Genomic DNA, 111824 nt, shown 5'->3' on the forward strand with positions numbered 1-111824 from the left:
TCACTTTTAAATTTAAGATTCGAGAGTCGAACAACTTTATTAAACCCAATGGGAAACTGCTTAAATAAATGATCTGGATTTTAAACAAGATGCCTTTTTATGCACAAACAATGTGATTCCTGACCATTTTATTACAAACAAAAGAAGAAAAGGTTGCAGTTAGAGTGAGTTTTGTAAAAAGGAGGAATGTAAAAAGGTTAACATTTTATGGTCATACTCACACTATTACACTAGCTACTGTTCACTGTCAGACACACACTGCCTCCAATTGTCTTTACTGATTCCATTGTTTTGTCAATGCAGTGAATCAAGGAGAACCTTGCTAGTGTGGTCCAGCACCCATGGGTTCAGCCATGTCTAGTAAAGCAGAGGAGATTGCAGTCTCAAATGTCCCTTTGGAACCTAACCCTGGCCCTGAGTCCATCAAGTTTGCTTCCCAGAGACTGGATATTGGCTAACAGGATACTAGGCAGGGGTGCACAGTATGAATGACCTGTGTGTGTGTGTGTGTGTGTGTGAAGCACCCCTCTCTGCTTCACACACACACACACACACACACACACACTGGATATTTTATTTGGATGAGAAAATCAAATAGTAAATAATACATAATGAATTTCCAAACAATTCTGGATATGCTACTATTTTATTTTATATGTTTGTTTATTTATTATTTGGTAATTTTTTTATTGTAAATATTTATCATTTTGTGATGTGTACATTCATTATTTGTTGCAGTGATTTGTTATTTTAAGTGTTGGTGTTTAATTCATTAGATGTAATGATTTATTAATTTTATTTGGCACTAAAACATCACTGTTTCACAGTTTGTTCTGCGGGTGAGACAGTTAATTCTTGTTTTTGTTTTTTTGTTTTTTACCAAGAGAAGTCAATGAATGCTGTGAAGACAGTCTGGTTGGTTAATCTTTTGATGGTAGAACTGCAATACCGTGTTTCACCACACATTTACCACATAAAATCTATTTTGCATGGGTGGCGCTGTTTCACGCATTGTAAAATACTCAGTGAGAACCAGCTGACCCAAGGTAACTACCCTACTATTGCTTTACCATCCCCTGTATACAAAAAAAAAAAACTTTTTCTTCTGCTCCCATCAAGTAGTGAGGGTAAGGATGAAGCCTTATTCAGGTGTCAAGCCTCCATGCGAATAGTTTCACCAAAAGGTTAATTTCATGAAGCTCTAGTGGACAAATGTTGTGTAGCAAATAAATTGTAACATCGCAAGCAGCATAATTAATATGGAAATGCCATGATAGTCACGTGTCAGCTGCGTGTGTTTTATGTTGTTTGAAAATCTACTGGTAACATGACCCACATAATTACCATCTCTGATTCTTTAAAATTTAAAAGAAGAACCAGAAAAGAAAAGTGAAAAAGAAATACTTATTATATATATATATATATATATATATATATATATATATATACTGGATAGATAGATAGATAGATAGATAGATAGATAGATAGATAGAATAACATTGGAGTTTCTTAGATACATTGAGAGCATTAATATAAACAAAAATTGTTTTGTTAATTTTGAAATGCATAGAAATTTTCTTTGGAATCTTTAAAATAAATTTGAAAAATCTCTAATGTAATGATTTTGTGAGATTCCATGTGCTTTTATTTAAACCAGCTGAGGCGCGATTCGTGCGAAACGAGTGATTCTGGCAAGCATGAGACCTCGTTTGTCATTGGTCACATGACTCTCAGAAAAAACGACACCTACCATCAAGGTACCATTTGCCAGAGCAGAGCTTCCAATCTGCACACAAGTTTTGCTGGATGCCCTTCCTGAAACAACCCTCAATTTTTTTTCTAACCTGGCTTGGGACTAGCACTCCATGCAGTGGTTGGGTAGTACGGGGAGTGGCAACTCACTGGTGGTAGGGCTAAAATCCAGATCCCCAGATCCTCAAATTAATTACCTAGAGCCTTAGCCACCTGCGCCACCACTCCCTCTATCCCATGGATGCAAGACAATGGAAAAATTGGTAAACAGGCTTATACACAATATGGACATATAAAAGACATATAGCAAATTATTAAAGTGGTTTTAGTAGAGGTAGGAATAAAATGGTCCCAGCTTTAAGTCTGGAACAAGAAATAAGGTGCAAATAAGAAAGTGCAAATAAATAAGAAGAGCTGTTTCTAGTTGTCTAGAGAAGGCCTTTGATATGGAGGGAGGGTCTGCTAATTAATTCAATTCAATTTTACTTGTATAACACACTTAAAAAATGGCCAGTGTGGCAAAGCAGCTTTACAGAATCAAAAGAAAATTTTGTAAATGTGTATGAAATTTGAAAAAATTTATATAAATCAAAATGATTAGATTGTCCCTAATCCCTAAGCAAGCCAAGGGCAACAATGCGACATGGCAATAGGAAGAAACCTTAAGAGGAACCAGAATCAACAGGGAACACATCCTCATTTGGGTGATAATAGATAGCAGGGATTAATCTGCAGTTTTACTGTGTGATAAGAGGCTGGAAGTTCAGTATAGTAGGAGATGTGTTTAAGTTAATATGGAGTCCAGTTCGTTATAGGAAGTTCAGATAGAATGTAGAAAATTCCAGTCCTGACTATTGAGCGATTCATTAAAAAACAGGAAAGAAGGCATAAAAGGAAGGATGTATTGGATAGGATTCCAGCTGTAAATATACCTCTGGGAAGTCCTGTATAGTGAGTCCATACCTGTAGGCACACCTCTGGGAAGTATAGTGAGTCCTTTTTATTTTCAAAAATCACAATTTGGAAAAGAGGGAAGAACATGAAATATATTTTGTACAGGAAGCTGTTGAAAGAGTCGAAGAATGGACATTCAAGTGGGGTTTTATATTTTCAGTGGACAAAAAAACATTTTTACAAAGAAAAGATGTCAGAATAATAATATTAAGCTAAAACTATATCATGAAAAACGAGCAAGGGTGAAATTCTCAAATTCTTAGAATTATAGTTTAAAAAGAAACTCACATAAGGTGTCTAGCAGAGGTGGGTAGAGTAGCCAAAAACTCTAATCAAATGAGAGTAGTTTTACTTTAAAATAATATTACTTAAGTAGAAGTAAAAAGTAGTCATCCAAGATATTATTTAAGTAAGAGTAAAAAAAAATATTTTATGAATATTCGTTTCATTGTAATGTCCGATTAATTTATTTTAATTCAATTAAAGAATTATGTAAGTAGCCAGAGAAAATGGTAAAATAATGTACGTTTCTTAACATTTTCAAATAACAAAATACATGGAATAAAAATAAATAAATTACACAAATAAAAGTAAATATATTTACAGAATAGCAAATTAAGAAACAAGAAACAAAAATGCCCTAATCTCACTTTTTTCACTACATAAAGCTTTTATACCTACTTGTTGTTGGCCTTTCGGCTGCTCACGTCAAGGGGTTGCCACAGCGGACCTGGGGGGTATTCCAGAAAGCTTGGTTAAGGTTATAAAAACACCTGAGAAAAGTAAGTTTAATCACCTCCTACTAGTTACCCAGAGTTAATGCACATGCATGGTGCATTCATAAAGACATTTTCATTGGATCGCCGATTTCACGAGTCAAAATGAAAAGTCAAAGTAAAAAAAAATAGAGCGGCATACTTCACAGAGGTTTTAATGCACGCATATGAAGACCTCATGCCAATGATAATAAAAAAAAAGCAATACGCCTGCACCAGCTAAAGAAAGAGAGTTGGCTTGGCAAAAAATAACAGACAGAGTAAATGAGTGAGTGTATTAATTTGCAAATTTAACATCGCCTCCCTTTTTATTATAATGCAAAATAATTAAAACACCTCTTCAGCATTCTTTTGACTGTTAAATGAAAGCATTTACTTTTCCTGCCATTCATTTCTTTAGGTTAAACTACCAGTGTATACTGACTAGGAATTTATGTTTTTTTATTTAATAAAGTGTAATCCTTCTGGAGCCAGAAGCCAAGTGAAAATGAAACACAAAAACATTCTGCAAAAAGGAAATATTTGACTACATGATCACTGAACACGATTAGTATATTCTTTCTGTCATGTAGCTAATAGAAAGAGGGCTGAAACCTGCCTAACTGGCGGGGGCCCATCACCACCCTTCCTCACCCCATCTGAGGAGCGGCTCTGTCCCTTAATAAAGGGCGATCAGTGACACTAGCATGGTGAAATGTGAAAAGTTTAACACTATGATTTATTTTCATACTATCGGGTACCTTTAGTTGCTTTTAGTTTTTTTTTTTTTTTTTTGCAAGATAACGTATACTTGCATATTTCCACTGAAGGATGAAGATGAAGAGACCACATCTGCTGTGACAGAAATGGACAACGTTGGTAGATCCACTGAGGTAGAGTGCAGAATATTATAATGCAGCGCCCCCTTTGTACATTAGAGTAATAAACTGTCATTGTTCTTTCACAGTACATACCTGGGGATTTCTCCACGGATGAAGGTCCTTCAACCTCAATGCACAATCTAAGCAGTGTAAGAATTTGTGTGCAGTTGTCCATATTTAAATTTTATTGTCTGACAGAATCTCATTTATGTTATTATTTTTTAATAATAGTTCCTAGTTTCCTTCCTAGTTGCCAGCAAAGGAGCTGTATAAGGTCCATCTTAAAAAACAAAGAAAAAGTGACATGGAGATGGACCTTATACAGCTTCAAATTAAAGAGTAAAGGCTATCCATTAAAAAGGCAAGACTAGAAATTGAATTACTGGAGTAACTTATATAATATAACTAATATAACTTGTGTATAACAAGTAATATAACTTGTGCGTATATTAATCTGTTGCATGTTAAAAGTGTTGTGTATATAAAGCAATGTCATTTAAAAAAACACACATTTTATTTCATTTTACTTTCATTCTTTTTCAGGAAATAAAGAAATAAACTGCACAGCAGACCAGTGCAAACATGTTAATAAAAGTATTTTTAACAAATCCTGTCTCTCAAACGTCTTCCATCTCTGTTGTGTGCAAAAATCTCTAGAGGTTCCTCTGGGCCTCTTCTTTAATATAAGGAGGGGGCTCTCTCCTCTTATAGTGGCAATGTTGTGAAGCACAACACAAGCCACTATGATGTCGCATGAACTCTCTGGACTGGCCCGGAGCCCACGCAGACACTGAAACCTAGACTTGAGGATCCCTATGGTCATCTCAACCTTGGCCCGTGTTCGGCTGTGAGCCAGGTTAAAGCGTGTCTGTGGTCCAGGATCAGGTTCAGGGTAGGGGGTCATTAAATAGGGAAGACAAGAGTATCCTCTGTCCCCCAGCAAGTATCCATTGTACTGTCCTGTAATGATTCAAGTCTACAATACTAATATAGTAAAAAAATAAATAAAATAAAAAAACATTGTATAAAGCAAAACATACCCTGTTGAAATGTCTGACATTATGCACAGATGACTCATGGAAAATTCTGGCATCATACACAGATCCTGGCCATTTTGCCTCAACATTAGTAATGATGTGAGTTGCCTCACATATTACCTATAGTTAGTAGAAAAAAGGAAAAAGTTTAATGATTTTAACAAGGCAACAAATTAAGAAGAAAAATTCAAGTTGTTAACTGCACATTGCTACTATGAATAGATTTCCTATTAACATTGTCTCCCTCATTTATCAAAGGAGCTTTAATAGGAATGTGTGTGACATCAATGCACCCAATTACATTTGAAACCCTGGAATAGAAAGCCATATATGGAAGGATCAAGTGTGTGTGTGTGTGTGCAGGATGAATACATGTATAAATATAAATAGTATGACTACATATTAAATATGCGTCATCGATTTTACTACAAAGGACAAACTCTGTGGAATTCCTCTTTAATACCACGCAGAGGTTTATGGCCAGGAAACTGTACACATGTGTGTAAGAAGCGTTTAAGTACCAGACATACAGTTGTCTTTCCCACATGCTCTGCATCGCCAACGTTGTACAAAAAATGCCCTGACGCAAAAAAAAACCTCACAATTTTTTTTCTGTTCTAAGCTCAGACCCGCGGTTTGTGACATTTGCAATATGCGGTTTCAAGAGATGTGTTAAGTAAATTGCTGATTCCATTGAAAACTGATAGCGCTCTTTCCAATAATCATAAGGAAATAAAAAGATATCTATACATGGTCTTATAACTGTCTCCCATATAATCGTATAATTTGTGCCTCCATGTCCACAAGATCATCATTAAAAGGGCGCGCCATGCTCAATAACCTTCTGAAACAAACTGACCCTGGAACATAACCTGCTGCCGAGCAGGTTATCTTCAGACAGTTAGTTGCTATGGTTACATACAGACCCAGAAAGTTATCTCCGTTTTTGGAACCGAAAGTTGAGGTTATCCACTAACTTACTCTTAAACTTACCCGGGGTATGTCACATGACCTGCTTTCTGGAATACCCCCCGAGGTAATTTGTTTTTAGCAACACTTGCTTCCACCCACACAGCAGAGAAAAATCTCCCAGAAACCTCATCTACCCTCCAGTGCTGTCTCATTGGCCGACACTGGTGGTACTGTAGGTGGGCTCTGGAACTGCCAATCTGCTGTAAAGAAAACAGATTTTATCTCAGCCCTAGCTAACCATTACTCTTTTGATTTTCTGACACTAACTCAGACTTGCATATCTTCTCAGAAATCAGCAACACCAGCTGCCCTATTCTCTGCCTATGCATTCGCTTACTCTCTATGAGAAACTGGCAGAGGTGGTGGTATGGGTCCGCTGGTATCTACTGTAAGTGATGGTCCGTCCCACCTATCCCCTTGTGTTACGACCCCTTAGTCTAGGTTTCAGGGCCGCAACAAAAGAAGAAAATGAAAAAAGAGAAATCCTTCACAACAGGATAGAGAGTGCGTGGTCTTTTATTTTTCACACTCACAGACACACGCACACAGGAAGCTCTCGGCTTCAGGGTTGGGCCAAGGCCAAAACAATAAACAAAAACTTCCCCCTATCTCCTCCCGCAAGCTAACTAACCTATCAAAAGAAACTTTAACCAAAATACATAAACTAACCTAACTTCCTAACTATCACAAAAACAGGAGAAAAAATGGGTTTAAAGAAAATGGCACCCAACCCCTACTGCTTCCAAAGAGAAAAAAAAGTATATATAAACAAACAAAAAACTATTTACAATATTTACAACAAAAGCAAAACAATGATATAAACAAAAGAAAAAAAAGAAACCAATAATTTACAACCCACAAAATACCGGCGCGACTCAACAGTTTTATAATCACTAGCCAATACAATTTCCAACACAACACACATCTCCAACTCCCAACACGCGCGCTTCCGGCTTTCACCAGCCAGGTTAAAAGGACGCGCTTCTTCACGGCCGGCCAATCCCGTCGCACGTCACAGCACGCTCAATCAGGGCGGGACTTCCTGCAGCAGGGAGAGCGAGAGAGAGAGAAAGGCAGGGAGAGAGAGAGCAGCACCAGCAGCCACCCGCGCACGCGCACATACGTGCACTACAGCCGCACGTAACACCTTGTCTCATCTTAATGTTTGACTGATGGCACTTACTGTAGTTAATAGCCTAGTAACCCAGTGTACGCTTCTATCTAATGACAGAAACTTCAAAGCCCCTCTGGATAAGAGCGTCTGCCAAATGCTTAAATATAACTGTAACGGAGTAAATGTAACTCAATTCTGTAATCACAACAGCACAGAAAGCAGCCCTGCAGGTAGAAATGGGGGAAATGTCATTAGATCTCAGAAGGATGCAACTGTCTCTTAATTACTGGGTTAACTTGTAGGGGCACTAGCAGGACCATCCAGCCCTGGGGACATTAAAGCCATTTAAGGAAAAAATAAATATTGGATGGACAGTTGTACAAAAAGCAACAGAGAGAGGAATAACTAAGTTCAAGTTCCGAGACCACCAACGTGTATCCATAGATACTTTCAAAGGTAATGTTAGATTTAACATTATTAGAAAATAATAATAATAATTTTTAAAATAAAATATTTTATTTGTTTATTTATTTATTTTAATGACAAGTAGTACAGTCTGAAAAAACTTGGAAAGCTTAGCTTGCCTTGACTTCCAGTAAAACGCCACTGGTTTACTTGGTTTCGAATTACAGCACCACTAAAATAATTTATAATTATGTTTAATTATTATATTAAACCTTAGTGGTTAGGACCTGGGGACAAAAAAAAAAAAACAGTTTGAAGCCAATAACTGGTCATACAGTGCAACATCCAAACAGTAAAGATCAAAAGAAAAAATCTCATTAAAAAAAAAAACCTAAAATAATCCCAACAGCAGAGGGTGAAATTGCAGCATATATTTATAAGTACAGGTGCGCACTCCTGTACATGTACAAGTTTAACCACTCCTCCTGCTTCGTCTCCTACTTCCTCAGAAATACAGAAAGCACAGAGCAGGAAGGAGATTTAGACACGGCTGGTTTACAGCCAGCTTTTTAAAGAGAATGTCTTGTTGAACAAGTAATAGTTTTTCCTAGTTATAATATATTTTAGGATTGTGTATGGAAGTAAGAGGAAAAAGAGAAGATTTAGCCACAGAAGTTTTATTAGAGATGAAAAGATAAGGAAGAGAGGAAACAAAATTCACCTGATAATGTAAGGTAAGACTGTAAATTGTTTTGAATGTGTAAATAGAAAGTGATTCATTTTCAGTATTCAATTTCAACATCAGGTGATAAATATTATGTAATGAAAATAATCAATCAGAGCTTTATACTTACAATTTATTTAAAATCTACACCATTACTTCAGGCTCTGATATCTTATAAACTGAGATGTCAATTCTGGGTAAATATGATCTTTCACTTCTTTGACAGGTCTACCTAAATTATAAAAGTCCAACAAAATAGATATATGGACACTTTGGCAAACATTGTAATAAAAGTGTAGGGTTTTCTTATGTAGTTATAAAAATGTCAACTGTAGGAATAATCCGTATGATTACAGTCAGCACTGGGTATTCTGGGAAAGATCTGGATAAAGCTTGACAGTAGGGGTCAAAAAGAGCCCTCACTTCTGCAGGTAGTCAACAGATTAGTCAGCAAGTATTTACACTGAACTTAAAATTTAATTATCAGCTTTCTGTAAATTGCCGGCTTTAACTAGAAATGATTCGTCACTGAGAAGTGAAAACTGCAGTGCTGCTCTACGGCATGTGATCCCACCACAAACAGACAACATCAAATAGAAAAACAAACTTCACGTACTATATTTCATGCAATCAGGAAGTAAAAGTTTCTATTTACAAAAGCAAAGGTAAGGTTTTGAGTTGTGACAGATGGTGAACCTGTATCAGGGTGACCTGATCATAAGGACAAGAGGTCACATTGTGACTGGATTCTTAGTAAATGATCAATGCAAACTCATAGTGGTTTAGGAAACTTTTAAAACACAAAAATGCAGTCAAGATTGGTGAGGAGCATGATTGAAAATTTTGCCAGGGATTTGACCCATGAGCCAACATGTATGTAGACTTTTGGTGTAGAAAAGAGCATTCAAAGATCAGTTTTAGAAATGCATAGGGTAGTTCATATTTGTGATTTGCAAACTGGGAAAAATGTTAAATACCACTTCACTACTTTCAGTTCACACTTTCCTAAGAGACAAACAACTTCATTTGGCATCATGTGCTGTGATCAGAGGACTGCGGCTGGTGGTTCAGGGATTTGTGACATCAAGGAAAAACTGAGGTACAACATTCTAAGTTTAAGCTACAGTAGAACAACCTTCTTTAAAAATCTTTTTTTTAAAGCATATGGTATGCTCAATTCTTTTTGATGTATATAAAAGCTCTTTTACCGGCTTATATATGAATATGAACAATGACAAAAATATTTGACCTCAAAATGTATTGAAATAATTTAAAATAATTATTATAAATATATTTCATGTGTTTGTCTATTAGCAGTGATTTAAGGCAGATGGATTCCTGTAAAAGACTTTAGCAGATTATTTGGAACCTAGTAACAGAACTGTGTCAAAAACAAAAAAACGCCATGTTACAGAAAGCTCAAACTTTAGAAACCATTTCATGTTCGATTCTATACACACTTGAAATAATAATTCTGTTGTTAGGGTAGGAAGGTTAGGGATGTATCAGCTACAGGAAGGTGAAGAAGAAAAGACAGCTGTAATAAAACATAAGGAGGAACAGCAGAATAAAGTCAGAGCTATATCATACACAGAACAGCAAATGTAATACATCAGACAGAGAAACTAAACAATGAACGTTCAGAATTCAGAGACACACTAAGCGAATAATAAGGCCATATTCTTTCCCTTCCTTATGCATTTAAAGCACACAGGGCATGCTGGGATATGTTCTACATGGCCAGATAGCAATCACTGAGCAGGGTTTATAAAATACAATGGATGATGATGATGGTTAAATGTAAACATGTGCTTTTAGTTTTTCTAAACTCACACCTGGTTTATGCGTGACATGCTGGTCCCACTGACACTAAATAACTAAGAGAAATGTGAGCTTGTTACAGGATTATTATTGTGCAGTTTAGCTAGTTTATATTAAGCTATTAAAGATTATATAATAAACTAATAGAGTCTAAGGCTTCGTTCTCATTAGTGATGAGTTGTTCTTAAACAATTGGTCCATTTTGACTGAATTTCAAGTGAGACTCGGGAAGAACGAGTCGCCTCGGGAAATGATTATCCAGACTTATCCAATACGCACCTACAGTACACTGGTATTTAACATCCCTTTTGAGTTGAGTGTGTTAGAGCAGAAAAAATGGCTCCCCAAGACCAGGGTTAGGAAATTATGAGCTATTTAATAAATTATTTGCTTTTCTTTTTCTTTTTAAAACATACTGTATGTAGATAGGTAAATAAGTAAAGGATTAATATAGTCTTAATGATGAAATACAAACTAATCGACATATTGATATAAATTGGCATATTGTAAATAATGATGTTATGAGGAAAAACATTGTTATTCCAATAAAACATCCCATGATAATCAAATTATTACAAGATTTCTAAGACAGAATTTATTTTTGTCACAAATTTCACAAAACCGTAAAATTTCACTGGAGGAAATAAGTTTAACACTTATTTAGGTTTATTATTATTATTATTATTATTATTATTATTATTATTAATATTATAATAATAATATTATTATAATAATATTATTATTATTATTAATAATAATAATAATAATAATATTAAATTTATTCACAATGCACATATTATTAATATTATTCCTATTTAATAAAAAACAGTTGTAATGGATAAAGGTTATTCTGGATTCTGATTGGTCTGTTTATTTTAAAGAAGTTGAAAAGATGTAAAATGTTATTTAGCAAAGTATGACATGCATAATCATTGATATCATAATTTTCTGTGTATAGGTATATGTTTTCCTAAGAAAATCCCCACTGTGAGCTAATGTACTGTAAAACCACCTTACATACTTAAGTAAATTTGAACGTGACTACTTTTTTACTTTCCCTCAAGTGTATATGTAAATCAAGAACTTCTACTTTTACTTAAGTAATATTTTCCCCAGGGAATCTCTCCATTTACTCAAGTACAGAATTTGTGTACTTTCCCACCTCTTGTCTTCAATTTTAGGCCTTAAAAATGACAAAGTAAACATTACACGTAAAGTGACACACACTAGCTGTTAAGCTCTTCCCTGTGTTGCGTTCAAGTATGATTAATTGCTTTATTCTTTGCCATGTTTATTATCTATAATCTGTACAATGTCTACAAGTTCAGGCCTGTCTGTAGTCAATCATACCAGCTGAACCTGTAGATTTATTCAAGAACTACAACTTCAGCTGGTAAAACCGGCTACAGGCTTGGCACTGCCCATGGAGGTTGACATGCAAAGCCAGTGCAGCTCTCTATGCAAACAGGAGGGACGAGAGAAGGAAAACGGAAACCACTGCAGTAAAATATACCCTTACATTTAAAATGAAATAATTTTAAATACTATTTAAAATAACAAAATAATACATTTACATTTAGGCATTTGGCAGACGCTCTTATCCAGAGCGACTTACAAAAAGTGCTTTAATGTTTACAACATTGGATACATACTTACACTGGGTTAACTAGGTTAATAACTAAGTACCATTAGTCCAACACAACTGAGTTTTTTTTTTTTTTCTTTTTTTTTTTTTTTTCGGGGGGAGGGGGGTTAGTCCAAGTACTGGAGAAACAGATGCGTCTTGAGTCGTCGTTTAAAGATAGTCAAAGTCTCTGATGTACGGACATCTAGAGGAAGTTCATTCCACCATCTAGGTGCCAGAACAGAAAAGAGCCTGGATGAATGCCGCCCTCGATCCCTGAGAGATGGTGGGATGAGGCGAGCAGTGCTGGAGGATCGGAGGCAACGTGGTGCAGTGCGTGGTGTAATTAGCGCAGAGAGGTAAGTGGGTGCTGGGCCATTTTTGGCTTTGTAGGCAAGCATCAGTGTTTTGAATTTGATGCGGGCAGCTACAGGAAGCCAGTGCAGGGAGCGGAGGAGTGGGGTGGTGTGGGAGAACTTGGGAAGGTTAAAAACGAGTCGTGCTGCTGCATTCTGGATCAGTTGCAGAGGACGAATCGTGGACAGAGGCAGGCCTGCCAGGAGTGAGTTGCAGTAGTCCAGTCTAATAAATGCCACATAACTCATCATGAATTCCATTTTAATATATATTGTGTACTAGTTGTTCAAGTCAAACCGGGACTTGTGAAATTTTTGGTGAATGAAGGTGTCAGACGGGCTAGTGTCATTTACAGAAGACTTCAGCTGTAAATGTTTTAAGGAAGGCCATACATCCATGAATAATGATCCTGGCCGAGGTGGCTTGGAGCCCACTACAGTCATTAACATTAACATTCAGTAAGTGAAACCTGTGATACTTTAAAATTAAAGGACAATGTGGCATCAACTTGCAGAAGAGACACGTCTGTCTCTGCTAACTGTACACATAATCATTCACCAACACCACTTACAAATTACAGGAACCTGGCTGGGAGTTATTGCTACATGCCCCGTATGGTCCTGACATTGCTCCAAGCCATTTCAACATGCTACACTAGACTTGGAAAATTACTTCATTTTGGGTCATTAAAGAAGTTCCTGGAAGGCCAACGCTTCAAACGCAAATCAGACAGGCAGTCCGATTATGGTCCCAGCACACTAAGAAAACTTTCTACCTTAATGGAAGCCAAGCACTAGTGAAAGGCTGGGGTAACGCCATATATCCCAGCTTGCATTAGTGTAGCAGGGGATTATATAGATACATAAAGGTTGTTTTTCCTCCCAGATCTGTATTCTGCACCTGGTTTGACCTTAACACCCCTCATCAAATCAGTAGATAATTTATTAAAATCATTGTAATTAATGCAAATCCGGGATGCTTCAATAGTTGCTTCTACATCACAACTTTCAACATCTGTTACTCCTTCTGATTAAGATTTGTCTCCTCTAGTTTCCCACAGTACGGTGTAGTAGAGTTGAATTTAAACGATAAAAATGAGATGAGTTTGAGGTTATTGAAATATAAATCAGATGAATGGTGCGTGAACTACTACACTTTTTCCCACCTTTTTAATGGACCAAAATTAATTAGACAGCTGGCTGCTCAGCTGATCCTAACCAGATATGTTTTATTCATTAGGTATGGCCAAATCAACTATGTGGTAAATTCTTAAAAAGCAGAAGTGCAGTGATAATCTCAGGAACACTAATAGGCTGTAAAAAGTGGCATAGGTGGCTCAGTGGTAGGTTTTTTAACTGCCATGCCTTAGGTGGGGTTTGCTGTGTAAAACCTCTCCACTTAGACAACCCCTTGACAGGAGCAGCAGAAAGACTAACACCACCAACTGAAAGCTGTGAGCAACAACTGTGGAGTGGGACAGAGGAAATCTGGCCCTGGTAGAAGAGCTTATTTGTTTGCTTTCATGGTCCATAAGAGGGAGAAGCATACATTAGAGAGTTGCTACATGGCAACTTTATTTCCAAGCCTTTCCAAAAGCACATGCAGTCTATTCCCATATGGGATCTACCATTCTACTGGCTCATGGAAACAGTCAGAAGGACAAAAAGACAAGAAGTATTGTGCTCCTTTGCTCCAGCATAAAAACACAGTGAATAAAGTGTTTTTTTAAAGCTGTAGTACAAAACACAATGACGTTATGCACTGTGCACTACGCTGCAAAGTCTGCACACAAGTTAAATAGATAGAAACCAAACAAACAGAGATTCTTCAAAGGTTTCCTCAGAAGTTGATTCTGTAAAGCAGAGCAAATCTCAGGAGAAGCGTTAGCAGAGCATCTGCTCATCTCTGGGATTCACCATTTACTGAGACAGTACTCTCTGGAGTGATAGTGACTTGTTTGTCTTGTCATTGTGTTGCACACAAACCATTAACCTAGAAGAGTACACGTAGATAAATAATTTTCATTAAAATTACCTCATCTATTTAAAAGCTCTTCGTCATCCATTATTGTGGGGAAAACAAAGACTTTAAGCTACAAAAAACTATAAATTTTAGGGCGATAACAAAAATATATTGCTTAAGACAAAGTTTCATGCTTAATATTGGAAATACCAGATGTACACACCTGTAACGGTTAGCTCTATGTTCAGGGTAATTAGGTTTGGGGTGTGCCAGGTGAACATTCCTTTATCAGATTCTTTCACATTGTACACCATGATAAAATATTTCCACTTCTTAATTTCTGATGGAAAATCTTTAACTCTGTCTCTGTAGGCAGTATATGGAGATCTGCTTCCCTGCCGCTGATGTCACACACCATCATGCGGTCTCTTTATTGCCAAAACACAACCTGGATCCTGGATGATCATTCATGGTAAGACCATCATGTCTTCTATAACACCTCTAACGGGATTCCTCTGTACTAAAACTAAAAGGAAAAAAAAAATCACACACAGAGAGTCAAATGTGCTTGAGGATACGTAGCTCATAGGTTACATAGCTAGTCGCTACACTTGCCAGTTATCACTTGTGGGTGGGTAACAGTTGCTATACTTAGTGCTTAAGTGAGTGGCCTGTTATTCTCTTACTTCTGAAATCATTCAGTGAATACTAAGAAAGTGTTCCGGCTGTTATTTATGCCCTTAAAACACACAGGGCCTGCAAGGATTTGCTCTACATGACTCGATAACATTCACTGAGCAGGTTCTGGGAAAACACACAGGGTGATGGTGGTAGTTAAACATAAACATGTGCTTTTACTTATTTTCCAAACTCACCCCTCCCTTATGTGAGACCTATTAATCAATACCATAAAGTGTGACATGTGATAAAAAAACATTTATTTTGTGTCCAAGTCTAGTGAATTAAGTGTTCTTTAATACCTGTATTGCAAAAACAATGCAATGTTACATTTTTCTGCGGAATCCCCAAAGGTTTCAAAAACAAATGTCATTAGAGACGTTTCTGATTAAAGCAGTTTGCCAGCAGATCAGTGCTTCTGTAAATGCATTTGTAAATGCATTTGTGTGCGCATGCATGCATGTGTGTGAAACCCTTCCTCTTCTCCTCTTTCATCTTACTTCAATCACAATTCTTTACAAAAATAAATATACTATACTATATATACTATATATACTTTATATTGTATTTTATTTTTTTTTTTACAAATATATTTTTGGTTGTGGAACAAATCACCAGAGTTTCCATTATTTCGTATGGGGGAAATTCGCTTTGATATATAAAGCAGGGAAACGTTCTGATGCTTGTCTAATAAAAAAAAGAAGAAGAAAAGCTACTGAATTATTGCCAGAGTTTCGAAAAAGGAAATAAAATGAAAAATTGTACAAAAGATAAAGATAGGCAGCTGTTATATCTATGATATTATGTATGTAGTAAAAAAGGCAATTATAACACTTGCATTTGTTAGCCTGCCTTGCTGTGTGGCTAGCTTACATACCATTGGATATCATTTCATGGCATAGCAAAAGTTTTTTTTTTTTTTTACCTGTAAAATAATCGAATAGCTTAGCTGAACACTCCTTTTTGTTTGGAAAGATAATTGTATGGTTTTTCATGTGATACAAAAAGTAAACTAATTCCTCACAGCGTTGTGAAAATAAAGAAAATATGAAATATTAAGAGGACAGTGGTTTTCAGAAACAACAAAGTGTATGTATGCTAAGTCACATCACAATACGGCTGCTGGCATAAAGATTTTATTAGTCTATTTCATTAGTTCATTTGCTTTCTCTATTTTTGTTGTTAATTTACTGTATGTTTGACTTTTGAGTTTAAAAACTTGCTTGTGTAGTATGACTGAATGAGTCCAGCTGGTGAAGCTCGCAGCAGGCCTCGCCCTTTCCATACACACAACCCATGCAAAACAAACACACCTTTATGCACACACGGGTCAGGTGTTTCACTAAAAGTTCCTTTTTTCTGCACGCTGCATGATTAATCCTGATAAATCAGATTTATACAGTACCAAAGTGAAGGAAAAGCAAATGTGAAAGTCAAAACAAAGATATTAGACAGAATTTCTGGTAAATAAATAAGAAAAAATAAATCCATAACTTCTCTCACTCTTCAGAAGAGATTTTCTTAACCCAGACATATGTATATGACCCTGACTGTACAGTATATTTACAGTATATTAATCTAGTTGCATATCATTTTGTAAAGTAACACATTTCCTCTGGTGTGAACTGATGAATGAGATTGTTAGATTTACAGTGTGTGTGTGTGTGTGTGTGTGTGTATGTACTTTGTTTGTTACATCACATGACCATGACCGAATGAAAACCATCCAAACATTTACATTACCACAGGATTTAATTTTATTTACCTATTGAAAGGTAAAAACCTATATGTGGGGAACACAAATGAGACATTCACATAATTTATTTGGGGCTGTTCAGTATTGGTAATAATTTAGTACTGGTGCTGGTTTTATTTTAAATTTTTTATGTTATACATACGTTAAAATATGTTACATAAAACCAATCTTGCTTCCCTAAATATTTTAAGTTGCTAACTTTAGCTGTTTCGGAGAGATGATTTTATATTTGCCCGAATGGCCTTTTTTCTTAGCATTATACTGTCTTACTTCAAACAATAATCATGTAAAATGTAAAATAATTTTATATTTTTTTGAGTATTGATACTAAAATAGTTGTAAGCTTCTAAAAGCGTCTGACCTTCAAAAATGGATGATTAAGTTGTTTTTTTGTGTCCGTAACTACATAAATTCATGGTGCAATATCTTTACAATTTAGAAAATACTTAAAATACTGATAGAGGATGTGTGAAGCTTAATGATGTTTGGTGGTTGTGTGTGACGCTTAATGATGTCTGGTGGTTATATAGTTGGCAAAAAAGAGGAATCACAACTCTCTGACGTAGAGGAATTATGAGAAAAAAGAGCCACCTTCATTTATTTCTGTGTGTTTAATTCACCAGAGCCTAATAAACAGACATAACATTTATAACTTCCTCATTGTGTGGAGTTTTACCGGATAAACCCGTAATTTAAAAGAAAATGCTGATTCATGATTTATCATCAGTGTAACTTATCCATTATAAACACAAAGTAGTAGTATTGGTGTAATAAAGGAGCATTAACACGACATTCACAGGCACATTTTACTGTTCATCAGAAACTCATCTTAAACTGCACAAAAGGTCAACTTTGAATATACATTATAAACATGATAAAATTAAATCTTCTTTAAACTAACCAAAGAAACAACCATTTGAAACTCAATTTACCAGACCTTCAGCATAAACTCGCTCTATTTGACTGATCTGAAAGTGAAAAGACAAATGCAGAAGCACTGTGATGGCAGAAGTGGGTAAAATTTCCATTTCTATGCAAACCCTGACCTGTGTTCATAAGTAAACTCACGTATGCTGTGCATTTCCTGTTTTCTGACAGCCATTAAAATGTCCTTGTGAACACTGTGTAAATACAAAACATGACATACAATAAATAGTAATAACCACAATCAGTATAAAGTGCCTGTACGATACACACACTGGGTTCAGAAAGTATTTAAACAACTTCATTTTTTTGCTAAAACTATATAAAATAAATCTGATTATATATCGGTTCTTTGGTCATTAAGCTACACACAATAATTCATAATGACAGACACTTATCTAATAGCTGGAGCTGGTCCTTCTCTGGATGCCTCAGGACCCTCGCAAGGTTGGCCTTTGTCTACCGAAGCTGGCACAATCTCCTGATGCCTCGGGATGGGTAGAAAAATACAGAACAGATGGAGAGAATTAGCATGGTTGCCATTCAGGATAGATGTACTGAAGTATGAGGTTATGGGATGAGTTACGCGTATGCTAGATTAAAGATATGCGTCTTGAGTCTACTTTTAAACTGGGAAACTGTGTCTGAGCCCCAAACACTGTCTGGAAGGCTATTTCAAAGCTTTGGAGCTAAATATGAAAAAGCCCTACACCAAAATCAGAATGTCCATAAGCAGTTAAAATCCCCTTAAGCACCATTAGGGCCTGGAACAGTTGGAAGACCTGCCAGGGATTTGACCCATTAGTCCCTGAGTGAGGAGGTAAGGAGAAAGGGGGGAGTATAAATATCATTTTTATAAATACACCAGTTGGTTGATTTTTGTGGCTTTAAAAATAATTTGTTGAACACCAGTTTCGTTAACAATTATTCATCATGTGTTGGGATCAGGAGATTAAAATGAAACCTTCAGATTTTGGACCCGAGCAGCACGACTGGCGATGAAATGGAACTGCGCTTTATAGTAACTTATAGCTGTTTAACATGGCGGTACAATAGGGCTGTTACTGTATGTTGCTGGTGGTTCAGGTACATAATTGTGATACTTCAGCTACAATATCTCCTGATTGCTTCTGCCAGGAGGTTAGACTCCTACTGGATCTCAATGAGGTTATAAGGAAAGACCTAATTCCCCATGAATAAAGATGCACAATATTAATGCTTTGTTGTGACTTTTCCATTCTCTGGATTGAAACCCTATAAAAAGCCTGTTGTCATGATTTATGCCCTGTCTGCCTCGAATTCCTTTTTTTTCTCCACGCTGTCACTTTACCCACGTGCCCATGTTTTCCCCCAGCCTGTCATGCATCCTTTCCCACGCCCCCGTTTCCGCCCCGTCTACACACCTGTTTCTCATCTCCGCTTTTCTTTTGACGGCGGCTCGCTTTGTGTTTTGTTTTTGACGCTTCGCTGACGGACTCACGGCATTCGATCCTCGCTCACGCCTCCGACCACGCCCCCCCACATCTCGATACAGTCATTATCCGCACTTGCATTCATATCGTTCTGTCCTTTCTCCCGTGACACCTGTGGTCTCCACATGCACACAACAAGTAGTTTCCATGTGCAGGAACCAGAAATTATAAAGAAGCTTAAAAAAGAGGAATAGACAAAGATCTTTTACAATCATCTTTAACATTGTTAGACATTACAGGAAGTGGCTCAGTGCTGTTTCTTCTCATGTAGTCACTCTATATTAATTATGGAGATGCTGATCACCTTGAAACCTGGGATTTTTAGAAATGCATGGTTGTCTGTGGTGGCACGGTGGTGTAGTGGTTAGCCCTGTCACCTTGCACCTCCAGGGTCCGGGTTTGATTCCCGGCCAGACTTGATTCCCGTCTATGTGTGCATGGAGTTAGCATGTTCTTCCTGTACCTCCGGTTTCCTCCCACAGTCTAAATATATGCAGGTTAGGCTAATTGGCATTCCCAAATTGCCCGTAGTGTGAGTGTGTATGTGCCCTGCGATGGATTGGCACCCTGCCGAGGGTGTACCCTGCCTCGTGCCCTAAGTCTCCTGGGATAGGCTCCAGGTACCCATGACCCTGAATACAGGATAAAGTGGTATAAAGCGATACACACCTGTAACAGCCATACACACCTGTAACATTTAGTTGTACCTACAGCTTAAAGCGGTTAGCCGCCCAGCAAGTGCACGTTCCTTCATCAGCTTTAGTCACAATTTTTAGCCTGATGGAAAAATTTCCCTTCTGAATTTCTAATGGAAAAATCTCAACTCTGTCTTTATAGGCATCATCTTGCTCATTGTTTATTACTTCATTATTTATGTTACACACGAGCCCGTCATCCTTGTTTCATTAAAACACATTCTGTGAACTGTCTACTTCGACATGGCAAGATCACAGTGTCTCCTTTAACACCTTCAACTTCCTCAGTGATACTCTGTACTGACACTAAAAGTAAAGAACAAACCACAGAAACTGTCAGTAATAAGAGAAATGTTCAAATCAGCACAGCAATAAAATATACACAGTAAAACCTTGAATTGCGAGTAACTTGGTCTATGAGTGTTACAAGCAAATAAAAACAATTTTAATTGATAAACAAGCGTTGTCTTGCAAATGTGTGTGCATGCATAAAGCATTTTTTTTTTCATTTTGTGTCCAAGTGTAGTGACTTTTTCTCTAGTTATTTTTCTCCATGCCTATATCTATTAGAGATAGGGAAAATTCAGTTACATATCATAATTATAGTTGCGCTAATATCTTTTTTCTTCTTTAAGTTCCCCAATTTAGCTAATACACAGCTCTCTCTGAGTTCAAGTCCATGTGGAAAATTGGTTCTCCAGGGCCCCTTTTATTCCTATGTTTAAGGAGTTAAATCTCCATCACACACATAAGTAATATTAGCTATCTAGCTGTTTGCTAGCAAAAGACGTATTTTTTTCTATAGTCTATATTTACTAAAGGGAACCACAGTGGTTAGCACTGTCACCTTGCAACTCCAGGGTCTGAGTTTGCTTCCCTGCGTCGGGCAATTGGTGGGTTTCCCTTTGGGTACTCTGGTTTCCTCGCACAGTAAAAAAAAAAAAAAAAACATAAAAGAAACATAACACTACCCTCCACGGCCCCTAGTTGGACTTCCTAGATGGATGGATATCTGTTGGAGATGAGGGGGTCGTTTAAGTTACAATTTTACAGTTCTTTTGTGTGGCAATTCATAGATCACCACACAACTCCAAAGTCTTTTTTTTTTTTTTATAAAAGATGCTTTATGCACACACACACTGTCACAGTGTTAAAATAAACAAGACGCGTGCATAGATGTTAACTATACGAGTGCTGCATGCGCACTGAGATCGAACATGGGAGACAATTACCCACAATTCCGCAGTTTGAGAGAGAGAAGAACCATTGGCTCAGTTGTGATCATGTGACACTCATCGTCAAAACCAGAAGCGCTTGCGTGATACATGATACTCGATATTCAGATATCAAGACTTGCTCGTCTAACATGGCAACATTTATTTAAAATTTTGTTTGTCTTTCGAAGTGCTCGCAAATCATGTTACTTGCAAACCAAGGTTCGACTGTAAAGAGTTAACATTAACTTGTGTTTGTTGTAGTGTTAAACACTCATGCTCACCTTTGTGTACCAGCAGCAGGAAGATAAAGTAACTGTGATAAAACCAGAAAGAGGTAAAAGTGTACAATAGGATAAATTCAAGGTCATGATAACTGTATAATACACAGAGGAACACAAATTAAATTTGTCACCTGGGGAAACTAAAGTAGTATCGTTCAGTATTCAAAAACCTAGTAAAGTGTTCTTGCGCTTTTGTGAAATAAATTTATAAAATATTATAAAATATAATTATAAAATATCAAAAGCCATCCTAAATAAGTTTTAAGTTTTTCTTTAAACAGAGGCAAGTCAGTAATATAACATAGCTCAGGTGGAATGGTGTTCTAGAGTTTAGGACCAGCCACTGCAAAAGAGCATCACTCCACTGTTTGTACTTTGACCGAGGGACCGCCAGTAGGTTTTTCTTGAGCAGAACATAAAACTCTACTTTGTTGATGAAAGCTTACTGTCTCACACAAGTAAGAAGGTGCCAGACTATTAATTGCACTGAAAAACTAACATTAAAAGTTTTAACTGAATCCGGACCTATACCTGTAGAGAATACAGGATTGGTGTGATCATGTTTACGAGTGTTATTCAGCATAGCCACAGCATTCCGCACAAGTTGCAGGTGATACAAACGAGTTTGAGTGGCTCCAACATAAAGAGAGTTGCAACAGTCTGGCCACAAACTAATAAAAGAGTGAAAGTCTTTCACTTTTCAAAACAAAAGATGTTTAGCAGAAGGATAAGCAAATAGCCTGAATGTAAGGTGGAAAAAATACTGTTTGTTAATGGGAGATGTAATATGTTTTAGATAGTACAATATCAGGAAATTAGCTAGTGCTACCTGTTTTTCCAGAACTGGTCTTAAAATTACTTTGGTACTGCTTTTATTTGATACATACCTCACACACTTGTTGAGAACAAAAGCTCCGCAAGTATCCGCAAGTGCGAAAAAAGTGCTCTAGTAAAAAAAAGTGAAACTCTAAACTATTCATTACATGTGAAGTGAAATTCAAGTCTTTTTTGTTGTATTTTCAATGATGACGGTTTACAGCTATAAAAAATTCCAGTTTCTCAAAATATTAGAATATTTCCTAATATCAAAATATAATTTACAATACAGAAATTCTGAATAATTATCTTCATTCATGCACTTAGTACTTGGTCAGAGTCCTTTAGCACAGATTACTGCTTCAGAGTGGCATGGCGTAGAGACGATCAGCCTGTGTATGGAAGTATCACAGGGCCAAAATTCCTCATGCTATTTCCAACCAGTGGCACTGGTAATAAAATGTTAAATTACATGAACTAAATAAATCTTGTCCAAATAAAAAATATTAGAAATTTGCTGCAGTGCAATTTAATCTGATTGGGAAAACAAATCCCTCCAACATTTACAATACTTGAATTATTTAGCATTGCAATGTGTTGTGAGTGTACAGTATACTTCAAGTAAAAACATAATTTTGCAGCCTGAATTTGTGAGGTTTAAAAATAATGAAGGTATAATGTTTTTAACTATATATATATATATATATATATATATATATATATATATATATATATATATATTGTATACAATAGAAATAGAAATGAGAAGCTTCTCACTGGATCAGTTACTGTTAAATTACTTACTGCAGTAATTATCCAGTGAAGGCCTTTTAACTATTTGCTCAGTTAAATCCAGGTGGTGACTTTCTAAAGTAAAGTAAAGTAAAGGTGGCAGTGTATTATTCATGTTTTTTGGGAAACATCAATAAAATCCTATATTTGACCAATGTATGAAAACTATTTAAATGCTTAAATGTCATTTTGCAGTCTGTTTAACATTAATTGAGTATAAATAAATAAGTTACACAGAGCAAGAGATCTAAATACTGGGTTCACATGTGGCCATTTAAAAAAAGTACTGTTCGAAGAAAAATTAGGTTTTCCTACTTTTTTTGTTTACTGAAGTAAGCAGAAAAGCAGAACTTGTATTGTAAAGAACTGGAGTTTTCTTAAAGGTGAAACTAGTCCAAAGTCATTTTTTGTGATTCACCATTTTCTACATAAAATAATTCTTTAAAACATAATAATAATAATTTAGCAAGGTTTTCACAAGGTCACATTTATTTGTACAACTTATCAACCATTTTAATAGGAACACCTGTACAGCTTCTCATTCAGCCAGTTACATACAGAAACAGATTAGAAGCTTTAGTTCATGTTCATATCAAACATCTGAATGGAAAAAAAAATATTGCAATCCTTGGTGGTGTCGTTGCTGCTGCCAGAAAGTCTGGTTTGAGTATTTCAGAAACTGCTGATCTCCTGGGATTTGCTCTCTGATGAGGCAGCACGTGTTTATTTACCAGAAATTTTTGCTGTTCATAAAAAGACATTAGAATAATAAGGATGTATGAAGAGTGGGAATCAAGTGGTTCAGAAAAGAGGAAACACAACTGTCTTATGAACATACAGTCATGGGGAAATAACGTACAAGCTCTTTCAGGCTCTTTTTTTGAGTTTTGATTTTATTTAATTTTTTCATTTACCTTTCTTTTTTAACTTTTTAATTGTTTTTATATGCAAATGTGTGATTATAGTGTTGGAAATTAGTAATATTGGTAAATGTTTTCGAGTGGCTGGAACAGATGATCTGCATTTAAATTATTTCCTATGGGACAATGTGTTTCACAATACAAAATTTTACCTTAAGGACTCGCCTCTGGAACAGATGCAATTTGTATGCTGAGGTACCGCTGTAATTTATTATCAATATAACATAGTAAATTGTAAATGCAACTGAATACTGGTTTTGTAACCTTAAAAAAATTTTACGTTTCTGCGTGACTTTTGTGTGATCATTTACAGAACATTTTTGCAGATACTAGTCTTATGTTAATTTTAGGAATAATATACCAATAGAATGTATTTAATGTTATTTATTAAATTATGTAAAAGTACATGGCTTTTTGAGGAAGCTGGACGTAACTGTCTGTAATAAAATTCAATTTAATTAAATTTTATTTGTATAGCGCTTTTAACAATTGGCATTGTCCCAAAGCAGCTTTACACAATCAAAAAATTTATTTAAGTTTGTATGGAATTTGAATGTGTATGAATAAAAATGGTCAGATAGTCCCTGGTAAGCAAGCCGAGGGCAACAGTGGCAAGGAAAAACTCCCTGAGATGGTAGTAGGAAGAAACCTTGAGAGGAACCGCAAACTGCATCCTTTGATCGAAGTAGGCGTGGCGGATTGTAAGATACTAGCAGTTCACACAGATACTGCGGCGCGAGACCATTTAATGCTTTATACGTCAAGAGTAGTATTTTAAAATCGATGCGAAATTTCACAGGAAGCCAATGCAATGTGGATAAGATAGGGGTGTTAGGGGTGCTCATATCTTCTGGTTCGAGTGAGGACTCTCGCTGCTGCATTCTGGACTAGCTGAAGCTTGTCTATGCACCTAGTTGAACAACCATCATTTAGTGACAATATATTTCTTATCTTGGCAATATTTCTGAGGTGAAAGAATGCTATTCTGGTAATATTATCTTATATACTTCAAATATGCTTCAAATGAAAGGCTGGAATCTATAATCACACCAAGGTCTTTTACTGTTGCACTTGATGGAACAGTAAGGGCATCCAAAGTTACAGTGTGATCTAGAATCTTACTTCTAGCTGTATGCGGTCCTATGACTAGAACTTCTGTCTTATCTGAATTAAGCAGAAGGAAGTTAATTAGCATCCAATTTCTTATGTCCTGCACACATTGCTCAACTTTAGTAAGCTGGTTTATCTCATCAGGTTTTGCTGAGACATATAACTGTGTGTCATCAGCATAACAGCGAAAACTAATACCATGCTTACGGATTATGTTGCCCAGAGAAAGCATGTAAAGGGAAAAAAGCAGTGGGCCTAAAACTGAACCCTGTGGAACACAGTGGAACAGTGAAACTACACTAGAGAACATGCAGAATAATCACCATTTAAGTCTACATACTGATACCGATCGGTCAAATACGATCTGAGCCAGGAGAAGGCTGTACCCTTAATTCCTACTACATTTTCTAATCTGTAAAGGAGAATACTATGATCAATGGTGTCAAAAGCTGCACTGAGGTCGAGTAACAAAAGTATAGTGACGCAACCCTGATCAGAGGCCACTAGGTCGTCATTTTACTACTTTAACGAGTGCTGTCTCTGTGCTATGATGAGGCCTAATCCTGACTGATACAATTCATGTAAGCTATTTCTATGAAGATATGAGCATAGCTGCTCCGCTACTATCCTTTTCAGAATCTTAGAGATAAAGGGGAGGTTTGATATTGGCCTGTAATTGGACAGCTGACAGGGGTCAAGGTCAGGTTTCTTAATAATCGGTTGAATAACTGCTAATTTAAAAGATTTTGGAACATAACCAATGCTGAGTGAAGAATTAATTATTCTCAACAGGGGTTCTGTTATTGCTGGTACTATCTGTTTAAGAAAATGTGTCGGTATAGAATCTAATATACAGGTTGCTGAATTTGCAAAAGAGATGAGTGAAATTAGTTCATCAAGGGGAGTAAAGTATTCTAGGTTCTCATCTGACATGGCTAGTTTAACATCTGCATAAATTACATTCTTTGGTTTTAAAGCCTTAATTTTATGCCTAATATTTACAATTTTATTATTTAAAAAGTTTATGAAGTCCTCACTATTACACGATGTTGTTGTGGAGATTTCTGCAGTGGTCTTATTTCTGGTTAATTTGGCTATGGTATTAAATAAGAATCTAGGATTATTTTTGTTATTTTCTATAAGAGTGGAGAGATATGTTGATCTAGCTACACTAAGAGCTTTTCTATAGTTTAGGATGCTCTCCTTCCATGCTATTTGAAATACTAACAATTTAGTTTGACGCCATTTACGTTCTAATTTCTGAGCTGTCTGTTTTAAAGAGCGTGTATGATCGGTATACCAGGGAGCAAGTTTCTTATCTCTAACAATTTTTCTTTTAACTGGAGCTACATTATCTAATGTATAGCGAAATGTCGACTCTAAATATTCAGTCGCCTGATCGAGTTCTGTGGCGTCAGACGGTGATCTAATCAAAGTTGGTAGTTCTGGGAAATTACTGAAAAAACTCTGTGTGGTAGTTGATGTGAATGTACGTTTAAAACGGTAGCGCGGCGCTGTGCATACGTTATTACTATGACACACTTGAATTGAGACAAGATAGTTATCTGATATAACTTCAGACAATGGAATTGTAAATAAATTTCTTATACTTAATCCCAACAATATTATTAAATCTAAAGTGTGACCTGCTTTAAAGGTGGGTCCCACTACACACTGATTTACTCCTACTGAGTCCAGTATGGACATAAATGCTCTACGCACAGGGTCTTCCTGATTCTCAAAATGAATATTAAAATCTCCGGCAGTTAACGCTTTGTCTACATAAATGACAAGGTTTGAAAGGAGATCTGCAAATTCACTAAGAAATTCATAGTACGGCCTTAGAGGTCTGTAAATGACAATTACAAAAACGACTGAGCTGACTTAATATTTGTAGCTACACTTGTTATTTTACTATAGAGAACTTCAAATGAGTTAAATTTGTGTTCGTGTTTTTGTATAATGGTCAAATTATCATTGTGAATAACAATGCTCTCTGGCCTGGGCTCTGGATTGTCACCGATTAACTAGGCCTCTTCTGAGACTATGAGCTATACTACAAGAAATGAGAGGAGCACCTTCCTGAGTGGGATGGACACCGTCCCACCCTAACAGGCCAGCTTTGCCCTCAAAGGTCTTCCAATTATCTATAAAGCCCACATTATTTTATTTTCGGAGCATCACCTGGACATCCACCGGTTCAGCGACCATAACCTGCTGTAAGTTATGTCACCACGTCTCATTGGGATAAAACAAGTTTTCTTTACCTTAAAAACACAAAAACTTAAGTGCTTTCAAAGATGCTTAGCTAGTCATGTGTGTCTCACCTATTTAACTGTACAGGGGATCAATGGGTTTACACCACAGAGGGGCGCTGTCCATGCAAAACAATTTCAGGGTTCACAGCAATAACGTGCGCTTAATAACTGCATTAAAAGTAAGGTATTCTGAAAGGTTTGTTCACGTTGTGCTCTAATAAAGTAGTTGTACTCTATCATGACAATGGTAAATACCCTGTCAAAATGCATATAAACGATTGCTGCAAAGCAGCCGAAGTAACAGCAATTTGGAATTTATTTTAACAAACTCTTAGCAAAATCTAGCCTGATTTTACTTATTTCCATTTTTAATGCTTCCTGCTTAAAATTCACCTGCAAACAGTGAGTAAATAAAATACAGCTATATTTGATTTAAAAAATAGAAAATAGATATAGACTAAAATAAACAGTATTAAGCAATAAAAAAAATTGAGAGACTAAGATACACACTGTGGATTTGGAAAGTATTTAAACAACTTACATTTTTGCAAAATTCAACTAAATTAAATCCTCTTATATTCTTTGGTCATCCATTTGTACACATTAATCTATAATGACAGAAGTCTAAAAGCATCCAACCTACTGTAAGTTTAACTACATTCTGTTTACTTTGATTCTCCTCCTGAACGTTTTAAGAACATGATTAGAGTGCTTGAGAGAATCTGATCAGAAAAATTGGAGAACCTGACCAAATTTGATGCACACAGCTTTTAGAGAATTACACAAAATTTTTGAAAGAAAAGTTTCTGCCCAAGGTGAATACTTACCTTAAGAAGACATTCCAGTCTTTCAATTTTAATAAAAAACATATTTAATATGTATATTAAACAACATCTAAAACATAATAATAAAATTTTATGTCAGTTATATCAGTATATATGTCAGTATAAACAACATACAAAAAACATTCTAGTTAATGTAAACTGTACATGGGGGGGGGGGGGGGGGGCAGGGGTGGTTAAGGTGTTGGACTGTGGTCCAGGAAATCCCCAATTGAAGCCCTGATGCTGCTTGGATGCCACTGTTAGACCCTTCAGCAGGGTCCTTCACCCCCAAGCGCTCAGATACAATCGGGCGGCAAGCTGGCAATCTGACCCTGTAAATAACTGTCACAGAAGTGATGGATACACAGTATATCCGTCGTTAGATGTGCCGGACGGCATGTAGATGGACCATACTTGCATACAAACTGTTCATAAGGCTTCAATAGTCAGTTGTTCATATTTCTGGTTTACATTTTAGTCTGAAATTGCCCTGTCTTTTACCATATTATTTTCTTTCTGTTTTAAAAAGCTACATGCAGGTCCATAAATATTTGGAAACTGTGTAATCAGCATGTTATTACAGCAGCCTACCATAGTATACTGGCGATGAAATTAAAATCCAAATCAGGTGACCGTGTGTGTTTTATTCATTAGCTCTGTCCAACTACAAAAACTGTGTCCAAATAAAAAACATAGCGGTTATAGGTTGTTGTTTTTTTCTGGTAAAGATAAAACACTTAAACAATAGATTGCCAGATGAAGAATATCCTCCAGGAAAAATGTGTACTGTATGTGTCAAAGTCAACAATCAAGACAGGCTTAGCAGAAAAAAAATGAGTATGAGTATGGACAAGAGGAACAAGGAAGTGACTGATGTGTGGGCGTGTATGGATGCCAGTGGAAATGCTGTCTTTTGTACTTGTTGTAGTGACTATTTACAAAAACCAGGATGAGTTGTGATGGGTCTGTTTAGATTTGGCCTTCTGAACCTCAAGTCTTTAAAAATCATTGGATGGAGCTCCATGATGAAGACAGACAACGGTCCAAAGCAAGATTCTTCAAGGCAAACAAGTGAAAATGTTCTACAGTGACCAAGCCACCTAATGTGAAACTAACTCCCTTACCAACGGCAAAGCTGAATATGGAACATCCAAAGGAACAAACAGGAAGTGAAGAGAGCTAAAGGAAAAGCCTGGCAGATCATCATTAGGAAAAAAAAAGCAAGCATTACAAATGGCAAAGTATTACAAATGGCAATTAAAATTCTGACTGTTAGATTGCCTGATTACTTAAGGTCCCTTGAACGGAGAAAAAAAGAAAAACGCTAATTCATCATCAACTCTAATATACTGTGGTACAGAGTTTAAATATCAATTATTGAATGTCCAAATATTCAGTCCAAATATTTATGGCCTGGAACTCATTTATGATAGAGATTTTTATGGTTAATGTGAGCTGATATTCAGCGTATCTAACTAACTAGTCTCAGCAACACCTACAAATAGATAAATACGTAAAAATAACATTTAATCAAAAATCTTTGTTCATGACCCTAGATGTCAGCATATCCTTTGTTTAATAGAGAATGTAAGTGACGGGGATAACGTTCTTGTTGGCTCTGCCAGGAGGTTCACACTTGGCAATAGATAGAAAAAGAGCTGAACTATCAGTTGCTTTAACAGTGGTATGATTGCCAGTTCAAGACAGGCTGGGTTTAGGATGTTAGAAACAACTAATCTTGGATCGTGACCCATAGTAGTCTTTAGAGTGTACTGTACTTGGGTTTCTTCAGAAGACTAAGCTGTAGAGTAAAGCACATCCAAGCAAGAACACTTGCAGTCCGTCTGCGCTGTTATTCTTGCTTGCTCCTGTCTCTCTAATGTGGTCCGGGTCTCTTCCGTCTGCATTGCACACAAACACAATCTATTACAGTATTTGTACATTGAGAGAACATACTATCATAGTTCTCAAAAAGAGAATCAGGAAAAAAAAACTACTTCCTGAAACAGAAAATTAATATTTACTGTGCAGGCTTCCACATGCACAAAGCAGAAAATATAAAGCAGCTTACTGTATAACAGCGGACTTTTTATATAATAAATAGTCCTTGTTAAAAAAAAAATGACAGAACCTCCATGCTTTAGAAGAACTTTCGGAAACAGCAGATGTACACACCTGTAACAGTTAGTTCTACACTAACTGTAATGATGTTAGGGACGTGGCAAGTGTATGTTCCTGCATCAGACTCCTTCACATTGGACAGCTCGATAGAGAAATCCCCCTTTCCAATTTCTGATAAGAAAATTTTTACTCTGTCTCTGTAGGCTGGATCCTGTTCATCATAATATGCTTCACCATTAATGATATCACACACAGTCCTGCTGTATTTGTCTTGCCAAAGCACATACTGAGGAGTCTGTTTGACTGAACACGGTAAGACTGCTGTTTGTCCTATAACACCTTCAACACGAACACTCTGCATTGACACTAAAAAATAGAAAAAACACGCACACACACACAAACACAAAATCTCAGTGTATATACACACATACACATTGGTGACTTTTTTTCTCCCTTCTTTTCCCTTTAAAGTTCTCCACATTTTGTTATTTTACTTTCATCTTAAAATGGATTTACAGTGACAATGACAAATCTAAATAGAAATTTTTTAAGTCTATTGTTAATTTATTTATAAATAATAAAGTCTAAAATATAAAAATAAAGCCTAAGATATCTAATTTCCATAACTATTCAGACCTATCATTTGGTTAAGGCTTGTTTGGCAGCAATGACAGTCTCAAGTCTGCATTTCCAGGTTTCTCCACAGATGCTTAATTGGGAGCAGGTCTGGACTCCAGGCTAGGCCACTACAGGACTTTCATAGAGTTGTTCTGAAGCCCCTCTTATGTTTTCTTGCTGTTAGGCGTTGAGTCGTGGTTTTGTTGAACAGTAAACTTTTATCCTAGTCTGAGATCCTAAGCACTGTGGAGAAGGTTTTCCCCTCACCATGATGCTGCACCACCGTGTCTGACTGTAGTGATGGTTTTAATAGTGAAGGTGATGTGCAGTGCCCCGATTTCCTGATTCAAAATAGTTCAAACTTTGTTTCATCAGACCAGAGGATTTGGGAGCTTTTCGGGGAAACTTCCAGCAGGCTGTTTTGTACCTTTTAGTCAGTAATGGCTTTTGTCTGGTTGCTCTACTATAGATGCCTGATTGGTGGAGTGCTGTAGTGATAGCTGTCCTTCTGTAGGCAAGATTGTATCACAGTTTTTAGACTAGTTTTGAAATGCCAACAGATAACAGCACAAGGCTGTTCACACAGCCAAAAGGAGCACCGACCTTTAAGTCAGTTTGCCAAAAGACATTGTCCTGTGTACATCGGGACCTGTGCAACTGGTGCTATTCTGGTTAAGGAGCCTTACCACATCTGCTACTTCACCATGGACAGCAACTTAGAAAGTTAAACATTAAACAAATGTTTAATTCTGCTTAAAACAAGGCAAATCTGCCACAGAGATGTAAGTTTTCAGTTTGAATAACCACGGTAAGTTCACTGATTGTCCAGGAACACATTCGACATAAACACTCTGCCCTGACACTAAAGGTCAACACAAAATCTCAGTGTATGAACACAGTATATATTTGTCTTGGGTAAGTCAATTTAACTGTCACTGAAATCACAGATGAAATGTTATAGAGATAAAAAAAAAAAAACCCAGGCACTACATCCCTGCTCATGTGATTGAAAGTAGAATATTTACTGATGCTCACAATTTAGCACACATTAAACAGTTTTTACTTCAGAATACACACATCTGGTTACTGTGCTGTGTTAAACGCTTACCTTTGTGTATCATCAGCAGGAAGGCGAAGGAGATAAAAAAGCTGAAAAAACAGAAAGAGAATGAATAGCAGAGTAAATTCTATTGTATTCTACTGCTGTCATTCCTAAAGAGATTAATATTATGCAGATTAATAGCCTTTATTTAATATTAACAACTAGTGTAATCACCCATCGTTGGTTAAATAGTTTGTAGAAATAGTTAAAAGGTTAAAGCTAAAAAATTAAATTATATTATTTGAGGTTGAAGCCCACATACATGTCTGTCTGTCTTTCTATACAGCAGAACTCTCTGTCTAACTTATTAATACTAAGAAATCACATTCTGTAAGGGTGAGTATCTTATGGCTCGTTAGACTAAATTGTACTTCTTTCATCGTCAGACAAAATTTTTCATGTTCGGTAATCGGAAAGTGAATCACAGATGAAAAATGGCAAAAGTAGTTTGTTGTAAGTAGATTAAAGATTAAAGTTTTGTCTTAAAACCACTCCAGTGTGTTAAAATTCACTTATACCACTTCAGCGCTGTTATTTCAGCCAAAGTGAAAATATGAACTAATCCCAGTAAAAATATTCACTTTATCTTTTCTAATTAATATCTATTGGTGCAGGTGTTTGTTTACATTGAGACAGTAGCGCATTAGTAAATTATTTTTATGTTAAGAGTGATTACAAACCGCAGGGAGCAAAAATATTCAGTTCAAGGGGAACTGTGAACGGTGTAGGGAAGAAGTGAACAACAGTTCTCCCCTTCACTGGAAAAGTAAATAAAATTTTTCCCATAAGTCAATTGTGTCTAAATATTAAATATTAATTCCAAAGTGCACTTCACAGGGTGCTCCCTACTCCCTATGTCGGTGTAGGGAACTTCTTTTGACAAAACTCCTCAGATACCTGTCATTGCTGCCGTGAAAATTTCACACTGCGGACATTAAATACTGAATATACATTATATTGATAACATTATAAAACATCACACTGAAATGTGTATAACTTGTAAATAAATTATTTATTCATTATAATAATTGATTAAAGATCTACTGAGATTTCTTTTTTTTACAGATTACTAGCCTATATAATACTAAGGATTTCCTGATTAAATGTAAAAAAAATTGTGTCATTTTAATATGTCGTCCTTAACAATAATAATAATAATAATAATAATAATAAATATATAAATCCCTTTTTCGAGCTCCATTTTTGATGGGAATGATTTCATTCTCTTTTCCAGTGAAGTGAACACCATTGTTCCCTCGTTACCTACACCGTTCGCAGTTCCCTTTTGAACTGGACATTTTCGCTCAATGCGGTTTGGAATCACACTTAACATGGCCGAACATCCTGTAAAGTATACTTCGCAGGGTACTTCAGGCCGTTTGGAACGCACCTAAAATCTCACCATTCCGAACCCGCTGTGACGTCACCAGCACAGACGTCACTTCCTCCGTGTGTTACCATGGTAACGTGAGCGCCCCTCGGATACTTCTTACTGCTACTGTGGCAATTTCACACTACTAAAATTAATTATTAACATAAAATGAAGTAAAAGCTGGCAACATTATAAAACGTATACTATTGAAATGTGTATAACTGGTGGATAAATCATTTGATTAATATAGCCAATGCAATAAGAAGTATTTATTAATTCGATTTTTATTATAGAAACTAAAAATTCGTATTTTCATATTAATATTGTGTCCTTCTCTATAATAATGATAATAAATATCATAAAACCCTTTTGTAGCGCCAGCGAGGCGCAATGACTGATGGGAAATTTTTCATGTCCACTTCCGGCTATGAACCACCAGTCCACTTGCGCCTTTTATTGCGTTTGCAGCCACGTGACCAGATGTTGCTATTCCGCTACAATGACGGCCAAGCACCATCTAATCATCAGCGCGCTTTTGAGAACACCAGCAAAATCTTTTTTTTCCCTACACCGAAAGTACAAGTCACCCCAAATCCGACACACACCACCACAACACCCCTGAGAGCAAAACGCTAAAAACAAAAACATAATGGCCAGCTAAATGTTCTCTACCTACTTACTCATCCTGCGGTGGGTCTAATGCATGTTAAACTCTAATAGTCTAAAATGTTATATTAGGCTGAATGAAATGGTAGGAGAAATATAGCTTGTCAAAAATGTATGCTAGCTCTTCCAGTTACACAGTTATTTCCGGAACAGTACCGAGTAAGATTAGCTTAACAAGGCATTAACTGAATATGGTCTGTCTTCGTGAAACAACGGTACATACCTCACACTCATTGTGCAATACACAAGCAAAACAGTTTATTATTAAATGAATGGAACAGAAACCAACATCCTTTAGAAACGTCCTTGAGCCCCGCTCGGTTTTTTTTTTTATTTTTATTTTTTTATCGCGCATGCGCTTTATTTCACAGGTTCTCAGCCTAAGAAGTGTTAGATTTTCTCTTTTATAATAAACAACTCATTACAAAATAGTGTACGTTTTTAAGCTATATTTGAAAGGAATAAATATGTAATTAATCTGAATGAATACTTGATCACGTGAAGACAGTTTTTTCAATCTTCTGATTAGATGCTTTATAAAGTTTTATACCATCTTTATTCCAATAGTAGGACTAATCAAAGGTGTGTGTCGGTGGCGGGGAAAATAATCAGTGAACTCTGAAATTACAGTGAAGGAAAGAAAAATAAAGTGTAATATGTCAATCATTATTTATTCAGACACTGAAATGTAAAGCAGACACTTGTAATGGCTGAATAAACAGAAATACACAGCAAAAGTAACTATATTCCAATCAATAAAAATGTTATGGTTAATAAACTTTTTTCTGGATTCAACTTCAAAATGTTCAGTGTTATTTAACAAAGACAGATGTGTATATTTGTTGATATTGTATGCAGTATATTTGATTAAAACAAGTACAGACCTCTGTTGCATTTACAAAGACCAACATACTGAAATCTTCCTTGTGTCTCGATCGTCTTGCTGATTGTACAGGGATAATAAATAAAACATTGCAAAGAATAACGCAGTTCATTATCTACAATTTCTATAAACGAGTTGAAATGTTACAACCAGCTGCTGGCTCTGCGCTGACCATAAAACTGTGCAAAGTAAGTCACACTGTGCAGACGAGAGGAGCTAGACTGAAATGTCCAGTAACAAATAAATTCTAATTAAACTGAATACATTTTAAATCTATAACATTAAAATACATTTTAATATAATACTTCATTATTCTTCATTAAAGAAAAGAACATTTCAGTATATTTTACTATAGTAACATTTTGTTATTTAAGACTTTATTATTCACAGTTCACTGGAGTTTAAATAATCAAAATAATACCAAAGTGCAGACTTTCAGTATTAATGTGAGGGGTTAGACATCTACTGTAACTCTGGTAAATGATTCCTGCACTACCTTCTTAACCAAAAGTAAATTAACAGTTGGCTGCTCAACTGTTAGATGGCCAGGAGTATTTTATTCAAACAAGTATTTTGTAAATTCTAAATTAAAAGGAATGTATTGATTAAAACCAAAAGGCGCAGAAGACAACAGAAAAACAACTGTGGTGGACAACAAAATTATTTAGCTGTTGAAGAAAAACCTCTTCCTAACAAATGTTTGAATATTATATGGTTGTTAGCATGATCTATGAGGGGAAAAAAATTATAATAATCACTACATAGCACCCATAATTCCAAAAAACCCATTAGGTTATTCCCGTATGGGATCTACCAGTCTTTTAAATTTTGTGGCTCTTTGTCAATTATTGTACATTTTTTGTCAAATATTGCAAAATACAAAAAAAAACTACATTACTTCCATCATTCAACAGAATGTAATGTTAATTTTTATAATGAAGTCCAAAAGCAAAAAAAGAAAAGAAAAAAAACCTGTGTGGGCAATACAAAGTACCACGATAAGTTAATAACTTGTAGATCCACAGCAGCAATAACTTGTAACTGTAATGGTTTTCTGTATGACTATCGTCTCTCACATCGTTTTGATTCACTCTTCACCCATCAGTTCATTGAATTTTGAGTATTCGCTTACGCACAACTCTTGCTCTATTCCAGGCCTTGTCACAGCATTTCAACTGGGTTGATGTCTGGACAGACAGCCTCACATTTGCCTCTAGTATGCTCTGATATACAGAGGAGCTTGTGGTCATCAATCCCCGCCGTGCCTGACAGTGGATATGAGGCGTTTCTACTGAAATATTGTCGCCAAACATGTCACAGGGCATTAAGGCCAATCAAGTTCACTTTGGTGTCATCGGTCAGGACTCTGTTTCAGAACCTTTGTGCTTGGTTCAATTTTAAGAACATCAGTCATTATTTCACGTTCTTTTTAGACAGAAGAGGTTTCTCCTGGCAACCCCCTCCAAACAAACTGTACATGTTCAGTCTTTATTTAATTGTGCTGTCATGGACTATGATTTAACATGCTCAGTGTGGCCTGTAGGCTCTGAGATGTAGCCCTTTTTTTCTATTTCTTTAAGCTTTGCACGATTTGACCTTGGGGCGAATGTGCTGGGACGGCAACTGTCCTGAATGTTTTCTGTAAAAAATGACTCACTTTAGAGCCCTGAACTCCAATTTGTTTAGATTTTTTTTTACCCTTTCGAACTGATGTGCATCAACAATTGCTTCTCCATGACAATTGCTTATGTCACACATCTGAATGCTTAGCATGTAACATTATATGATGTTCATCTGAGGTTGTTTTTACCCACTACCGAGAACCCTCTACAATCAGGTGATTTTTTTATATTACATAATCATAAGAGAATTAGGCTGTGCTGAATTTCAGTATCTCAAAAAAAAGAGGAATAAAAATAAATCTTTACAATACAAATTTACAAAAAAATAACATGTAAAAATGTCCAACTTTTAAAAAGCATGTTAATTTACACACTTAATACTTGGTCAGGGATCCTTTAGCATAAATTAGTGCATCAATGTGACATTGTTTGAAATCTAATTGGATGGATTAAAAATGGCAAAAGGGCAATGACCTGAATCATATTTTAAACGCAACAAAATGAGGTTTTTTTTTTTTTTTTACTAAAATGCAGTGTAAAAAGTGTATTGGCTAAGTCACTCACTGCCTAAGTAAAACCAACTGAACAAACGAAGCATTTAACTGAAATTAGGAAATATCGTCAAATTTAAAATAAGTCTGTACATATTTATTATTTCAGATCAACTCCAGTAAACTGTGGTAACCAACAAATAAATAATTAACAAAATAATGGAAATGTTTATAGACCTCGTTCAACTTTGGTTATTGAAAATTTTTTTTGTTAAAATTAGCTGATTATCTATACTACTTTTTAATTAATATACAGTATAGTGCAGTACAAAAGTGTGCCCAGAGGATTGCTCCTTGCCATCATAACATGCAATAATGTGTACTAGGTCACAAATCACTTATTGGTATATGTTAATATTGTGGCGTGGGCGGGGCGGCGGCTGACGACCAGCATGCCTTGCGGGGATGTCGGTGTGTTCACCATGATGGGGAAAGGTGTTTGGGTTAGTGACTTCGCCCTGTTGTGTGTGTGTTGAGGTGTGGGACGTGTGAAATGTGCTTCAATTCCTGCTAAGGCTGAATTGGATGTAGGCTCCTGAGTGAAGTTGTATGATCATCCAGTCTCTGCTTCAACTGGTCCCAGATGTGGTCTATGGGGTTCAGGTCAGGGGACATTGATGGCCATACCATATGAGGCACTCCAACTTCCTGAAGTCGAGCTGTGACAATTCTGCCACGTTGTGGTGGAGCATTATCATCCATGAACAGAAAGTTGGGGGTGTGCTGGCGAAATTGGGGGATGATGATGGGTTCTATGATGTCATAGAATGATGAACTTGCAGTGACTGAGCCATGTACAATAACCAAATCTGTTTTGCGCTGACTGGTGATGCCTGCCCAAACTGTTGCACCTTCTCCACAAAAGCAAACCCTGAGGAACATGTTGACCTCAGCGTATCACTCACCTCGCTTTCTCCAGCAACGCTGACCCGACACTCATCAGTGAACAGGACGATAGACCACTGCTGCATTGTCCCGGTCACATGGTCTTGTGCCCACTGCAATCGCTCACGGCGATGTCTTGGTGTCAGTGGAGTCACCTGGTTTGTCTGGAAACCCTAGTACCCGTCGCATCTCGTAAAAGGGCCTGTGGCTGTGTGGCAGTTGCATAACGATGTCTAAGTACATAGGTCCTTAGGTACTGGTCACCGTTGCGGTCTGTCACTCATGGTCTCCAGTCCTGGGTCTGTCATGAACTCTGCCAGTAGTTCTGTGTCTTGATGCAAGTCTGCTGATGACACTTTTGAGAGACACCAAGTTCACGAGCAACATCTGACTGCCTGCCACCAACCCGAAGGCGGGCCATGGCCAGGTGGCGCTGCTCGTCCGATAAGTGACGTCGTGTGTTCATGGCTGTTTAAATGATGAACTTGGAATGACTTACTGACAATATCAGCTTTTTATACCTACAGAATGTTGAAATTGATGCCACATTGAAAAAGGTTGTCTTTTGGGATTGGCCTCAGTATAAGGCACACCTGTACACAATGAGACCATTACATGGGAAACACAATAAAGCCAATACGTACCTCACACTCATTGCGTACAACGTGAAAAACAGTTTCATAAGAACAAATAAAATCACAGAACAATAAATTTCCACAAAAATGAACAAGGAACAAAGGTCTGTAGGTTACTACACTAACTGGAAAACTGGAGGAAGTTGTGTGCACATGCGCTAAGTAGTCTGCTTATAAATTTGTTTATTTATTTAGTTGATTAGTAAGTTATTGCGATTATTTTTGTTAGCCGTTAAGAAGTGAAAAAACAGAAATAAATATATGTACGAGCTAAGTATAGGCAAAGCTGCAATTTATAATTTCCCACCTACAAGCAGTAAAAACGCCACAAACACGTCAATTTTAATCATAAAATTTGTCATTCATGAGAACTCTGCAACGTCACCAACGCAATCAGAAATCACTCTTTCAATGATATTTTATGTTTCATACATTGGAGGACCTCTCAAAAAAAAGCTGTATGTCTGTGTGTCTGTACAGCCAGAATATGTCACAGCATCAGGCTAAACTGGCTGGACAGATTTTAATGAAACTTTTGCAGTACTTAGTTATCTGCCTGAAGTTTAATCTGCATAAGTGAAATCTAAAACCATAAGTGAAATCTAAATGTTGAGTAAAAGCGATGTTATAAACAGTTATGTGGTGAATTTAATAATCTACTTTAGGATAATTGCTAATAAGCTTGTTCAGTGTAAACAAACACCAGCACCAATAGATATTGATTTCATCCATTTATCTAGGAACCTTGTTAGTCCACCAAGGGCCCGTGGTGGCCAGTGGTGACAGTTGTATCTTTATGTCATGAACAGTTCAAAAATATGTTCAGTGATGGTTATTTCTTTGTATTAATAAGTTAGACAGAGAGTTCTGCAATACAGAAAGACAGACAGGTGTACATGGGCTTCAACCTCAAATAATAATATTACTTATTACATTAAAGCTGAATAGATTATTTTTTAGCTTTAACCTTTTATCTATTTGTACAAACGTTTTACCTGTCAATGATGTCTAATGCTAGTCTGAAATAAAATATTGAATATGCACTACAGTACATTAAAGCATTTGGCAGATCCCTTATCCAGTGCGACTTACATTTTATTTACTTTTTACATCTGAGCAGTTGAGGGTTAAGGCCCTTGTTCAAGGGCCCAACAATGGAACCTTCTGATCAGTAGTCCAGAAGTCTAGAGCTGAGCAACTGAAGCAACCTCAGATCATAACACTGCCTTCAGAGGCTTGTACAGTGGACACTATGCATGATGGGTGCATCGCTTAATGCGCGTCCCTTCCCTTGTGATGACCCCATTGCTCACAGAATAGGCTCAATCTGGACTCATCAGGTCAAATGACTTTTTTCCATCGATCCAAAGTCCAATCTTTCTGCTCCCTAACAAACTGAAGCCTTTTTTCTGATTAGTCTTGCAACCAACTGTTTTTTTTTTTTTGTTTTTTTTTGTGGACACAGCTGTTTAGTCCCAAATCTTTTGAGTTTTCATCACATTGTATGTTTATGGAAAGGCTTTCACTATTAAACATAGCTCTATATTGTACTGGACATTTTTAACCATTTAAAATTACTTTTCTTTGTTGGGTTTGTTCAAATTGCATCGATTGGATTGGGATCTGGTGAGTTTGCAAGTCGCGTCAGTGGCCTTGTGTTATTTGCCTGATGGGCCCCATGTTTATAGTCAGGTGTAAAAAGACAGAAGTGAAAATTAATTTTTATTAATTACCAAACTGGAAAGTAAATGAGCAGAAAAGAAATTCAAACCAAAACAGTATTTGGTGCGACCACTATTTGCATCTGCAAAACAGCATTAATTCACACAGATTTTTTTGAAACATCTTGAATAACTAAACAGATTCTGTGGTTGTAGGCTTCCCCAGATCCTTCTGTCTCCTCTAATCCCAGACAGACTCAATGATGTTAAGATCAGGGCTCTGTGGGGGCCAGATCATCATTTCCAGGACTCCTTGTTCTTCTCTACACTGATGATAGTTCTTAATGATATTTATAAATAAATTTAAATCATATGCCTTTCTGATGGTATTACATGATATACATGTAATAGGGGGGCAGGGGTGGTTAAGGTGTTGCCACTGTTACACCCTTCAGGAAGGTCCTTCACCCCCAAGTGCTCAGATACAGTCGGGTGTCATACTGGCAATCTGACCCTGTAAATAACTGCCAAGAAGTGATAGATATACAGTATATCTGTCGCTGATGTGCCGGGCGTCTCGTAGATGGACCATACATACATACATACTGTTCATAAGGCTACAGTAGTCAGTAGTTCATATTTCTGGTCTACATTTTGGTCTGAAATTGTCCTGTCTTTTACCATATTATTTTCTTTCTGTTTTAAAAAGTTACATGCAGAACTGTGAAACCAGCCTGTTATTCCAGAAGCCTACCACAGTATACTGGAAATGAAATAAAATAATGGTTATGAGACTTAAATCTGGGGTAAATCCAAATCAGGTGACCAGTGTAGCAATCACAGCACTTTTTTTTTTTATAAGGTCCTTTTTAGAGCACCGAAACTGCTTTTTTTTGTTTTTTTGTTTTTTAGGACTGTTCGATGGCCTGCTGTGTTTTATTCATTAGCTGTGTCCACTATAAAAACTGTGTTCAAATAAAAAACATAGAGGTGATAGTTTTTTTTCTGGTAAAGATAAAACACTCAAACAATAGTTTGTCAGATGAAGAATATCCTCCAGGAGATACTGTGTGTGTCAAAGTCAACCATCAAGACAGGCCTATCAGAAAAAAAAAAAAAGAGTATGCAAAAGAGGAACAAAGGGGTGACTTTAGTGACTGATCTGTGGGCGTGTATGGTTGCCAGTGAAACTGGTTCCTTTGTATTTGTTGTAGTGACTATTTACAAAAAACAAAGGATGAGTTGTGATGGGTATAGCTTTACATGGTCTGTTCAAATTCAACCTTTTGAACGTCAAGGCTTCAAAACTCATTGGATGGAGCTCTACGGTGAAGAAGGACAGTGGTCCAAAGCAAGAAGGTTCTTGGTTCTTCAAGGCAACCAAGTAGAAATGTTCTAGTGACCAAGCCACCCAAGCTGAAACTAACTCCCGTATCAACGGCAAAGCTGAATACAGAACATCCAAAAGAACAAACAGGAAGTGAAGAGAGCTAAAGTAAAAGCCTGGCAGATTATCACAAGGGAAAAAACTGCTTCTGGTGACGCCTGTGCTTTCCAGACTGTAAGCAACCATTTACTGCAAGGAATTAGCAAATAAGGATTAAAAATTACAATAAAAATTCTAACTAGATTGTCAAATTACTTTTCGTCCCCTAAAAGGACAAAAAAAAAAAAAAAAAACCCGCATTTTGGGCTTATCCATTATTTAACATCAACTTCAGTATACTGTGGTACACAGTTTAAATAACAATTAATCTGACCAAGTATTTATGGCCCGGAATAAATTTGAGCTGATATGCAGCGTTTCTAGCTTACTATCAACATCATCACCTCTGCTGCTTAAAAATCTATACACACTGCAATGTGTAAAAATAGATCTTCCCTTACAGCATAAAATTCAGCATGGATCATCTGAAACAAGATCAGAAATATATATAAAAACAGATAAATACCTAAAAAGAACTTTTAATCAAAAATCTTTGTTCATGACCCTAGATGTCTGCATACCCTCACTCTAAAAGTGTGTGTGTGTGGCTTCGATTTCCGCCTCTCCATGCATGAAGTTTGTATGTTCTCCCGGTGCTTGATGGGATTCCTCCCACAGTCCAAAGACATACAGATTCGGCTAATTGCCATTCTCAAAATTGTGAATGTGTGTGTGCCCTGCAATATATTGGCACCCTAAGTGCTTGGGGATTTATTGTTTCTTGGGACAGTGTCACTGTTATTCTTGCTTTCTCTATCTTGTCTCTCTAATGTGGTCCGGGTCTCTTCCGTCTGTATTTCACACAAACACAAGTCATTACAGTATTCGTACATTGAGAGAACATTCTATCATAGTTTTCAAAGAGAGGATCGGGGGGGTTTACACTTCCTGATGAGTGAAATAACTGAAAATTAATACTGTGCAAGCTTCCACATGCACAAAGAGAATATAAAGCAGCTTATAACAGAGGAGAGTTTTCATATAATGATTTGTGTTGAAACAAAACACCACATGACAGAACCTCCATGCTTTAGGAGAATTTTCGGAAACACCAGATGTACACACCTGTAACAGTTAGTTCTACACTAACTGTAATGATGTTAGGGATGGGGCAGGTGATTTTTCCTGCATCATTATTATTATTTATTACCTTTATTCTTTATTACCTTTCTTAGTTAACAACTGTGAGCACCTGTAACCAAGCATAAGCAATTTCCCTCTGGGATTAATTAAGTTATTTGAATCTTTGAATCAGAATCAGACATTGCTCAGCTCGAAAAATTCCTCTTTTCAAATTCTGATGAGGAAATGTTTACTCTGTCTCTGTAGGCTGGATCCTGTTCATCATAATATGCTTCACCATTAATAATATCACACGCCGTCCTGCTGTTTCTGTCGCGCCAAAACACATACTGAGGAGTCTGTATGACTGAACACGGTAAGACTGCAGTTTATTCTATAACACCTTCAACATGAACACTCTGCACTGACACAAAAACAAAAAAAATACAAAATGGAAAGTGGTAGACGAAAGTTTGGGCACCCCTGGTCAAAATTTCTGTTAATGTAAACAGAAAGTGGAAGATAAAATGATCTCCAAAAGGCATAAAATTACATATGACGCATTCCCTTTATATTTGGAACTAAATCATTTATTTTGTTTTCATTTTTTACATTTTTAAAATAACAGAAAAGGAAAATTTTGGGCACCCTGCATAGTTAGTACTTAGTAGCACCCCTTTGGCAAGTATCACAACTTGTAAATGCTTTTTGTAGCCAGCCAGGAGTCTTTTAGATCTTGTTTGAGGGATTTTCACCCACTCCTTCTTACAACGGTCTTCCAGTTCTGTGAGAGTGTTTGTGATCTTTTGAGGTCTATCCACAGATTTTCAATGATGTTTAGGTCAGGCGACTGTGAGGGCCATGGTAAAACCTTCTTGAAGTAGTCCATCGTGGATTTTGAGGCATTATCCATTTAAAGAAGCCATCCTTTCTTTTGTCAACTTCAGCTTTTTTACAGATGGTTGTATGTTTGCTTCCAGAATTTGTTGGAATTTAATTCAATCCATCCTTTTCTCTACCTGTGAAATTGGCTGCTATACAACCCCAAGACATCGATCCACCCCATGCTTAACAGTTGGACTGTTCTTTTCATGGTGTTCTCCAAACATACCTTTGCTCATTGCAGCCAAAGAGTTCTATTTTGACCTCATCTGTCCACAGGATTTTTTTTTTAATGCATCAGGCTTTTTTCTTTGCTGAATGCTGATGGAGAATTTTGTGGTGAGGATGCAGGAGAGGTTTTCTTCTGATGACTCTACCATAAAGGCCTTATCAGGCATCACTGAACAGTTGAACAGTGTATCACAACTCCAGAATCTGACAAATCTTCACACTTTTGCAGTCACACAGGGGTTCTGAGTTGCTTTTTTAGCAATCTTACGAGAAGTTCTTTGATATTTTTCTCTTGGTTTTCAAGACCTTATCTTGACCTCCACTGTTCCTGTTATCTGCAATTTCTTAATTACATTCTGAACTGAGGACATTGGTACCTGAAAACACTTTGCTATCTTCTTATAGCCTTAGCTCCTGCTTTGAGAGTGTCAATGATTTAAATTTTTTAGAATGAACTACGTAGAGGAACCCATGAATGCTGAGTGATGGGACAAGGTTTGGAGTGTTTTGGTAATTGATTAAAAATGTAAAGACCGAAATATCTAATTTCCATAAGTATTCTGTATATGAAATGCTCACCTTTGTGTATCATCAGCGAAAAACAGCTGGAAAGTAAACAGAAGGAAGATTAATAACAGAATAATTTCACAGCATGATAACTGTATAATGGAGTTAAAAAGTAGTTCAATTCATCAGTTACTGAAACTGAACAAGGAATACTAAGCGTTTAGATAAGTAGTAAATCAATAATAAGGCCATCTTTCTGCTCTTGATCATCACTGAAGTCCTCAATAAATCACACAGGCCGTGCAGGGTTATGTTCCACAGAACAGATAACAGTCACTGAGCAGATTTTAGAAAAACACACAGGCTGGTGATGGTGCTTAAATATAAACACATGCTTTCAGTTCTTACATATTACATAATTCACACCTCCTTTAGGCTACACATGTCAATCAGTAGTTAGCTTACTTTGGCCATGCCCATTTCTGTTTGTCTCACTAAGGCTGTTTAATGGATGCTGCTTAATATTTTCATCTGCAGCCATCTACCAGGGGATGACAATGGCCCAATATGTGCTGGATTTTGTTTCGCAGTGTACCAAATGTGATTTGATTAAATTACAAGATGGATGCTGTCATTCATCTTGTAACGTAACACTAAGGAGATTAATATTATGCAGATTAATAGACTTTGCGTAATATTAACAACTAGCGTTAGTAAATGTCATTGATGGTTAAAGAGTGGTGAGTTTCCTCCAGGTATCCTGGTTTCCTCCAACAGTCCAAAGATATGCAGATGAGGCTAATTGCTGTTTCCAAAATTGACCGTAGTGTGTAAATGTTGACCCAAGGTCCTACCATGGTTGTGAAAATAAAAAAGAATACAACTGTCACCACTGGCCACCACGGGCCCTTGGTGGACTAAAAAGGTTCCTAAATGGATGGATGAAATCAATATCTATTGGTGCTGGTGTTTGTTTACACTGAACAAGCTCATCAGCAATTATCTTAAAGTAGATTATTAAAATCACCACATAACTCAACATTTTAATTTCACTTATGGTGCAGATTAAACTTCAGGCAGATATCAAAGTACTGCAGAATATTCAGTAAAATCTGTCCAGACAGTTTTGCATGATGCTGTGACAAAATCTGGCTGGACAGATATACATGCACACAAACAGACAGAAGGACAGTCATACAGTGGCAAGGAAAAGTATGTCAACCTTTTGAAATTTTATGGTTTTCTGCATTCATTTGTCATAAATTGTGATCTCATCTTCATCTAATTCAAGAGTATTAACAAATATAATGTGCCTAAAATAATAACAAAAAAATCTGATCTTTCATGTCTTTATTGAGAACATCCATAAAAACTTCATAGTGCTAGTGGAAAAAAGTGTGTGAATCCTTAACTTAATGACCTCAAAAAATCTAATTGGAGTCAGATGTTGGCATACCTGGAATCTTGTTAAGAGAATGAGTTTGGAGGTGTGGACTAGAGCATCTTTGACTGATAAAAACAAATCAAACTTTTGAAGCCTGCTCCGCACAAGAAGAGTACAGTAATGTGAGCCATGCTACAACAAAAAACAGCTTTTAGAAAATCTATGATCAAGAATTGTTGATTTATATGAAGCTGGAAAGGGTTACAAAGTGATTTTAAAGACTTTATAAATTCATCAGTCTACAGTTACGTTTATAGAAACACTTTGGGACCTTACTCTACCAAAAACGGACGCCCAGTCAAAATACCTTAAGAGCACAGAGACTCATCAATGAGGTAAAGAAACTCAGCCAAAGATTTGATGGCATCATTGGAACTGGCTAACATCTGTGTTTATAAGTCCACAGTACGTAAAATATTGAACAAGTAGGGCGTACATGGCAGGACACTACAAAGAACACTGCTGCACGCCTGAAGTTTGTAAAAGAGCACATTGACACTCCACAGCAGTACTGGGAAAATGCTTTGTGCACTAATGAAACTAAGACTGAACTATTTGGAAAGAAAAAGCAGCACTACATCTGATGTCAAAGAAAAGGGTACTGAATATCATCATGAACACATCATCCCAACTGTAAAGTATGGTGGAGGAAACATTAGGATTTGCTGCATCAGGGCGTAGTCAGCTTGCAGTCACAGAAGGGAAGATGAATTTCCAAGCATATCAAAAAATTCTTCAGGATAATGTGAAAATGTCTGTACATGAGCTGAAACTCTGTAAAAGTTGACCCAAAACACCAGAGCAAGTACATAATATAACCGCTTCAGAATAACAAAGTTGAGTCCAGACCTCAACAGAATAGAGATGTTATGGAATGACCTGAAGAGAGTCTCACACATGAGATGCCCAAAGAATATGACAGAGCCAAAGCAGTTCTGCCAGGAAGAATAGGCTAAAATTCCCCCTGGGGTGGTGGGGCATGGGGAAAGGGTTTATTTACTTTTTCCACTACCATTTTGAGCGATGATTGAGTGTGTTCATAAAATATGAAAGATCAGAGTTATTTTATACACATTATATTTGTCAATACTCTTGACTTAGATGAAGATCAGGTTACATTTTACTTAAATTAATAGCTGTTGCTGCCAGAAAGGATAAAGTATTTCACTAACTGCTGATCTCCGGAGATTTCTTTGCTAATGAAAGTTCAGGGGAGAAAGATCAGATTGCTTCCAGCTGACAGGAGGGCACTAATTAACTCAATCCAAGTTTTGCAAACTGATATAAAATATACTAAAAGCATTACTGATGAGGTTTAAGACACAGAAGATGGTGAATCAGCAAGCATTTATTTACTGGAAATTTTGCTGAACATAAAATCATATTGATACAGGATGTGTGAAGCTCAGGGATGTCTGGTGGATATAAATAAAGGAAGCAACAATCAATGTGGACAAAATTATGACAAAAAAGGGACACCCTCTTTTGTCTTTTTTATTTATCTGGGCCTAATTAACAGATATATATATATATATATATATATATACTGTTTATATATTTGCATTGCCATAGTAAGGATTTTCATCAGGTGCTTTTTTTCAGTTATTTAACATGATTTAAAGGAAACTCTTCAGATCTTCATCAGTGTAACTTATACATTATAAGTGCAAAGTAATACTGGTTTAGTGAACTTCATAAACAAAACACAATAAAAGAAATGTTTCTGCACAAGTTAAGGAGCATTTACATGACATTCACAAGAACATTTTACTGCTTATCAGAAACTATCTACAAAGTCCATCTTTCTGAAAGACGAAGTTAGAAGGGGTGTCCAAACTTTTGACTGGTAGTGTGTACATCAGAATCATGACTACGCTAAAACTTAAAGTTTCTCTGAACATTTTCTCTCTGAAGTAACTAAAAAAACAGACATTCAGCATCATTTTAGCAAAACTAGCTTGATTAGACTCATTTCCAAGTGTAAGGACAAATGCAGGAGCACTGTAATGGCACAAGTGTGCATATTATAAAAATAATAATAAATAATAATAATAATAGTTCTCTGCAAAACTTGACCTGTTTATAAACTCTTGTATGCTGTGCGTTTCCTGATTTCTGACAGCCATCAAAATGTCCTTGTAAACACCATGTAAATGAAACAACTATATTTGATAGTAACACAAAACTTAAACTAAAACAAAATAAATAGTAACGAGCAAAGGAATTAGTATACAGAGCCTGAACGATACACACAGTGGGTTCATAAATTATTTAAACTTACTTTTTTCGCACAATTTATCGAAATTACTTCGGGTTCTTTGGTCATTAATCTACTATATAATGATCGACGCTTGTCTTGAGTCACATAACCTGAGTTCAGGAACTTTCTTATTGATTCAACTCTCCTGAGCGGTCTTTAAAATATAACAGGAGTCCTTGAGAGAATAGGAGAAACTAATTAATTTAGGTGTGCGCCGCTTTTACAGAATTATCCAGGAGAATTTTTATTTTTATTTTTATGAAAACGTGCAAAAATACTGTTTTGCTGTTTCATTATAAACTATTATAGTAATGGCCAATAAAGAAACTTTCAATGTAATGTATAGAATAACAATAATTCTTCATCTTAGAAAATCCTCATTATTATAAATAATGGAGATGGGGGATGAATCAATTAAATTATATATCAGATTTTTTGTGTGTGGAAAATAAAATATTGAAAAAAATTTTAAATGTATTTTTTATGTACAGTATATGTGTTTGAGTTGCCATTTCTCTATGATCCCACAGGTGGTGCTCTAATCTACTCACTAATCACACATTGGCAGACAGCAGGTCGTCAATACAAATCAAATTATTATATTTAGTGCAAACTTTACATAAGGCTTTAAAACCAGATTATAATATTTTTGGTCTAAATGTTGGTCAGTCTAAATTTTGGTCTAGATTTTGGTCTCTTGCTCTCTTTTTTCAATAGAAAAATCAGTGAGCTCCAAAACAGTGCTCCCATCAAACCAACTAAAAACCGTGTAACTGAAACACTACTGAGATTTGACTACAGAAACCTTTGGCCATTATTAAACACTTTGTAACATATCATATTTATCAAAAGTTCATTTACATGACACTCAAAACATAACCTGCTAAAAACCAAAAACATATTTTAACTACAATAAAATTAAATAAATAAGACAATATTTACTTGGAAAAAAAAGATCCTTCTGAATGAAGTTTGCAGAGAGATGATCATACAGGTTATGGCTACTACAAGCCATAAACATGTCCTTTTATCAGAAACTGTTAATCAGTCAATTAAAATCCACAGATTAGCCTCTTTTAGCTTTCACTAATAATTAGCAATAGAAATTTGCACATTTAACACTACTTACTCCAAAAGCTCCTGTGTATCTATTATAATATTGTGATAACTTCCCAGAGATGATAAATAAACTGGATTTTCCTGGTGACGAGAGTAACATCAGTTGAGCAAAAGAATACACTAACAAAGTGTTTAATAACCACATAACAGAGGCGGGAAAAAACTGGCTGGGTGAACATTAAACTGGTCCATAGCCTGCCCCATAGTGGGACAGACAGAAAGCGTTTGTGGGGAGAGAAATGCATTTTGAAAAATAAAGCCTTTACTGAAGACCTTGGGGGTCACAAGCGTCACTGAAATGTTTTAAACGTTCTTAATTTACGTTTATAAACAATTTACATACATGGTTGTCACAATGTATGGAGATAGATATACACATACACACACATACACATGCACACATACACTACCATTCAAAAGTTTGTGGTCACTTGCAAATTTCTTTTTTTGTTTAGTGATTTATTTTCTACATTCTCTAACAATACTGGGGATTTTAAAACTATTAAATAACACATATGGAATTAGGTAATTATGTAACAACAACAAAAACAACAATTAGTTGTTGTTTTAAGAAACAGAGGCCAGCTTTTCTGTAATAGTTCTTGCAAGAACAGTATTATCAGGTGCATTTGCGAAATCCGTCAAGCACCATAATGAAACTGGCTCTCATGAAGGCCGTCCCAGGAGGGCGAGACCAAAACCTACCTCTGCCACAGACGAGAAGTTCATTTAGAGTTATCAGCCTGAAAAATTACCAATTAACTGCACCTCAGATTAGAGGCGTTATGAAGTCTTTACAGAGCAGAAGTAGCAGAAACATCTCACCATGAACTGTTCAAGGGGGTTTAATGCATTTTTTGGACGCCTTCAGCATTCCTTTACAATGTAGAAAGAAATAAGAATCAGGGACGATCATGGAGTTAGAAAGTGACCCCAAACTTTTGAACGGTAGTGTACGTACACACACACACACACACATATATATATATATATAAAGCCTCCATGCTTACACAAGATTCACAACACAAGTGCAAATAGACCAAAATTTCACATGCATTAGACGCTCTACGTGCTCATGTTAGAAGCCGCACAGCCCTCGTCCCTGCACCCTCCCGACCCACACGATCCCCTGTCAAATTGAGTTTCATCCCTTTGAAGGCATCTGAGGCTTTAAAGGCATCTGAGGAGGTCAAATGTCTCCTTTTTTTAATGATCATACAGGTGGTGCTCTCTAAAGTATTCACACATATTCATCCCATTTGATAGGAGTGAATTATTTGCCAAGTTTAGATATAATAATTCTGGTGGATGACTGAGATACGCGTTGCTTAGTAACAGTGTAGCTTTGTGTTTAATTTACTGTAAATTGAGGTTAAATGTTAAACTCTTGTATTTGAAGTTAGTTTTAGTGCTTAAATGCTGCACTTGGTTTTCAAGTGGAAAAACTAATGTTATAACGAATGCACTACATTTAATTACTCCTAAAACTCTGTTAAAAGGATTACAGAATTGCAGACTGCTGAACCCCGTCCCTAGTATATAAGCTGTGTCAAGCCAACATAAATACAGTAAGGTGCTAAAGCAAGCGCAGTGCTTATAAAGCTGCAGCACATGTAACACAATTGTACAATGCACTTTGCATAGCTAATATTACTTTTGTAAAACATCAAGCAAATATTTAGAAGTTTATACAGAGTAGAGCGCATATCAGGATGAGCATTAACAGACCATCTCCTCGCTTGCTTGTGGATTCACTAGTTGGTGAGACTGTATTCAGTTTGGTGATTTGTTTGTCTCTCTCCGTTGTGGTTTGTTTCTCTGTTTCACACAAACACAAGCCATTAACTTAGCAGAGTAAACTGTATGTGTATAATACAGTGGGTATGGAAGGTATTCAGACCCCATCCAATTTTTTACTCTGTCATATTGCAGCCATTTGCTAAAATCATTAAAGTTCATTTATTTTCCTCATTAATGTACACACAGCACCCCATATTGATAGAAAAACACAGAATTGTTGACATTTTTGCAGATTTATTAAAAAAGAAAAACTGAAATATGGTCCTAAGTATTCAGACCCTTTGCTATGACATATATTCAACTCACGTTCTGTCCATTTCTTCTGATCATCCTTGAGATGGTTCTACACCTTCATTTGAGTCCAGCTGTGTTTGTTTATACTGAATGGATTAGGGAAGCCACACACCTGTCTATATAAGACATTACAGCTCACAATGCATGTTAGAGCAAATGAGAATCATGAGGTCAAAGGAACTGCCTGAAGAGCTCAGAGACAAAATTGTGGAGAGGCACAGATCTGGCCACGGTTACAAAAAAATTTCTGCTGCACTTAAGGTTCCTAAGAGCACAGTGGCCTCCGTAATACTTAAATGGAAGACGTTTGGGACGACCAGAACCCTTCCTAGAGCTGGCTGTCCGGCCAAACTGAGCTATCGGGGGAGAAGAGCTTTGGTGAGAGAGGTAAAGAAGAACCCAAAGATCACGGTGGCTGAGCTCCAGAGATGCAGTCGGGAGGTGGGAGAAAGTTGTAGAAAGTCTACCATCACTGCAGCTCTCCACCAGTCAGGGCTTTATGGCAGAGTGGCCCGACGGAAGCCTCTCCTTAGTGCAAGACACATTAAAAAACACCTGAAGGACTCCAAGATGGTGAGAAATAAGATATAGTTCTCTAGTCTGATGAGACCAAGATAGAATAAAAACCTTCTCCAGAGTGCTTAGGACCTCAGACTGGGCCGAGGGTTTACCTTCTAACAAGACAATGACCCTAAGCACACAGCTGAAATAACGAAAGAGTGGCTTCACAACAACTCTGTGACTGTTCTTGAATGGCCCAGCCAAGGCCCTAACTTAAACCCTATTGAGCATCTCTGGAGAGAACTAAAAATGGCTGTCCACCACCGTTTACCATCCAACCTAACAGAACTGATGAAGATCTGCAAGGAGGAATGGCAAAGGATCCCCGAACCCAGGTGCGAAGAACTTGTTGCATCTTTCCCGAAAAGACTCATGGCTGTATTGGATCAAAAGGGTGCTTCTACTAAATACTGAGCAAAGGGTCTAAATACTTAGGACGGTGTGATATTTCAGTTTTTCTTTTTTAATAAATCTGCAAAATGTTGATTCTGACACAAAATGTGTTTTTCTGTCAATATGGGGTGCTGTGTGTACATTAATGAGGAAAAACAACAACAAATGATTTTAGCAAATGTAACAATATAACAAGTGAGTGAAAAATTTAAGGGGGTCTGAATACTTTCCGTACCCACTGTAAATCATTCTCACTAGAATTATCTTAAATCACATTCTACAAAATATATCAGGAAAATTTAATTGTAAGAGACAAGTCATAAAAATACTCATGCCATTAAAAATACTATTAAGAACAATTAGAGCTACAATTAAAATGTTCACCTCTATAACCCAAGAGTATAAAAAAAATCTTAGGAAGATCATCAAAAAGATTGAGTTAGAGTTGGGTATGTGTCACTACAGTTTGGGAAAATTCTCTGCGCTCAAAAATGTGCAGCAACTTTAAAAACACTGTAGAATTGAGTTAAATATTATTAGCTGGATGTCAATGATTCTTCATGACTGTAGCTGGTTTGACATTTCACAATTTCTTCTTATTTATCCCAACTTCTTCCATCTCAATACAAACTGCTAGAAACATCACATCCAGCCTCACAATCATGGGGTGACTATCAGCCATATTGGATGATGGAGAGATTATTTTAAAACAACACAGAACTAGCTAACTAGTTTGGCTGCATTTAAAACTAAAATAGGGCTCAGCACTAGACTGTAGATACATGACATGAAATTTAGCACAATCTAAATTGAAACGTTAATAAAAAAATTTTTTCAAAATTTCAAAAGATGTTTGGAAGAAGGAAGGATCTAAGTAATTGTTAACAGAACAGACAATAGGACATGAATAAAAAACTCTAAAAACGGTCGGCTTTTATACTGTCCATGACCATCGTGACAAATTGTAGGGGAATTGGAAATGAACTGTATCATAAATGATTCATGAGGATATCATAAAAAATTTTTGTAGTAACTGCTATTGTAACTAAGACATGTCATATCAGACAAGAACAGTCAAGTTCAGTAATGTGGTAAAGACCCTTTAGAAATACACATGTTGGATGACTCCTGTGGTTATTTGTTCACGAGACTGAAACACCCAAACTTCAGCAAGTGTCACTACATCTACGGTTGTCATCATGCATGTGTTACTTAAACCTCATGCTGTAGAATATGCTTATTGTGAGATTTCAGAAAGAAAATAAAAATAAATAAAACAATAGGAAACACATACACACCTTGCACCACCAATTCTATTTCATGTATATGGTCTTTGCTAGGGGTCTGGCAGGTGTAAGTTCCTGCATCAGTTCCCTTCAGGTTCTGCAGCCGGATGGAGAAATTTCCCTCTTTTGGTCCTGATGGAAAAATTTTAACTCTGCCTTTGTAGTCTTGATCCTCATCCTGGCAATCAGCCTTACCAACAATGATGTCACACACCGAATTTTCAAGTTTGTTCCGCCAAAACACAACCTTTAACAGGTGTTCGTTCTGTTCAAATGAACACGGTAACATCACTTCATCACCTATGACACCTTTAACAGTCTGAGAGACACTGTGCACCAATTCTGGAAGTAAAAACAAAACACACACATTTTCAATAATATGAAGAAATAATAATTTTATAATTACAGACAAATATATACATCAGAATATATGAATACTTTATGTTTACAGTAGGAAGTTCATGTACTTCTGTAATAAGCTTACATTCACAATCTCCCACATCATTTGAAATCTGTCTCCTGTGGGCGTGGAGTGACTGCTTTTTGTTTGTGGAAGCAATCTGTCCTGGGTTTTGTTTGGTTGGCTTTTAGTCCAGATGAGAAATGGTAGTAATTAAAATTTAAATGTTCCTAAATCTAAGTAGATTTAAATCATGCACTGATCTTTTGATGTTTTAATCAATTTAGTCAGTTACTTTTAGTGAACCTAATACAGTGTAAAAGTAGGGTAAGATGTTCATGATAAAAACAGTTGCTAAATTATCAAATAATAGGTCTACTACACAAATTCAAATTGAGCATGCACTACATACTAGGCATGCAACAATTAAGTGACGTTGTCAACTAAAATTAAAACATTTTGTATAATCAAATTAGTTGGCAATGAATTTAATTGTTGATTAGCGGACAAAGTCATCGTGTATGATACTCACACAAACTGTGAATGCTCTGAGGTGTAGGCATTAGGCCTAATGCAGTGAAGTGAGTAACAGCTAAGTAGGGCAACACCTTCATGAGTGAATATCTCCTGAGTGAACAGGCACTGAGTGTGGCAATGTTTCCGTCTTGACTCAAGCAAAACAGCAGTCCGAATCAGAGGGAAAGCCTTTGTGCTGTGTTCACACGCACACACTATTGCTGGCTTTTGAGTTCTGCACTCGCACTTTTCTTCAGGTCACAGCCAACAAGCATGTACACACAAACAAAAAAAGCCATATTCTCCTAATAAAAGACATGTGGGTTTCATGATCATTACGTTATTGACTATCAAAATATTAGTTAGCTGCAGGCCTATTACTCACCTTTGTGCAACAACAGCAGGAAAGTGGAGCAGAAAATCCACCTGTGATTTATAAAACACAGAAAGAGAAGGAAGAGCAGAATAAATTTAGAAATTAGTTTGACCAAGCCTACTCCAACATATTCATTGGACAACACAGAAATATCACTTAGCCCAAGATGATTTGTTGGAGGTTAGGCAGTTGCCATATGTACGGAAACATAAGGAGTTCCTGCAGGTTATTGTTTTACGTGAGTTCTGGTCGTGTATACCCAAATTTTGGACTTGCATTCTTTTTCGAAGCTCTTTCTTGTTGAAAGTAGATGAAGGACGTCAGAGAGTTTTTTCATATTTTATACAATTGATTTACATAATAATCACTTATCTCTAACTCATCTTCTATCGCCTTATCCTGGTATACAGACTGCAGACTTAGGGCATGGGGCGGGGCACATACTGGACAGGGTGTCAATCCATCACAGTACCTGGAGCAAACATGCAAAGAACATGCAAACTCCATGTACACAGACCCCAAGGTGAGAACCGAACCTGAAAGTGCAAGGCGGCATTCTGCTACACCTACGCCCAGCAATGTATCTTCATCGGCATTCTTACAATAGCACGGGCAATAAGCGTAACATCTTCTCTTTTTTTTTTTGCACATCGAAATTATAAGCCACGTAGATTCAGAAGTTATACACACACACACCACTAAAACCCTGACAATAAAAAAACAAGCTAGTGACAAAACCAAGCGTAAACCAAGCTGCGAGCTAAATGCAGGCTAGCTACTTTTTTATCGTTGTGCAGTTTATCTAATGTATGTTAAATGCTTATAGGCCAAAAGATAGGTTGAGCAATAAAACAATAAATAAATAAGGTAGGAGAATACAGTCAACTGGAGTTATTTACAGGTTAACAATGTCGTTTAGCTAAACAAAGGAATTAGCTAGCTCACACACGTTCTTGGTACAGTAGCGAGTTAACTTAAATTAGGTAAACAAAATGTGAAGAAAACTCTGTATTTTATCCGATACATACCGCGCACTCATAGTGTACACGAGCAAAACAGTTTCTTATCAAATAAATAAAACAACCAAACGGAACAAATCTATCAGTAATAACCACAGGAAACGGGCAGCGGTATTCTGGTGTATAACAGTTTACATCTAGAGTAAATTTGCATTACAGCCACCTACCGGACTGGAGTGTGGAGCACGCGAGCTCACTCTCACTCACTTACTAATCATTTATACTGCTTTGTCCTTTATTCAGGGTCACAGGGGGAGGGGGGCTGGAGCCTATCCCAGGAGACTTATGGCACTAGGCCACAGATGTTATTAATTAGGATACTCAAAAAGAAAACAAAATTAAATTGAAAACACAAAATAAACAGAGCCCCGTCTAAGTGTGCATGCTGGACTGATGCGTGCCACTCTCTCTCACTCTAGCTGGCGTCTTAGACAGGAAGAGGCTGGGGCTTTGCCTCTGCCTCTGAACAGCACACGTTTTCTGTCTGTTTGTCTTTTTCTTTCTTTCTTTCTTCCTTCCTTTTTTTCTCTTTTTCTTTGTCTTTGGCCCTGACACTTTACTGGTGCTATGTAAATGATCACACAAAGTGCGGAGGTAAATATAGACTTAAATAAACACGCCGCCAGGTGTGGCATATCCAGGCTGATTACCTTACTGTGGCGTTGCCTGGCAACCACATATCTATGTGCTGCTACCCTGCGGATCTGCCCGTTCAGAACATTGCAGAGTATTTTTGGGCGGTTCTGCCCCTCATCGTTACAGGTTTAGCTACTCCTAAAGGAAGAGCGCCACTTCGAGAAGGTCAGAATGTGCTTTTCTCCTGAACAGTCTTAGGCACTTTAGATGCCTGTGCAAAAATTACTCAATGATATTATTATCCACCAGTATCAGGATCTTATAATTATGACTTATTATCTCATAATTATCAATTAACTAGTAAACTAGTTTGAACTAGTCCAAAGTAATTTTTTTGATTCACCATTTTGTACATAAAATAATTCTTAAAAGACAAAATAAATAAACTTTATCAAGGTTTACACAAGGTCACATTTATTTGTACAACTTATCTAACATTTTAATAGGAACACCTGTACACCTTCTCATTCAGCCAGTTACATACGAAAACAGATTAGAAGCTTTAGTTCATGTTCATATCAAACATCTGAATAGAAAAAAAAAATATTGCAATCCTTGGTGGTGTGGTTGTTGCTTCCAGAAAGTCTGGTTTGAGTATTTCAGAAACTGCTGATCTCCTGGGATTTCCTCTCTGATGAGGGAGCCCGTGTTTATTTACCAGAAATTTCTGCTGTTCATAAAATGACATCACAATAATAAGGATGTGTGACAAGAGGAAACAACTGTCTTAGGAACATACAGTCATGGGAAAAGAAAGTACATGCTCTTTCAGGTCAGTTTTTATTTGTCAAGGCCTTTAATCTAAAATTTATAACATCAATTTAGTAATGGGTTTCGTCAGGTTCATGAACATAATTTAACAAAAAAAAATCAATTACAATGTCGCCTTAAAAATATAAATTTTGCAAGAAGTTTGATAAGAAAAGCTTTTTTTTGCATACGAGCAACCGAACTGAACCGAATCAAATGCTGGTTAAGTTGCGCGTACATCTGGAAGTCGTTCAAAACCATTCCATTGTTTGTGTCAATGGAAAGCCATGTTTATATATATTTTTGTGGGATTTGATCTTTGCATTTTGTGCAAGAAGCGAGGACGGTAGTGTGGTGAGAGGGAGTTTTTCACCTGATAATCATTGGTCGTAATTTAGAAGCGTATAAAAGGGGCGCTGTGAGAATAGACAGGGGTGGCGCTAATTCAACCCAGGTTGCGCCTCCAGAAGTTTGTTCCCGTGTGCGAGAGCCGGCAAGTTTTAGCAGTCATTTTGATATTGCTTGATCTGGAAATTTCCTGTATAAATAAAGAATTGTATTTTTGTATCCATGTCTCTGTGTTCTTACTGAGAGATTCAAACCTGCGTGTCTTAAACTTTTCCCGGGTAATCAATCCTGGGTGGCTTAATCGGTAACTCAGTCTTTTAAGGTTGGTCAAAGGGAATTTTTTATTTCCCGACATAGAGAAAAAGACACCCACCACATCGCCACATTCTGGCGTAATCGGCAGGATCTCTCAACTTGTAACTAGGCACATGGATGTTTTTTTTATTATTATTTTTTTTTTTTATCTGTATATTTGTTCTTTCTCTCTCTCTGGATTGGCTGAGGCAAAACAGTAGTGCTGGTTAGTGGGGTGAGAATTCTTTTTCTTAGGTTCGCTTAAGAGTGACCTTTTCCTGAACAGTGGTAAGACATCTTGGGGATTCTCCTTTGTTTTGTTTTTTTTATTATTAGGAGCTGCGGGAATTGAAGTAGCTGGTGGCTCAGCTACGAGCTGATAATTTAAAATTGAGACTGGAGAGGGGAAAAGTTTGGTTCCCCCAGTCCCAATAATGAGTCTGATTTACCTGGTCCATCCATAGCTCCACCTGTTGGTGCTGGCTCTGCTTTAACTGAGCGACTTGTTTTTATACAGAGGGATAGGCAGTGTCAAATTTAATGGTCAATCTGGGATAGTGATTACTGAGTGGGTTGAAGTACAGGCGTGTATGCAGGCCCGTCATCTGTCAGTAGCAGACCAATCTCTCTGTCTGTTTAATCATTTAGAGGGAGAAGCACGAAAAGAGATAAAATATTGGTCGCAGGATGTATATGGGTGTTTCCAGTCATATAGCGTTGCAAGAAGCCTTTTCTCGAAAGTAGCAGGATGGTGAGACATTGTTGAAGTTCTCTTTGGCTCCAGAGGCTCTTTTGGAGAAGGTTAAACAGTCGCTAGTTGTAATGCTAAACTCTGAAGTAGTGTTGTGTGACCAATTTGTTGAGCACATCCTTGATTGCACCCTTCGTCGTGAATTAAAGCTATTTGTTCGCCGCCAACCTTCTGCAACATTGCTAGATGTTCAGGGCAAGGTTATTAGGTGGGAGCGTGAGGGCAACCCAGGGGGAGCAAGGGGTCGTAGTCATTCGGTTCCAGTAGCACATGGGTTTCAATATGGGGTCCAAAGTGGTGCCTGTTAGGGAGAGGATCATCTGTCTCAGCAGTCTGAAATGTGAGCTTAGAGAGATGTTGAAATTACAGCAGCAACAGTTAGCTCAGCCTTCCCACAGTGTAACCAAATTGCAGGACCAGTTACTGTGGACCCGGTCCTTTTGTAGCACCCCAGTGATGTGTAGAAGGTGTCAAAACCCGGCCATTTTGCTAAAGAGTGTAACCATGAGCGTGGTTCTCCTTCTTCTTTATGACCTTTAGTTAATATAGGTGAGGTGTGTCTTTGGCTCCAGACGGTCTCATTGTCGGTAAACTAATTCCCGCCGAATTGCTGAGTCACAATTCGGTTGGGGCAAATGGTGGCTCAGACTCGTTGGGCAGCGTGGGCCCAATGTTAAATTTAACGTCCTCATGCCCACATTTGGTTGTGTCCATGAGTGGTGTGCTGGTATCATGTTTAGCGGATACCGGGTCTATGGTGTCCACCATCTTGGAAGTGGTTCTCACGAACACTTTGAGCCGTGGGACCAGGACCGTCATGGGTTTTGTCATTGGTTTTAGCTTAAGGCGGCCAATGGATTGTCTTTTTCTTATTTGGGTTATGTTGAATTGAATATGAACTTTGCGGTCGAATGGTGCCGAAATGCGGCGTATTGGTGGTCCGCGTAGATTGTGGTGAGAGGGAGTTTTGCACTTCCCTCCAGAGTTTCGGGTTTTTCACCTGATAATCATTGGTTGTAATTTAGGAGCGTATAAAAGGGCGCTGTGAGAATAGACAGGGGTGGCGCTAATTCACCCCAGGTTGCGCCTCCGGAAGGTTGTTGCCATGTGCGAGAGCTGGCAAGTTTTAGGATCTTTATGGGATCCGAGGGAATGGATGAGCAGCTCATTGGCGTCCGTATGTATTTACTCTGTCTAAAGAGCTGCGCCCTTCGTGCTCGTGTACCACGGGAGATGAATGCTACCGTTTAGTTGGATTGGCCGCCAGATGGATGTGGTCTGCATCGCGTGGTAAATTGATAGGCTGGCGAGCGTGCTTTTCTCACCTGTCTTTGGCTTTGTGTCGCTCACAACTTGGCTTGCAGCTTCAGCACTGCTGTTTTGCTTCAGCGGATTGTTTTGGTTTATTTTATTCTTGTCCTTGTGATAGTTATTATTTATTTTTTTTCCTTTTTGTTTCTTTTTCTGCTTTGCCTTTTTAAACAGCTCTTTGCTTTGCTTGTGCTGCTGCTTTGGGCTGGCTTATTTCTATATTTAGTTTTGTTTGTGCTGCTTTGCTTGGTGTTGTCAGCCATTGCTTTAATGTAACATTTCACTGACTGACGCTTCAGTTTTATTTGTCCTCCAAGTTTGGAGGTTGCTTCGCAGCTGCATTTGTCTTTTTTTTTTTTTTTTTTATTAATTTTATTTATTTGTCCTTTTCTTTTAGGAGCTGGGAATGGAGAGAAGGCAGGCTAGCTGCTTATAGAGTGGTGTGCTTATGTTTAAAAAGTATGGAGTGGTACTACATTTTCACTAGTGTGAGGGGTTGGTGTACGTGTGGTTATTTATTGCCGGGAATGAGTGTAGTCCTGTACCTAGCCTGCCTCTCTATGGTTGAGCTCCCAGCTCCAATTTCTTTTCTTTGTTTCTTTGCTGGGGATGTTTTAATCTGTTTTAATGGTCATTTTGATATTGCTTAATCTGGAAATTTCCTGTATGAATAAAGAATTGTATTTTTGTATCCATGTCCCTGTGTTCTTACTGAGAGATTCAAACCTGCGTGTCTTAAACTTTTCCCGGGTAATCAATCCTGGGTGGCGTAATCGGTAACCCAGACTTTTAAGGTTGTTTAAAGGGAATTTTTTATTTCCCGACATAGAGAAAAAGACACCCACAATACCGCCACAGTAGCAAGAAAAGAAAACAAGTTTTTAAAGCAGCCGGTGACAAGAAAGTTAATTTTTTTTTCATTTACCTGTCTTTTCTAAATGTTTTTATTGTTTTATATGCAAAATATGATTATAGTGATGGAAATTGGTAATATTGGTAAATATTTTTGAGTGGCTGGCAATAGCGTGTGTTTAATAAAATGCATTAGAAGTGAGGTATTCTGAAAAGTTTGTTCACGTTGTGCTCTAATAAAGGAGTACTCTATCACGACAATGTTAAATACCCTGTCAAAACTCATATGAACGATTGCTGCAAAGAAGCCAAAGTGACAGCAGTTTGGAATTTATTTTGACAAACTTTCAGCAAAATCTAGCCTGATTTTACTTATTTTCATTCTTCTATTCTTATTTAATGTTTACTGCTTAAAATTGACCTGTGAACAGTGAGTAAATAAAATACCGCTATATTTGATTTAAAAAAATAGAAAACACTATTTTCTTTGGACTTTCATTTTTAGACATTAATCTATAATGACAGACGTTTGTCTAAAGGCATCCGACCTACTGTAAGTTTAACTACATCCTGTTTACTTTGATTCTTCTCCTGAGATGTTTAAACAACCTATATAACATAATAATAAAATGTCATGTCCTTCATTATCAGTATATATGTCAGTATAAACAACATACAAGAACTGTACATAGGGGGGCAGGGGTGGTTAAGGTGTTGGACTGCGGTCCAGGAGGTCCCCAGTTGAAGCCCTGATGCTGCTAGGTTTCCACTGTTTTATTCATTAGCTGTGTCCACTATAAAAACTGTGATCAAATAAAAAACATAGAGGTGATAGTTTTTTTTTTTTTCTGGAAAAGATAAAACCCTTGAACAATAGTTTGCCAGATGAAGAATATCCTCCATGACATATGTGTACTGTATGTGTCAGAGTTAACAATCAAGACAGGCCTATCGGAAAAAATAAAAAAATAAGAGTTTGCACAAGAGGAACAAGAGAGTGACTTTAGTGACTGATGTGTGGGCATGTATGGATGCCAATGGAACCGGTTCCTTTGTATTTGTTGTAGTGACTGTTTACAAAAACCACAGGATGAGTTGTGATGGGTACAGCTTTAAATGGTCTGAGGTTCAAACTCAGCTTTCTGAACCTCAAGGCTTTAAAACTTATTGGATGGAGCTCTATGGTGAAGAAGGACAACGGTCCAAAGCAAAATTCTTCAAGGCAACCAAGTGGAAATGTTCTACAGTGACCAAGCCACCCAAGCTGAAACTAACTCCCGTACTAATGGCAAAGCTGAATACAGAACATCCAAAAGAACAAACAGGAAGTAAAGAGAGCTAAAGGAAAAGCCTGGAAGATTATCACAAGGGGAAAAAAACAGCTTCTGGTGGATTGTCCAGTTATTTTTGGCCCCTTAAAAGGACAACAACAACAAAAAAAACTCAACCTTGAGCTCATTCATTATTTATAGACCGGAATGAATTTATGATGCTAGAGCTTTTTAGGGCTAATGTAAGCTGATATTCAGAGTTTCTAGCTTACTAACCTCAGCATCACCTGTGCTGCTTAAAAATCTATACAAACTGCAATATGTAAAAAAGATCTTCCCTTACTGCATAAAATTCGGCGTGGATGATCTGAAACAAGATTATATATACACATACACGTTCTTGTTGGCTCTGCAAGGAGATTCAGACTTGGCAATAGATAGAAATAGAACAAAATGTCAGTTGCTTTAATTGTGGTATGGTTGCCAGTGACTTAGTGGTTAGCACTGTCGCCTTGCACCTTCAGGGTCTGGGTTCGATTGCTGTCTCTGCGTGCATGAAGTTTGCATGTTCTCCCTGTGCTTGAAAGGTTTCCTCCCACAGTCCAAAAACCTACAGATTAGGCTAATTGCCATTCTCAAAATTGTGAGTGTGTGTGCCCTTCAATGGATTGGCAACCTACTCTAAGTGCTTGGAGATTGACTGTTTCTTGGGACCGTACCACAGTAATTTTTGCACAAGGCATTACAGTATTTGTACATTGAGAGAACATTCTATCATAGTTTTCAAAGAGAGGATCAGGGAAAAAACTACTTTCTGATAAGTAAAAAAAACAAAAAATTTATATTGACTGTGCAGGCTTCCACATCCACTAAGCAGAGAATATAAAGCAGCTTATAACAGAGGAGAGTTTTCATATAATGATTTGTGTTAAAACAAAACACCACATGACAGAACCTCCATTCTTTAGGAAAATTTCCAGAAACACCAGATGTACACACCTGTAACCGTTAGTTCTACACTAACTGTAATGATGTTAGGGATGGGGCAGGTGATTTTTCCTGCATCAGACTCCTTCACATTGCTCAGCTCAAGAAATTCTTCTTTTCAATTTCTAATGAGGAATTTTTTACCCTGTCTCTGTAGGCTGGATCCTGTTCATCATAATATGCTTCACCATTAATGATATCACACACCGTCCTGCTAATTCTGTCTCGCCAAAACACATACTGAGGAGTCTGAATGACTGAACACGGTAAGACTGCAGTTTATTCTATAAAACCTTCAACATGAACACTCTGCACTGACCCTATAAAAAAAAAAGATCTCCAAAAGGCATAAAAATTACATATGACGCATTCCCTTTATATTTTGAGCTAAATCTTTTTTTTTTAATTCTTTTTTTTTTACACTTTTAAATAACAGAAAAGCAAAGGGCCAAATTTGGGGCACCCTGTACAGTTAGTACTTAGTAGCACCCCTTTGGCAAGTATCACAACTTGTAAATGCTTTTTGTAGCCAGCCAGGAGTCTTTCAGTCCTTGTTTGAGGGATTTTTGCCTGTTCTTCCTTACAACAGTCTTCCAGTTCTGTGAGATTCCTGGTCCATCTTGCGCGCACTGCTCTTTTGAGGTCTATCCACAGATTTTCAATGATGTTTAGGTCAGGAGACTGTGAGGGCCATGGTAAAACCTTCAGCTTGCTCTTCTTGAGGTAGTCCATCATGGATTTATAAGCATTATCCATTTGTAGAAGCCATCCTCTTTTTAACTTCAGCTTTTCATACAGATTGTATGTTGTATGTTTGCTTTCAGAATTTGTTGGAATTTAATTAAATCCATTCTTCCCTCTACCCGTGAAATTTTTCCTATGACATTGGCTGCAATAAACCCCAAAGCATCGATCCACCCCCATGCTTAACAGTTGGACTGGTGTTCTTTACATGGTGTTCTCTAAACATACATTTGCTCATTGTGGCCAAAGAGTTCTATTTTAACCTCATCTGTCCACATCATTTTTTTTTTTCAAAATGCATCAGGCTTGTGTTCTTTAGCCACAACTCCAGAATCTGCCAAATCTTCACACTTTTGCAGTCACAAGGGGATTCTGACTTGCTTTTTAAGCAATAATACAAGCAGTTCTCTCTGATATTTTTCTTGGTCGTTCAGACCTTAACTTGACCTTCACTGTCCACTGCTCCACATTCTGAACTGAGGACATCGGTATCTGAAAACAATTTACTATCTTCTTATAGTCTTCTCCTGCTTTGTGAGCATCAATGATTTTTGATTTGATGCTGAGTGATGGGAAAAGGTTAGAGGAGTCTGAGGATTTATAATTTTCCTACCTGGATTTTCCTAACAATGACTGTGAACAAGACATGATTCTACCAGGATAATTAAGGTCTGATTCCCTGGTCAAAGTAATCTAAGAGCTCAAGTCTCCTGGGTTTCCCAATCTTTTGCAGGGTGCTGCTTTCCCTTTTTCACTCTCACATTGTAGAAAACAAAAACAATACACGGTTATTGGTTAAATTATTGCAAAAGAGGATATACTGTATATATGACAATGAGAGAGATAATTTCCCGCCCTGTTTTAACAACCCTACAGCTGAATCTTCTTTAGAGCCGTCTTTACTGATGCTTACATTTCGGCACATGTTAAGAAATTTTCACTTCAGCACACACTTTACACATCTGATTACTGTGCTGTGGTAAACTCTCGCCTTTGTGTATTATCAGCAGAAAAAAACAGCTGGAAAGTAAACAAAAAGAAGATGAGCAGAGTAAATTCATAGGATGAAAACTTTATAATGGAGTTATAAAATACAGTAGTTTTTTTCAGTTAAAGTAATGGAGTTATAAAGTAGTTTCTTCAGTTATTAAAACTAAAGAAGGAACACTCAGCATTCAGATAAGGCCATCTTTCTGCTCTTGATCATCACTGAAGTCCTCAGTAAATCACACAGACTGTGCAGGGTTATGTTCTACAGAACAGATAACAGTAACTGAGCAGATTTTAGAAAAACACACAGGATGCTTGAATATAAACACATGCTTTAAGTTCTTACATATTACATAATTCACATCTGCTTTAGGCTAAACACGTTGATCATTAGTTAGGTAACTTTGCCACTGTCAGTTTCTGTTTGTCACTTTGGTAGTACAGAAAGCTCACAAAGCCCAGCTAAGGCTGTTTGATGGAGGTTAAAACTTAATATTTTCACCTGCAGCCATGTATCAGCACATGGCAATGGCCCAATACATGCTGGGTTTTTTTTCACAGTGTACCTTAAAGTAAACTCTGCTCCTATAAATGTGATTTGATTAAAGTCACATGATGGATGCAGTTATTCCTAAGGAGATTAATATTATGCAGATTAAAAGACTTTGTGTAATGTTAACAACTTGCATTAGTACACGTCACTGACAGATAAAGAGTTTGTGGAAATAGTTAAAAGGTTAAAGCTAAAAATAATTTGATGAGATTTAAGCCCAATTCCAATTCTATTTTCTACCCCTTAAAATATTTCCCCTAAAAAATGGGACACCACTACAACACTGTTATACGTCATCATACGTATCCGTTCATTTACATGTACACATATGGCCGTAAGCAAAACAAACAATGCGTTATCAAATGCTTGGCAGACTGCCGTGCTACTGAACTTTCATATTTGTTTGTAGCATGCAGTAAAGTGTATATGACATAAAAATATATTTTTGTAATATCGCGCAATCGGTGCTATCCGCTAGCAAACTTTAGCGATTTTTTTGCAAACGTTACTTTACAGAACATCACCATAAACACAAACACAAGACTAAAATTAATATACATATAATAAAAACTTGTCATAAAAATCCTTATTAATGGCAAAAATTAGTTACATTTATGGGTCTGCTTGCTCGAGTGAGCAGCCATGTTGAAAATTTCACTTAGCCCTTTGTTTGAAGTGAGGTCCTGAAAAATCTTCGTTTGGAGGGCTTTATGGCCCTTCCCCTTACCCCCTCCAACCAAAAGAGAAATGAGACACCTCTACCCCTTCACGTGAACGAGCCAAACGGAGGGGTAGGGCTAAGTGTAGGGGTAAGGGGGAGAATTGGGATTGGGCTTTAATGTAATTAGTGAGATTATTCTTTCAGGTTGAAGCCCACGTACATGCCTGTTTGTCTTTCTGTACAGGAGAACTCTCTGTTTAACTTACTAATACAAAGAAATCACATTCTGTAAGGTTGAGTATCTTACACCCAGTGGTTACCACTGTTGTTTTGCACCGCCATGGGCCGGGTTTGATTCCCACCTCGGCCCTGTGTGCATGGAGTTTGTATGTTCTCCCCGTGCTTGGTGGGTTTCCTCCAGGTATCCTGTTTTTTTAACAAGTTTATTAGCATAATAGTTGCATATTTTAAAGTAAATTAGTAAATTGACCACATAACTGTTCACAACATCCCTTTTACTCAACATTTAGATTTCACTCATGGTGCAGGTTAAACGTCAGGCAAATATCTAAGTACTGCAAAGATCGATTAAATTCTGTCCAGACAGTTTTTCGTGATGCTTTGGCAAAATCTGTCTGGACAGATATACTGTATATACATACAGACAGATGGATATCTCGACAGGCAAGAAAAAGAATATATGTAAAACTTTTAGAATTTCATGGTTTTCTGCATTACTTTGCCATAAAATGTGATCTGGTCTTCATACAAGTCAAGAGTATTGACAAATATAATGTGCCTTAAATACCAAAACAAAAAAAACAGTTCTTTCAAGCCTTTATTGAGAACAACCATAAAAACCTCCTAGTGCGAGTGGAAAAGGTGTGTGAATCCTTGAGCTAATTGAAATCAGGTGTTAGCATGCCTGGAGTCTTGTTAATGAGTTTTGAGAGTTTGGACCACTTAAAAACCACTTAAACTTTTGGAGTTTGCTTTGCACAATACACTACTGTGAGCCATGCCGCACCAAAAACAGCTTTTAGAGTATCTACGATCAAGAATGATTAAATACATGTAATGGAGACACATTGGGACTGTGAAAGGGTTCACTTCCTGTTTCCACTACCATTTTGTATGTTAAATGTGTTCAATAAAGACTTGAAAGATCAGAATTTCCTTTATTATTTTAGATACATTATATTGGTTAATATCATGAAATTCCAAAAGGTTCATATACTTTTTCTTACCATTAAAAATGGTAAATAGAATAAATTTAGTTTTAAGGTAAGAGAGCAGATCATGTTCAATAGGAACATGTTAACATTCAGCTTATTCATTAGGTTTGTGACCAACTGTTTTTTAGTAGAATATTGATATTAAAGCGTATGACTTATGGCAATGGTCATACACGTTTTTATTTGCATGTCCTTGGGACAGCTCAGTCACCTTGCCTCTTAAAATATCAAACACAATCACCAAAAATACAGGATGTGTGAAGCTCAGGTGGTTATAAATAAAGGAAGCAAAAATCTCTTCTGTAAACATAACATTATGAGAGAGAGAAAAAGCACCCTCTATTGTTTTTAATTGGGGTTTTACATTTTTTATATTGATATAAAATAGTAACATAATTAAAAAAAATTCTTCAGATGACCCATTATCATCAGTGTAACTTATCCATAAGTGCAAACTAATACTTGTTAAGTAAAACTGCATGAGTTAAGGAGCATTTGCATCACATTCACAAGGACATTTTACTGCTCATCAGAAACTATCAAAAAAACTTTGTGTATATAGTATCAGTCAAAAGTTTGGACACTCCTTCAAATTAGGTAGTTTTTTTTCTCATTTTTTACAATGTAAAATAATACTGTAGATTTGAAAACTATAACCACAACGATCATTTGTTATTTTAAGACAGTGTTTGGAACGCAATTTAGCGAGATTAACAGAATATAGCTTTATTAGACTCATTACCATGTGACAAATGCAGAAGAACTCTTATGGCAAAAATATTTTATATTTTAATAATAATAAAAAAAAAACAACACTTGTGTGCTGTGTGTTTCCAGATTTTTGACAGATTTCAAAATGTCCTTGTGAACACTGAGTAAACTAAACACAGCTATATTTGATATAAAACAAAATATAAACTAAAATAAATAGTAATAAACAAAAGAATACAGAGCCTGTACGATACACACAGTATACACACAGTATTTAAACTACTTCTTCCTTTGCACAATTTATCTAAAATAAATCTAATTACATTTGGGTTCTTTGGTCATTAATCCACATAGAATAATCTGTATTGACAGACACTTCTCTAAAGTCATCCACCTAGAGTTCAGGTGGTCCTGCTTGTTTTGAGTCTCCCGAAATATCTTTAAAATATGACAGGAGTCTTTGACTAAAAGAATGGGAGAAACCGACTAAACTCAGGTCTGCAGCGCTTTTACTCAGGAACACTTGGGAGGCTCTACTGCTGCTTCATGTACTGTACTTCTACTGAGTACTGCAGAAAGAGTGTCAATACTTAACTAAACAAGAGATTCCAGTCTTTGATTTTTAATAAATTTGCATGAATATAAAAAAAAAAAAACATGTAATGCTCTTATTCTGAATATTTAGGAGCACATTAATGTGGCAAAAAAGCTGGTCGCTTTATTACATTTTAAAATAAATGTACACGAACACCACGCCACAACCTTCTACAGAAAAAAAACTTTAAAAGCAGCAGTGAATGAGATTCATGAGAATTAGTGCGAACTCTACATAAGACTTTAAAAGTTTGCTTGCTCTCCATATGTTTTTTATCTCTTATAGCTAGCAGTTACCTTCCTGTTCATAAAAACTACAGATCCATAAATATTTAAACATTTACAAAGTTATCCAAAGGAGCTAGCTAACCTGAGCATTATCAATTTTACTTGATAATCTTTATACATAAAGGAATACATCACTGAAGTGTATCCTCAAGATTGTTGCCCGCCAACATAAAACTTGCTCCACCCAACACACATACAGTAACATACAGAAATGCTTCCAAAGGTGCAGGTCCAAAGGTGCAGGATGAAGCACAATGACCTCATGAACAGCTGATGAAGGACTGCCTTTTCTAAACACTAGGTACTTGCTGTGTAAATCTCATGTGTATATCAGTGTGAATATTGATTGAAGCTAATGACTCTGGGGTTTCTTCAGAAGGCTAAGTTATAGAGCAGAGCAAATCCCAGCAGGAGTGTTAACAGACCGTCTGCTCGTCTCAGGTATTCACCGTTTCTTGGGATCGTGATCACTGTTGTGGTTCGGGTCACTGGTCTCTCTGTTGGACACAAACACAAGCCATTAATTCAGCACAGTAAATGTGTAGACATATCACTCATTAAAATTACTTTTTAAATCCCTCTCTCACTCACTCATTCTCTATAGCGCTTATCCTGAAGCTGCAGAAATGAGGCTATAGTTCTTAGCCACCAATATTAAATCAATTTCCCCTAAAAATATATCATCCAAGTCGCCATTTCAAGTGTCAAACCATTGGGCTGCATCCAGCAGAGAAAACAACCAAGGAAATGGGAAATTCATTGGGGACCTGGGTTAAGAACCATTCAACACATTAAAACCAGACAAAGTCAAATCAAAATGTCCATAAGAAATTAAAATCCCACGAAGCACCATTAGGGCCTCGAACAGTTGAAAGACCTGCCAGGGATTTGACCCATGAGTCCCTGAGTGAGAAGTTAAGAGGAAAGGGGAAAATAAGTCCAAATATTAATTTTATAAATGCACCAGTTGGTTGATTTTTGTGGCTTTAAAAATAATTTGTTAAACACCAATGGAACCGCACTCAAGGAAAATAAAAAAGCCTGATAGTACCTGATAGCTGCAGTTCAACATGGCGGTACAATAGGGCTGTTATGTTGCTGGTGGTTCAGGTACATAACTGTGATACTTCAGCTACAATATCTGCTGACCACTTCTGCCAGGAGGTTAGACTCCTACTGGATCTCAATGAGGTCATGAGGAAAGACCTAACTTCCCATGAAAAAAAAAAACACAATATTAATGCTTAGTTGTGACTTTTCCAGTCTCGGAACCCTACAAAAAGCCTGTGGTCTCCACATGCACACAACAAGCAGTTTCCATGTGCAGGAACCAGAAATTATAAAGAAGCTTAAAAATGAGGAATAGACAAAAATCTTTTACAACCATCTTCGACACTGTTAGACATTACAGGAAGTGGCTCAGAGCTGTTTCTTCTCATGTAGTCACTCTGTATTCGTTATGGAGATGCTAATCCATTTGAAACCTGGGATTTTTAAAAATGCATGGATTTTCTGTGGCGGCACAGTGGTGTAGTGGTTAGCACTGTCGCCTTGCACTTCCAGGGTCCAGGCTTGATTTCCGTCTCTGTGTGCATGGAGTTTGTATGTTCTCCCCGTGCCTGGTTTCCTCCGAGTACTCCGGTTTACTCCCACAGTCCAAAGATATGCAAGTAAGGGTAATTGGCGTTCCCAAATTGCCCATAGTGTACGAATGTGTATGTGTGTGTGCCCTGCCCAGGGTGTACCCTGCCTCATGCTCTAAGTCTCCTGGGATAGGCTCCAGGTACCCATGACCCTGAATACAGGATAAAGCGGTATAGAAGATGAGTGAGTAAGTGGTTGTCTGTTAAATGTTGTGGCAGAAATCCCATGCTTATGAAAATATTTGTGTGTGATTTTAGGGAAGAAAAAGAAAAACAAGAACAGCCATACACACTGGTAACATTTAATTGTACATACAGCTTAAAGCGCTTCGGCACCCAGCAAGTGTACATTCCTTCATCAGCTTTAGTCACATTCTTCAGCCGAATGGAAAAATTTCTCTTCTCAATTTCTAATGGAAAAATCTCAACTCGGTCTTTATAGGCTGCATCCTGCTCATTGTTTATTGCTCCGTTATTTATGTTGCACACCACCCCGTCGTCCTTGTTTCGCCAAAACACATTCTGTGGACTTTGTGTACTTCGACATGGCAAGACCACAGAATCTCCTTTAACACCTGCAACTTCCTCAGTGACACTCTGTACTGACACTAAAAGTAAAGAACAAAACACAGAAACTGTCAGTAATAGGAGAAATGTGCAAATCAGCATACAGCAATAAAATATACACAGTAATATAAACTTGGATTGCGAGTAACTTGGTCTACGAGTGTTACAAGCAAAATTTTTAAAGAAATTTTAAATTGATAAACAAGCGTTGTCTTGCAAATACGAGTAGTATGTATACGCTTTATCTGCCGAGTGTCACGAGATCACAACTGAACTAGCTGATTCTCAGTGCACACGTGTACTGTTTACCATAACATTGTGACCATGTGTGTGTGCGCGCACATAAAGCATTGTTTTTTTTCATTTTATGTCCAAGTGTAGTGACTGTTCCTCTTGTTATTTTTCTTCATGCCTATATCCATTAGAGATAGGGCAAATTAAGTTACATTTTGCAATCATAGTTGCCAATTCCACTTAAAATTCATAACTTTGGGCTTCTGTTTATTTGAAGTCACTTGACAAAAATTACAGGCCGGGCTGAGTTTTTTTGGGCTTGTTTTTAAAAATATGGTTTTTTGTTATAACAATCTGACAAGCGACTTTTAGAAATTGTTTAGGAACTTAAAAAAAATTAATTGACTAACACTGCCTACACACGCTCACGCGAGTCGGCATTGTAAGGGCCTCCCACAAACCCTGATCTGCACTTATCATGTATAGAGCTGTTATGTGTCTGTGACACCACACAATCTTGATGTGTTAATTTCACACTCACACCTGGTTTTAAGCTGGAAGATGGTGCAGTAGAGAAAAGGAATGACTTTCCTTTTTTTTTAAGGTAAAATCTGTAGAATAGTTATAAATTTTAAATGTGACAAAAAAAGCAAGTATAACAAACTCATATACAAATATTAGTTTACATGCTTTTGATGCATTTTATTATTCCTAGTCCAATTTGTAGACCCACCCAGTCCTTTTTATCTCCCATTCTGCTCGCTTGTGATGGATGAGAGTGCCTTTTCCACAAAAAAAAAAAATCATTGACGTTTTATTTTTTATAAACTTTGTGGCCATAACATGCCATATAAAAAAATAATTGGGTTTATTTTGGACTTGTTAATATAGCTGTGGTTGCTTATTAGTATCGCGAGAGTTGACAACCATAATTGCAATTATTTTGTGTGGCAATTCAAGGATTACCACATTGTAACCATCACAATATATAAAATTGTGATGCTTACAGAATCGTAGCACAAACTGAATCCACACCTAGGTATCGGGAAGTCCCTGATGATTCCCGTCCCTAACACCTATATACAACAAAATCATCAAACTGACTTGTTAAAATTCTAAATAACAAAGAAAAAAAGTACACACATTGTGGTGTGTTAAACACTCACCTTTGTGTATCAGCAGCAGGAATGTGAAGAAGAAAAACCATCTGTGATTAAAACAAAAACAGTAGAATAATTCTGCATCATGATAACTGTATGATAAAGAGAGATACACAGGCTTAATTCTGAAGATAAGTAAAGTAAAAAAGGTATTTAATGCTCAGGATTTTAAATGATGGATGATAACCAGACAGCTGAACTAGAAGAAGTTAGCCAATGTTACTTGTTTCTTCATTACCGTTGTGTAGTTAAGCTCAATTCTGTTAAATTCTTCCAGAAGATATTTAAGCCGGAAGATAAAATAACATGTGTACAAACAGTATATACAGTAGCATGTTATGTTTTAGCTAGTAAAGCTAGGTCAGGAGATTAGCTCGCGCTTCCTGTTACACCCTGTTGTTCCGCAACCGTGGCGAGTTAGCATCGTTTTACAAAGCCTCAACCTGAACACAGCTCTTTATTTAGAAATATATTACATATTATTGTATCCGATGCGTACCGCCCGTTCATTACATACAACATGAACGGTTTCTTATGAAATAAATAATATATAAATTAACAGAATATTAATCTTTACAAAATACTAATATCCGTAAGCAACACACTCTCTTATTACTGAGGGTATTTTAGTACGCATGCGCTTTAGTACGCAACCAACAGTGACGAACACACTTGTGATGAAGCGCATGCGCTTTTTTCCTCTTCTTCAAGAGTGTTCATGTAAGAAAAGGGGTTCTCCGGGACCCCTTTTATTCCTATGTTTAAGGAGTTAAATCTCCATCACACTCATAAGTAACATTAGCTAGCTAGCTGGTTGCTAGCCAAAGACTCTTTTTCCTATAGTCTACAGTATGTTTGCATTTGAAGTGGTAAAATGCTGCAGTTTCTCAATGATCCTACAGGTGGCACACTCAAAATTATTCACTTTAATTAATATTTAATATTGCATCTCTTTTTTACGCATATGGATGAGTGCGCTGGGCACCGCCGACAAAGACCGTGCATTTATGTTACCTAAAACATATATTTTTTAATTTTTAAAAGCAAATCTTCTTCTGGATGACTGGGGCTGGGGTTCATCCACACCGATAGTGCCAGCTGTTGTCCGCAAGCTGTCAAACACGGTGCCTCCCGCGGCTTTTAACTTTATTCCGTGTGCCCTCAAATGTTTCATTACATTTGACGTGTTTTCCCCTTTACACGCAACTGCTGTAAAACATTCGCTGCACGTCGCGGTGTCGGATCCGTTCTTGTGAAATATAGCCACACTTTCGACCGTTTAGTTTTAGGCATTTTAACGAAAGTTTTTTAATTTAGCAAGATAGCGGTAGACCACCTGCTACCGCGGTGAAGTTGGTTTTATATTGGACATTCGCCACACATTCAAGATTATCTCATCTGTTTATAAAGAAATAAATACCCAAAAACGACAATTCGCATATTTTCTTACTTTCTTAGTAGACAGAGAAGCTATTACAAATAAATGTATTTTTATATCTTCTCCTGTTACAGCCTGCTGGACTTAAATCTTTTAGAAGAGGATGGTTGTAGTTATTAGCAATGAGAGTGGATTATAGTACAGTTGATTTTACATGTGAAATGTCTATAGCAAAAAAGTTATTGAATTTTTTTCATTTAATTGTCATTTTTTACAACTCATATTAGACTGTACCAAAGTGCATTCATTTTGATACATACCTTTCCAATTATTATTATTATTATTTTTATGATAAAACCCACCCGACTCTCATTTAACAAAATCTCTTGGCACAGAAATTGTCTGTATAATCATTTGTTTCATAATGTACCTTAAAATAATTATTAATCAATTAAACAAACAAATAAATAAATAAACAAATAATCCATACTATAGCCTAACAGTGTAATATGTTTGATGTCCTGTGAGGTATTTCTGTGTAACTTTGTATTCTTCTGTACGGTTGGGTCTTGGTCATGCACTTTTTAGACGGTCCCTTAGTGACTCCATCGCTATAAAGCGGCGGTAAGCAGCGTAAAAATAAATACATTTATTTGTAATAGCTTCTCTGTCTACTAAGAAAGTAAGAAAATATGCGAATTGTCGTTTTTGGGTATTTATTTCTTTATAAACAGATGAGATAATCTTGAATGTGTGGCGAATGTCCAATATAAAACCAACTTCACCGCGGTCCACCTGCTGCTGTCAGAGCGAGTGTAACGTTAGTTGCTGCCTTCATGTGCACCTCGGATGGTCTCATTTCCTGATGATTTGTGCTTTTAATTTTGTTTATCTAATCTAATAAACTTTTAATCTAAAAAAATTTAATGGATAGTAACATTCCTCCAACATTTTTTTTATATTTGTATTATCAAAGCTTTCCGAAGTTCTCAAGATTTGTCTAAGGAAATAGACAAATTTATTTTTTCAATAATTTCTGACACCCCATGACTGCAGTATTTAAATTTTAATAGCGATTATGTGTGTTGATGAATCTGATGCTTATTACAACTGTGTCATCATAGCCCTGTAGAACAAATATTTTAATTGACAGTTCAGGCATTTAAGTGTCACCGAAATGAGGCACAGAAATTCTGTTTCGGTCCGGTACATACCGGTTATATAGGTACCGGTGCCGTATTGGCACCGGTTTTCGGTACCCAACCCTAGCTCTGCCTCCTGTCTTTTCTTCAGTGCCACTGTCTCTAAGCCGTAGAGCATTGCTGGTCTCACCACTGTCCTGTACACCTTTCCTTTTATTCTCGCTGATACTCTTTTATCGCACAACACACCTGACACTTTTCTCCACCCATTCCAACCTGCCTGTACCCGCCTCCTCACCTCCTTTGAACACCCTCCGTTGCTCTGGACCGTTGACCCTAAGTACTTAAAATCCTGCACCTTTTTTACCTCCCTGTAGCCTCACCATTCCTCTTGAGTGCCTCTCATTCACACACATGTATTCCATCTTGCTGCGGCTAACCTTCATTCCTCTGCTTTCCAGAGCATACCTCCACCTCTCTTAATTTTCATCATAGTCCATGGAGACTCCTGTCTTACCTCATCTGTCATCCTGTGCATCACCAGAGCAAACAAAAAAGGGGCTTAGAGCCGATCCTTGATGCAGACCCACCTCCACCTTGAACTCTTCTGTCACACCTACAGCACATCTTACCACTGTATTAGCGCTCTCATACATGTCCTGTACCACTCTAACATACTTCTCTGGCACTCCAGACTTCCTCATACAACACCACAGCTCCTAAAGTATTTACTACTGCCATTTCCATCCTCTTTGCAAAGTCCACCACTATCTGTCCTTCTACATTCCTGTCCTGAAGACCAAACCTGCCCATCACATTTTTGTCACCTCTGTTCCCTTCCCCAACATGTTTATTGAAGTCTGCACCAATCACCACTCTCTCACCTTTGGGGATGCTCTGCATCACTTCATCTAACTCACTCCAGTATTTCTCCTTCTCTTTTAACTCACATCCTACCTGTGGGGCATAACCACTAACAACATCACCCCTTCAATTTCCAGCTTCAGACTCATCAGTTTATCTGATACACTTTTCACCTCTAGAACATTCCTTAAAAACTCCTCTTTCAGAATAACTCCTACTTCATTTCTTTTCCTATCCACACCATGGTAAAACAATTTGAAACCTGCTCCTAAGCTTCTAGCCTTGCTACCTTTCCACCTGGCCTCCTGGACGCACAGTATATCCACCTTCCTTCTCTGCATCATATCAACCAACTCTCTTCCCTTCCTCGTCATAGTCCCTACTATCACAATACATAGAAATAGAGCTGAACTGTCAGTTGCTTTAACCGTGGTATGATTGCGAGTACAAGACAGGCTGGGTTTAGGATTTCAAAAACAACTAATCTGGGATTGTGACCCATAGTAGTCTCTAGAGTGTACTGTACTTGGGTTTTTTCAGAAGACAAAGCTGTAGAGTAAAGCACATCCAAGCAAGAACGCGGTCCGTCTGCTTGACTCAGGGATTCATTGTTTCTTGGGACAGTACCACCGTTATTCTTGCTTGCTCCTATCTCTCTAATGTGGTCTTTCGTCTGCATTGTTAACACACACACACACACGAGCCATTACAGTATTTGTACATTAAGAGAACATTCTATCATAGTTTTCAAAAAGAGAATAAAAAAAATAAATTACTTCCTAATGGGTAAGAAAACAGAAACTTAATATTTACTGTGCAGGCTTCCACATGCACAAAGCAAAAGAAAATAAAGCAGCTTATAACAGCGGAGTTTTCATATAATAAATGATTCATGGTTTTTTAAAAAAAAAAATGACAACCTCCATGCTTTAGAAGAAACACCAGATGTACACACCTGTAACAGTTAGTTCTACACTAACTGTAATGATTTTAGCGACGTGGCAAGTCTATGTTCCTACATCAGACTCCTTCACGTTGGTCAGCTCGATGGAGAAATCCCCCTTTTCAGTTTCTGATGAGGAAGTTTTTACTCTGTCTTTATAGGCTGGATCCTGTTCATCAAAATATGATTCACCATTAATGATATCACATACCGATTTTGTCTCGCCAAAGCACATACCTGGGAGTCTTTTTGACTGAACACGGTAAGACTGCTGTTTGTCCTATAACACCTTCAACACGAACACGCTGCACTGACACTAAAAATAGAAAAACACACACAAACAATCTCAGTGTATATACACACATTGGTGACATTTTTTTCTCCCTTTTTTCCCTTTAAATTTGTTTTGTTAATTTATTAAAAAATAACACCTGAAATATCTAATTTCCATAACTATTCAGACCTATCACTTGGTTAAGGCTCGTTTGGCAGCAATGACGGTCTCAAGTCTGCTTGAGAATGATGCTACAAGCTTGGCCCACCTTCCTTTTGGAACTTTCTTCCATTCTTTTTAGCAAAATCATTTAAGCTCCACCATGTTGGATGGGCAGGGTCCAGGGTGTTTTCTTGCTGTTAGGCTTTGAGTGATGGTTTTGTTAAACAGTAAACTTTCATCCTAGCCTGAGATCCTGAGCACTGTGGAGAAAGTTTTCCCCTTTGAACTGACTAACCTTCCTATTGCTGAAAAAGCATCCCCTCACCATGATGCTGCACCACTGTGTCTGACTGTAGTGATGGTTTCAATAGTTAAGCTGATGTGCAGTGCCCAATTTCCTGATTCAAAATAGTTTAAACTTGAACTATTTGAAGTGTCATCAGACCAGATGATTTGGGGGCTTTTCGGGGAACTTCCAGCAGGCTGTTTTGTACCTTTTAGTCAGGGACGGATTACAGACCGGGGTGCAGGGGGCCCATGGGGCCCCTAGCCCAAAAAAATTTGCAACGCTTATCAACAATGTATTTTCGTTTGTCTATTTTAGAGGGCCTACATTCGTTGATCCTCTGCCTACAAGGGCCCCTGAATTGTGGTGGTTGTGGTGGTGGGGGTCGGTGCTTTCAGGGGCCCCCGGCCCTGCTATAGGAACTTTAAAGTAAAATGGGTGCATGGGAGCCTACTTTTAGAAGGCCCTCAGGCCCTCCTATTATGGTCCTGGCCTGTGGCTACCAGGGGGTCCTAGGGAGGATGGGGGCTTTGGGGGCTTTTAGAGCGCCCTCTGAGGGCCCTACTAGGAGGCCCTAGTGTACCTTTAGAGGGCCATCTGATTACAAGGGCCCCTACCATGGGACCCCTGGCTCCTGAGGGGAGGGGAGGGGTGTGTGTTAACAGCCTTACAGAAGGCCCTCTGACTAGGGAGCGGTAGCATGGTGGGATGGAGGTGGTTAGCCTGGCAGCTGAGTGGTCCCCAGACCAGTGTAGCAGTGAAAGAGTTTGACCAGTGTAATCACTTCCAGGGCTGTAGTGAGGGCTAAACGCAAGTAAACTCGGTTTACCCACCTCTGAAATTTCAGAATAAGAGTAATAGCAAATGCACATGGATGTGACAAAAAATTAAGCAATTTAAATGAAGAAAAGAAAAGAATTATATGGGCGTGCGGTAGAGTTTCTAAGTTAAAATCATGGATATGTTTTTCTTGTCGTGGCGCAACGTGTTTTTTTTGTTTCAATCTGTATTATAGTATGCTCGCCCTCCTAAATCTATATGGCATAAAGTAAAAGAACAAAAGGTAATGTAATAAAAGTAGATCTACAATCACAAACTTAAACTGATAAAGACTTCCATGAGCCGGCAAGAAGACAAAAGGATCACACAGCTAACGACAACATTAACTGTAGCTACAAAGTTTTAAGGTAGGACAATAGGTTTCATTTATCCTTTGCCCGCCGTGGCTCTAGTTGGCAAGAAATTCACAGCACATATTTTGACCGCAGCATATTTCTTGTTGGGTCTATTTGTTGCACCTTATACCATCGTCAGATTTATACATGTCAACTTGCATCTGGCAAGCTAACGCCCGGCCACCTCTCAACTACATTAGCGCACTTCTCCACAACATTCTGACAACCCACGTGTAAACCAGCTGTTTATCTAAGTTATTGGTTTATTAAATATGACACGAGTGGGTAGTATTTGTGATTTCGCTTACTTATACCATTTCAATCTGTTGGTGTCCTTGAATTTATTTGTTCCTGGCCCTGCGCATGATATGACTGCCCCCTAGCTATGAGAATGTAATTTTCTTCTTTGGGAAAGCTGCAAAGCAACAATTGCAGATTATAACAGGTACATGGCATTTTGGTTCACTTTTATAGACATTTCCATTTCTATTTTGAACTAGCACTTTCTGGATAATTCAAACAAATAATGTTTGTTATGGTACGATCTGGTTGTGCTACATTGCTACCTGTCTCTATAAAAAGAGATGGGTAACCTGGTGCTAACATTAACGTGAGGTAATGGCATTAGGCTGTACTGATTATAATTTGAGATCCAACTTACTGTATCAACTTAACCCACCTTCTTTTCACTTTTTCCGAGGTAAAAAGCGGCAAAAGATAGTTTTGTCAACATCATTCTGCTTTTACAACACGGTACGCGTACGCCGCACTAGTTTGGACCCACAAGTGGCATGATGACGTAGCAACTAGCCATCCCAGACAATGCTGGGTTTTTTTTTTTTTTGAAGGGCACTACATCCCTGCTCATGTGAATGAAAGTAGAATGTTCATTGATGCTCACAATTTAGCACATATTAAACAGTTTTTACTCCAGCATAAACACATCTGGTTACTGTGTTGTATTAAATGCTCACCTTTGTGTATCATCAACAGGAAGGTGAAGGAGAAAAAGCTAGTTAAAAGGTTAAAGCTAATGTAAATCAGATATAATATTATTTCAGGTTGAAGCCCACGTACATGTCTTTCTGTACAGCAGAACTCTCTGTCTAACTTATTAATACAAAGAAATCCCATTCTGTAAGGTTGAGTATCTTACGCCTTGTTTACACTAAGTTGTCCTTCTTTGGTGGTCAGACAAATACACTCCCTGTTCGGTAATCGGAGAGTGAATCACAGATGAGAAATGGAAAAAGGAGATAAAAGGATAAAGATGAAGTTTTGTCTTAAAACCACTCCAGCGTGTTAAAATTCACTTATACCACTTCAGCACTGTTATTTCAGCCAAAGTGAAAATATGAACTAATCCCAGTAAAAATATTCACTTTATCTTTTCTAATTAATATCTATTGGTGCAGGTGTTTGTTTACATTGAGACAGTAGCGCATTAGTAGATTATTTTAAAGTAGATTATTAAATCCAACACATAACTGTTCATACCATTGCTTTTACTCAATATTTTAATTTTACTTATGGTGCAGATTAAACTTTAGGTAGAGATTTAAGGACTGCAGGAGATTCAGTAAATTCTGTATAGACAGTTGTGTGATGCTGCGACAAAATCTACTGTATCTGGACAGATATACAGATAAATAAAATGACATACAGACATAAATTTTTCTGATAAAGATATAATTGAAAGAGCAAGTTCTGACCAATGTACAGACAAAACGTTTTTTCATGTTAAGCGTGATTACAAACCGCAAGGAGCAAAAATATTTCGTTTAAAGGGAACTGCCAACAGTGTAGGGAACAAGTGAACAACAGTTCTTCACTTCACTGGAAAACTAAATAAAAGTGTAAATAAAAATATTGTGTCTCGATATTAAATATTAATTCCGAAGTGCACTTCACAGGGTGCTTCCTACTCCGTTTGCAGGGAATGCCAGTGTAGGGAACTTCCTTTGACAAAACTCCACCATTCGAACACTCTGCGAAGTCACCAGCGCTGACGTCACTTCCTCCGTGCGTTACCATAGTGACATAAGCTCCTCGAATACCTGTCGTTGCTGCCGTGAAAATTTCACACTACAGACATTAAATATTGAATATTTATTAAAACAAAAACTGATAACATTATGAAACTCACAATTGTTTCGTGTATAACTTGTACATAAATTATCGATTAATTATAATAATAATTGATTAAAGACCTACTGAGATTTTTTTTGTACAGATTACTATCCTATATAATACTAAGGATTTTCTGATTTAATGTAAATTTTTGTTTCCTTTTAATATGTCCTTTTCAATAATAATGATGAGGTCCATTTTTTTCACGCGCCAGCGAGACGCAATGACTGGTGGGAATGATTTCATTCTCTTTTCCAGTGAAGTGAACACCATTGTTCCCTCGTTACCTACACCGTTTGCAGTTCCCTTTTGAACTGGACATTTTCGCTCAATGCGGTTTGGAATCACACTTAACATGGCCGAACATCCTGTAAAGTATACTTCGCAGGGTACTTCAGGCCGTTTGGAACGCACCTAAAACCCCACCATTCCGAACCCGCTGCGACGTCACCAGCACAAAAGGCACTTCCGCCGTGTGTTACCATGGTAACGTGAGCGCACCTCGGATACTTCTTGCTGCTACTGTGGCAATTTCAGACTACTAAATTTAATTATTAACATAAAATGAGGTAAAAGCTGACATTATTATCAAACGTATGCTATTGAAATGTGTATAACTGGTGGATAAAATAGCCAATGCAATAAGAAGTATTAATTAATTGGATTTTTATTATATAAATTACAAATTCGTTCTCTATAATAATGATAATAAATTTCATAAAACACTGAGGCGGCAATGACTGATGAGAAATTTTTCATGTCCACTTGCGCCTTTTATTGCGTTTCCAGCCACGTGACCAGATGTTGCCATTCCGCTAGAATGACGGCCAAGCACCATCTAATCATCAGCGCGCTTTTGAGAACACCAGCAAAATCTACACCGAAAGTACAAGTCACCCCGAATCCGACACACACCACCACAACACCCCTGAGAGCAAAACGCTAAAAACGGAAACATAATGGCCAGCTAAATGTTCTCTACCTACTTACTCATCCTGCGGTGGGTCTAATGCATGTTAAACTCTAATAGTCTAAAATGTTAGAATTTTAGATGAAAAATTTTAGGCTGAATAAAATGGTAGGAGAAATATAGCTTGTCAAAAATGTATGCTAGCTCTTCCAGTTACACGGTTATTTCCGGAACAGTACTGAGTAAGATTAGCTTAACAAGGCACTAACTGAAATACTCAGTGGGCACAAACTCGTGGAAACCACGTGGAAAAGACAGGTAAATTAGGCGTAAAAGGCAAGTCGAATTCCACGTGGATTTTACCACTTGGAAAAGAGGTGGATGTTAGCCCATGGAAAATACGTGTTGTGTTCAACGTAAATTCTGCAAAGTTCAAAATGTCTACAACATCCTGTGTAAAGCAGACACAAATCACATTAAAGTTGTAATAACTAATAATTTATTCATATTTTAAAACAAATATTACAAAATGCACATAAAAACTGGGTGTAGTGCATAATACTGAAATAAAAATGTGAATACTAAAAGACTAATTAAACAAACAAAACATCTAAGAGAAGATAGACAACTGTCTCAAACAGCAAAAGAAACAAAATTACAAAAACATTTACTTAACACGTAATAAATTACACTGCATCCAGCCTTTCTTTCTTCTTAGGTGCATTTCGTAACCGACTGGCAATGGAGCTGAGGGCAAAGGCTTCTGTAACATCATGCGCCTTTACTACACTGTCAAAAATGTTTAGTATAATTTAGATGCATGGACTGCGATTTATCAATACAATCATTGTGTTAATATAAAACAAAGACACGACCACAAGGCTCTGTTCAATTACTTACCAGTTATTAATTTGCACAGCGCTGTCGAATGATGTTTTATCCCCTCGTGATCCCTTCATGTTTAGTTGAAACATAAGTGAATTGGTAAGGAATCTAGAAGAAAAAAAAACTTATCTATTTATTTTCAAAGAAATAAATGGGTAGAGTAACCACATAAGTTACACTGAAAAGTTCCTTCTCCCATTCTTAGAAATTCAATGGAACATATTCTGCAAGTAAATGTTAGTGTTCACGGTCAGAACTCCTCAGTGCATATAATATATTATACATGGTGATGGTGTTGCATTTATGACAAATTATACCTGTTCATTAAATACTAGCCTGTTTTTATGATTTTTGACAAATTAACGTTTGCAATTGCCTGTTATGCTTCGAATCCTACGTCAGCTACATACATAGATTCACAATCAAGCTAACCGCGTCGGTTAGAACCTACACTAACTGCCACAGAACATACTAGAATATTACTGCTTACCTCAGTGCTCACCCTGTAACATCACACACAAATGTTCTCTGTATGAAACACGATTGCCACGGGTACTTTGTAACTTTAGCAGACCACAAATTTAAACAAATTTCGAAGTTTCTAATTTCTTTTTATTAGCTATAAATGTTTCGCGCTTCCACTGAAAAAAAACAGGATTCAGGAAAGGCTGTTCACTGCGCATGCTCAGTACCACTCGCTAGACTGCAAAGTCACTCTGCGCAGCGACGCCTATGTGTCGCCTCTGATAGCACATCGGTGTTCTAAACTACTTTTTAGTTTGCAAATCCAGTGTACGTTGTAGTCAGATGTGGCATTTAGGCGATCAGTAATACATTTTGAAAATGCCATTTTAGAACACATTTTGGCTCATGTGTTCACCTTTAGAACACATTGGACGCGTCACATGCGTCATTTTATTTTAGAGTGTGTTTAATGTTAATCAATGATTGTCACATTTATGTAAAAGCATACAAAATATGCATTCAAAATTAAATCCAGCAACCATCAATAGGTGGTACAAAATTATTTTCCACGTGATATCCACGTGGAAATGGGCGAAGAATAATGTAGATCTAAAACTCCATGTGGATTCCACATTAATTTAGAACAGGTTTTCCACTTGCCTAAAACCACGTGGAATCAACGTGGATATCAGGTGAAAATTGGTGGATCCACCACTTCACCAAATATCCACCAGAAATCCACGTGGATTACATGTGTTGTGCCCGCTGGGTATGGTCTGTCTTCGTGAAACAACGGTACATACCTCACACTCATTGTGCAATACACGAGCAAAACAGTTTATTATTAAATAAATGGAACAGAAACCAACATCCTTTAGAAATTATGAGATCTCGGAAAGGTCTTCCCGTGCGTATTATAAGCACTCTCAAAACAAATCCTATTTCATTGATCCCCTCTAAAGCCCTGCATTAGGGCTCTTATACACATTATAACGTTCGTGGTGCTGCTCTCCATACCGCCTCACGTAACAAAACCAATATGGAATGCTTCATGGATACAAAATCATGCATTTAAAATGCATCCAAGCTGGCTTTTCTGGTATCTCAGAGAATTATCTGGCACATACTTAAAATTCTGGATCCTCGTTTCTGAGCAAAAGAATGCAGTAACTTTCACAGTTTTTTTACAGCGAGAAAAGAAAAATAAAGTGTAACGTCAAACATTATTTATTCAGACACTGATATGTAGAGCAAACACTTGGAATGACTGAATAAACAGAAATACACAGAACTACACAGCAAAAGTAACTATATTCCAATCAATAAAAAGGTTATGATTATTAAACCTTTTTTCAACTTCAAAATGTTCAGTGTTATTTAACAAAGACAGATGTGTACATTTATTTTAAATAAGTAACAGACCTCATCTAATGAAAATGTTGCATTTACAAAGGCCGAAATGCTGAAATCTGCCTTGTGTCTTGATCATGAATGTAGTCTTATTATCCTGCTCAGATCGTCTTGCTGATTGTACAGTGATAATAAATAAAACATTGCAAAGAATAGAGCAGTCCATTATCTACAATCTCTATAAATGAGTTGAAATGTTACAACCAGCTGCAGGCTCTGCGCTGACCATAAAACTGTGCAAAGTAAGTCACACTGTGCTGACGAGAGGAGCTAGACTGAAATTTCCAGTAACATAATTCAAATTAAACTGAATACATTTAAATAAATAACATCAAAATAAGTTTTAAAATACTTAATCATTCTTCATCAAATAAAAGAACATTTCAGTATATTTCACTATAGTAACATTTTGTTATTTAAGACTTTATCATTCACAGTTCACTGGAGTTTAAAAAATCAAAATAATACCAAAGTGCAGACTTTCAGTATTAATGTAAGGGGTTAGACATCTAACTCTGGTAAATGATTCCTGCACTTTTTCTGTTGGTCCCTACCTTCCTAAGCAACCAAAAGTAAATTAACAGTTGGCTGCTCAACTGTTAGATGGCCAGGAGTGTTTTATTCGAACAAGTATTCTGTAAATTCTTTAAAAAAAAAAAAAAAAAGGAATGCATTGATTAAAACTAAAAGGCACAGAAGACAACTGTGGTGGACAACAAAATTATTTAGCTGTTGAAGAAAAACAAACAAATGTTTGGATGTTATATGGTTGTCGGCATGATCCATAAGCGAAAAAAAAAATTATTCTACACAGCACCCATAAATCCAATTCCAATAACCACATTAGGTTATTCCCGCATGGGATCTACCACTCTGTCGAATTTTGTGGCTCTTTCAGTGACTATCAGTCTCTCACATCGTTTTGATTTACTCTTCACCTATCAATCCATTGATGGATATGAGGCGTTCCTGCTGAAATGGTGTTTGGTTGTCGTCAAACATGTAACAGGGCATTAAGGCCAATCAAGTTCACTTTGGTCTCATCGGTCAGGACGTTGTTTCAGAACCTTTCTGCTTGGTTCAATTTTAAAAACCTCAGTCATTATTCCACATCTTTTTAGACAGAAGAGGTTTCTCCTGGGAACCCCCTCCAAACAAACTATACATGTTTAGTCTTTATTTAATTGTGCTGTCATGGACTGTCATGGATCATTTAACATGCTCAGTGGGGTTTAGGCTCTGAGATGTAGCCCTTTTTTCTATTTCTTTGAGCTTTGCACGATTTGACCTTGGGGTGAATGTGCTGGGACGACAACTGTCCTGAATGTCTTCTGTGAAAAATGACTCACTGTAGATCACTGAACTCCAATTTGTTTTGAAATTTTTTTACCCTTTTCAAACTCATCTGCAGCAACAATTGCTTCTCTATGACAATTGCTTATGTCACACATCTGACCGCTTTGCATGTAACATTATATGATGTTCATCTGAGGTTTTTACCCAACACAGAGAACCCTCTACAATCAGGTGATTTTTTTTTTATATTACATAATTAAAAGATAATTTTTTAATTTTTACGTTTTGAACATGACTGTAATTCCTGTGCTGTCTGCTAATGCACAGGCTTAGCTTCCTTCAGAAGGTTGAGCTGTAGCGTAAAGAACATTCCAGCAGGCATTTTAACAAACCATGCGCTTCGCTTCTTACCCATCACTCTGAAATAGGCTCAATCTGGGCTTATCAGGCCACATGACCTTTTTCCATCTCATCAAAGCCCAATCTTTACGCTTATTAAAATATGTATATACAGTACATTAGCAAACTGAAGCCTGTTTTCTAATGATTCTGGGTTTTTTTTTTCCATCACTATGGCTTACCACCTAAGGAAAACTGAAATTCAGTATCTCAAAAAAAAGTGGAGTAAAGAAAGATCTTTACAATACAAATTTACAAAAAAAATAAAAATAAAATAAATGTACTTTATAGAAAAGTTAAAATTTGGAAAAGCATGTTAATTTACAGACTTAATACTTTGTCAGGGGTCCTTTAGCATAAATTAGTGCATCAATGTGACATGGCAAGTTTTAAATCTAATTGGATGGACTAAACATTGCAAAAGGGCAATGACCTGAATCATATTTTAAACGTAACAGAATTAGTTTTTAGGGAAAAAAATAAAATGCAGTGTAAAAAGTGTGTTGGCTAAGTCACTCACTGGCTAAGTGAAACCAACTGAATCAACTAAGCATTTTACTGGAATTAGGAAATATCGTTAAATTTAAAATAAGTCTGTACATATTCATTATTTCTGATCGACTCCAGGATACTGTGGTGAAACACAATAAATAAATAAAACAATGGAAATGTTTTAGACCTCATTAAACTTTGTTGGTTATTGGAAATATTTCTTGTTAAAGCTGATTATCTATACTACTTGTTAATTAATATACAGTGCTCCTTGCCAACATAACATGCAGCAATGCGTACTAGGTCACAAATCTCTTATTGGTATATGTATGTTAATATGTATGTAAAGCTAATGCACAATGAGCTTGGGGTTTCTTTAAAAGACTAAGCTACAAAGCAGTGCACATGCCAGGAGGAACGTTAACAGACCGTCTGCTTGTTTTGCCATGTCACCGTTCCCAGAACGCCCTTTTTTGTTTTGGCTCTGTTCTTTTTGTGTTGTCGTTTGGGTCTTTGGTCTCTCCGTTGTGACTGGTCTCTCTGTTGGACATAAACACTAGTCATTAACTTAGCACAATATTAGATCATTCTATAACTCTTAAATAACTATCTGTATAAATATCACAACAATTAAAGTGTACTTGAATAAAAAAAAGTCCTTATTCACTCTATCACAGTGTGTGTGTGTGTGTGTGTGTGTGTATGTGTATGTGTGTGTGTATTTGTCGCATGACAAAAACCTTTTGCTATGGTAACAGTTGGTGCTTGATTTTAGGAATATCAACCATACACACCTGTAACAGTTAGTTCTACACTCTGGGTTTTAACGTTAGGGGAGGTGCAGGTGTACGTTCCTGCATCAGACTTCATCACGTTGCTTAGCATTATAGAAGAATTCCCATTCCCATTTTCAAATTTTATTCTGTCTTTATAGACAGGGTCCTGCTCATCGTAATCTGCTTTACCGGCAATAATGTCACACACCGTCCTGCCGGCACTGTCCCGCCAAAACACATCCAGTGACATTGGGGTGATTGAACACGGTAAGGTTACTGTTTGTCCAATGACACCTTCAACATGACCACTCTGCACCGACACTAAAAGGAAAAAAAAAAACATCTCAATAATAAAGACAAGTGTGAACATAATCATAAAAGAAAAATATATAGAGCTTCATGCACTTTTCCAGTAACTCTGCATTTACACTAGTCACCCATGTTGATTGCAGTTTGCAAAAAGTTTTTGCCATCACAATAAAAAGATAAGTTAAAATGTAAATGTTTTTAAATTTAACTAATTGAACAAAAATTACTTTATATAATTTGCATTTTGTTTACAAAATAGTAAAGCATGCTAAGATCAGTTCTGTGTAATTTATGTTAAACATTCACCTTTGTGTATCAGGAGCAGGAAGGTAAAACAGAAAATCCAACTGTAACTAAAATAACAGAAAGAGGAGGAACAGCAGAATAAATTCACAGCCTGATAACTGTATATGGGGTTTATAAACGAGTTTAATTCTTCAGTTCGGGAAGCTAAAGAAGGAGTGCTCAGCATTCAGAAATGTAGTCAATAAATAATGAGAAAATGTTATCAAACTTCTTTATGTCCTTAAAGCACACGGGGCCTGCAGGGAAATTTTCTATATGAGCAGAAAACAGTCACTGGGCAGGATAAGAGTACTGGTTAAGCATAAACATGAGCTTTTTAATTTCTCTAACCTCACACCTGCTTTATGTGAGACCTGTCAATCATCATCACAGCACATTCGGCAACATCCACTCCTAAACAATTACTACAAACTGCTTACATTTACTGGAGTAACCAGTATTAAGGGCCTTGCTCAAGATCCCTGGGACAGAAACAGGGACAAAAGGTGGTTGTGAAATTTGAACCTGGGGCCTTCAGAACCATAGTCCAATGCTTTAACCACTGAACTACCCCTGACTCAGAAATGCATTTCTTAAACAAAAAGGTACCGAACCAAGGCTGTGTGATGGAGGTTCAGTTTCAGCCATAAGCGATTCTTCTAGTGTCCCAGTACAAACAGTAAACTTTAATTTTATTTAACACTTTGAGTAAGTACTCTTATTTTACAGCAGACTTCATTAGACTGTCCAATCTGACCTGAGATTTTATTCTAGAACACTAAAAAATAAGAGATAAACTCAGGACTAAATTATAGCACAGATAATCTAAAGCTAAGCGTGGTCTAGCTAACTTATTTAAAACTTCTCCAGTTTACATTAAGATTTTACAGAACAAAAGATAAACTAACAGGCTAAGCGTTAAAGCGGTTCCCGTAGTTAAACTGCAGTAAAAGAACATCTGTACACGTTTTCCTGATGTTCGGATTACTATAGCTAGCTCCGGACATTAGCTAACTCAGTCACACCCTATTAGCCAGCGGCGAGTTAGCTTAACACTGCCCTAAACTGAATAAAGCCAATACATACCTCACACTCATTGCGTACAACATAAAAAACAGTTTCATAAGAACAAATAAATTTACAGAACAATAAATTTCCACAAAAAAACGAGGAACAAAAGTCCGTTAGTAATTACACTAACCGGAAAACTGAAGGAAGTTGTTTGCGCATGCGCTAAGTAGTCTGCTAATAAATTTGTTTATTTATTTTATTTATTTAGTTGGTTAGTTAGTTATTGCGATTGTTTTTGTTAGCCGTTAAGAAGTGAAAAACAGAAATAAATATATGTACGAGCTAAGTATAGGCAAAGCAGCAATTTATAATTTCCCAAGTACAAGCAGTAAAAACGCCAAAAACACGTAAGCAACTGGGAATTTCAATCGTGAATTCGTCATTCATGGAGACAGAGGTAGCTGCAGATCGGATTAATGGGCGTGTCGAAAGGTTGGGGCGTGCCGAAAGGTAGGGGGCGTGCCGAAAGCGCTTCATGATTGGTTGCACAAATTGCCTATTTAAAGGCTAATATTAAACTCTATTGTTCTTTCTAATGCGTTTAAATAATGCAGCCAACATAATCCTCTATTTTAAAATTCCATTCTTTTCCTGTAAAATATCGATATTACAAATATTCCTTTCTAAACATTCTAATGCGTTGCCACGGGTTAGTGACGTCATCCTCGCGCGTTTGAGTCATGGTCGTGGCTAAAAGGGTTTTATAGTTATACCTATAGTTATACCTATTGGATAATTTTTTCACGTCGAAAACTAATCCTTTCTGTAATACAAAAAGTTTTATTGTTGTATAGTGAGAGAAAAAAAAATGTTAGATTAATGTGCACATGCCCAATAGTGCTCGAGCTGTATTCCTTCTAGCCTTAACCATAATCAAAATCAAATTACAATTATTTAAAAGAATATATACTCAGCAAAAAAAGAAACGTCCCTTTTTCAGGACTGTGTATTTCAACAATAATGTTGTAAAAATCCAAATAACTTTACAGATCTTCATTGTAAAGGGTTTAAACAATGTTTTCCATTCATGTTCAATTAACCATAATCAATTAATTAACATGCACCTGTGGAATGTTCGTTAAGACCTTAACAGCTTGCAGAAAGTAGGCACTTAAGGTCACAGTTCTAAAAACGCAGGACACTAAAGAGACTAAAAACACCCAAAGAAAGATGCCCAGGGTCCCTGCTCATCTGCGTGAACGTGAAATAGTAGGCATGCTGCAGGGAGGCATGAGGACCGCCGATGTGGCTAGGGCGATAAATTGCCATGTCCGCACCGTGAGACGCCTAAGACAGCGCTACAGGGAGACAGGAAGGACAGCTGATCATCCTCGCAGTGAAAGACCACGTGTAACAACACCTGCACAGGATCGGTACATCCGAATATCACACCTGCTTGACAGATACAGGATGGCCACAACAACTGCCCGACTCACACCAGGAACACACAATCCCTCCATCAGTACTCAGACTGTCCGCAATAGGCAGTCCATGAGGAGGAGATGCACTGCAGTACTTCAAGCAGCTGGTGGCCACACCAGATACTGACTGGTACTTTTGATTTTGAGCCTCCCTTCATTCAGGGACACATTGGGAAACATTTTTAGTTTATGTCTTATGGTGTTGACTCTTTTAGTGTTTATACAAATATTTACACTTTAAGTTTACTGAAAGTAAAAACAGTTGAAAGTCAGAGGACGTTTCTTTTTTTGCTGAGTATATATCATTCCTGTTCTCGATCACGGACATCTTCGTCTACTTATCACAACCTTATCAACCGAAAATGCTATTTTATTCAAACGTCCTTGCTGGAGCGTGTGACGTGACGTCATGTGCAGGTGCGATGGATCGCGTACCAACCAATAGGTTGTCGGAGTGGTATGTTTATACTTCTCATTCAACCACAATCAAATTTGCTGTTTGTTTTTTGAATGACAAGCTGAAATAAAATAGGAGTAACGAGGCTATTTTTATGTATTTGTACATAAAAATAGGAGTAACGAGGCTATTTTTATGTATTTGTACTTCGTTACTTGACACCTCTAATTACATGAAAGCTGATTAGATTATTTTTAGCTTTAACCTTTAACTATTTCTACAAACCTTTTATCTGTCAATGACGAGTACTAATGCTAGTCTTAAATAAAATATTGAATACGCACTACATTTAAGCATTTGGCAGATGCACTTATTTAGTGCGACTTACATTTTATCTACTTTTTACATCTGAGCAGTTGAGGGTTACGGGCCTTGCTCAAAGGCCCAACAGTGAAACCTTCTGATCAGTAGTCCAATGCCTTCACAACATTCCAATGCAACATCACAACAATCAGTACATTCAGGTGGTCAGCTCACTTCATTCTATTGCCACATAACGTTGCTAAGTCTAGACCTGAGCAACTAAAGCAACCCCAGATCATAACACTGTCTCTAGAGGCTTGTACAGTGGGCACTATGCATGATGGGTGCATCGCTTAATGCGCGTCCCTTTCCTTCTGACGAGCATATTGCTCTGGAATAGGCTCAATCTGGACTCATCAGGTCACATGACCTTTTCCCATCGCTCCAAAGTCCAATCTTTCTGCTACCTAACAAACTGAAGCCTTTTTTCTGATTAGTCTTGCTAACAACTTTTTTTTTTTGTGGACACAGCTGTTTAGTCCCAATCCTTTAAGTTCTCATCACATTGTATGTTTATGGAAATGCTTTCACTATTAAACATAGCTCTATATTCTACTGAACATTTTTAACGATTTAAATTTACTTTTCTTTGTTGGGTTTGTTCAATTTGCGTCAATTGGTTTGGGATCTGGCGAGTTTGCAAGTCGGGTCAGTAGCCTCGTGCTATTTGCCTGATGGGCCCCATGTTTATAGTCAGATGTAAAAAGACAGGTGTGAAAATTAATTTTTATTAATTAACAAAATGGAAAGTAAATGAGCAGAAAAGAAATTTAAACCAACTCAGTATTTGGTGCAACCACTATTTGCATCTGCAAAACAGCATTAATTCACACAGACTTTTTTTTTTAAACATCTTGAATAATCAACCACAGATCTTCTGTGGTTGTAGGCTTCCTCAGATCCTTCTATCTCTTCATGTAATCCCAGACAGACTCAATGATGTTGAGATCAGGGCTCTGTGGGGACCAAACCATCATTTCCAGGACTCTTTGTTTTTCTCTACACTGTGTCTACAATGATAGTTCTTAATGATATTTGTAAATAAATTTTAATCATATGCCTTTCTGATGGTATTGCATGATATATAAGTAACTTATATAAGCAAACAACCTGCCCCCTGCTATTGCCAAATATTTCACATTTTGACTTATCAGTCCAGAGCACCTGCTGCCATTTTTCCTACGCCAGTTCTTATGTTTCATGCATAGTTGAGTTGCTTAGCCTTGTTTTCACATCAGAGATATGGCTTTTGGGACGCAATTTTTCCATGAAGTCCACTTCTGTCCAGACTTCTCTAGACAGTAGATGGGTGTACTTGGGACCCACTGTTTTTCACCAGTTCTTTGCCAAAGGCACTGCTTGACATTTTCCAATGTCAAAGGGAAGTTAGCATGGTGTGTCTTTCATCTGCTGCATTAAGTTTCCTTGACTGACCACTGCGTCTACAGTACATAACAATGCCCTTTTTTGTGCTTCTTTAAAGTAGCATAAACAACAGATTTTGTCTGCTTTGTCTGCCCAGTCTGCTTTGAGACAGTTGCCCAGGAGTGATCTTGCTGATATTACCTTGTATCTTGTTGCTCTGCTCAGTCATGCCATGTTGTAGGACCCTTGACATGAATCTGGCATCCACAACATCACCTTAGTAGCAAATTTTGACTGTTTTAAGCCCATTTACCAAGTCACCTAGGTTTAAGCCTCCTACACAGTTGTTTCGTTTTCAATTAATGACTGTATTTCAACCTATATATGAAATGTACACTGTAAAAATATCTGAAAAAAAACGGGGATTTTCCAACAGTAAGGCACTCTTATTCAAAAATACAATTGAATACTGTGAATGCAAACCCTTTTTAAAAAAAAAACCTTTTAATCGCAAAGTACTGTTTAATTCTACAGTAAAGAACAGTATTTTTTAAGTCTAGTCACATGTCCGATGCTGTTGCTGACGCTCACAACTCCTTAGAAGAGATTCCTGCAGGTTAAATCTAAACAAGATTATCAAATCTAGCCTCATCTTTTCACCTGGTGTACGTGAATGTTAAAGAATGAAGGAGGAAGAGTTATAGAACGCAACAATTTTGTGGTTTGTCACGACTATAAACTTATCGGTTGAAGCTGAACTGGTCTTATCTGACTATAAACTTATCGGTTGAAGCTGAACTGGTCAAGAAAACGGCATTCCCGCACTGTGTTTTCCTCCTTGGTTGAGGTAAATGCAATTTTATCATTTTCGTTGTTACACTGTACTAGCCTTTATTATATTATTTGCTAATAACGATCTAATAAAATCTATTTTTTGAGTATTAATTCAATTCAATTTTATTTATATAGCGCTTTTAACAATGGTCATTGTCTCAAAGCAGCTTCACTAAAAAGGAAAAGAATTCATAAAAATAATAATTAATGAAAAAAAAAAATATATATATATATAAAAAATAATAATAATAAATTGTGTATGTGTGAGAAAAATGTGTCTAGATAATAATGAGATGAATGAATGAAATGTCTCTGATGAACAAGCCAAGGGTGACGGCGACAGTGGCAAGGAAAAACTCCCTGAGTTGGCAATATGAAGAAACCTTGAAAGGAACCAGACTCAACAGGGAACCCATCCTCATTTGGGTGATAACAGATAGAGATAATATAACACCATGTGTGTTATGCAGCTGAAAGTACAATATAACAGAAATTCTTTAAATTAACATGAAGTCCAGTTCAGCAAAGGGATGAGTTTGTAGGTGCAGAGGGCAGATGGGGTCTGGATCACTGGGAGCACAGGAGCAGGATGTGTAGCTCCAACCATAATAAGCAGAATCCAGCTGGAGAAGGTCCTTCTCTGGATGCCTCAGGATCCTCGCAGGGTTGGCCTTTATCTACTGAAGCTGGTACAATCTCCAGATGCCTCGGGATGGGTAGAAAAGTACGGAACAGATGGAGAGAATTAGCGTAGTTGCCATTCAGGATAGATGTACTGGAGTATGAAGTTATGGGATGAGTTACGCGTATGCCAGATTAAAGAGATGCGTCTTGAGTCTACTTTTAAACTGGGAAACTGTGTCTGAGCCCCGAACACTGTCTGGAAGGCTTTTCCAAAGCTATGGAGCTAAATATGAAAAAGCCCTACCCCATTTTGTAGATTTTGAAATTCTGGGAATTACAAGAAGTCCAGAGTTTTGTGATCTTAAGGAGCGTGGTGGATTAAAGCGTATCAGAAAACTGGTTAGGTATGTGGGAGCTATGTATGTAAGTAATACTATTTGTAATTAATTCTAAACTGAACAGGTGGCCAGTGCAGGGTTGATAATATTGGGGTTATATGATCATATTTTCTGGATCTAGTGAGAACCCTGGCGGTATGTACTGAATTAGCAACGTAGTACCTACAGTACGTTTGCATTGCCAGTCAAAGTAAGCTTAGTTTATTTTTAGCTCAAAGAGGGCTTGTGTTAAACTAGCATGATTATTTTGCCGTTGATATTTGCTGACTGCAGGAGAAAATGTTCGTTTGCAATATTTGCAATAAAACCTGCAGCAATTCCTTTACGCATGTGAGGCACATGCGGATGCATAGTTTTTTGCCTAATGCAACGTTTAAGTGCGGTTTTCCTCAGTGCACAAGAGTTTTTTCAAAGTTTTCAGCGTTCAAGTGTCACACATATGGTCATAAATTTTGAAAAAATAAAACTAAACTGGATAAAACAGATGATTTAACGCGTCACGTTGACTTTTGCAGCTCAAAGTGTAAGGCTATCCGGCGTCTAATCTTACACCTAAAAAAACACATAACTAAAGGTAAGACTGTTACATGCCGTTTCAGAAGGTGTAACCAAAAATTTACAGTCAAGTCAACATTCACATTACATGTCTCAAGAAAGCATAAACACTGTTTTAATGAAAGTTTACTTGACTCAGTTGCAAATCCTGCCAGTACTAGTGATGGTAATAATACAAGTTGTGATATGCAAACTGACGATTTTAGTCCAGAAGAAATGGATGTGTGCCCAGAAAAGGAAGATGAAGGAGAATTTATAAGACATTTAGCCTTGTTTTATCTAAAACTTCAATCTAAATTGCTCCTTCCATCCTCTACTATTCAAACAATCATTGAACACTATCAGGAAGCTGACATAAACACTGTGATTGATACCATGAAAAGTGAGGATCTCCACAGGGCTTGTAATACTCATGCACTTAAAACTGACCATAAGAGAAAAACTTTTTTCAAAAATAACTTCAGTTATGTAGAGCCAGAATCCATTTGTCTTGGTAAAAATGAGTCGGGCAACGAATGTTTTGTGCAATATATTCCTGTAAGCACGATTGTGTCTCTTTTGTCCTCAGAGTCAGTGAGAGACCAGCTACAGCAAATACAAACTAGAGTCCAGCCTGATAATATTTTTCAGGATTTGTGGGATGGCATAAACATAAAACAGAACTTGCTACTCAAGCACACATCATCTTCAATCGGCATAATCCTTTATCAGGATGCCTTTGAAGTAGTAAACCCCCTAGGGTCAGGGAGGAAAAAGCACAAGATTTTAGCCATGTATCTGAAACTTGCAAATATTTTGCCACACAACAGATTGAGTCTTGATCAGATGCAACTTGTGCTGTTATGTCGAGAACAAGACTATAAGCATTTTGGACAGAATCTAGTGTTTGGCTCTCTGGTGAAAGATTTAAAGGATTTTAAGACAAATGGAGTAATATTGCCAGATGGCCAGCTTTTCAAAGGAACCATTTATGCAATTTTAGGTAAAAAACTTCACTTATTTTCAATTGAATCAACGCATAAATCATTTTAAATATCTAGGCAATGATGCTAACAACAAACCTTCTGAGGTTAACCCTGGGGCTGGAAAACTCTCCGGACATGCAGTTCAAAATTGGTGTTTCCTGCTAATGTTGCCAGTATTAATTGGTGATAAGATAAAATGTCCTAAAGATAGTGTGGCATGGCAACTTATCTTACAGCTAAGAGAAATTGTAGAGCTTGTTTGTGCACCAGCAATTTTCACAGGTCAGGTAGCCTATTTACGAGTTCTGATAGATAAATAATTTGCATACCAGAACACAGAGTTTTGGGGAACATCCACTTAAGCCTAAGCATAACTACCTACAGTAAGTCATTATTCAGAACTTATCACTCAGTTTGGGCCACTTATCCGTTTATGCACATTAAGGTTTGAAAGTAAGCATACTTAGCTTCATAACTTCAAAAACCTCTGCAGAACTCTTGCTGAAAGACATCAACTTTTACAATCTTTTCTAAGTGCTGGGACACTGTTCCCACCCTCTGTTGTAGTAGAGAAGGGAACTGAATTCATTGCTGGAGACTACAATGCCAAGATAATACGGTCAGTTGCTCATCTGAACTTTGATCCTCTTCATACACTTATTATTCATAGTGTGACTGTAAAAGGGACAACTTATAAGAGCAACATGTTTGTGGTAATAGGCCATAATGATGACGGACTTATAGTAGGACAAATTAAAAAGGCTGTGATTCATAAGAATTCAGCTGTGTATTTTATCACTGAGGTATATCAGGCTGTTCGTCAACCTTACAGTAACACTTATTGCACTATACCAGTGCAGGAGGCCTATTACTGTGTCAGTCAATCAGAGCTTCTTGATTATTACCCACTGCCTAAATATTTAGTTTGTGGCATGTCTTTGGTAACTCTTCACCACTCTGTCCCAAAATTTTAGATTCCTTTCCTACATGTCAATCCATAACGAGATAAAGGCTATTGTCCTCAGGGCTTTGCCCAGTCTGACTGTGGAGATTCGAGAACATGTCATCACTTCACTTGAACGGTCAGGTGTGGAATCAATAGAAGACCTCATATATGTACAACAGGAAGATCTCAAAGATTTCCTGCCTGTTATACAGCAAAGAAAACTTTTGAAGCCATTCGAACTTGGTAATTTTTTGTTTCTATTTGTAATAATAATAAAAACAACAATAAATTATCATTATTATTATTATTTGTTTTGCTGTGTATGTTTTATATATATATGTTTTTTTTATTGTCAAAGAGATGCTAACCATTGATTTTCTATCATTCAAATTTCATTGTTATATTGAAAGAAAAAAATTTACCTACATCTTGGTAGGAAATTGGATTTGCTTAAAAAAAATTGTATTTCAATTTTATGTGTTTCAGAAACTACACAAGTCACACTTGATCTCCAAAAATTGCCAGATGAGTCAACAGATACAAGTATGTCTTCACTCTCCAGTCCACAGCCCTGCACATCTTCAAGCTTAAGCTCAAGCTCTTCACGCGCATCAACACCTTGTACTTTAAGCAAGTAAAAAGCCAATCACCCAACATATCCAGTAAGTGGTATGAAAATTGAGATTCCTTGGGATAAAATGCCTGTGGAAGTCCAGTCAGCTATTGCCAACGGCAAGCGTCCTGCTCCTGACAAGCGGCGCCAGATGATACATATCCTAGCTGATGAAATCAGGAAATGTGAGAGTAACCCCACACGCAATGAAAGTCTCATCATCTGCCGCAACATTGTTAAGCATTTCCCCAACAGTTTTGCAGATTTGACACCAAGTGGTGTCATCATTGGTAGTACTTCATTGCTTTGTAAATTAAAAACAAGAATTGAGAACATGAACCGTTCAGGGACAATGAAGAGACTCCGAACTTCATAAGTGCCTGGAGAACTGCATCAGAGGCCAAGTGATTCTTATGGATGCACACAATATAACCCTGAACTGCCACCAGAAGAAACATATGAAACCCTGGAGCAGAAGAGGTAACAGTTAGAGATCATTTATAGACAAGAAGGAATTTACAGTGGTGAGAAAGGGGAAGTGATTAACCTTATGAAAACATTCTGTCTTCAGCGTAAACATATAAATCAGACTCCATCACCTTCCATCGAAGATATGAGAATCCAGTGGCCTTACCTTTTTACCCAAAGAGGTATCTTTAATCACTTCGAGTTACTAACTGACATTAACGTGTTATGGGCCTTGGACCTATCCATTAAAGAATGTGGACAGAGAATCAGGAAGTACCTGCAGACCAAATCAAAAAGCAAAGATGTGCAGTCTGGCGTCTCCCAGAATCTAATACAGCAGCTGATGGCCTACTTTGATGAAGGAATAGAGGGACTGATACTCCGTGCTGACGTATGTTTTGTTTACATTTAAATATACTTGCTATTACTGGGCTTGCTATTCTGTCATTTATAATTTGTATACAATTGCCTGTATTCTACAGATATCTGCCACGGCAGCAGATGTTAAGCGCACCCTGACCCTCCCCACCTCTCCACGACTGATACTGTTGTGTAAGTATTAGATAAGCAAGGTTCTCCCATCAGTCTACCTCATCAGTATTGTTTTAGCCATCCCAGGTCATGAAAAGTAATAATCTGCCAAAAATTTGTTACTTACCTTACAATGAATTTGTACTGATGACCATATTAGACACTGTTTTAACTACAATTTGTTGGCTTTATCAGTTGCCGGTGATGAAGCCACAATTGGAGGATGGATGATCACCATCAAAAATCATGTAATCTGTGAAGGTGTCGACCAAAGCTTCATCACAGGGCTAGCTGCTGTTTTTTCCACTTACTACGTCTTTAATCTACAGTACCAAGAGGAAGCTTCAAGGACCCTGGAGTTTGTACAAAGGTAAATATTCAAGGATTCAAGGATTCAAGAAGCTTTATTGTCATAGCAGCACACTTCCATGTTCTGGTACGAAATTAGGACCCAGGTCCCGTTTAAGCCCCAGAGATAGCATAGTAGTATAAATATGAGGGTGTAAATATGTACATACATGAATATAAATAAGAGCAGTCAGAGATATATTATGCAGGAAATTAGACATAACCTATACATAGTGTATTGCACATTTTTAGAGGCTGTATTGCACACATTGTATTTCCGGCTTATAGGGTTATATATATGTATTGCACCACAGAGTTATATATTACACTAAAAGTTTGATTGTGTTTAATGGGAGAGGACCTACAGAGCACGGCTAAAGTTCAGCAGTCTAATTGCTTCAGGGTAAAAGCTGTTTTTGAGCCTGGTGGTCTTGCACTGAAGGCTCCTCAGCCTTCTGCCCGAGGGAAGAGGTTGAAATAGAGCATGTGCAGGGTGGGTGGAGTCCTTAATAATGCAGAGGGCTCTTCCTCTGCATCTTGCAGTGTACAGTTCGGTGATAGAGGGGAGCCTGCAAATATTGTTAACAGATCGATTTCCCAGATCTGTTAAGAACTTGTTGTTTAATATAAATTGTGCAATGATTTAACAGGAAGCAGAGAACTGCCAATGACATAAATCATGCACCACCATAATGTAATGTTTGTTCTCACACTGTACATATTATGTTTGAAAAAATATATTATCTGTATTTAATACAAGTCTCTTTTATTTATGTAGTGCTTTATCAATACACTTTCAATTGTTACACAACTCACGTGTTTAATTAGTTCATGCACATATTGTGTTCACTTAATGTAAAATAATGAAGATATTAAATTACTTAAGATATAAAATTATTTACATTACAGTTGTGAAAAAATATGGCAGGTTCATTTGATTCCAAGCCTAATGTATGTTATTTCTACATTGCTTTTTAGGCACTTCATTGGTTTGAATCCTGAGAGAGGGACAAAGGCCAGCCAGGTGAAGGTGATCTCCAAAAAGACTGGAAAACTTGTCCATAAAAAGACAGCCACTGTAAATGTCCTTTGAGTGGGGCTTTGTTCAGTAATACGAAGTCAGTACAGCACATGTTCAACATCCTGTTTTGGATCTGAAGTCATTGCTATGGTCTGCCTAATGGTGTTTTGATGCAAAGTCAGTGTGGTGGTCTGCAATAGAGTGTTCATTTGAAGTCAGTGCAGTGTTCTGCATTTAAGTGTTCGTGCAAAGTCTGTGGAAGTGTTGTTTATGCAAAGTCAGTGCAGTGTTCTGCAGTTGAATGGTTATGTGAAATCTGAAGTGACAGCAATTTTTTGAAACAACATATTTGTTTAAATTCATAGGATTTCAGTATGCTGCTATTTTACATGTTGAGAACATGTATTTCGCATTGCGTCCATTATTTTAATGTCCACATATTTGTTAAGTGGAAACAATGTTAATGTATTTTATATGTTGGCTTTAATAAAAATCTTACGTTTTAAGGCTATCTTTTGTCCAAGCAATTTGTTTAAGAAATTAAGAAATTAAATTTTAATCATAAATAACATTAATATAACATAAATAGAAATAATTTTTATAATAAAACCTAATACATACTGAAGCAGTATAATGCTAACCAATATATTACAGTGTTATACTGTAAATCATATATTTTTACAGTTCAGTACTGTAATATATTTTACAGTAATAAACTGTCATTTCATATTACAGTACATGAACAGTAAAATTACAGATCAAAGCTGGAAAATCTAGCTGCCAGCTGTTTACTGTAAATTAACAGGATTTTTTTTTAACAGTGTATGACTATTAGCATGTACTGTAACTGATTGGTATAATTGGTTAATCCTACACCCCACTCCTAATATATACCTCATGTTAATCACTTGGATTAATCATTCATTCTAACAGCACTAATGTTTATTTTAGACGATCATTAAAGGGTAATTGTTACTAAGCCTGCCCTGAGTACACTAATTTTCTTTTATGTTGCCCTCATAGATTCCTGCAGCTAAGCTTGGATGTACATTTACATTCCAATAAAGGTTACTGATGACATGCCTCTGAAGTTTGACTCTAGCATTAATCTGAGGCAATTTTACTTCGCTGAGGTATGACCACTTATTAATGTCGTGCTGTTGTGGAATGTTTTCCGCTGAGACTGGGATGCTCTTTTGTGTGAACACTTTGGGGAGTTCAACAAAGGTGTTTTCTTCCAGACCACTAACTAAGTCAGTAAGCACATAACTTTCTACTTGTTTCCTCGCGTTCATGGTGCTTAACATAATGTCATTTTTTTTTACCTTGTACGTTTAACCGCCTTGCTAATGACTCTGTACAAAAAGTAGCAGAACTACCTGGGTCCATAAAGGCATACACTTCTACTGTCTTGATACTTTTCTTGGACTTTATTTTAACAGGTACAATGGAGAGAATACATCATCTCCAGCCCCAGTGTAAGCGCTTGTTTCATGACTCACTGTAACAGGCAAGGTAGCAACTGTTTCAGTCTCATCAACTTTTACCATCGCCTGAGCTATATCTTGTGCGTCAATGTGTAGCATGCGAGGATGTTTCTTTGAGCACGACTGACATGTGATTCCTCTTGTGCAGTCTTTGCTTAAGTGTCCTTTTACTAAACAACCAAAGCAAAACCTATTCTTTCTCAAAAAGTCCAATTTGTCCTTATATGGCTTATCGTTAAACTGGTGGCATTCGTCTAAGGTATGACTTTTAGCGCAGAATGCACAAGGTTTAGTGAAAGCACTGATAACTAATGCACCACTACTCTTTACTGTAGTCAAGTTTTTATGAATTTCACCAACTTGTTTTATCCCCGTTGCGAAGCGGACCCCTCTTTTTCCTTTCCTTTTTTGCTTGAGTCCTTGGGGATATTTGTCACAGTGTTTTTTATCACTAGTTGAAACGTTCAGGTCACCGAAAAGTGGGTTGGACATTACCGTTGCTTCTTGCTCTATGAATTCCATCAACTGCACAAACTTGCCTTTTTTCCGGCTTCGCCTTTCGTGCTTGTATGCATGGTTCCTCCATCTTTCACGCAATTTGTTGGGTAGTTTTGAAACAATAGTCCTCAAGTTGGAAGCATTATCTACCTCATATATGTAATCAATGCTTGACATAGTATTGTAACAGTTTACCAGGAACAGGGAAAAGTGGTCAGCGACTTTCCGTCCTCTGACTTTATTTCCGGCCAGTTGCGTGCCTTTTGTATCAGCGTTGTTGCGATTATTTGTTTGTTTCCAAACTTAACATGTAACAGTCTCATGGCTTCTGCATAACCACGACGATCTGGCATGAGCTGGCAGCTTCTCACAAGGTTTCTATGCTGTCCCCTAGTATACTGCTCGAGAATCAGGCATCATACCCTGAGACTCTACTGTATCAGTATTGTAAAGTGAGTGTTCGTTACCTTGGGTAGACCATTCCCTTGAAGTACTTGTCATTATGGGTTTGGCACTTACGGGCATGCTTAAGTGGGTTGCCCGGAGGTGTGAGGGCAGTCTGAGATATTCCGTTGCCGCACTGTGCTCTTAGAGTTAATTTGGGTTTGGGGGCGTGTGCACCACTCGATTCTTTGACCACACCCCGTCTTGCAGAATGTTGTTTCTTTTCACAGTCCTGGTACGATTTTATTTTAGCATTGACCATTGCAAGCGCCGTTTCCATCTCCAGCCTTTCCTTTTGTGCCTTTAATTGTGCTTGTTTAGCCTTTAGTTGTGCTTCGATTTGTGCTTCCTCCATTTCTAACGCCTGGAGTTCCTTTAAGGTTGCTGCCTTAGCCATCAGCTGCTCTGTTGGCTACTGCCTTTTTTAGCCGAGCTGATGATGCTGTAGATGTTAAGGACCTTTTGGATGCCGCCGACGCTATGCTTCCGTGCTTGTTAGAAGCGGGCGTCTTGAACTCCACCATTGACACGCTGTCGTTTGGCGAAACTCCATCATCAAATGTTTGAGGCAGCTTAAAGCAATTACTAGTTTCCGCAATCCACAACTCCAAAAATCTTTTACGCACAATCGCACATCTACATTGCTTCCAATAAAGTCTTTTAGCAGGCTTTTGTATTCACGATGCTTAGTTTCAACGTTATTCAAATTACAAGCATTGTCCATAAGCAACTCTAGTTCGTTGAATAATGCAGTCAACTGACTCCACTTGCCTTCTCTGGCGTTCTTCAGTTTGTGAAGGTTGTCTGCAGAATCGTTGTCGTCGAGCACCATCAGACGCTCAGATTCGGCGATAGCAGAGTTGTCCTCACCGTCTGACATAGTGAAATTTAAAGCAGGCAAATCCTCTTATTGCTTTCGGTTTCAGTTGCTTGTCGACAGTCGATGCATGGTTTTTTTTTTAGATCGCATGCGCACTCTTCACTCCACGTTCACACTCTTAATTTACTTATCTTCATTTTTGCAGTGGAAAAAGCCTTTGACTTTACATGTACGTGCATGTTATCCACAAGTTCTGACGCGTATCTTTCTTGTTACACATGGTTACTCACGACTCCAGACGTCCGTTGATTTCTTTGTCTCTTGTTTTATTTTCAACATCAAAGTACAACGATTTTTACAGTTTCTTGCATAAATCCACTGTAGTCACGACAAGTCGTTTGCTGTGTTCTGTAGCTTACGGTAAATTATGGTTACAACCACTTATTTCCTGTACCTTTTGGCTTACAGTATTATGGTCAAAAGCTTGTGTTCTCCACACTTCCGCACTTCAAGAATGAAATAAAAATCTTTCAGAAACACTGCTTACCGGCGCTTTATAGCGATGGAATTACTAAGGGACCGTCTAAAAAGTGCACGCCCAATGCCTTGTCTACAGAAATGACGAGGTTTGAGAGGAAATCTGCAAATTCAATAAGAAATCAGAGTACGGCCATGGAGGTCTGTAAATGACAATTAGTGGAATCGCCTGAACTGACTTAATATTTGTAGTTACACTTATGTTACTAAAGAGAACTTCAAATAAATTAAATTTGTGTCCGTGTTTTTGTATAATAGTCAAATTATCATTGTGAATAACTGCGACGACTCCTCCTCTACCAGTTAACCGAGGTTGGTGTATGTAGCTGTATCAAGGAGGACTAGCTTCATTTAGAGCTACATACTCGTCCTGTTTAATTCAGGTTTCTGTTAAACAGAGTATATCAAATTCCTGATCCGTGATAATTTCATTAACTATAACTGCTTTGGATGCGAGAGATCTAATATTTAACAGTCCTAGCTTCAGATCAGAGGTGCCGGCTGCGCATTCAGTGTGATCCGAGTTTGTGGTATCTATGTTAATTTAATTACTAAAGCATACATTTTTGCTTAGCTCGGAGAACAGACACAGTCTCAATACAGTGAACCCTGGGTGACGACTCTATGCAGCTAGTAGACGGTTGGTTTAGCCTGTCTGTTTGCTCCCTGGCCTGGGCTCTGGATTGTCACCGATTAACTAGGCCTATTAACTAGACTATGAGCTATACTACAGTATAATGAGAGCAGCACCTACCTGAGTGGGATGGACACCGTCCCGCCCTAACAGGCCAGTTTTGCCCTCAAAAGGTCTTCCATTTGTCTATGAAGCCCACATTATTTTCTAAGCACCATCTGGACATCCAGCGGTTCAGCGACCATAACCTGCTGTAAGTTATGTCGCCACATCTCATTGGGATGGGACCAGAGCATATTACTTCATCGGACATCGCCTTCGCTCATTTAAACACCTCTGTAAAGTTATTCTTGCTAACCTCTGACTGACAAAGGCGTATATCATTAGCTCCAGCATGTACCACTATCTTAGAGAACCTATGCTGTCCTAGAACCCTAAGATTACCTGCTATGTCCGGTGCTCTGGCTCCTGGGATACACCTAACCACTGCCGCTGGCGCCCCTAAAGGCCTGGCAAGTTTCACATGTCTCAGTATAGAGTCTCCTATGACCAGAGCTTTTTCAGGTTTCTCAGTGGGTGCATCACTGAGGAGAGCAAACCTGTTGGACACGTGAAGCACAGAAGAGGTGTGCTCCGGTGGGCTAGGCTTAGCGTTAGCTTTGGCTGAATGAGTATGCCACCGAGTCGTCACCCACTCGCCCCGCTGTGAGGGCTCTAATGCCGGAGTTGGGGGCTGGTTATCTCCGCCTGCTGCACCCGGACTGTCCGCTACAGGAATAACGCTGCTCTCACACCCTCTCTAAAGTCTAGATGCGCTCCTGTAACGCTGATATCTTCTCAGTCAGAGTGCTCACTAACACACACTTATCACAAGTAAAATTACCACGAACGACGGAGGAAGAATGTCTAAACATCCTGCACTTCACACACTGAACGAGCTTAATATTATCCATTATGTCTTACCTGAGTCGGAGTTTAGTTGTTTGGAGCTGAATTCCGTTTGTTGTTCTTAGAAGAAGAAACTTGGCGTTCTCCAAAAAGCGCAAAAAACGGAAAAAAAGGCGAAGCCAAATAGTAGAAGATGTAAAAACTAGTTGCTATGAATATTATTATTGTATAAACGAAAAAGCAATATAATTAAACGCTGATACAAATGTCAAACTTTCACGGCAACGATATGAAAACAGTCAGACCTCACACTACTCACTGCGTGTGCATGTGTGGTGGTGTTCGAAGTAGATCCTTTGATTGGGTGCTATTCTCAGATGGTCTCCTGTGAGCAACTGGATGATCATAGGGTCTTTCTGTCGGGCTTGTGATATTCTGTACAAGTCACTGGGTAATTCGGAGAAAGACTTGGTTGTTGTCATGGCTAAACATGGGGCTGTGCCAACTTTCAACGGTGATGGAGCTCGGGAGAGGGCATCAGGACCAGATTTAAGCAGCCTTTTCGGTGATGAACTGTAAAGATGAACTGTTGCAGCATCAGTGTCCACCAGGTGAGGCAAGCACTGGTTTTAGTGCATTTGAAAGCCCAAGACAGGGCAGCATGGTCGGTGAAGACATTGAAAGCCCTGTCTTTAAGGTAGTGCTTCCATTTTCCACTGCCCATATAACTGATAAACACTCCTTCTCTGACGTGGAGTAATTTAGCTCCGCTTCAAGGTTTGGGACCCATAAGCTTCTGCTCGTTGTCTGACTTTTGGGTGAGGATTGCTGACAGCAAAATGTGGAATGAACTAGACCCAGGAAGCATTGTAATGCCTTTAAATCTCTAGTCCAAGTACTGGAGAAACAGATGCATCTTGAGTCGTCGTTTAAAGATAGTCAAAGTCTCTGATGTACAGACATCTAGAGGAAGTTCATTCCACCACCTAGGTGCTAGAACAGAAAAGAGCCTGGATGAATGCCGCCCTCGATCCCTGAAAGATGGTGGGATGAGGCGAGCAGTGCTGGAGGATCCAAGGGAACGTGGTGCAGTGCGTGGTGTAATTAGCGCAGAGAGGTAAGTGGGTGCTTGAAATAACAAGGGACTGAACAAGCACCTGAGTAGCCTGTGAAGAAAGAAATGGGCGAATTCTTCTGATATTGTAAAGAAGAAATCGACAAGAGCGAGTAAGGTTAGCGATGTGTGGGGAAAATGACAAATGATTGTCCACGGTTACCCCAAGATTGCGGGCGGTGGCTGAAGGAGTGATTTGGTTGTTGTCCAGGGATATCACAAGGTCTTGACCTGGGGATGAGTCACAAGGGATAAACAACAGTTCGGTTTTACTGAGATTGAGCTTCAGCTGATGAGCAGCCATCCAGAATGAGATGTCTGCCAGACATGCTGAGATCTGGGTGGAAACCTGAGTGTCAGAGGAGGGAAAGGAGAGAACAAGTTGGGTGTCGTCTGCATAACAGTGGTATGAGAATCCATGCGATGATATGACCTTACCAAGAGACCGGGTATAGAGGGAGAACAGAAGAGGACCAAGTACTGAACCCTGCGGGACACCAGTAGAGAGTCTACGTGGGGCAGATGTAGATCCCCTCCATGTTACCTCATATGACCTATCTTTTAGGTAAGAAGCAAACCATTGCCACACTGTTCCACAAATTCCAAGTCTTGTAAGAATAGATAATAGAATCTTGTGGTTCACCGTGTCAAATGCAGCTGACAGTTCCAGGAGGATGAGGACAGATGACAGTTTAGCAGATCTAGCAGCATGGAGCTTCTCAGTGACTGACAGAAGGGCAGTCTCTGTGGAATGTGCCACTTTGAATCCAGATTGGTTTGGATCATTAAGGTTGTTCTGTGAGAGATAAAGAGACATTTGATTATAAACAGCTCTTTCAAGAATTTTGGACATAAAAGAGAGCAGTGATACCGGGCGATAGTTGTTAACTTCTGATGGGTCCAGGCAGGGTTTCTTGAGGATTGGAATAACCCTCGCCTTCTTAAAAGCGGCAGGAACATGACCAGATTATATGGAATGGTTGATGATGGCTGTGGTGAAGGGAAGGAAGTCCTGCGAGATGGCCTGGAGCATTGTGGAAGGGATTGGGTCTAATGAACAGGTGGTGGGGTTAGATGACGAGATGATCTGTTGAATCTCATCAGATGACAGGTTGGAAAATTCTGCTAAAGGAGGGAAGGAAAGGTCCTGAGGTTCTGCCGTAGGAGTTTGGTTGAGAGCGAAGGACTGGCGGATTGCTGCAATCTTCCTATCGTAGAATGTGGCAAAATCGTCAGCAGTCAGAGAGGAAGGGGCAGGAGGAGTCGGTGGGTTGAGTAGTGAGGAGAAGATGTTGTGGAGTTTGCCAGGATCATGTGCAGAGGCTTCCAACTTTTGTCTGAAGAAGGTAGTTTTGGCAGAAGTCACATCACATGAGAATTTGGAAAGAAAAGTCTGGTAAGAGATGAGATCTGCATCAAGTTGCGATTTCTTCCATCGTCTCTCCACAGTTCTTAATTCTCTCCTGTTGTTGCGCAGTACATCAGATAGCCAAGGAGCAGGACAAGACGTCTTCCTTGGTTTAGATGACAGTGGCCAAAGGAGATCTATGGATGAGGAGAGAGAGGAGAGGAAAGTTTCAGTCGCAGTCTCTAGTGGTAAAGAGGAGAAGGAGTCTGGGTCTGGGAGGAATGATAGGGTGTATGAAGGCACAGAGGAAGGGGAGACAGAGTGAAGGTTTTTGCGGGTAAAAGAGACATTTTGGTAGTTAGGTTTACATAGAATGGGAAGGGTTATGGTGAAGGATACCAGGTAATGATCAGATTTATGAAGAGGAATAGTAGTGATATCTGTGACTGGGGAAGGGCAGCAGAAAACAAGGTCGAGAGAATTCCCTGCCTTGTGTGTAGGAGGGCAGCTAGAGTTAAAGAGAAGGAGTTAAGGAGAGGGAGAAGGAAAGAGAATTGGAGTTTATCAGATGGAAGGTTGAAATCTCCTAGAACAGTGAGAGGAGTGTTAGCAGAAGGAAAATGACTAAGTAGTATGTCCATTTCATCTAGAAAGTTTCCTAGAGAGCCAGGAGGACGGTAAATAACTTAGATGTGGAGGTTAATTGGAGAGGTTACCTTAACTGCATGAAATTCAAATGATGAAAAACTGAGATGAGACAGGGTGATAGGCGAGAAGGACCATCTCTTGGACAACAGAGGACCTGTACCACCACCTCTGCCAGTTTCTCGTGGAGTGTGAGAGAATACATAGGCAGAAGATAGGGCAGCCGGTGTAGCTGAGTTCTGAGGAGATATCCAGGTCTCAGTTAGTGCCAGAAAGTCAAAAGAGTAATGGGTAGCTAGGGCAGAGATAAAGTCTGCTTTCTTTACAGCAGATTGGCAGTTCCAGAGCCCACCTACCACCAGTGCAGGGCAATGAGACAGTACTGGAGGGTAGATGAGGTTTTTGGGAGATCTGCCTCTGCTGTGTGAGTAAAAGCATCTTGGTCTGTGAGAACTGACAGAGATGGGTTGAAGACACATGCTAGACTGAGGTAACAGTCTATAAAAACTTGTAACTTCTTGGTAAACAAGAGTTTGAGTCAATTCTCTGTGTAAATGTCTTATAACCTAAAGCAATAATATTTTCCTAAACTTATCGCTGCACCAGCCCTGCCATCCCTGGTGAGAAGCTGATGCCATCACATTTGAGGTCCATACACCAGCCTAATACCAGCCAGTTTACTTTGCTTGCATCCAGCTCATGCACCCAGGCATGCCTTAAAATGGACAGCATGCTTAAGGTACAGCTAAAGCTGCAAAAAACGACACTGGGTGTCTAGGAGCAAAAGGATGAAAAAGGGACAGTTTCTACACACATCCTTGCAGCATAACTAAAGTGACTTAAATAATTATATGGTATTATAAGGTCAAAATATCTTGCAAACTAATTCTCAGTTCCTAACGCTTCTAAAACTGGTGACTATTCCAAGAAATTAGCTCATGCGCTTGGGTAATGTCTATTTATGAAAAGGTAGAAAGGGAGTTTTTTTGGTTGTTGTTGTTACTGTTTTGAGCTAAAAATCCTTTAGATGTCCATAATCTGTTTATACTCAGCATAAACATTACTCTGTGGTAAAAGATAACTACAGCTTACTTAAGTTAAAATTCAGGCATTGGACAATCAAAGACAACACTTGACTTAGAGCAGCAGCACAAACAAACAAGATGTCACTTAAAGACACCCCATGCAGGTCTAGCTCACATGAAAGAAAGCTAACAGAGAAAGGCCAAGAGATGCATGACCAAGACACCAGAAAACGTGGGAAAGCATTTAACTAATCCTATGACGCTTGGAAGCTGGTAGCAAGGGTGACTAGGACAAAATTAAAAACCCTCTGTTCATCAGAAGGCCTTATTGAATTACAGCAAGACATTCAAGCAAAGTATGATGACGTAAACAAGCAGTATGAAACTATACTTCGTAACAGTAACACCACACCAGAGATTGTAAAGAAAATGGATGCCTGTGTTACGCTAACAAAAGACATTTGTGACCTCATAAGTATCCGTCTAGAGACCATTAACCAAGATTATAATGATCAACTTGAGAAGGAAAGGGTAAGAGAAACATTAAACAAAGATGAATATGGGTCTGTCTTTGGCTACACTCAAACTGAACCGGTGAGTTTAGTGGAGTCACCGGAGAGATTGAGCAACCACTCCAGCTCAGCCAGTACCCACAGCAGTAGAGTAGATGCACAAGCCGAGCTTGCGGCTAAGCTGGAACAGTCAAAAGCCATGAAAGAAATCCAAGCACAGCAAGCACATCTTCAGAAGTTAGAAGGTGAATGGAAACTTAAAGAGGCAAAAATGTTAGTAGAATTGAAACAAAAAGAGGTGGAAATGTAACAACAGTTGGAACAAGAAAGAACCAAATTGCAGCAGTTACAAGCAGCAAAAGATGTTGCCATAGCAGCAGCTCGTGTGAGAGCATATGATGAGTTTGAAGGATTTAAGAACCATGATGAGGTGATTAATGACGCAACTAACTCCGCTTACTACAGAAAGGAAACTGAACCTCGATTAAATCCTGATGCTGCACCATTCCAACCTCACCAAACTGCTCCGGAGGTGACAATGTCCCAGGAGTCTGTCAGTCTAGCACAAGCAATCGCCAGCTCATTAAGCATGAACCGCTTGCCTGTGCCTGAACCAACCATGTTCCGTGGTGACCCTTTACAGTTTACAGATTGGAAGATGTCATTCATAGCTCTTATTGACACAAAGCCCCTCCCACCAAGTGAGAAGATGTTTTATCAAAAAATTTATCTTGCTGGAGAGGCGCGCAAAGCTGTAGAAGGTTTCTTTTATTGAGATTCGGAAAGCGCATACAATGGAGCATGGAAAGTCTTACAAGACAGATATGGGAACCCGTTCATCATACAAAAGGCTTTCCGAGATAAGCTCATGAGATGGCCAAAGATCACCACAAACGATCCACTTGCACTACAAGAGTTTGCTGACTTCCTTCAAGGCTGCACTGAGGCGATTCCCCAAGTCAAAGGACTAGCTATCCTTAACGATTGTGAGGAAAACCACAAGTTGCTCAAAAAACTACCGGAATGGGTCGTGCGCAAGTGGAGTCAAATTGTTGTAGAGGAACTTGACTCATCCGGAAGCTATCCAGATCTCACATCTCGCACGGCAACACAAAGCTGCCTATCCACTAGCATCAACATTTGTGGAGAAAAACTTTTATGTTGATGATGGGCTAGTCAGCGTCCCATCAGTTGAGGAAGCCCAGAAACTGATCATTGAGTCACAGGAGTTGTGCAAAAGAGGAGGTCTACGGCTCCATAAATTCAACTCAAATGAAGAAGCAGCCCTCACCTGCTTAGATCCCTCCGAAAGAGCAGCAACCATCGAACCTCTAGGACTGGATCCAACCCTATCAGAGCGTGCACTCGGCATTCAATGGTCGATTGAAACCGACACTTTCAGTTTTAGCAGCAGCTTGAAAGATCAGCCTTCAACCAGGCGTGGTTGCCTTTCTGTCATTGCCTCTCTTTATGACCCTCTTGGATTCATCGCTCCATTCAGCCTAACTGGAAAGCGTATACTTCAAGAGCTGTGTCACAGAGGCGTCGGATGGGATGATGTGCTTGCGTATATTAACAATGATGCCCGTAGGTTCCACATATTTGTTGCAAACCGTGTTCAGCTGATAAGGGAAAATAGTGATCCTAGTCAGTGGCACTATGTGGACACAGCAGAAAACCCGGCTGATCATGCTTCCCGAGGTCTTTGTGCTTCAGACATTAATTCAACAAACTGGCTGCGAGGACCAAAGTTTCTCTGGAAGAGTAAATTACTTCTAACACCAAGCGCTCCATCAGAATTACTCATTGGTGATCCTGAAGTCAAGACAATTCCGGTGTTTGCAACGGAAGTCAAAAACTGCAAGGACATCCTCAGGCGTTTGAGTCAGTTTTCCTCCTGGACAACAATTATTAAGGTGGTGGCAAGAATCAAGAGGT

The 111824-nt window shown here is 37.8% G+C and overlaps 3 protein-coding genes and 3 long non-coding RNA genes across 9 annotated transcripts; 2 read left to right on the forward strand and 4 right to left on the reverse strand.

Moving 5' to 3' along the window:
• Positions 1-8386: 8386 nt before the first annotated feature.
• Positions 8387-63313, forward strand: LOC128518779 (uncharacterized). Of its 3 annotated transcripts, XR_008357770.1 has the most exons (6): positions 8387-8604; positions 9589-9693; positions 14731-14830; positions 30426-30534; positions 43033-43141; positions 63211-63313. It is a non-coding gene; the product is annotated as an uncharacterized LOC128518779 (long non-coding RNA). The 3 variants fall into 3 exon arrangements; XR_008357772.1 differs by lacking the exon at positions 30426-30534; XR_008357771.1 differs by lacking the exons at positions 30426-30534; positions 43033-43141.
• On the reverse strand, positions 30501-34292 carry LOC128518782 (uncharacterized). Its single transcript, XR_008357774.1, has 3 exons — positions 34204-34292; positions 31949-31989; positions 30501-30588 (listed from the first exon to the last, which is right to left on the reverse strand). It is a non-coding gene; the product is annotated as an uncharacterized LOC128518782 (long non-coding RNA).
• On the reverse strand, positions 50193-54704 carry LOC128518781 (uncharacterized). The gene is made up of 3 exons (XR_008357773.1): positions 54475-54704; positions 53555-53884; positions 50193-51026 (listed from the first exon to the last, which is right to left on the reverse strand). It is a non-coding gene; the product is annotated as an uncharacterized LOC128518781 (long non-coding RNA).
• A 5888-nt stretch (positions 63314-69201) lies between the features above and the next one.
• LOC128518728 (uncharacterized) lies at positions 69202-77326 on the reverse strand. Its single transcript, XM_053491967.1, has 7 exons — positions 77303-77326; positions 77050-77076; positions 76837-76929; positions 76773-76792; positions 72440-72480; positions 70766-71080; positions 69202-69326 (listed from the first exon to the last, which is right to left on the reverse strand). Exons 1-7 carry the CDS (start codon positions 77324-77326, stop codon positions 69202-69204), a joined length of 645 nt encoding a protein of 214 aa, XP_053347942.1.
• Positions 77327-82392: 5066 nt separating this feature from the next.
• Positions 82393-89201, reverse strand: LOC128518778 (CD276 antigen homolog). Of its 2 annotated transcripts, none has more exons than XR_008357769.1 (6): positions 89101-89201; positions 88036-88082; positions 87439-87741; positions 83073-87184; positions 82598-82690; positions 82393-82486 (listed from the first exon to the last, which is right to left on the reverse strand). XR_008357769.1 is itself a non-coding variant. In XM_053492044.1 (6 exons), the coding sequence occupies exons 1-5, from the start codon at positions 89136-89138 to the stop codon at positions 82659-82661; spliced, it is 531 nt and encodes a 176-aa protein (XP_053348019.1). In that variant the 5' UTR covers positions 89139-89201; the 3' UTR covers positions 82393-82486; positions 82598-82658. The 2 variants fall into 2 exon arrangements, 1 of the variants encoding a protein (XP_053348019.1); XM_053492044.1 differs by having other exon boundaries at positions 87074-87184.
• Positions 89202-96828: 7627 nt separating this feature from the next.
• On the forward strand, positions 96829-100345 carry LOC128518777 (uncharacterized). The gene is made up of 6 exons (XM_053492043.1): positions 96829-97196; positions 97440-98046; positions 98138-98425; positions 98517-98586; positions 98761-98935; positions 99892-100345. Exons 3-6 carry the CDS (start codon positions 98180-98182, stop codon positions 100004-100006), a joined length of 606 nt encoding a protein of 201 aa, XP_053348018.1. The 5' UTR covers positions 96829-97196; positions 97440-98046; positions 98138-98179; the 3' UTR covers positions 100007-100345.
• Positions 100346-111824: the final 11479 nt, after the last annotated feature.

The sequence above is a fragment of the Clarias gariepinus genome, chromosome 3, assembly GCF_024256425.1.
Source record: "Clarias gariepinus isolate MV-2021 ecotype Netherlands chromosome 3, CGAR_prim_01v2, whole genome shotgun sequence".
Taxonomy (NCBI): Eukaryota; Metazoa; Chordata; class Actinopteri; order Siluriformes; family Clariidae; genus Clarias; species Clarias gariepinus.

Bases quoted from the DNA above. Each gene is read 5' to 3' on its own strand.
- LOC128518728 (XM_053491967.1), bottom strand. From the start codon at position 77,326: ATGGAAGAAAGTTCCAAAAGGAAG. The intron at 76,793-76,836 runs GTAGGAACATAG...CATTACAGTTAG, and splicing joins CCAACGTGAAGGAGTCTGAT to TGTAGAACTAACTGTTACAG. The intron at 71,081-72,439 runs GTGAGTGTTTAA...CTTTACTTTTAG, and splicing joins CCTGCTGCTGATACACAAAG to TGTCAGTACAGAGTGTCACT.
- LOC128518778 (XM_053492044.1), bottom strand. From the start codon at position 89,138: ATGAAACTGTTTTTTATGTTGTACGCAATGAGTGTGAG. The intron at 88,083-89,100 runs GTATGTATTGGC...CTGTTATTTTAG, and splicing joins TTGTACGCAATGAGTGTGAG to TTACAGTTGGATTTTCTGTT. The intron at 82,691-87,073 runs GTCTGTTAACGT...TTTTTCTTCTAG, and splicing joins CATGGCAAAACAAGCAGACG to ATTCCTTACCAATTCACTTA.
- LOC128518777 (XM_053492043.1), top strand. From the start codon at position 98,180: ATGAGAATCCAGTGGCCTTACCTTTTTACCCAAAGAGGTATCTTTAAT. The intron at 98,587-98,760 runs GTAAGTATTAGA...TGGCTTTATCAG, and splicing joins TCCACGACTGATACTGTTGT to TTGCCGGTGATGAAGCCACA. The intron at 98,936-99,891 runs GTAAATATTCAA...ATTGCTTTTTAG, and splicing joins ACCCTGGAGTTTGTACAAAG to GCACTTCATTGGTTTGAATC.